Here is a 144179-nt window from a genome sequence, read left to right as displayed (position 1 = left end):
TCATTGGATTGATTATTAAACTTGCAAATATTGTTAGGAGGAGAAGATGGGGTTAAAATGTCTTGTGTTATTGAAACTGGTGTTTGGAGATGAAACTCAATTTCATGCTTTGCCAATTTCCTTCTGGTTTCTTGTCTTGCAAATTTGAAAAATAAAATCCACGGACAATAATGGAAAGGAAGAGTGAATGATATAGGATTTATTTAAGTAAGAAAAGATAGAACTCCCCCCCATGTGGGAGGAGGCCAGATGGCAGAAACACCCACCCTGGTGCCCTAGCTTAGGGGCTTGTATGGTTCTGGACAGAGCTCAGAGTGTTATGCTGGAATTCGGGACCCCCCAAAGACCACCAGAGACCAAGATCGATGTAAACAGCAAAGAGGTGTTTATTACGAGCTAGCTTGGTCCTCCGTGTGCACACAGCAACTGGTGACGCTGAGAGGCCCCGAGCCCAGGGTTTGCAGCAGTTTTATAACACTTTTTACATACATCATAGCATCTCTTAGCAGGTCATCACACACCATGGGAAAATTGTAAAACAACTCTAAAACATGGTTAGCACATTCACTGGTGGGAACAAGTTGGGTAGGGGTGATTGGTTAGTACAAGAGGGGGATTCATTTGAACTGATTGGTTTAAGCCAAGAGGGGTGTTCCTGCTGAACTATAGGGTTTCCCAACACCATAAACTACTGGGAGGGTCATCTGGCATCCCAGGTATTTCCCTGTCTCATGCTGATTGGTGGCTGCTAGGGGATTGCTATGGGTCCCCACCTAGCCTGACTGAGTCAGGGACACCTGGTGCAGCAGATCTCATTTGTAGATAAACAACCTTGCAGGATGGGAGTGTGCCTGGGAGTGCTCTGTGGGTCTTTCCAAGGACAAAGGTCATGTCCCTTCCTTGGACAGGCTTTGCTCTGAGGTAGAGGCTGGTTTTTCAAGAGTGGAAGCTGAGGGGCTGCCCTAAACCCATGACCTTACCTTACCGGCATCAAGCATGGAGACTGTCCCCTCCCCTGGCCTGTCTAGCACTGAAAGGGAAGTGACCACAACACTCAGAACAACCAAGAGATCTTTATTGCAGCAGTGTAACAGAGGAGAAAAGAGAGAAAGAGAAGAGAGAGAGAGAGAGAGAGAGAGAGAGAGAGAGAGAGCAAGAGAGAGCAAAAGAAGAGACAGAGAAAGCAAGAGAGATAGCAAGAGAGAGAAGGGCCCCACAGGCGGGAGTTTTAATAGCCAAATTCTAATGGGGCTCTGGGTCTGCAAGCTGCCTTGTTGGCACAAGGAGGGTTAAGTGTTCAGTCTTGGGGGGCGGTCTCAGTGTTCAGTCTTGAGCGGGGGCTTGGGCATTTGGGCTTGAAGCAAATAGTTGATAAAGAACCAGACAGAGGGTTTGAGTGGCCAGGTCACCCTGCAGCTAGCTTTGTTTGGCATGCCCTGCAGACAGCTTACTCAGCCTGTCCTGCACCTAACAGGCACGGGCTAACCAAATCTGTGTATGTATGCCTTTTGCTCCACCTTATCCCCTCTGCAGGCCAACTAACCCTACATATGCATATCTTCTGACTTTTTTTGTCTACAAATTGTAAGTAGTTCTGTGGGTCAGGCCAGAGAAGTAATCTAATTGATAAAACTATGTCAAGTTCATTTTCCTTTTTCCACTTCTGCCTATTTCTTATGCAGGTGGGTGGCTGAATCCAGCCAGCTGAGATCCAGGCAGAGCTCCTAGGCTCGGTTGCCAAAAACCCAGAAATCATAACTGACATTCATGTTCAGGGATGGCTCTGCTCCTGTGGGCATCCTCATGGGACTTCTGATGGGCAGTGATGTAGAATTTTCTAAGAAAATTCAGAGGAAAAAAAAATGTTAATTATATGACATCAATGTCATTTGAAAAATTCCAAACCCATTAAAACTTTAAATCAAATTATTTTATTTTAAGACATCAAAAGCAATCATAGTACCTACAGGCCCCTGATTTCTTTTTCTTTCTTTCTTTTCTTTTTTTTTATATTGGGGATTGAATTCAGGGGCATTTTATCACTGTGCTACATACTCAATCCTTTTTATTTTTTTATTTTGTGATCAGATTTCACTAAATTGCTGGCCTCATCCTCCTGTTTCAGCCTCCCCAGTATCCAAGATAACAGGTGTGCAACAGCCACCATTGTTTCTGGGGAAACAGACCAGTGGGGGGGGGTGGGGCAGGGAACCAGACCAATGGAGAGAAGGAGAACCCCGATCTTTATTTTACATCAGGAACTCATAGGAGAATCTGAGTCCGGATCCACTTTCTCACGACATTTTTTTCTTTAAAAAAAAAAAAGATTTCTGATCTACCGGACTAAAGGCCTGAGGTGGGGGCGACTCTAACATAAAGCATGCTTACAGAAACAGGTAAGAAGAAATGGCTCTTTTTACTGGCAGTGATTTAACAGCTGGTTTCAAAAGGGAGTAGCCAGCCTCCTAGAGACAGTTACTTACAATCCAAAAGGTAGGGACCCCAGGTTAGTGAGGTTTCCTGAAGAAAGTCTCTGGAAGGGCAGGAGAACTGACCCTCTCCCCAGGCATTTGTTTGAGCCGATGTTCTTAGAATTTCATTTTGCAGCTGAGCCTGACTTTGCTGTTTCACCACCACCCTCAGCCTGGCTCCTGGTTTCTTATTCTGGTTCATTTCGGCTAAGAAGGGCTCCGCACCTGAATGGAGCTAAGGTTGTTTCTGCAGTCACTATTTCCATAACAGAGATCCATGCACCTATTAGAAAAGTCATCAAATTCTTGGTTTAACTTCAGAAAAATGCCAGTCATTTGATGCCTGTCTACTGAACTTTTTTTTTTTTTTGTAGCAGGGATTGAACCCCGGGGCCCTTAACCACTAGCCACATCCCCAGCCCCTACTCAGAGCCTTTTGAACTTAAATACAACCGTGAGACATCTCCCATTTCAAGCTTGATATTGACAATAAGGGTTCACCACGGGGAACTGGGTGGCCACCACTTCTTTGTGCCCTTCTTTTCAGCTGCATCTATTCAGAACCTCTTTGTTTTCACTTCCTCTTTGAGTGAAGTGCTTCTGACACCTGGAGTTTGAGCTCTGTGGACGATCTCTGAAATATCAGAGTGTCTGTACCCTTGGGCAAGCAGAGGGGCGATGGGTTGGTCTGGATCGCACTGTTCTCATTAGCCAGCCTCCAGGGGGATAGCTTCACCTTGCCCCACTCTAGTTTCAGTTAGGAAATATATCTCAGCCCATTCCTGCAATGAAAACGCAGGGTGAGTTTCTGAAAACTCCCAGTGAGGCCCGATCCTTCCCAGTGCAGAAACATGCGCTCCCTTTTGAATTCCTTGGGTGGATCAGCCACATTCCTGTGCAGCATGAGCAGGACTGCATGCCCATCTAAAGCAACGACACGACCTCAAGGCTCTCTGTGATTCTTTAACTATCTTCTACCCTTGAACCCAGAAAACACCTCAGGAATTCAAGAGTGCTTCCTCTAGTGTGCTCCTGGGACCTGAAGGCGGGGTGAATTGGGGGAGACGGATAATAGGGATCCTTTCAGGGCTTGGCCCCGTAACAGGGTCCACTTTATGCTTTGACTATAGACAGCCCTTGCTGCTCTGCCACTGTGACTTAAATGGACCAGTTTCTTTCTCTTCCTCTCTGCCTGCTCCCCAATCTCAGGAGAAACCTTTCTTTCCCAGCCTAAGCGGTTATCCGACCTTAAGCACACACCCACCATCTCCACTAAGTAATTTAAACTTTGGGGAAGGCACCAGAAGAGCTCAGAAATGACCACCTCCCAACTTAACCAGTGAATGGCAGCCCCGACCGACCGAGAACCTGTGGAATGCAGCTTTTGAATCTGTTTAAAGGCCCCAATTCTTGCTGAGGGGCACAATCAAAGCCTCTTTCCTTTTTTTTTTTTTTTCAAAACTGTGTTCTTGTTCTTGGATTCAGACCCAAGGACCACGCTTTTGGTCCTAGTAATTTTTGACAATATCTTTATTGGAGTTTTGTACCACACAAAGATTCTTACAGATAAAAACATTACCATAGTCATCAGAGAGACAGGCTGAAATTGGGGCCCCTCTGAAACTGAAAGCAACTTCCTCTTGCCCCAAGTAAAGGACAGGGTGGGGGGGTGAGGAGGGTGGGGGATGTGCTGTCCCCACCCTGTCTGGAGGAAGCCTAGGAAGCCCAGAGGAGACTGTCCCTTGGCCAGGCCCATGCAGGCTAACTATATCTGCATATGTATATTTCCTGTCTTTTATGCTATTTTTGCTACCTTTTCTTTTTGAAAGTCTTCTCACTCAGAGCCTCTCACAGATAGAAATTTGAAACAAAAGTGTCTTCTGTTTTCCCTCAAAGCTGGCTTTGAGTAAACTCGATTTTCCTACCAATTTGAATCTGAATATCGGCAAGGTAGCTTGGACTCTCCCCTTGGGTGGTAACTGAAGGGAAAGTGAGGAAAGAGAGACAGGAAGACGCAGACCAGCTGACAAATAAAGGCCATCTCTCTGCAGGAGAGAGGGGCAGCGCAGGCTTGAGTTCTGGGACTTCTAATGGGGGAGGCTCAGGAACCAGAGCTGGGGGGGCCCTAATGTGGGTGGTTAAGAGTGGGGTTGGCAGGAGGGAGTGGGGAGCCTTTCTGAGAAAGGCCCTTGGGTGGGAAAGTGAAAGTTTTTCCTTAAAATGGCGGCTGTCACTGAAGATGGCTGTCCAGAGGCTAAGCAAGGACCTTATAGTAACAGTGCCACTCAGTCACACTAGTACCTACCAAAGATATCGAGATTTCGACTTTTGCTAAAAAAGACTATCTGCTTTGGCTGCCACTGCCTAGGAAAGTGACTCAGGCTACCATGGGCCCCCAAATTTCTGCTGTTGTAAGGCAACCATTGAAGCCATTCGTGTGCAGAGTGCCCAGAGGTAAAGCTTGCTCCACCTGCCCCTGCTTACAGAGGACTTGACAGCTTTCTAGAAATCCCTTACTGTTGCCTACTACTAGGCCTTAGTGATAGAAAACGGATGTGAGCAGTGTGAACACGAGGTTAAGGGGACAATTCTAGAGGCTGTCCTGACCTCCACGTGTTGTCTTTTACAAAGCAATTTAGCCCCAGCCCTGTCTGGCTTAGGTCAGCAGGATATGCTGCACTCTGCAGCGCACAGCCTGTTATCTGCAGGAGAATCGCAGGCCCCAAAGGCTCCTCTGTGCCCATAAGGGGAACACTAGTTACACTAAAGAGGGGGGCTTCTCTGGCATTGACACAGACTAGATTCCACAGCTCAGGGGAATAGGATAATTAGAAGCAAAGTTCCACAACCATGAGATCTGTAAGAACAAGTTCCAATTAGAACCAGAGCTTGGACCGAGTGACCCAGAGTTGCCTTAGATCTTTTCCATGCATGGAGGACCTGGAGTCGAAAGCAATCCTGCAGTCAGTCAGAAGTCGACAAGTGGACCCGGGTGGGATTCTCTGGAAACTTCCCTGGGACCCTCAACTGGAGGGCAGGAGGGGTACACTGTCCTGCTCTTTGAGAGACACCGGTGATGAGAATCGGGGCCAAGTCCCATTCGCCCAGCTGTGAAGACGGAGCACCCAAGAGACACTGAGGCAAGAGCCAAAAGTTTTGTTTAAAGGATAGAAGAGAGAGAGAGAGAGAGAGAGAGAGAGAGAGAGAGAGAGAGAGAGAGACTCCTCCACAGAGAGAGAAGAAGGAGTCCAAGTTGGAAGTTGGTGCCTGAGGAAGTGAGGGTGTCCTGCCCCTTTTATGGATTTTAGATTTCCTTTGTTCTCACGCCCCTCTTCTCCTCTGATCTTGCCTTCCTGACCAGTGACCAAAAGGTGAAGTGATCCAAGAGCAAAAATGAATTGGTGTGGGAGTCCGGGCAGGAAGGGAGAAGCTTAGGGGGCATTTATTAACAACTCCTACAACTCCCCAAGGGAGGATTAATCCCCTGGAGGCAGGTAACCTTAGCAACAGGCTGGAGGAGGGGGAAGGGCTCTGGAGGTATTAGCATTTCATTTCCTTTCCTTTCCCACCAGCCCATTTTCCTTACCCGACCCAATCAGACCCAATCATTGGTTACCTACACTGACTGGCCTTTTGCACCCCCCACCCCCACCCCAAGGGATCCACTTTCTCTGCTTTCCTATCCTTTTTTTTTTTTTTTTCCTTTTTGCTACCAGGGACTGAACTCAGGGGCACTCAACCACTGAGCCACATCCCCAGCCCTATTTTGTATTTTATTTAGAGATAGGTTCTCACTGAGTTGCTTAGCGCCTTGCTTTTGCTGAGGCTGGCTTTGAACTTGTGATCCACCTGTCTCAGCCTCCTGAGCTGCTGGGATAACAGATATGTGCCCCAGGATCCTTTTTAACAAACTTACACCTGCTACTCTGAGCCACACATCTAAAATCTTTCTTTCATGATTGCAAGAACCAGTAACAGAGAACCTGTATTCATTCAGTGGCTGCCTTGACTCTGCAGGGGGTCCTTGCTCTGTAACATTGCCAAGGAGATTTAACAAACCAGATCCAGTTGCTCAGCCAAAACAAAAACAAGCAGATTTGGTACTATGTACACATGGAGACTTGGTACTATGTACACATGGAAGAAAACCAGTGTCCCTCCAGCACACATCATTCACTAAGTCTATTCAAAAACATTAAAAGTCATTCTATTCGGTTACAGTTATCAGATTCAACAAGTAAAAATATGGGACTTACAGTTACATTTGGATTTCAGATAAATAATAATTAATATTGTATTATAGTAAAATTATTATTTTTGATTTGAAATTCAAATTTAACAGGGCACCCTGTGTTTTATTTGGCAATCCTATATAAAGTGTCAGGCAGTGTTCTGGGAACTGGTATTAGAATGTGACCACTACATGGTCCCTGTGTTAGGAGACAGATAGATTAGGAGGGTGTGAACACAAGGTTAAGAGAGTAATTCTATAAAATGAGACCAATGTGTTGACCCCCACATGCTTTCTTTTCCAAGAAGCAATTTACCTGTAGCCCTGCCTGGCCTAAATGCACAAGGTATATTACATTCCTCCCTCAGCAAACTACCTGTTATCTTCAGGAGAAATGCGGGCCCAAGATAATGTCAATGGGAGGAACCCAGGAGACTTTTGTGACCAGATCCTGAAACTCTAGAGAGATAAGAATAACAACAAAATCTGTAAGAATATGTGGTTAAGAATCAAATTTGAGGGCTAGGGATGCGGCTCAAGCGGTAGCGCGCTCGCCTGGCATGCGTGCGGCCCGGGTTCGATCCTCAACACCACATACCAACAAAGATGTTGTGTCCGCCGAGAACTAAAAAATAAATATTAAAAATTCTGTCTCTCTCTCTCTCCTCTCTCACTCTATCTTAAAAAAAAAAAAAGAATCAAATTAGAACAGGTCAGCATTAGCCAAGGTAACCTACAGTAGCCATGGCAGTGGGTACTTAAAAGTCTGATGTCATCTTGCTGTTCAGTCAAGAGTGAAGAGGTGGCTCTGGGCAGGACTCTCCGGAAACTTCTCTGAGATCCTCAGTCAAACTGGACACAGTAGAGGTACACTGTCCCTCTCCTCTCCGAGATGACCCACTCTCTCCCTTTTCCTATCCCTCAGTAAACTCATGTCTGTTACTCTGAGGCACAGGTCTGAAATCTTTCTGACTTTGTTATGAGAATTGGGGTTTGAAGGGAAGGTCTTCCTGATGCTTCAGTTTCTTGGAAGGCCCCAGCTCCGTAACACCTGCCTTACTGAAAGAAGGATAGACCTCGGGTGGAAATAAGATTCAAAAAGCTGCTTTCTGAGCACCTCTTTCCAACCACAAGAAATGACTATTAATAGAAATGATCAACATCCTCACCTTGGACCATGGGATTCATTTGCATTCGTTTATGGTGTAGAATTAGTCAGACAGACTACATCTCAAAGTTATCCACATTCAACTCTGCCTTCCTTCTGTTTTATTAGCTAAATGAATTAATCTGTTTTTATTTTTGCTTTTCCCTTTTTGTATCGGTGCATGATGGTTGTACGTAACGGTGGGATTTGTTGTTACAGATTCCTGTGTGCACACAAGATATAGAACAATATAATTCACGGAGCCTTTATTTGCTTGATGGCTGCGTAGGCTGTAGAGAAATCAAAAGCGAGCCCGAGCTCTTTCTTTCCCTCAGAGTGTGGGTAGAAGGAGTTCAGGGACACGGAGATGGTGGAGACAGGGTACAGAAGTCACTGGAGGATGAGACAAGGAGATGAGTCCTGAACATGTTTACAAGAAACTTCATCACTATGACAACCGACTTATCACCATGAGGACTCTCTCCACAGGTTCAGATGACCGAGGGGGTGGGAGGGGGATAAGGAGGGCAGTGTTCTAATTCGGTTTTCTAAAGTAACCAATGGGGGCCAGGAATTGGAAAATATTCTAATCAGGTATTATAAGACTACCAATGGGAGAAAATGGGGTAAGGTCTTCAATCGGGTCGGTATAGGGAAGAGAACACCCCACAGTTCAGGATACTAGATCCTAATTTCCAGACACTGGGGCCTTGAGTCCCTCTCTTTCCTCAGCCCACTCTCTCTACCTTACTGAGTGCTACTTCCACCTTCAAGTTCAATAAATCTGAACTTTATCTGTTACTTCTGTGTGTCTTGCTCAGTTCTTGGTTGGAGACACTAAAGACCTGGACTTCGACTGAATATCCCAATCGAAACTAAAGTACAAAAGTATTTGCACTACTCAAGGACACTACAGGCCCTCCACCATGATGAGCTCTGTAGTGAAGGAAATCATCAATGCTATTGATGAACAGGAGAGGAAAACCCAGTCCAAATTCAGGAGCTCAGAGGTGCATCCACACTGCAGAATTAGCAGTCTACAATGATCCTGTGCTACAAATGAACTGAGTACAATTTTAGGAAATAGTTTGATCATTTCAATAAATAAATGCAATCAATACGTATCCAGAATATTGGTGATATCTTCAATCAGGAAGGAGTAAGGAAATCACTTAAACACATTGATCTTTTTCAATGGCCATCCTGCTGTTTCTTGTTGGTCAGCTATTCAGTCATTCAGCCGTACTGATGGACAGATTGGGACAAATTTCTACGAGTGTTCTAATGAGGCACTGAGACCCAAACCAGACTCACTTCCAGCCCCAGTGATCCAGCAGGCTAACGACAGAAATAGACATTCCACATCACATAATGGTAAGTTCTATGGGGGTCACCCTGAGAGCTTGGTCCTTGTCCCCAGTGCTAATCTGATTAACAAGGACAAGGCTTTAAAAAAAAAAAAAAAAGGACAAAGAAGTCTAATTGCTTTGCTGGCAAAGGAGAAAGACAATAGACAAACTGAAGTCTCACAGCTGTCACCCTGACTGCTATAGGGGGAGCAGAGGGCTTTGAAAAGGGGACTGCAGAGCTGTTTCCAGGTATTAGCAGTAGTTGTAATTAATGTTTATCCTTAAGAGCTGTTTCTCATTTCCTATGTCCAGAGAATCTGTCCAGGTGGGCAGTACACAGAAGGACAGATGGCCCCTCTTAGGATAGAAAGAATGTTCATCTCGTTTTCCCCTCAGTCAGGGAGGGGAAGAGAGGGGGCAGGGAGGGGAAATGTCTGTTCTACAATGAGCTGCCGGTTGTGGAGCAGCAGGTTAATACCCAGCTTAAAGGGGGCCCTTGTTACATGAAAGGGACCCTGTTACAGGAGAGGGGGTGAGGACCCTTGTTACATGAAAGGGACCCTGTTACAGGAGAGGGGGTGGGGAAGTGCTACTTGGTTCAGAGAGAGAACCTCTTCGCAGCTCTTTACAATACATGCTCCCGGTGGGCCTCACCTGCTCTGAGATCATCTTCCACTTATAATGCAGAGGTCTCCTTGAGCGGTCCCGACTTTGTCCATGCAGTGACATTGCTGAGAAAGTCGTCTCCCTGTCTGCACCGTACATTCCAACAGGGGTGAGGTCATCCTCCAGGGGGCAGATATTGGTTCTTGGGAAGGTGAAGGAAACAAAAACCTTATTATTTTTTTTTTTTAATGTATGAAACTCACCTATACATATAGCACATAAAAAGATGCACACATATCTGTGGGTATTAACATTTCATGGAGGAGGAGGGCAGCTGGTAAAAAAAAAAAACACTGGGGCTGTGGCTCAGTGGTAAAGCTCTTGCCTAGCATGCATGAAGCACTGGGTTCGATCCCCAGCACCACAGGAAAATAATAAATAAATGTATGTCCATCTGCAACCAAAAAAAGGAAAAAAAAAAAAAAAGGCTGGTCTTGAGTTCCTGATGGCCCATTTCAGCAGTCCCTAAAAAATACCAAAAGATCCCAACTTTCCTAAGAACTGTGAACTAGGAGAGGCACAAGGGATGCTGTAGTGGATAAGACAAACATCGGGCCCTTAAATGTTAGCAGGGGCCGGGCACAGTGGCTCACCCCTGCAATCCCAGTGCCACCGAAGGCTGAGGCAGAAGGGTCACAGTTCAAAGCCAGCCTCCGCAATTTAGCAAGGCCCTAAGCAACTCAGCGAGACCCTGTCTCTAAATAAAATGCAAAGAAAAAGGGCTGAGGATGTGGTCCAGTGGTTAAGTGCCCCTGAGTTCTATCCCTGGCACCAAAAAAAAAAAAAAAAAGTTAGATGGGGGGAGACACACATGCAAAGCAAGAACATGGAGAAAATATTCGCCAGTTGTGACTTAAAAAAACATTACAAATAAAAAGCGGGACCTCTTTGAGTACAAAGGGAAGGATAGCCTTTCTCAGAAGGGCCTTGCCTTTACAAACAGGGGTTCCTGTTTGTACGCTTGCTCATTTACATCTTGATTTGCACAGTTCTGGGCCCTCCTTAGCTAACCTGTGTAATTCCACTATTTTCCCATTCAGAAGCTCCATGCCAACTTATGTGACAGTGAACAAGTCTTTTGCAACTGCTCTGATACCTTGACTTTGCATGACTCTTTTGGGATGCCCTTAACCTAAGAAGGGCCTTAGCCTGAGTAACTCCATTTTGAAATAAAACCCCAGTGCCACGGCTGGGGTAGTGGCTCAGCCGTAGAGTGTTCACCTAGCACGTTTGAGGCCCTGGGTTCGATCCTCAGCACCACATATAAAATAAAGGTATTGTGTCCAACTACAACTAAAAAATAAATATTAAAAAAAAAAAAAACTACAGTCCCCAGCAGGCATGCCTACAGAGCCCTCCCATATGGTCACCAGGCACAGCCTGATAAAATAAATCACTTTCCACAACCCTGATAAAGCTCAGAGTGAAGTCTCTGTCATTGGCCTTCGCCCTGATAAAAGCCAAAGGCGAGAGATCGGGGCGCAAACCACCAGACCAGCTGATAGGGATTGGAAGGGTGGTCAGAAGCCCCCAAATTTAGCATAAATGATGCGGCAAATGAATAGACATTCAGCCAGCCAGCACTGACGCCCACATGCCGGAGAGCCTGCCCGGAGAGCCTGATGAGGACCTGGACCGACATCCCAGCTCTTCTCATCGTCTGCCTGATCCTCTGCACCATCCTCACGGCTCTCAAACTCTACAGCCCCATCTTGACCCTGGTGAGCAAGGCAACGTCTCCTTAAGACCCTCTCCTCAGCCAGCCGCCGGCTCCACCCCAGGAGAAGCCTCCATCGGTTCCTGACCTGATCACTGGGGTCTGAGTGAGTGTGCACCGCTGGACTTAAGGCCTAAGAGCCTCTAGTTCTGGCCCTGGAGCTCAGCTGCCTCTAGAGGGAATGTCTGCCATGATTAAGAGTGTTTGCAGTGCTTAGAATTAACTTAACAATCGTTTGCTTTGAATTGATCATGTCTCTTGCAGTGCCCAGAATTAAGGATCGTCATTTTCTTGATTAAGAACCTAAAGAGTGAAATTGTGTTGAGCGATCTGAGTGAATAAAGCATTGAAAGGGGCAGAAGCGCGTGGACATTCTTTAGTTCTCCCCTCGACTGCCTACGTGACACTTTTGCCCATCGTGACCGGCTCTCACCACCAAACGCATCAGAACACTGAGCCGGCCAAGCACGTCGGTGCTTGATCTATGTTAGGCACCTCACGTGGACCTAGAGGATGTATGAATTTGAAGAAATGCTGGGGGGTGAGGGGAAGTTGTTTCCATTTGAGAAATGACAAGTTATTTGAATATAAACAAATGTATGGCTTGGCATTTTCAGAGAGCCCAGGCACAGCTTTGGAAATATATATAAAAATATTTTTTGTTTTTCTGAGAGGTCTGAACAGTTGGAAGGTGGCCCTCAACATATGAAAGCACACAGCTACCAGGGCTGAGAAACAGACATCTCTTAGGAGGGCTGTCATGTCCATGTTTGAAAACCCAGGGGTGAGACGGGACACCAAGTTCTTCTACTTCCCCTTTTCTAATTTCTACCTATCTTATCTGAATATGACCTCCCATTTTTCCCTTGTAGATGGGAAATAAGCCTGCCTTTTGGTGAGACAGACATGCCCTGCCTGCAGCCAGGCCTGGTTCCCATGTTTCTGTGGCTGTTGCTGCTGATCCTAGGTGAGTAGAGGGACTGGGATAGGACAGTGGCTTCAGTTCCTACGGTCAGACAAGGGAGCCTCTGTCTCTTCTTTTACATTGGGGTTCATAATCACATATCAAGAAAAGACAGAGAAGGCCCGTGTTCCCAAGACAGCCATAAAACTCCAAATACAGCCATCCCAGGAAGCCAAGGATTGGCCCTTGGTTTTGTATCATTGCTGGCTTTTTTCTTTTTTTTTTTAATCCTATAGGAGATTTGGGCTTAAATTTCTGCCAATCCACAGCTCTAAATTCCTTCCTTGAACAGCTCCCAACGAAATAATTTTTCAGACAAGCAGTAGCTTCCCAAATCTAGGGGAGTCAGGCAAGGTCTACTGAGAAACAAGACCTCCTTCTCCCCTGTTTTTAAGCCAAAATTTAGCCAGAGTTTTAAAAAGTAGAAGGAATAAGAGGAGGCCCAAGAAAGTGAGGGGAGGATAAGCCATTTCTCCAAGTGGTTCCTGCATGGGCACTGTGAGTTCCCCTGGGAGAAGAAAGGAAGGGAATGGAGCAAGAAGTTGTCACGCAGGCGGGTGCAGAGACGAGCCAGGCCTGTGGATGGGCACTGCGTTTGTAAAGTCAATCGTAGACTGAATGTTTTCCTGATTGTTTAGGAACTTTGGGTAGTAAACAATGGGTGCCAAGAATTGGGAGGAAAGAAGCCATTGTGCGGTTAGGTTGTCAGGAAAGTTCTCCTAAAGCATCTGATTGAAAAGATTTGAGAAACATCCTTCTATGCTAATAACCTTTGCTTCTGGATTCCCTCACAGCTCCCGGAGGAGAACAATCACGTAAGTTTCCACTACTTTCTGTTCCTCTCAAGTTCTGATCACTCATCCCCTCAGCCAGCATGTTGGGGCTATTCGCCCAACACTTGCAAATGAGGTCATTGGGGAGATGCCAACATCAGTTGCTGTGCTGGGGTCACACCTGTTACCATGTTGGGCAAATAGTCCCCAGCTTCTCAGTTTCTAGCTCATCCCACATTACCAGGACACCCCGGTGCAGAGAGGGAGCAAGCATGAGCAGAAGGAAGGGTAGATGCAGCAAGCAACTGTTCAGAGACTCTCGGGCCTCATCTCCTCCACCCCCGAAGTCATTTCCTCTGTGTGTCCAAGTTAGTGCTGCTACCAAAGGAAACAGGAATCGCTTCTATTCACAGAGGGTAATGACACAGTAAAACCCTTCTATATTTCCAAAAGAAGCTCATGCCTCAGCTTCCGGTCCATCAGTGAGCTGCAATCCTAAACACAAGCCTGATTTCCCAAGCAGCCCGACCTTCTTACTTCAAATTCTTTATATGCCTTTGTTATTGATTGTGTCCAACTTAGATGGAGAGTAGAGAAGAGTTGCCTTCCCTGTAGATTCTCCAACTAAGCAAAGTTTAAAAATAACAAAAGTAAAGAAAGAATCTTGTTTATTACATGTTTCAAGTCAAGCCCAAAGTGATTTTTTTTTTTTTTTGAGTCTAGAAACTGCTTTTGAACAGCCCAGGTTCACCTTCATCTTGAAAAGAATGAATAGAACAAAAATATCTCAGAGCCTACCTTCTGGACTTAGCAGTCTTTGTACAATGAGAAATCTTTTTTTTTTTTTTTTTGTATTGGGAATTGAATCCAGGGGTGCTTTACCACTGAGTTACATCCCCAGACCTTTTTATTTTGAGACAGGGTTTCCCTATGTTGCCCAGGATGGCTTTCAACTGGCAACCCTCCTGCCTCAGCTTCCCAAGTTGCTGGGATTACAAAAATGTGCCACCACACCTGGCACTAATCATGTCTTCTAGACTGTTCTGAGCCGCTGCCAAGACCCCCATCTCCTACGATATCCCCTTGCCCGTGTCCAGGGTAGGCAAAGGATGAGGAAGAACAGGTTCTCTCCCAGGCATTTTTCAAAGCTGTCTCTGTGCCATTTCTAACCCCAGTCCCAGGAAAATCCCCAGCTGCAAGGCTGGCCCCTCCCATGTCCTCCGCCCACCCCTCACTAACCTGCCTTTGTCCATTTCCCATTTAGAAGTACCACCCAAAGCTGTACTTCTGCTCCATCCTCCATGGTCCACAGTCTTCGAGGGACAAACGATGATTCTCACATGCGTGAATCACCAGTTGCAATCCCAGGAAGGCGCATCTTGGTATCGGAACAATAAAATGATTGACAAAACATCTGGAAGAATCCTAATTGAAACATCTGGTTCTTACCAATGCAAGACCCAAGGATCCTCCCAGAGTGACCCTGTACATGTGGAATTTTCATCTGGTGAGAAAAAGGAGGAGTTTCTAAAATCAAACCTCTGGGCAGAATATCTGCGAGCTGGGTTAACACGGGGAACCCAGATGGCACTGTGACAGGCATGGGCACGTGTGATGAGGAGAGCAAGAAGCACGGCAGCAGCAAAGTGTGGTGCTGTCCACTTCCTCATTCAGAGAAGTGTCTGCACCCCAGGGCCACCAGGCAAAAAGGAGGCCAGGTCTGATGGAATTCCTCTTTTAAAGATGGGATTTCTCAAGAAATTAGTCCCCTCTTCCAGAACAAGGAAGAATCTAGTATGGAGCATGTGGAAAAATTGGTGGAGGACATTTGCAGGTGTGTACAGGGCTGTAGCTCTTTTCTCATGGGGAGAACGGAGAGCAATGAAAGAAATGAGAGGGAAGAATTGAGTATGTCCTTCGCTCTTTGCAGACTGGCTGATCCTCCAGGTGCCATACCCGGTCTTTGAAGGAGATGATATAGATCTGAGATGCCTAGGGTGGGAAGAGGAGAAAATACATAAAAAGATTTACTACAAAGATGGAAAACAACTTCCTGATGGTGATAACTCAGACTTCATCAGATTACATTCAGTCCGCCAAGACGAGAGCAAATATCATTGTGCTGTTTCTAGTTGGAATTTGTTTTGGAAAAAAACTTCAAAATCCCTAAGAATCCAAGTTCAAGGTAATGGTTGAACGCCTGTGGGTTTAGGTTTTGGCAGTGAAGCTGTGAGGATCAAGGGAGGGTGTTTATCAGTGGGGATTTCAAAAAAAGTCTCCATGGGCCATGGGAGGAAGACGGTCCCCACTTCCGGGTGCTGACAGCACAGGTAAATCTGTGCCTCGTTCCCTAAGGATTGTGTTCCTTCTCTCTAGAGCTCTTTCCACGTCCTGTGCTGAAAGCCAGTCCCTCCCAGCCCATCGAGGGAGGCCCATGGACTCTGACCTGTGAGACGCAGCTTGCTTTTCAGAGGTCACAGGTCCAGCTCCAGTTCTGCTTCTTCAGAGATGACCGTACCCTGGGGTCAGGCTGCAGCAGCTCCCCAGAGCTCCAGATCCCCACCATGGGGAGCGAAGACTCGGGGCTCTACCGGTGTAAAGCAGAGGCAGCAACTCCCAGAATCACGAAAATGAGCCGGGTGTCCCGTGTGCTTGTGCAGAGTAAGTGTTACAGGGGCTGCTTGCTCTTCCAGAGCTGGGGAGAGGAGAACAGTTCAGGACACCCCCTGCACCTAGGGTGGTTGATGTCCAGAGAGGCTCCAGCGATTATGGTATCTTTCTCTCTTTGGACTCAGTATTGGACCAACTTCCCTAGGACCCTCTTTTCCATCTAAGCCAGGCAATAGTAATTATCGATCAGTTACTGGGTGCCCAAACCGGACAACTAGAAGCACCATTGACCAAATGCTGTCTGAGAAGGTCCCGATAGTGTTTTCATAGTAGACTTAACCTCACACCAAAATCATCAGAAAAGGGGAAGATGACTATGGACTGGAATAGTCAGAGAAGAATGTGGGGGCATGGAAGAGAGACTGGAGAACCCTTAAAGGATGGGGAAAGAGTTTGGATTCTGAGAAAAGTCACTTCAGTACTCTTATTCTGTTTATAAAATGTGATTGCAAACAACACCGGGTTTAAGATCATGGGCCTGGTGCCTGCATTTCCCAAGGATAGGACCTGTTGTGGGAGTGGGAAGGGGTACTGATCTCTTTATAAAATTAATTTCTTCTTTCCGACTTTGGACCCATTGCATCTATGACTACTGGCCTATTCCTGGCGGCTCCAGACTTTTCCTTGACTCTGAAGTGCTTGCCATCAAAACCCTCCCGTGTTACCTTGTGTCTCCCCAGGAATCCCTGTATCTGATGTGAATCTAGAGATCCAGCCCCCAGGGGGGCAGCTGATTGAAGGAGAAAATCTGGTCCTTATCTGTTCAGTAGCCGCGGGCACAGGGAATATCACATTCTCCTGGCACAAAGAGGGAACAAGTCTGGGCAGAAAAACCCAGCGTTCCCTGTTGGCAGAGCTGCGAGTGCCCGCCGTGCAGAAGCGTGACACTGGGAGGTACTACTGTGCGGCTGACAACAACCACGTCCCCATCCTCAGCAAGCGGATCACCGTCACCGTGAGAAGTGAGCTCCTGATTCCTCCCTACCACCCTTGTTTTGCAAGCCAGAGCTGAAGTTCTCCATCAGCCCTGAAGTTTTGGAAGCAGGCAAATAAACAGAGGCGAAGATCCAAAAAAACGACCCCTGCCGCTACAAACGTGGCAAAATGAGCAGAAGATGCTTTGCTCCATGGGGAGAGGACTTTGGGATGATGGGGACAGAATTCTCCAGGGCTACTTTTCTGGGTTTTAGGACAATGCTTCTGATCCTTAGATTAGGAAAGTGCAGGCAGTGGGGAACAGAAGTGATCAAGGGATATATCTATTTCTAAGCTCTTCTGACAGCCCTTCTGTCTCCCTCAGGTCTTGTGTCCCGCCCTGTGCTCACCCTCAGGGCTCCCAGGGCCCAGGCTGTGGTGGGGGATGTGGTGGAGCTTCATTTCGAGGCCCCGAGGGGCTCTCCCCCGATCCTGTACCAGTTTTACCTGGAGGATGTCACCCTGGGGAACAGCTCGGCGCCCTCTGGGGGAGGGGCATCCTTCAACCTCTCTCTGACTGCAGAACATTCTGGAAACTACTCATGCGAGGCCGACAATGGCCTGGGGGCCCAGCGCAGTCATGGAGTGAGTCTCCACGTCCTAGGTAAGCAGGTTGTACACACAGTAGTCCAGACACATTAGAACTCTGCTGGACTTCTTGCCGGCATGGATTCTTTCCTGTGATTACACATTCCTTTGTTTTCCTCTGTAAGAGGCTACAGTTCCCATATTCCCCACTCCAGAGGAAGTTCAAAGACTCCAAAATTCCAGATACACGAGCTGCAGCGATTACTGGCAAGGAAACATCATTCCCTGCCCTGATCATGATTTTTTTCCTGCCTGCATGCACCTTTTATTTTATTTTTTTAAAGGTGGTGGTGCTGGGATTTGAGCCCAGGGCCTTGTGGATGTGAGGCTAGCCACAGCAGAAGCCATCTTTCTTGCAGCCAGTGTTGGCTCATATTTCAGGTCTAATCATTGCCATTCAATGAATGGTCCCACATCCACACTCCCTCCCCTTGAGTCAGTCTGTAACACAAAGCAGAGCTTAAGATCCTTCCCAAGCGTCTCTTGCCAGTGAAACACACAGCTTCAATCTAAAGCACTGCACACAAAGAGAACTATCTCATTTAAGTTTCTTCACCACTTAGCAGAACCAGCAATCTTCTCGTTCCTATTCCACATGAATGGTTTTTCTATTCTCATTTGCTGTCCTATCTCTAGAGTTCTCAATGAATGTGGAATTATTGTTGCTAGTGCTGTATCTGGATATTTTGGGGCCAGTCTGGATCAATTAGTTCGGTAGCCAATGATTGGGCGACTATTGAATGTCATGCAAAGTTTCAGCAACTGGAAATACAACACAGGAAAGATAAATCCCTGTTCTTATGGAACTTAAATTCTATTGGGGTCATCTGATATATGACAATGATAGACGAATGGATGAAGGGATAGAGGGATGGATGGATGGATAGATGGACGGATGGATGATAGAGGGAGGGATGTTACACAGTGCTGAATAGTAACTTGGAAAATGAAGTCAGGTAATTGGGTGGAGAATAATGAGGTCCTAAATTAGATAGATATGGAACCATGTCTTGATCTTAGAGCTAAGATTCAGCAATAGGAATATCCTAGAAGTAGGATTTTAGTTATATCTGTTAATAATGATAGCTTGCATTCATGGATCACTTTATATACATGATTCTTATTATAATAGTTTGAGATATAATTTATTATTAGCTCCTTTTTAGAAATGAATAAACAGACTTAGAGAAGTTAAAGTTTTTAAAAATCAAGATTACAGCCAGGCATGCCTATAATAATACCTGACACTCCAGAGGCTGAGGCAGGAGGATTGCAAATTGGAGGCCAGCCTTTGTAACTTAGGAAGGCCCTGAGCAACTTCTCAAGATCCTGTCTCAAAATAAAAAATAAAAAGGGGCTGGGAATGTAGCTCAGTGGTAAAACGCCCCTGGACTAGATCCTCAGTACCTAAATAAATAAATAAGTAAAGTAAAAGTCAAGATTAAAGAGTTAACAAAGAGCAGAATCAGGATTCAAACCTATGTTTTTCTGAATCCAGGTTTGTGTTCCTACTATGAACTATGCAGAATACTCTTTTATTACAGTTTCTTGTACACATGCTTATACAAAACTGCCAATGAACTATTTTCCTCTCTCAGTTCCAGTGTCCCACCCTGTCCTCACATTCAGGACTCCCAGGGCCCAGGCTGTGGTGGGGGACGTGGTGGGGCTTCACTGCGAGGCCCTGGGGGGCTCTCCCCCGATCCTGTACCAGTTTTATCACGAGGACGTCATCCTGGGGAACATCTTGGCTCCCTCTGGAGGAGGAGCATCCTTCAACCTCTCCCTGACTGCAGAACATTCTGGAAACTACTCCTGTGCCGCTAACAATGGCCTGGGGGCCCAGCGCAGTGAGGTGGTGGCACTCAGCATCACAGGTGAGTTAGTGGCACCTGAACTAGAGGCCATAGCAGTAGGCAGTAAAACATTCCTCCAGTGGATGGTACAAATTCTATCAATGGCCAAGTTTCTGAACACGCCCACCAAGGTGTGGAGCAGCTTGAGATTGATGCTGATTTCATGTGGGAAGGGGAAAGGGAATAAATTTTAACCTTAGATGCTGGTGACCACCTTTAACATGTCATTGTTTTGAAAATCACAAATTATACTAAAGATAATTTGAATGGAGAAATCAGAAACTGGAAAATTACCTGCCCTGATAGATCTTAGCTCCACTTGCATGTTTTTTTGTCTAGATCCAAAACTTTTGCCCTTGAAACTCAAGTATATATCTTGGCTCTCAGGGAATTCCAGGAGAAGAATTGTTCTTATGACCACAGGAGTCACTGGGGGATTGCTCCTCATCCTTGTCTTTGCTGCTACTTGGCTGTATCGCATCAAGAGCCAAAAGAAACCAGGTAGGTGTCTCTGTCTTAGCCCTTAAGGCTGTGACTTTGGCCGTTGCTATATTGATTTGGAGTTGGGTAGTGCATCCTGTAAAGGCCAATTATTCCTCCTAAGTACTAGTCCCTCAGTTTTACAGGCAATAGTAACAAAAAAGGTAGCATAAAGTTTTCAATGGGATTTTTTTACCTCTTGTGTTTAATTTGAGATGAATTATGTATCAGAGCTTTGCTTTCAATTAAAATTTGGAAAATTAAGCACTTTACTGTTCTACCTGCATTCCAAAGCCTACTGAAAACAAAAGGGCCCCCAAACCCCTCCACCATTTGTAACAAAAAGCAGGTGATCGTCAAAAGTGCAAATCATAAGCCAAGATATATTTGAATAGCAGTCAACTATAATGAAATTTGGATAAAACTAAGAGAGAACAACTGAGAGGAGATTAAAAATCCAATTGCTGATTGTTGGTTGTACATAGATACACAATTGCCTTTTGCATGTTAATCGTATACTCTGCAACCTCACTAAACTCCTTACTTAGTTCTAATATCTGTTTTGTAGGTTTCATAAAATTGTCTATCTAGATGGCATGCTGTCTGCTAATAAAGACAGTATCACTTTTTTCCAGTCTTAACCTTTTATTTTTCTTTCTTGATTGCACTGTCTAAAACCTTTTATATAATGTTGAATAGAACTGGTCAGAGCAGACATCTCTGTCTTGTTCCTAACCTTAGGTAAAAAGTATTCAGTTTCTCACAATTAAGTATTTTACCAACTGCCGGATTTTTATAGACTCACTTTATCTGGCTAAGCAAGTCCCTACTAATTCCTAATTTGTTTAGAATTTTTACTGGCACAGATATCTGTCAAGTGCTTTTTCTGCATTGATTAAAATAATCAGGTGATTTTCTGTTTTCAGTCTATTAATAAGGTTAACTTTGAGTGTTCGAGCCATATTATATTTCTGGGGTCTTTATCATGATGGTTGGATTTGATTTGCTAAAATTTTATTAAGAATGCTTGTACCTGTGTGTAAGAGGGAGTTGGTTGATATCTTTCTCTTCTCTTGCCTTTATAGGATTTGCTGTCAAAATTGTAGCCACCTAGCTAACCCTTTCAATATCCTCCATTCTTCTTTGTGTGTTCACATTTCCATCTCGTATCATTTTTGATCTGCCAAAAGGGATTCTTCTAACATTTCTTACAGTAAGTGTGCTGTCATTACTAAATTCATTTATGTTCTTACTGATTTTCTGTATACTATCAATTGTTGAGATAGGGAATTGAAATCTTCAACTGCAAGTGTGAATTTATTCATTTCTTCCTGCAGTCGTATCTAGTTCTGCTTTGAGGATTTGATGCTCTTTATGAGCTGTGTGAATATTTAGAATCGTTATGTGTTTTTGATGAATTGAAAAAATTTATCCTTACAAAATGACCCTCTTTACCAAACCTCCCGGATAGTATCACTTACTTTGAAATAGTTCTTGTTTGATACTAATGTAATAATGAACTATGATTAATACAATTATAAATGTTAGCATGTTAACAAATATAATCACTGCTAACATGGTATTTATTTCCCTGTCCTTTTGATTTATCTGTGTCCTATACTTTAGTGTATCTTTTTTAAATAATTAAAATGTGATTAATTCCTTTTTTTTCCTTTCATCCAATATGAGAGTCTCCACCTTTTATGAAAGGTGTTTAGACCATCTGTAAGTGAGATTTTATTTTATTTTAATTGTCATATAATACTTATACTTATTTATGGATACAATATTATAAGTCAATACATGTACATGATATGTATTGATCAAATTAGGATAACTAGCATTTTCATCTCCTCAAATATAACAATTTATATGTCTGGGGAATTTTCAAGTACTTCTGTAGTTATTTCTAGAAGCATAATAAATTGTTGTAGGCCATAGTTACCCCACAGTGTTACACAATATTCTAATGAATCCCCCATCTAATCTCTGTCTAACCTCCCTCCCCACTACCTAGAAGAGGGCATTAGAATCTCACTGTTGAAGTGGATAATGTTCAAAAAGCAGACTATTCGGTCACCACGACACCAGGAAGGAGGAGTGTACTGACTATTTTATGTGATCCATATGAACAGAAGGCCAGGGGGTGTTCTGTCCACCAGGTCTAAAAGAATTGCTGTTGTTTTGTTTTGCTTGTGGTGCTGAGAATCGAACCCAGGACTTCATGCATGCCAAGCAAGTGCTCAGCCCTTCATTGGCTTCCTGAAGAAGTGTATTAAATAGCAGACTCACCGAGAAGTGGTGACAGTTCACCAGGAAGAGGGTCTCTGTCTTTCTTTTCCCAAAAATCTTGACTCCTGAATCCTCCACCCCATGGCAAAATTCCCTGTCCCGTTATTGACCATTTATCTCAGGAAGGAGCTCAAACTTTCCACATATTTCTAGAAGTGAAGAGTTCTACTTCTTGCCTGAATAATTCCTACAAATTATCAAAAGAGGTAAAAATGTGTCAATTCTATATTCAAACTACTTGGGTTAAAATTTTAGTAATGTCAATTGCTAACTTTTGTTTTTTTGTAGTTATAGATGGACAGCATGCGTTTATTTTATTTTATTTTTTTTATGTGGTGCTGAGGATCGAACCCAGTGCCTAATAACGTGCTAGGCAAGCACTTTGGCACTGAGCGACAACCCCAGCCCATAACTTGCTAGCTTCTTGATATTAGGAAAGTCACTTATACTCTCCAAACCCCAGTGTTTTTCGTCTATGTAGTGGTCATAATAACAGTAGCTACCTTTGACAGTGTAGGCAAACTGCTTAGTAGAGTTCCTGGCCCACATGTCCTCAGGGAAGACATGGTAGATAGCCACCTCTTTACATTTCAGTTTTCTTTTTACAGCGAGGAGATAGACTGACTTCTAGATCCATCCTTACAGACAAACTGCCCAGGGAAGACACTGGCTGTGGGTGGACGTGGGTTCTCATTTTCCTGAGGACAGAGACACAGGCCTAGGTCATGATCACACACTTTCAGCCTAACTCAGGAGGCCTGGCCCCCAGGGACTGGGCTGAAGGCATCATTCAGTTATTTATCAAAGGAATCGGGGCTCGGGGTATAGCTGAGTTGGTAGAGTGTTTGCCTCACATGCACGAGGCCCTGGGTCCAATCTCTAGCCACCGAAAAAAAAAAAAAAGGGAATCAAGACTGGTGTGCTTACTCTGTGCACTGACTGGTGTGCTCTAAAACCAGTGAGACAGATAGACTCAGATTTTTAAAAAGGCAAATGACAGAGATGTGAAACTGGGAACAAGTCCACACTGGGGCACGCCAGAAATTTTTCAGAATTTCAGTGATGAAAAACTTCCTTATTATAACTAAAAAGAAAAATATTTTTTTAAAACTGCCTTACTTTTAAGGCTGATAGAGTAGGCTTCAACATTAAACTCACATGCAATCAATCACCTATTAGAAAATTGTCAATTTGTCATTTTTTTTCAGTCCTCGAGGTATATACTTTAATTTGCTCCATGGTTTAACCAACCTTTATTGAATATTTTCAACTGTTAGGTATGGCTCTGTGAATGCAAAAAAAAAAAAAAAAAAAAAGACTCAAGTGGACAATGTTCAAAAAGCAGACCACAGGAAGGATTAAGGGAAAACCAAGACACAGATCATGATAGTACACGTAATAATTAGTTCTTACAATATTACCCACTTCTATGTGCCTGGATCTAGGTAGAGTTGATGCAAAGCTCTGATGCAAAGGAGGAAAGATAAGTTGAAATTATCCAGGTGAAAGAGACGGAAAGAAAAGGGATGGAGAAACTGCCGAGTGCCCAAGTGACGTGCGGTTCAGCGTTTCTGCAGAGGATCTGCAGGGGTCACAGTTAGAGAAAAGCAGGGTAGAGCGTACCATGAGAGTGCAGTTTGGTGTCAGGTCAAGCTGCAGTCACAGTGAACAAGTGGGTGTGGAGGAAGACCTGGGCCCCGAGTTAAATATCGCCTCGTCTCACTTCTGCTTCCTGGCCACAGCTATTTAGAATTTCTTTTCGCATGGCTGCTACGGATTGAAAAATGATTCATAACGAGTGTGATTCTGGGCAGATGTCCTCCAAGACCCCGCCTTCCCTATGTGTCACATACAAGGTTATTCCCCAAGCTTGGCCATGTCTGAGATCTCACAGAGAATCTGACTTGGAGGAAGGAGTGTTCTGTCGCAGCCCACTGTCCACACAGCTCTCTCACCCTCAGTGTTCCTTTGTTCCTTTTGTAGGGAGACTTCCGGCCACGGGGACACCTAGGTAAGGTCTCGGATTCTTGTGCTGCTTGGTTCATTTGCATAATCTGTTTATAACTAGGATGATGTACATTTTTAAAGTTTTGAATGGACTTCCTACCAACCTTGTAACCTTCTTACAAAATTTAAAAAAAAATGTGATCAGAAAACCAGTCCCACTCCTCTTTGGGGACAATATTGTGTCAGCTGACATGCCGAATGCATGCTGTTGTCTGGGTTTATTTATCGACCTCCGAGCTGCAGCACAGAACTGACCGCTGACGTCTTAATGACGTCACCCTGCATAGGGCCACCGTTCGTCCACTCCCTGTTTCTCTCATTCCTTCACTCATTTAGGAAGTGACACTAAACGCCAGCGTTAAATTAACAGCGCACAAGGAGGTGATGTTCAGAAAAGAGCCCACTTTTCTGAGGAAACTTCATAATATCTTACAGGGAAAGTGGAGTCTTACCACACGAGGTAGAGAATTAAAAAAAAAAAGACAAAGGTCAAGTTACACGGGAATGCAGAAGACCCTGCGTATCAACGTTTAAACATTGATATCTTTAAAAATAAGCTTAACAATTAGACAAATATAAGTTTTATCCTCTCAAAGGGACCCGAAGACTGAGTGGCTTCTGCCCTTGGACTTGGCCTCAGCTAGCTTCCCCTGGGGTCCATCTTGCACCACATTGTTTCTAATATTTTCTTGAAAGAGTCATGAAAAAGTGTCCGTAATAATTTTTTTAATGTAAATCCTGCCAGGCTCTAGGTCTTCCTGGATACCAATTTCTCTGAGACTCTGTGTAACTCACAAACACTCTTCCTCCATTGTCTCTTTTTGTCACAGTTACAGTCCCAGTGAACATCAGGAGACTTCTGGGTTTGGGCTCTCCAGCCTAGATGCCCAGGAGCTCCCCTACTCTGAGCAATTAGCCCAACTGGAGCTGCAGCCAGTGTATAGCAATGGTAAGGACTTCTTAAGGGACAGAGGGTTCTAGGGAAGTACCAGTACACAGGAAGGACTGATCAACAACTCAGGGCCCTTTCATAGCCAATTTAAATATGACATGCCTAACATTATAGGGATTAAAAGGCAGCTATAAATTTGGTGGCTGTAAAGGAGTATTGGTCTGATTTTCCTTACTATGATGAAATACCCGAGACTGGGTACTTCATAAGAAAAAAAGTTTTATCTAGCTCATATTTCTGGAGGTTCAAGAGCATGGCACTGGCATTGGCTCTGGCGAGGATGCATGGCAGATGGCATCACAATTTCAGGAGTGCACATAAGCAGGGAGATCGTGTGGCAAATAGGAATCCAGAGTGACGGGAGGTGCCCCTAAAGACCTTTCCCTAGACCCCACCTCTTAGAGGTTCCACTACCTCCTCACGTCACAACGCAGGGGACCACTCTTCTGATAGATGAACCTCTGGAGAACAAACCAAATCCCAAACTAAACCATAGCAGGAGACTCTCAGAGGGGGGCCATGTAACGTCTTCTGTTTTCTCACAGTGAATCCTGAAGAAGGAAACCTGATTTATTCTCAGATCAGGAGCATCCCGAGCACAAACGGAATTTCAGGTGAGATACCTTTCAGACAAGAAGAGGCGAGGTGGTAGGTGGCAGTGTTCTCAGATCCAGCCAAGGGTCTTTGATCAAAGAGTCGTCTCAAATGTGAGCTTAACATGGGAGACATGGCCTGCTTCTCCTGGGCCCAGTGCCTCTTCTCTGTCCTTGCCGACCTTTCAGGACGTGACTCTCATCATCTCTCCCCACGATCACTCTTTGTGGCAACAGCAGAGTTCAATAGGCATTTCTGGAAACCTGTTGCATTGGTTTCGATGTCCGTTTCTCCTTTTCGAACTCATGGGCTCCTTGGTCATATGGACTGAGCTTCTGTCATCTCTGCCTCCTTGTAATGTACCTAATGTTTAATAAGAAGCCACTTTTCAATGAATGCTTGTTGGCTGAATAAATAAACAAGAGAGACACAAACAACTCTTTGGAAGGACAGAGGAACACACAGTGAATTTTCTTAATGCTCCACTGCAAATCTTTGGCTTCCTGGGGAACTGCTGTGTGGTTCAGACGGCTGCTCTCTCCTCGAGCCTTCTCCAAATTCCCTGTGCAAAGAGAAGTGAGTGCTGTGGGCCCCTTCCTCCCAGATGGTCAATACGGCCACAGAGGTGCCTTGTTTTTTTTTTAGTGTGCATATATCTTGTGTGTGGAGGGGAAAGAGTGCTTTTTTTCTGTGAGGACCTAGAAAAAGTCAGCAGAGAAAACAGTCAAGAGATGAGCAGGAGAGGTGGAGTGGACTGGGAATGTACTGGGAATAGGCTGTAAATTTGAAATGTAGAACTTAAAACTTTTCTTTGCTATCCCCATCCAACAGCCAATTCACCGCGGACGCCTAGGAACAGTAAGGTGAGATGCATTTCCTGGCCCTCTCTCTTCTCTGCTCTTCCTCATCTGTATTTAGGTACTTAAAATTTGTGGGTTTTCCACCAGGAACCTGTGGTCGTTTATTCAGAATTGAAGAAGGCACACCCGGAGGACTCTGCAGGACCGGCCAGCCAAAGAGGCAGTGACCACGAGGACATTACAGAAAACTATGAGAATGTCTCCTGGGCTCCAGCAGCCTCGGAGCACTAGCCCCTCACCCAGAGTGGCCCTCAGAGAGCCCAGGGAACAGCCGCGTGCCGTGGACTAGAGGAGGAGGACCGCCTAGCCAGGGTCACAAAGGCTTTACCTATAGAATTGCAGTAAATACACAGAAATCATTCTAAGGCTTAAGCATATAACTTCTGTTTTGCAGAAGAGGTCCACAAAGGTTAAATAGGCCCAGAGAGGCTGACCAAGGTCATATGCAAACAAAAGCAGGATCCAAATGCAGATGTGATGGGCTCTGAAATCTGAGCTCTCAACTACTGCCCTACCTTGTTTTCTCATGAGGAGGATGATAAGAGAATTCAGAAGGATCATACATGATACAGAAGGTGAATTACATGCTATTCACCAAACAGGTGGCTTAAGCATGTATAAGTGATATTCAGAATGGACCGTAAGCCTGTAATCCATCCCACCACAGAGTATTCGGCTTCTGTTCTCTCATTGTCTTGGTTTTGCATTGTTCATGGGTCTTTTTTCTCTTCTCTCAGTGATCACTCTGTGTGCATTTTGCATCAAAATGTTATTTTTTCCTTCTGTCAGTATCTGAATGTTATTGGCAAAGTTTTCAGTCACCCTGGTTGACAGTGGTTAATGTACTGAATTCGTTGATCTCCTGTCACAGGATCCATCATGAGGCCGTCCTGTAGCAGCTCAGTTGTGCCACTTAACTGCAACACTTACAGTTTGAAGCTACTGAAGCAGCAGTGCCAACCCCAGAATCTCAGGAAATCCAATGATTCACAGAACTAGAGGGCAACCTTCAGGAATTCTTTTTTTTTTTTAATTGTTCTTTTTAGATATACAGGACAGTAGGGCGTATTTTGACATATTCCATTGTTTATAGATACCACATCTTCTTTATCCATTCATCTGTTGAAGGGCACCTTGGTTGGTTCCATAGCTTTGCTATTGTGAGTTGAGCTGCTTTAAACCATTGATGTGGCCCCTTCAGTGCAGTATGCTGACTTTAAGTACTTTGGGTATAAACCAAGATGTGAAATAATGGGTCAAATGGTGGTTCCATTCCAAGTTTCTGAGGAGTCTCCATTACTGCTTTCCATTCACTCAGGAGTCCTGGTTACCTGAGCTGACAGTGGAGCAGAAGTTGCCAAACATTAACTTGTAAGCTCAGAGCAGAACTTCTCATCTGTCCCCCAGTTGGCTGAGAAACATTGTCTTTCATGGACTCGGAATAAAACAACAACATGCTGTTGTGCTTAAGTTTCAGGAGAATGGACAAAATCACTTAAAATTTCTTCAGAGGCAGAAAAGGAGTAACTGAAATGGTTAGCCTTGATTACCTGGCATTACACTTCTTACAGCTGTCAAAACAATAGGCCTTAAGAAGAAGAATCTAGTGAATTCCCTAATGCATGTGAATGGATCAATTTACCAACATCATGGATTCTGCACCACCCACTGTGCGTCACTTTATGTAAAAAACACAAGAGCACTTTGAAAACCTTGAAATAGTTCAAGCATAAAAGTCCACAGTGTAGTTCAGATTTATGCCTGGGGTGTCAATAACGTAGACAATAGAAAGAAAAACATGCAATCTAATTTGAAGCTTTTAATTTTAGCCTAATGAATTCAACCAGCAACTGAAGAAAAAAATCCATTTTTTTTTCTTGTTGAAGAAATGTGTATTTTTTATTATGAGAGAAGGGCTTATATATTTTGTTTTCATATTATTAGGGGCAAAACACAATCCAGGACAGGGGCCGGGCCTGTAAGGGGGATCAAATAATCCAAGTGGAATCTGTGTGTGCTTGAGTTTTCTCCTAAGGCCTTTCTACTGGGGGCTCCAGGAAGGATACATTGTTTAGTTTGAGGGGGAAAAGACATGTCACTAGGCGCTTGTTGTAGGAAACCTATGATAAAAGGAGAAAAATTCTCCCATTGACTTTTGAGAGATAAAAGGTCTAGGGGAGGAAGTTAGGAGAGAGGCAGTGTGCTACTGACATTCTCCAGGGGAACGTGTTGGTGGTGCAGGTAGCACCAAGGACAGCAGCCTTTGGAAAGGAGAGAGTTGGGGACAGGAGGTGGGGGAGCTACTGTGCACAGAATAGTTCTGAGCATAATGGGGAACCTCCCTACCAGAAGACCTTATTCAGATCCCCCAAACCAAGGCAAATAGTGGCACCTGTACGTAGTCAGGGGGAGTCTAAGGAGTGTTAGTGGAGAGTCCCTAGAGGAAGCTGTTTCCAGCTAGTCAACAAGGTGACATTAGAGATTTTGGTATCAGGGGCATTATTAATTTCTTTCTTTGCATTCTATTTATTTTGTTTATAAGTTTATTGAATAACAATTTATGCAAAATAAATTACATGTATTTAAAGTGTACACTTAGATGAGTTTTGACAGATGAAATCACACGAACGTAATCAAGATCCCAAACACTTCTATCACCTTCACAGCCCCTCCCCCTTGAGCAAAGATTGTTCACTTTCACCTCCATCCCATTCAATTACTGCCATGCTTTCTTCCGTCATTATAGATTATATTTTCTAAAAATATATATAAATGGAATCATATGGGATAGCCTCTTTGGTACCTGGCTTCTCTCACGAAGCAAAAAGATTGTGAGGTTCATTCATGTTGTTTCATTATTTATTTTTAATTCCTGAGTAATATTCCATTGTATAGACATATTTGACGATGTATTTACCTGTTGATGGACGTTTGGGTGATTTCACTTGTCATTGTTAAAAATAAAGCTTGATATATATAAATTGTTTTGTGAACATGTTTTCACTGCCCTTTGGCAGATCCTGTGGAGTATAACTGCTGGGTCACATAGTAGATTCATGTTTAATTTTCAAGGCTGCATGTTGTTTTCCTAAATGGCTGCACAATTATACATTCCCATGAATGGTGCATAGGCTCAGTTGCTCCACATCTGTCAATACTTGAAATTTTCAGTCTTTAAATTCAGTCATTCTAAGGAGTATGGAATGCAGTATAAGGTGGCGTTATGCTTTATCTTCTCTTTTCCCGGATGTTGAGCATCTCCCAAGTCCTTACTGACTTTCTGTAGATCTTTTGTGATTTTTCTGTTAAAACCTTTCATCACTTCTTTTTTGGTAGTATTTTTTTTTATTATTTGAGTTGGGTGAAATCTTTATATATTCTGGTCTGATTTACATATTTATGTATAGCTTGATTTTTATTCACCTAATGGTGTCTTTTGATGAGCAGATGTGTTCAGTTTTGATGTCATCAAATTTATGAATCTTGTCTTTTATGAGTTATGCTTTGTGTCTCCAATGTGAGAAAATTTGTTAAGCTCCAAATCAAAAGACTCTTTCTAGAAATTTTTCATTGTCACTTTTACATTTAGGTCTAAGATCTCTATATAGTGAATATTTTTGTGTGTATGTGTTGTGTGCAATGCAAGGAAAATTATTCATATTTTTTCTTAGAAGTTTCCACCACTTGCCTTGGTAGGTGTTCATAGCTTTTTTTTTGTGTGTGTGAGGTTTGAGGGAATAGCAAATGCACATTTTTAAAATTTATAATGCATTATATAATTTTATCAGATCCATGCTTGTCAAATATTTTCTCTCAGTTTATAACTTTCAAAGTTCTAAATTTAATTAAATTTTCCATTTTTTCACTTATAGTTCATATTTTTTATATCCTGTTTAAGAAATACTTATCTGCCCAAATGCTATAAATATTTTCTTCGGGGCTGGGATTGTGGCTCAGTGGTAGAGCACTCGCCTAGCACGGGCGGGACCCGGGTTCGATCCTCATCATCACATAAAAATAAAGGTATTGTGTTGTGTCCATCTACACCTAAAAAATAAATATTAAAAAATATTTTCTTCTAGAAATTTAATATTTTTATCTCTTGTGTTTATATGTGACACATTTCAAGATATTTTTTGTATGCAGCTTGAGATCAAGGTTGATATTAATTTTTTTCCTATTCAGATATCCATGGTTACAGGAGTCTACTTGAAGAGCATACCTTTTCCCTTTGAATTATCTTGCCATCTTTGGCAAAAACCTATTGATAATATAGGTGTGAGCCTACTTCTAGACTATTTTGCTTTATTTATTTTATCTTGGAGTAGATCATAAGGCTCTCTCCTTAAGCCAAAACACACAATTTCTTGATTACAGTTCCTACATGTGAAGCTTGAAATCACTTGGTATAAATCACCGATTTTGTTCTTTTGTTTTTCCCAAAATGATTTTGGGTAATCTGGGTCTCTTGCCTTTCCATATACATTTTTACATTGACTTGTCAATTTATTTAAAAAATTTTTTGATTAGCATTACACTGAATTTCTACATCAATTTGGGGAGAATTTCCATCTTAACAAGACTGAAGCTTTCAATCCATGAATTTCACATGACCTTTCCATTTCATTAGGTCTTATTTAATTCTCTTTCACATATCTTTCATTAAATTTATTTCTAATGATTTTATGTTGTTTGGTATTATAAGTGCAGATTTTAGTTCATTTTTTAATTGCTTATTGTTAGTGTAATTTGATAACTTCTCTAAATTTTTTGAGAGAATTTGCATAGGATTGATATCTTTCTTGAATATTTGATAAAATAAATATTTGATAAAATAAACCAATGAAGCTGTTTGAACTTAATTTTTTTCTTTGTGAAAAAAAATTTGATATGATGGTGTGAGGGGGAAGAGAAAAAAGAGAGAGAAATGTGTTACAGTAGATTGGGTAGAGAGAGGTGAGAGGAGGGGAGGGGAGGGGAGGGGGGATAGGAAGGGCAGCAGAATACAACAGACACTAGGATTGCTGTATGTATAAACGTGGCTGTATAACCAATGTGATCCTGCAATCTGTACACGTGGAAAAATAAGAATTCATACCTCATTTGAATCAAATGTATGATATGTCAAGATCATTGTATTGTCTTGAGCAACTAATAAAAAAATTTTTGATAATGCAAGCTCTTAATAGATATACTACTACAAGTGGAGCATCCCTAATCTGAAATCTGAAACGCCCCCCCCCAAATCTAAAACTTTTTGAGCTCCCACAAGTGGAAAATTTCATATCTTGATCTCATGCCACAAGTAATAGTCACGAAGAAGGCACACCAAAAATATTGCACACAACACTTCAACAACTGAACCCAGGGATACCACAGGGGAGGAAATGTCAGAGGAAGAATTTAGAAAGTTCATAGTTAAAATGTTTAACAAGTTAAAAGAGGGTGTAAGGAATGAACTTAGAGAAAAAATGCAGGAAAGATCATTTCAATGAAGAGAAAGAGATTCTGAGAAGGAATCAAGTAGAAATTCTGGGAATGAAAGAGCCAATAAATCAAATACAAAATTTAATGGAAAGCATTATCAATGGATTAGACTACCTTGAAGACAGATTCCCAGGCCTAGAAGACAAGATATATAATGTTGAAAACAAAGTCAATAAGAAAGAAAAGATGTTAAGAGACCATGACCAGAATATTCAAGATATCTAAGATAATATTCAGAGACCGAATTTAAACACTATTAAATGGGTCAGAACAAAGCTTTGAAATACAAACTAAAGGAATGCCCAATCTTTTCAATGGTATAGTATCAGAAAAATTTTCCAAATTTTAGGAATGAGATGAAAATTCAAATATAAAAGCATATAAAACTCCAAATAGGCAAGTTCAAAAGAAATCCTCTCCAAGACACATTATAAAGAAAATACCTAACATACAGAATAAGAATAAAATTTTAATAGCTGCACGTTTAGAGGCAAATCAATTCAGATTTCAACTGATATCTTAACCCAGACCTTCAAAGCCAGGAGGGCTTAGAATAATATGTGCCATACCAACCAATATTAAATGGGTGCCAACCAATATTACTGTGCCCATCTAAATTATCCTTCAGAATTTAGAATGAAATAAAACATTCCATGATAAGCAGAAATTAAAAGAATTAAAAAAAAAAACTAAGCCTACACTGTGAAACATACTCAATGGAATATTTCAGGCAGAAAGACTCCATTTACAATTTCTTATAGTTTTTTGGCAATGAGTCTCTAAGGGTTTTGTTTTGTTTTTAGTTTTCTGCATTTGTATTTGGTGTTTTGTTTTGGGGTACTAAGGATTGAATTCAAGGGCACTCGACTACTGAGGCACATCCCCAGCCATGTTTTTGTATTTTATTTAGAGACAGGGTCTCACTGAGTTGCTTAGTGTCTCGCTTTGGCCAAGGCTGGCTTTGAACTTGCAATCCTCCTGCCTCAGCCTCCCGAGCTGCTGGGATTACAGGCTGCACCAGCACACCAGGCTGGATGATACTATTCTATGTTTGAAGATTTTGTTGCTGCCATTATTATTATTATCATTATTATTATTATTATTATTATTATTATTATTATTATTAGGTACTGGGGATTAAATTCAGGGTGTTTAACCACGGAGCCACATTCCCAGCCCTCTATTGTATTTTACAGGGTCTCCCTGAGTGGTTTAGGGCCTAGCTAAAGTGCTAAGGCTGGCTTTGAACTTGGGATCCTACTGTCTCAGCCCCCCCCCCAAACAGCTGAGATTACAGGTGTGCAGCCACTGAGCCCAGCTGAAGCTGTTGTTTTTGCTGTGTATAGAAAACTGGTTTGAAATTTTTTTCTTTCAATGCTTTAAAACGTTGTTCCACTATCTTATTGTGCCAATGTTTTCCAAGAGAAGTTTGTGTTATTCAAATCATTGCTCTAAAAATAATACAGCATTTTAATCTACTTTTAAGATTTTGTATTTAGCTTTCAGCAGTCTGATTATTATTGTCTTGGCTTGGTGGTGTTTGAATTTATCTTCTTTGGAGTTCATTAACCTTTTCAAATTGGCAAATGGATGTTTTCCACAAAATTTGAGAATAGTTCAATTGTAATGTCTTAAATTTATTGGTTTTTTAAAAAAATTATACATGACAGCAGAAGCCACTTTGATATAATTATATAAGGATATAATATATCCTTTTCCTATTCCCCTTCCCTATTTTATGTCTCTATTGCCTCCTGCTTCAATTCCAATATGTATATGTTATACTTTTTTATATTGTCCCACATATCCCTAAGTTTCTGTCAATTTTTTCGACTTTCTTTCAGATCAAATAATTTTTTTTTAGGGGTGGTGCTGGGCCTTGTGCCTGTGAGGCAAGTACTCTACCAACTGAGCTACATCCCCAGCCCTCAGATCAAATAATTTTTATCAATACATTTGCAATTTCACTGGTTCTTTCCTCTGACCTACCCATTCTGTTGTACACCCTATTTGATTATTTTTTAAAATAACAACTATATTTGTAAAATCTGTTTCTCTAAAATTTGTGTATCTCTACCAAGATTTTCTGCCTTTTCATTCATTCTCTGTGTGTTTTCTTTCACCCCATTGAGTGGCTGTTATTAAATTCTTGTCAAATCATTTTGACCTCAGAGGCATTTGACGTGGTTGTTACAAGTCATCTTTATCCTAGAAAATCGATCACATTTTCCGTGTTCCTTCTACCTTGTATAATTTTTTATTACATCTTGGATGTTACAAACGTTAGGTTGTGTGGCTTCTGGGTTCTGTTACCTTCATCAGAAGAATGTTGGTGTTGTTGTGTTGGCCAGCATTTAATCCAGTTAGACTCTGTCTTTCCTTCTGTTGGTAGTAGCTCAAAGCTTAATTCTGTTCTTTTCATTCTTTGCCATATTGCTCTGAGACTGTCCTGCACCTGCACTCGGAGTCAGCCTGGACTTCAGCACTGTTCATACAGAGAATTATGGGGCTTCCTCCGCTTCTCCCTTTTCCAGAGTCCTACCCTCACTTCCCAGTATCTGCAGTTGACAAGCCTCCTTTCCTTCGTTCCTTCAGCTAGAAAGACGGTGGGATTTCTAGCAAAGTGTTACTCACCTTCATTGTGCTTCTTCATGCTACAACCTGCACGCAGGTGAAACCCACTAGAAACCGTAAAACTCATCTGCGTGCCAGTCACTTCTCCAAAATTCAATTCCTCTCCACAGTCTGGCTGCTCTTTTTAGTTCTGCAGAATCCCCAGGTGTTTTCTGTTTATCCAATTAATAATTGTTACCAGCTGTTGGGCTTATCTGTAGTTATTTGACAAATATCATATCAGAAATGGGATTCCAGCTTGAATATAAATGAATATATTTCTATTCTCTGGATAATAAAGCGGTGATTCAGGATATATATTTACATACCCACTTGGACTTCATCTGTGTTAAATACTTGTTCATTTAATGTGTCTGGACATGTTTCATGCTTTTAAAATCATTTTCTAAAACATAAACAATAGTTTTATAATACTATATCATATAGATGTATCCCAATTTACCATTCTCCTTTTTTTTGTATATTTTATTTTCTATTTTTATAAAAAGTTTAAGATGAAATTTTTGCATCTCTTTACTTCCTCACAATAAAATTTTATTGAGAAACAAATTACAAGGAATTTTAAAGATTCTTTTTTTCTTCCTTTCCTTTTTAAAAAAATTTATTTATTCTAATTTGCTATACATGATAGCAGAATGCATTTCAATTCATAGTACACATAAAGAGCCCAATTTTTCATTTCTCTGGTTGTTTAAATACCTTTAATCCAGAAAACTTTTACACTATGTAGTCCCAAAAATATTTTTGAAAGTTCCAACACTGTGTGGTTTTTCTTAATTTTACAAAAATGTTGACAGAAATTAAATTTAATTGCTTAAATTATAATTTATTTGGTGGTTAGTAAAGTTTAAGATAATTATATGCATTTAAGGCAATGTACTTTATTAAATCAATAGTTCAGCATAAGAATTTTTCACATTTCAAATAAGTGAAATATTCTTTTCCTAAAGAGTTACATGGGTTCTTTATGAACTTAGGACATTAATCCTTTATCTGTTAGGCACTGTGTCTTATTTTCCATTTTGCTGATGGTATCTTAACATGCCAAAGTTATCCAGTAGATCACAAATTTGTGTTCATGTACTAAGACAGCTCTCCTAGCTCTCCTCTCTTAGTTAAGGGACACATGGACGTGAACCAAGACTTCTCTAAACATGAAACTAAGTCTCCATCTGTATCTGAGAGGAGGAGAGGATATCCCCATCGAGTATCATAGAAGACAAGTCACTTGTCAGTTGTGCTCTCAAAAGCAGAGTATTCTGATGGCCAGAACAGCCTGATATTAGGTGTTGGAGAGAATGGATTAAAGTAGGGATTGCTAATAGCAAAGGGCCATTTCAGAATCACAGACTAAGGTTTAAGAAAACCAGAAACCTTGGCTGCTTCAGGCTAGAGACAGCTTCATTTTTCCAAAAGTGAGTATAATGGACTATAGATTAAAACACCCAGGATTTTCTTAATGTACTGTACACTTAGAGGAGAAAACCTCTTGATCTACATGGTCAAAGCAGTGCCTTGCTGATTAAGAAAGAGACAGGCACATGGAGACATAACTGACAATGCTGGACCCCCTTTCAGGTCCCTGCGGGTCTCCACTTCCTGTCCCGACTGTCCTTTTTTTGTCGGTGAAATACTATTCGCACAGTATTTTTTTTTTCTCTTGACAAATGTAACTTCTTCACTCTCCCGTCCTTGGACTGAAGGAAGTTGAATGGCCTCCCTGCGCAAACTGCTCTTGACGTGAAAATGTCCCCTCTTCCCTGTCAGTGGGCAATGAACAGGATCCTTCTTCAGCAACTCTCATTCCCAGCCTACCAGGAGGACAGGGCTGCTTTACATGTGGTAAGAAGAGTCAAAAGGGACCCAGGGAAGTAGTCACCAAAAGACTCTTTAGTTTTTTGCTTTTCTCTCTCTCTCTCTCTCTCTCTCTCTCTCTCTCTTCTTTACAGTTCCAAGCAGAGGAAACAAGTCTGACTCCCTCTGCAACCTCCGCCAGGACCCGGCTCTCTCTGGTGGGCACAGGGGAGGCTTGTGAACGTGCTCTGCATCTCTCCTCCGACAGGTGCAAGAGTGTGGTCCCCATGGCCTCGGACCACGGAAGCTCTGTGGCTACACTCATCTCCCTCCTGGTCACCTGTTTGTCATTCTGTGTGATCAGAGCTTGTCCTAATAAGGTAGTTGATCTGATGAGGAATGCCCATGAGCGACAGACTTTCTAGGTGGCTGCTGATGGAACAATGTCTGAGCCATAAATCTCTTCAAGGTACAGCAGTTGACCAACTCCAGTGACATGGTCCCTGAAAACAAATCTACTCAAGAAATTCATGTTTCTTGTTTAGAAAAAAATTAATATCGTGCTCATCATCTGTGAAGCCCTGTTACTCAGCTTCAGATTCAAGTTGACCAGGTCCCTCAACTATTTCTTCGTGAACACTCCACTGCCCCTCAGTACCTGATGGAAAGAAAGCCCCCCCACGCCCCACCCCCAGTGCTAATTCTTTTCATGCAGGTTTAAATCTCCTGAAAGTGGGAATTGCTCTTTTATCCATTACGTAACTATCTATTTTCTGGTAGCAGGGGACATGGGCCAATATCTGTGACCTTAAGTAGAAATGAAAATTGATCATGAAGGAAAAGGGGGTGGCTTTTAGAATACCTGGGCAGAAAGGTGAGCAGCAGAAGGTGGAGTGTTGGTGGGAATCTTGGGACTACTCCGCCTTTGCATCCAGACTCCTCTGCCTGCCATCTGTGCCCTTGGACAACCTTCTCAACCTCCCTATGCCTCGGCTTCTTTATTTGTAAGATGACAATAATGATAACTACCTCATAAGACTGTTGTGAAGACTGAGTGCATTAACACAAATAAAGGGTGTGGAACTGCACATGGGATTTCCCTACCCCTCGAACCACTGTTGCTGCTGTCTCATTCTGTGTGACCAAGTGTCTTGATTTCTTTTTTCCTTTTTTGCCTTTGCTTAAGGGGAGATTTTGTTTGGTTTTGGGTACCAGGGCACCAGGCGAGGGAACTCAGGAGCACTCAGCCACTGAGCCACACCCCCAGCCCTATTTTTTATTTATTTAGAGACAGGGTCTCACTGAGTTGCTTAGTGCCTTGCTGTTGCTAAGGCTGGCTTTGAACTCGCAATCCTCCTGCCTCAGCCTCATGAGCTGCTGGGAGTACAGGCGTGGGCCACTGTACCCAGCTACATGACTCAATCTCTATTTTATTTTTAAGCACAGAACTTTCCACTTTCTGAGATTACCTTGTTGATTTACTTGTTTGTAGAATCCGTCTTCTCCACTGGCTTATGACCGACTCCCTTCAGTACCTTTGTTATGGTTTGGGTATGAGGTGACCCGCAAAGCTCCTGTTAATGCAGAGATATTCAGAGGTAAGAGCATTAGATCATGGGAGCTGTGACCTGATGAGTCCATCCTAGTGTGAATGGACTAATTGGGTGGTAACTGTCAGCAAGTAGAGGTGAGGAAGAGCTGGCTCACCAGGAGTTCCTGAAGGGTCCGTCTTCCCTCTGCTCCTCCTCACCGCTCTCCTCTCTGCTTCTCCACCATGCTCTTTTGCCATAATGTTCTGACCGCCCAGGCCCAGAGCAAGGGACTCAGATGGCCATGGACAGAACCTATGAGACCCTGAACCAAGGTAAACGTTCTCTCCTCTAAGTTGTTCTTAACAGGTGTCTCGGGCACAGTGATGCAAAGCTGACCAACACCACTTCCTTTCAAGAACCATCTAACCTGGGGTTGCGATGCTCTTGCAATCTGCTTCCATTTCTTGCCAGTATATCATACAAAACCATCAGGAAGCAAGCCCCAGGGCTGGGGTCGTGGCTCAGCAGCAGAGCACTCGCCCAGCATGCGCAAGGTCCTGGGTTCGACCCTTAGCACCACATAAAAATAAGTGAATTTTTTTAGTTGTGTCCAACTACAACTAAAAAATAAATATATATAAAAAAGAAGAAAGCCCTAGTTTTCCTTCTTTAGTTAACGAGTTATGTGAATATTGTTTAGCCATAAAGAAGAATGCAATAGTGTCATTTTCAGGGAAAAGGATGGAACAGGAGATCATCATGTTAAGCAAAATAAGCCAGATGAAAAACGAGTATTGCATGTTTTCTCTCATATGTGAATTTAGAAATTAAAAAAAAAAAGTGGGGGGACTGTTAGGTAAAGAGAAGGCCAGAGGGAAGGGAGGAGAAACAGGGAAATATGCAGGTATGAAATTGTCACAGTGCATCTCCTTATTTTGTACAATTAATGTACACTAATAATCATAATTTTTTAAAAAAGAAATTCTACGTGAGGCTATAGGTGCGGACTGAGAGAAGAAGGCTATGCAACCTATGTATACATACATACATACATATCTATTTCCTTTTGAAGAACTGCCACTCTTCATGCACAACCTTGTGGCTAGGTAACCCTCACTCAGGATAAGCCATACAAGTTGCACGGTCACTTGATATTCCACGGCCAAGGATTAAATTTCTAGTAAGATAGTGTCGAACTAGATAGTATTTCTCAAAAGAATGTTTATTTCCAGAAAATAGAAGAGTTTGTTCTGAAACTCTAGGAGTCTGCGCTCTAATCCTCCTCCATTCCTCCTTTCAACATGCCTTGACGTGACACTTCAGGTGACACCATATCTGCCACATCATAAATCTCAAGTGGTAAGCTGCTTCCGTGGCAATCTAGAACACTGCAGAGCTCTCCCTTGCCCCAGGCCTCAGTCAAAACTGAATCAAATGGGTAAGAGAGCAGTACACTTCAGTGAGGAACATGTTGCCTCCAAAAAGACCTTCCGAGTATTGTACCTCTTCTTTAGCAATAAAGGGGCACAAGGCACAGCAATTTTCTTTAATTTTGGAGATGTCTTGACATAGGAATATAATCTCACTTGTGGGAGTTTATGAGGAGGAAATGAGATACTAAGTTCAACCCATGACATTAAGTAAGTGCTTAATAGATATTAATTGTGATGATGTTTATTATTGTTACTATATCTGAAATTTAAGCATGACTACATTAAAAAAAAGGACTTTCAGACCTTCAAAATCTCCCTTCCTCCCGCTCGCTCCTGACTATAATTAGCAAAGTCAGAGAAGAGCAGACCTAACATCCAATTTACAGATAACTGCATCCATATCTCTTCATAAAAGGCAGTCTTCAAATTCAAGAAGCTAGCTCATATCTGTGCAAACAGCTCTTAGGTGTCTGCATCGTTTTAAATGTAGCAATCTGTTCCAGGGAAGCCCTAGACTGCTTTATGGTTTCTACAAGAATCCGACAGGAAACATCCTCAGTCCATACCTGCTGCATCCATGCGTGTGAATGTGGGGCCGGGCTGTGAGGGAAAGGAAGGGGGAGTAGTGATTTTCAGGAAGGAATACAGGCTTTGGGGTTCCTAGGACTGAACTCTTCCTGATCTGAGAAAGAACAGACAGGGCTCTTGGGTTTCTTTGAGTTAGTCCCTCTGTTATGGTGTGGATCTAGAAGGTTCTCCAAAAGGCTGATATGTTGAGGGCATAACCCCCAATGCAGCAAGGCTCAGAGGTAGGATTTGGGGATTAGAGCTCCAACCTTATTGATGGATTAATCCATTGGTTGAATGAACTACTAAGCACGTAGGGTGTCGCTGTGGAGAATGGATCATTGGGGGACATGGCATGGCCTTGGGGACTGTCTGTCCCTGGCCCCTTCTCTCTCTCTCTTGCTCTCTCTTGCTCTCTCACTTTCTCTGACTCCTGACTGCCATGAGCTGAGCAGCTCTCCTTAAGAGATAAACCCAAATTTGGAGAAGGGAATGAAGATCTCAAGTTCAGAGGGCAAAGGCAGTAGTGGAAGGATCTGGAATGAGAATAAGGAGAAGAAAGGGAGGCTTTAGGTCAAGGAGGGATGTGATCATCTGCTCCTGAATAGATAGAACTCTTCAGTATCCTCCTGACCCTGTTTCTAAAGACCAACCTGTGTCCCAGAAAGTTCTAGAATGAGTTGACTGTGGACTCCACTACTGGGAAGGGTGTTGTACATCCAGCAGTATGCCTAAGCAGAGGACCCACCCAGGGGCACTTATTCCCAAGGAAGCTCCCCTGATACTGACTGGGATCAGTGTCATTTACAGGCTTCGGGTATGGAACACTCATTTACTGTCGAACTGACACAGGACACACCCTGGGATACTCATGAGACCTATGGGATCACTGAGACCCACTAGGTAGACAAGGAGCTAAGTGCATATACTCTGAAAGTGGATTAGAATAATTTAGTGCATGCTGAGTTTGAGACCGGTGGGCATGTCTTTTCATCTTTTTATTACTTATGTGTACCAGTCACCACTTTAAACATTTCAGATATTAACTCAATTAATAATGATGAAAAGGTTAAGATTTCTGCTCAAGGGGAAAGCCAATGGGCTTTAGAACATATGAGTATGTGTGTTTGCAAGGTAGGGGCAAATTAGAAACTATAGAGAATGGACAATGGCAGATAAGAAATACTCTGCCAAAATGCATGGTGTTAAGGTTTTGGATGCTAATGAGACTGCAGAGGGTATGCTGTTCTCTAGAAGTCTTTCTTCAGTCAGCAGGGGAGTATCGAAAGAGAGCAGAAATCAAGTAAACTTTGGACAACACTCTACAACCAGTGAAGTGAAACTCAACTAAATAGACCAGCACGCGAGACAGGAAATACTCAATAGAAAACTAATAAACGTGTGAGTGAACGATGTCCTTCAGACACAAAAGCTGAGACTTGAACTGTTAAGAGAATAGTAAATCTTAAAGTCCCAGGTTAGCCATAATATTGCCCTGTATTTAAGCAGATCTGAAAATATTTCCTATCCTTCGGATCCATAATAGAGGAAGTGGCAATTAGCAAATACCAAAACCTTGACTTCTCTTTTAAAAAATGTCTGGCAATGTCCATCGGTCCCTCAGAGGACAGCTTCTGTCCTGAGACTTGAATCGTATGGTAATTACCAAAAGAACCTTGCTTGGAGTCTCCTGGAGCAGAACACCATGCCACTGTATTTTTGGGGGGTGGGGGTGCTGGTTCTAGGTGAGCAGGTGCCAGGAAGCAGGACCTGGATTGGGTGGACCCTCTGCCTTCCCCAGAGCACGAGTCTCACTCAGATGCTCCTGAAAGCTTCCCTCCTGAATCTTGCCCTCAGGGCATCTTTAGGCTTGGGGAGGGGGGGACTGGGCAAGCTTTCCTTAGATGATGAGCTCCTAACCTCTTAAATAAAAAAATTAGCAGCACATAAGAGTAAAAATAATAATGATAATAGAAATACTAACATTTATCGAAGGCTCACTAGCAATGACGAGCGAATCATGTTCATCTCTATGCTAACTACCACCAAGTAAGATTCATACTAGAATTGAAGAATATATGGAGATCTACTGTTATTTTATAAAATCGCACATCAAAATGCTGGATAAAAGAAATCATACGATGTCAACAGGTGCCAAAGATATTGGAATAGTTATTAAAAAATCAGTATCTAGGGGCTGGGGTTGTGGCTCAGTGCAGAGTATTTGCCTTGCATGTATGAGGCCCTGGGTTTGATCCTCAGCACCACATAAAAATAAATAAATAAAGCTATTGTGTCCATCTAGAACTAAAAAAAAAAAAATTTAAATAAAAAAATCAGTATCTATTCCTAAAGAAATCATCTCATAATTTGAAAGAATATTTACTTAACATGATAAAGAATATACATTCTAGGGCTGCGATTGTGGCTTAGCGGTAGAGCGCTTGCCTAGTGTGTGCGAGGTGCTGGGTTCGATCCTCAACACTACATAAAAATAAATACATAAAAATAAAGATATTGTGTCCAACTACTATATATATATATATATATATATATATATATATATATATATATACACACTCACACACACACATATATAAAAAATATGCTTTCTAAATTGATATCCAGTGTTACACATAAAAAGATAGAATTTAAAAATGCTGTCTAAAATGGAGGGAGCTAGGACCAAGATGTTTACAATTATCATATTCAATAGCTTTTAAATCCCAGCAGACACACTAGATTGGGAATAAAAATAAAAGGCATGCCTAGTGGAGATTAAGATTTTAAAAATCGTTATTCATTCTTTATTCATCTCACCACACTTCTTTAACACTTGCTTGTTTGCTCTTATCGCCATGAACCACCTGCTCTTGATCATGTCATCTATGTGGAATAGTTAAAAACACATGAATTAGGCCAGATGTGGTGGCACATCCCTGTAATCCTGTGACTCAGGAGGCTGAGGCAGGAGGATCACAAGTTCAAGACCAACCTCAGCAACTTAGTGAGACCCTGGCTCAAAAGTTAAAAATTAAAAGGGCTAGGGGTGTAGCCAGCAGTAAAGTGTCCCTGTATTTCATCCCCATTACCTCCAAAATCTGAAAATCAACCAAAGAAAGCACAAATACACATTAATTAGAAATATTCAAGATAAATTTAAAAAAAAAACAATGAAATCCTTGAATATTATTCATCACCAGTTTTAGATTATAATAAAGAAGTTCCATCCAAAATAGCAATAAAAGTGAAAAACAGTGGAAATGTTATAAAAATGTTGGTTCATTTGAAGTACATTTGTACCTTCTGTAGAATTTTGAACTACCTGCAGAGTTTTCCTTGGAACTCAATAAAATATTCAAAAGTCTACCTGGAAAAGAACATGGGTGAGAATGTCAAAGGATAGATTATTTTAAAAGAACAATGATGAAAATCTACTTCCATATAAATATACATCCATGGAAAATAGTCTAAACCCAGAAATAATAATATGAATAATATAAATCTAGAAATAAATCTAATTATATATTCCTTAATGCATGATAAAGAAACATCACCAAACATATATTTTCAGGCTGTACTATAAATTTAAAAATAAACTTTGGATGATTATAAGATAAGTAAATTCTCTTTTTAATTTTCTAAAACCTGATGGAAAATTAAGGCTATTTTAAAATAGATTATCTTCATAAACATTGATGTTGTAGAAAAATCAGAGATTCTATAATGTAAAAACTAAAAAGTTATGTATTAAAATAACAGAACTAAAGTAGAAACTAATTTTGTGTTGGAAAAAAAAATTACAGCAAATAAATCAAAGAGTTGAGATAGAATATAAATAATTCATATAAACTGGTAAGAACAACTTGAAAGTGTTGCTGAGTAAATGGATAAAGAGCATGATTATACAATACAAAACCACTCCCGCCAGCTGCTGCTGAGCTGACAATGAGCTTCACACGAACCATTTTTTATCCCCCAAACCTATCAAAGCATCTAGCACATACCTTACAGTCAATAAATATTTCTCATATGAATGAATGAATCCATTCAAGAAATAGGAATGGAGGTGCAATCTACAGTCATTAAATTTACAGCATCAGCAACCACTCCAAAAGGCTAAGTGCTATTTAACCAGTGTAGGGAGATTGGCTGAGACTGGCAGATTGCAACATTGCTGCTGGCAGTGCAAACGGTAAAGCTCATTTGGAAAGCCAGTGGGCAAGTATTTTGACACAGTAATCTCCGTACTGAGAATCTAAAATAAGTGTGGAGAAAAAGATATACATAAAGATGTTCATTATAGTTATTATGATAATACCAAGGAAATAAAAGCAGAATCCTGTATCTTAACACTCATTAAAACGAGATTAGGACAAATAAAAATTTTTAAGAAAACTAGATTATAGAGATAGAGATATGGTTGAGTGGCAGGGTACTCGCCTAGTGTGTGTGAGGACTTGGGTTCAATCCCCAGCACTGCAAAAAATAAACATAATCTAGGTTAAAAATCATACATATACAAATAGCAAAACAGTTCATGAAACAAGATGAGCTACAAAATTGAGACTGTTTTACTTTTTAAATGTAACTAATATCTAATGTACAAAAAAAAATGGTCTCAAACGTCATCATATTAGGTTTAACATTTGGACTCTATGCCTGTAATATCCAGGCTGCACAAATGGTCTTTTCTTAAACAGTCAAAGAGCAGTTGCATATTCTCTTCAGTGCTCCTGAAACCCCCTGTTTCCCACTGCCGTCGTTCCATCACACTGGATTATAACTGGTTTCTTACTTTGAATTTCCTTTGTTAGAATGTAAGATTCTTGAGGGTAGGGACAGTGGCTCAGTCTTCTTGGTAACTACGATATTCACACCCGGGATGGCACAGTAAGTATTCATTGATCCATCTGTTAAAGAATGAAAAAACATGAAAATTGTCTCCACTGAGTGCTCTTGCAAAGTTGCTGTACCCCAGGTAAGATTTTGGTGAGACCGGACATCTGTCAAACCCTCCTTTGGAAAGTAAAGCCAACCAGCAGTGAGGAAAGACCACCTGCCAAGAAAGGCGAAGGACTAGACTTCATTCTCCATTGTCTTCCTATCTCTGTGCTATTCCACTTCAGTGCTGGGGACCAAGAGAGGGAAATCTGAGGAACCTAGCAGTCCTGCTGATGGACTGGGGAAGTATCCGTCAGCTGTCCCCTGCTTCTGGGTGAAGGATAAACCTAGAAAGGAGAAAGATGCAATGGTCTCTGGGGAAGCCATGAGCCGGTGAGTTTTGTGGGGAAAAACGGTTTAAGATATCATCCACTGTGGAGAGGATATCAAGCATGATATCTATGCAAGGTTTCATCAAGCAGGGGAAAATCAGGGAGAGAATTAAGTGTCCTCCGTTACACACCTGCTGGTTCTCCAAGTCCCCCTTCCTAACTCTGAAGGAGACAGAGCGATTCTGAGATGCCAGGCAAGAGAGAAAGAGAAAATGAATGAACTATTATTTCAAGGAAGGGAGAAAGGATGTTCTTCATAAGAACTCAAGTTTCATCCTACCAATAGCATCCTCAAGCAACGTAGTGGCCTCCCAACCTTGACCTGTGTGTGTGCACTGCTTCTTGGGCAGGTTTCTGTATGGAGCAGAACTTCAGATCTACACAGATCCAAGTTCAAGGCAATGGCTACCCGCTAGGTGACTGCATTAGATGCAAACAAAGCCTGTAGAGGGTTGGACGACAGAGTTCCCATCAAGGTCTCTGACTGTCCAGTTGGGCCACATCCATGGCACATTGCTTTGTTTCTAAATGACCTTCTTGCTGATGCTGACTGCACCAGGCTTCCTTCAAGGAATTCTGAGTCTCAGTGTCTAGGGATTGTCTCTTCTTTCTTCTCTCTTGAGCTGTTTCCACCTCCAGTCCTGCTGCCAGCACTCAGGTCTACCACGGGGAGCCCAACGTGACCCTGAACATGAGATTTGGTTTTCTCTGTACATCAAGATATCCAGCTCCAATCCCACTTCTTTGGCAATGCCTGAGCCCTGGGATCAAGCTGAAATAACTCCTTGGTGCTCCTGGTCACCACCATACCGGGTGAAGACTCAGGGTCCCTTGGGTGTGAGGCTGAGCAACTTCCATGTCTGGAAACATATCAGAGAGCCTGAATTCCTGTGCAGAAGGAGTTTGATGTGAGAAGACATTGAGACTAGAAAGAGAAGAATAGAGCATGGCTATCATTTGGATGTTAGTTCTTTCTTTGCCTGGAAGGTGAGAACAGAGATTTATTCCAAAGATTACTAAGTTTAATTAGGAATAAACATCTTTGTTTATTTTTAGGAATACACATTGCAGTGGGAATACACACAATGTAGTTTACTATGAGCACATTCAAGAAAGTTGAAATGGGGGGATCTTTTAAAGGTAAAATGGGGACTGTTATATAAATTGTTTTGAGATAATAATCCTTGGCTATAAGGATCAATAACAAGGGTAATGTGCATGTAATGAAAAGGCCTTTGATAGTTCGATGTCCTTGCAGAAATAATTTCTGTGTGAGATTGAAGTGGCCTTTGTGCAGGGCTAGGGTTCTAGGGGAGTCTTCTGTGATCACTGTTACCTCATATGTGTATGAATAAGATCTTCTCCTTTATAACCTCCCAGCTTTAGTTGGTTAGTTAGCATTTGGCATAAGCAACTCCATTTTTATTTTGACAACTCTCACACCCTCATGAGTCTCATGTAAATAAATACACTAAACATAATAATGTGGTGTAAGTAGTTTCTAACTGGAATCGGAAAACTAGTTGTGAAGAGCAAACAGTTGAGACCACACTCCACATCCACAGTGGCCTTTTATATGCATCTGCTTATGCTATAATCATGGAATGACATGTGCTGTACTACATCAACATAGCTTGATGACATGAAGGATTACTCAAAGCCATTAGGTTTCTGGTTAAAGGGTTTCCCTTCCTGATTCTGCACCCTCTGCTTCCCATTCCTGGAAAGAAAAAATTCTTTTGTCGTCGTTGTTGTTTGCTTTTTTGGACTAGGGATCAAACCCAAGGGCACTTTATGTCTCCAGTCCTTTTTATTTCTCATTGTGAGACAGGGTCTTGCTAAGCTGCCTACTCTAGCTCTGAACTTGATTTCTTCCTCCTGCTTCAGCCTCCCGAGTCACTGGGATCACAGGTGTGGGCCACTGCACCAAGCAGGATAAGTTGATTCTTAATACAGCTTCTTGATTAACTTTCAACTTGACATCAACTTAAAAGAAAAAAAAATGAGCATTTGACTTTCTTAGGCAATGTGGGCCTGAATATTTTTCTTTCTTTGCCTCCACACTCCCTCCAGCAGAGTTTGTCTCTGTGCTTTGAACTTAGCGATCCTGACATACTGTCACTGGTCAGCTCCAAACCAATAAGACATGAAAACAAGATGAGGGGCTGAGAACAGCTAGTTATGGGTGCAGCGTTAGGAAAGACACCACAGAGTCTTGAAGATACCATGAGGTCTGTGGTGTGTACTTAGGGATAGATTTTTTCCCTCTCTGTTTTCACAAGAGTCAAGATGTGGCAGAACAAAAAGAAAACAGGATTTGGCCAAGCAAAAATTCCAACTGTTGCTTACTAGTTGTTTGATCTTAGAAGCTTGTTGTCTCTCTGAACGTCAGTTGTCTTATCTGTAAATTGGGAATAATTGCTCCTCTCTCATCAGGATTGAAAGATTGCATGAGACCCTTCAAAACATGTCTGTTGCAAAAGCAGTAAATGATAAATGGTACCTGTAATATCCAATCATTATAATTATTATTATGGAAAATATTGTTCCTTATAGAATTTCTAAATTCCATAAGAATTTAGAGATTGCTAATGACTTTAACCATGTTGCTGCCACCACATTTTTTTCCATACTGAATCTCCAAACACAGAAACACAGGTGGGGTCCTCATATGCACTCATAGTCCTAATCAGGGGCACAGACTCTGCAGATCTTCAGATATTCAGGATATTTTAGTTGGGTTTCTTGGGTCTAGCAACAGAAACCAATTCTGGCTGTCTTTTTAAAAGGGGGATAATTTACTGGAAGGACCTCAAGGACTCAGAAAATTGGAAGAATAATAGGCTTTAAAAATGAATAGAACCCAGAAGGAGTTGACAGCCCAGGCCGCAGGAACCCTGCAAATGTCATGCTGCAGAAAGTTGGTCTCCACATCATGCAGATCCATGCACCACAGAGGCTCCACACCTTGATGTCACCAGCTCAAGCTGCAAAGTCCTGGGATAAAAACCTAACTGGCTAGGCCAAGGTTCCATGCCCAGGCTTTGATGGCATTTGGGTGGGGAGTGGAGGAATCTCACATGCTACACTATTTTCCACGAGCAAGGTGATACTGCCTGAAAACAAATAGAAGTGCTAATTGGAGGGCTGTTTTGTTCCCAAGACATGGAGTAAGTAAATGACAAGAATCTGCTAAAGACAGTGACCTGGGCATCTAATTCTCTAAGTAAATCTGTAGTTTTAATTATATTCTTCTTCTGTCCCTGGGCATCTTAATGAAAGTGCTAAGCTATGGCTAGTTTCAGTTCCCAGTCTTTTTTTTTTTTTTAAATCCACAATAACCTACTCATTCCATGATGTGGAGATGATGATACAAAAGAGGTTACTACAAAAAGCAGCTTGGGAGTCTGAGGCAGGAGGATCCCAAATTCAAGGCCAGCCTTAGGAATTTAGTGAGGCCCTCAGCAACTTAGCAAGATTCTGTATCAAAATAAAATAATCAATAACACGAAGACAGAACCTACAGAATGGGAGAAAATCTTTACCACACACACCTCAGAGCACTAATCTCCAGGATATATAAAGAACTCAAAAAACTTAACACCAAAACAAACAAACAAACAGACAAACAAAAACCCAATCAATAATGGGGTAAGGAACTGAACAGACATTTCAAAGAAGAAGAAATACAATCGATCAACAAATATATGAAAAAATGTTCAACATCTCTAGCAATTAGAAAAATGCAAATCCAAAACTACTCTGAGATTTCATCTGACTTTAGTCAGAATGGCAATCATCAAGAAGACAAGAGCAGTAAGTGTCAACTAGGATATGGGGGGAAAGGTTCACTCATATATTGCTGGTGGGACTGCAAATTGGTGCAACCACACTGAAAAGTCTGGAGATTCTTTAGAAAACTTGGAATGGAAGCACCCTTTGACCCAGCTATCCCACACTTCGGTTTATACCCAAATGACTTAAAATCAGCATACTATATTGATATAGCCATGTCAATATTTATAGTAGCTCAAGTCACAATAGTTAAACTACGGAACCAACCTAGATGCCCTTCAACAGATGAATGGATAAGGAAAACGTGGTACATATACACAATGGAATATTATTCAGCCTTAATGAAGAATGAAATTATGGCATTTGCAAGTAAACGGATAGAGCTGGAGAATATCATGTTAAGCAAAATAAGTCAACCCCGCCCCCAAACAAAAGGCTGAATGTTTTCTCTGATAAGCAGATGCTGATCCATAATGGGGGTGGTTAGGGAAGAATGTAGGAACTTTGGATTGGGCGGAGGGAAGTAAGGGAAGGAGAGGGGGTGAGGGGGTGGGAAGGATGATGAGATGAGATGGACATTATTACCCTATATACATATATGATTATAAGATCCATGTGACTCTGCCTCACGTACAGCCAGAGGAATGAGAAGTTGTGCTTCATTTGTGTAAAATGTATCGAAATGCATTCTGCTGTCATGTATAATTAGCAGGAGATTGCTAATGACTTTAACCATGTTGCTGCCACCACTATTCTAAAAAATAGAATAAAATAAGTAAATAAGTAGAATACAGAAAGTGCTGGGGATATAGCTCAGTGGGGAAGTGCCCAAGTCTTCAGTACCAAAAAAGGGGAGGGGGGTCCAAAACGTTAGGGTCCGGTGGCAAAGAGCTTCTCTATTCAAGAGGGAGAATAGCTCCTCATGCGGGGCTGAGGGAGCTTTGGAGAGAGCGCTCTTTTGAAAATCTCCTTCAGAACACCTCTGCCTCTGGCCTTTCTGCCATCTGTCTTCTCCTTTTCTTCCCTGACGTATTCCACAAATCCTGAAGCTGGCCCAAAGGTGAGACATGGAAGGGTCTTGTCCTTCCCTACCTGTGCCCCTATTAAGGATCCTATTCTATCATTTATTCAAGCATTCATTCAACTTGTCTGCGTTTGGACCACTTTGCTTATTACTCTGTATCGACTCTGGGGAAAATATTAAGTTCCTACTACACACGTTTTCACAAATGACCACATTGCTGGCTCATATGATAATGCATACATTATTTACAAGTTAAAAGTGAAGAGGTTTAATATAAAAATACATACTTTGAAGTTCTCTTAAAAATTGGAAAAATCAGGTAATAGCTGATCTTCAGAACATGTGCTATTATCAGCTATTGATAGCAATACTTGGAAGCCGAATCACAGCTGCTACCTTTAAGTGGAGCACACGTTCTCCAATTGGCCATAGTCTCTGCCACTCCCTATTGCCTCCCAACACTGAAGACAAGTGACAATTACCGCTTATTCTCACAAATGTCCAAGTGTTTGACTTTCAATAGATTGAAGAAGACAAGAGCTTTTTTTATCTGTACCTGTGAGAGAATAAAACAAAACAGAAAAACTTGTGGTTTCATGAAAAGAAGGAAAAAGATTGTTTCTTTGTGAAAGCAGAAAAAAAATGTTCATATATATATATATATATATATATATATATATGAAGCAATTATTGTTAAAGAATTATGACTAGAGAAAATGACTGTTGAAGAGCTTCATGAACTAAAAAATGAAGAACTAAACTTTGAACTGGGTTTCTATAACGTGTTTATATATTAAATATAGCTATGATAAAGTGGATTTATGTATTAAGTAAAAAAAATTCCACAGAAGGTAAATCTATAATCTATGTCTGTTTTTAAATTTTTAGTGTTTATTTATGACACAAAGATTATGCTTTAATATATGTATGCATTTTGAAGTGGCTAAAGCAAGCTAGTTAACATGGGCATTATCTCATATATTTAACTTTTTTAAGGTGAGAACCCTCAGAACCTATTCTCCTAATGAAAAAAACACAGTAAATCCCTCCATTGTGTACATCCATAAGAATGGAGTCCTAAATAGAAAAAAGATATATTCCATACTTGTATAAATATATCAGAATGGACTCTGTTATTATATATGACTAAAAAGAATGGATAAATGAAAAACAAATTTTCAAGTATACAATGTATCATTACTAACAGTAGTCACCACGATGAACTGTAAATCTCCAGAATTCATTTATCCTTTTGTGAAATTGTGAAGCCTTTGAGCAACATCTTCCACCCTCTCCACCCCAGACTGGTACCATCTTCCCACTCTCTTCTCCGATGAGCTTGAATGTTTAGAGTCCATATATGGGTGAGACCGTGCAGGATCTGTCTTTCTGTGCCTGGCTTGTTTCACTTAACATAATGTCCTCCAGGTTTATCCAGGTTGTCACAAATGACAGGATTTCCTTATTTTTTCAATAAAAGGCCAAATACTTCTCCATCGTGTGTTTATACTACATTTCCTTTACCTGTCTCTCCATGGACAGACAGACAGATTGATTCCACAGCTTGGCTGTTGTAAATGATGCTGAAATGAACATGAGAGGGCAGATCTCCCTTCAACAGGCTTACTTCACGTCCCTTGGCCACACACCCAGGAGGGAGACTGCTGGGTCACAGGGTCATTCTATTTTAAATTTTTCTTAAAAATCTGCACATGTGTTTCTACCATGACTTTACTAAAGAATGTCTATTAGCAGAATTATGATTACAGGAGGGAATCAACCATTGGCTGATACTCGGGAGATTGAAAATATGACTATAGAACTAAAAGGCTAAGTGTGTGAAAATTTTAAAGTAATTCATTTCATTTTTCTATTGCAATTTATTAGAATATAAATATAAACAATAATGCTTAGGTTAACTATGTTTATCTCAATATCATTAACACTCAAGACGGGACAGAATACTTTACTCCTGGTGACCATAGCACATTAAGGTAAGTCTTTCCCGTTAATAACTGTGTGTAACCACACCAAAACTTAGTGGCTTTCAACAACAGCCATTTGTTTATCTCATGATTCAGCCATTTGGCAATGTGGGTGGGGCTCAGCTGGACAGTTAACTGGACTCTCTTGGACTCACTCATGCATTTATGTTGTCAGCTCACAGGTTCGGGCCATCTTGCTTGTGATGGCTTCCTTTGGATTGGCGGAGGTGACTGGGTCCTCTCTCCAAGATCTTTCACCCTTCAGCCTGCCAACCCAGCTTCATTCACACAGTAGTCAGTGTCTTCCGAATAGTGAAAGGGAGGCATGCGGGCCCTCCTGAGCACCACATTCAGAACTTTCACCACATTGCTTCTGCCACTTCTATTGGCGAAAGCAAGACTGGAGGAAAACTGTTCCGTTCCCGCTCTTCTTACCCCAATTGTGTGGGTTTCTACACCAAGCAAACTTCTAGTTCTCCACAGAAACAAACCGGGTGTCCTACAATTTAATCTACCTCTAGGTAGATTAAATTGTAGAGCCCCGAGATTAAGTGTTCTGTCCAGTGAGAATGCTCCGCACATCAGATGCTACTCACCTATATTAGTTGTCCAGAGTACCCACACTTCTGTCCAACATGGCTACAAATCAGCTTTTCATCGCTGTGACCAACAGATATTATAGGAGGAGGGAAAATGTTTGTTGGGTCACAGTTTCAGAAGTTCAGTTCCTGGTCAGCTGACTTTGTAGCTCTGGGCCTGAGGTGGGCAGACATTCTTGGCAGAGGGGTGTGGTGGAGGGAAGTAGTTCAGGACATGGTACCAAGGAAGCCAAGAAAGAGCTCTGCTCGCCAACCAATGGCATACCTCCCTGTGACCCACCTCCTCCGGCCACCCCCCACTTCGCTACAGTCACCATCCAGTTAATCCTTGTAAGTGCATCAATCCACTGATTAGGTTGCGACTCTCATAATCTAATCTCTTCATATCTAAACGGTCTTGCATTATCTCACACATGAGCCCTTGGGGAATCCTGCATATTCAAACCATGTCAGATTTCCACAAGCCCCTCAGAAGAATTGTTAATTTGCTAAAATGGCTCACAGAACTCAGTCAGGGAAGCACTTAATTTACCTTCACCAGCTTATTATAAAGCGTATGATAAAGAATACAGATGGAGAGCCAGATGAAGAGGCACCTAGGGTGAGGTCTGGAAGAAGTCAGAGCACAGGAGCTTCTGTCCCCGTGGAGTGGAGATGGGCCACCCTCCCATCACCAAGGTAGTGGCTCTCTGAACCCTGTACCAAGGGGGTTTATGGAGCCTCACCACATCACGTGGTCTACTATTAACTTCATTTCCACTCCCTCTTCCTTTCCTGGACTAGTAGGTTGGGTAAGCTTGGGAAGGTAGAATTGAAAATTTAGGCTTTGATTTATGACTCAAGGCTTCTAACTAGATCCTTTCCAGATACCATCCAAGAACCCATCAAGAGCCACCTTCCTAGAACAAAAGGTGGTCCTAGTGTCTAGGAAATTTCAAAAGATTTAAGAGTTTGGTGTTGTGAGCTGTAGCTAAAGAACAAATATTAGAATAAAAGATATTCCTAGCTCCCCTGTCATTCAGGAAATTATGAGTTTCATAAGCTGTGTACCAGATACCAAAGTATATTTATCATGTCACAAAAACACAAGGTCAAACCATGTTTAAGAACTATAAAAATGGATTCAACTTTTTGGGAGAAGCTGCAAAATTACACTGTAAGCATATGGATACGGGGAGGGAAATAACTTATGGCAGAATCTAGATGTACCCCTACCATGATCTGTATTATCATTGAACATGTTAGGAAGTTTAAATTCAAGATGGCAGTGTTTTGCCATGACAGAGGATTTAAATCCATCGTCACATCATCCAAAGCCATCACTCTGTGCTAACACTTTAGATATAGAATAAATATATCTCAAACTCAGTAATAAAAAGGGGGCATGAGCTAGATAAGTTCTCGATGTTAGAGCCACAGAGAGATCAACACTTTATGTGATGAGTAAGACGTAGAATATGGTGATCAGCCACACAGGGAGTTTAGGAGGTACTATGTCACTATGGCTATCATTTGAGGTTAGTTCGCTTTTTATGGCTGTGATACCTGCACAAAACAACTTAGAGGAGGAAAGATTTATTTTGGCTCCTGGTTAATGGGTGTCAGCCCATGATGCATTGCTTTGACTCTGAGGTGAGGCAGAGCATCATGGTGAAAGGGCACAGCGGAAATATGCTTTCAGCTCGCAGCAGCCAGAAAGCAAAGAGAGAGCGGGGAAGGGCCAGAAAGACGACCAACCCTTCTAGGGCCCGCCCCCAGTGAGTTTTTCTCTCAACTCGTTTCCACCTGCCAGGAGTCCATTCAACCATCAATCAATGAATCCACCGAGGAGCCCAAAGCCCTCATGATCCAGTTGCTACCCAAAAGCCCCCCCTCAGAGCACATGAGACATTCCAGATCCAAGCCACAAGAAGTGCCTTCCACAGGTCCAGGTTTGGAGGACTGGGGATAGAGCTCAGCACCCGCTCAGCATGGGAGAGGCTCTGGATTCGATCTGCAGTATCAATCAATCAACCAATCACAAAGGTATATATATGGGTTGGTCTCCAGGGTGGAGATATTGGCAAGTGCCGTACTGGGAGGCAGGTCTCTCCAAGTGGGAGGTCCTTAGGTCACTAAGGAAGTACCCTTGGAAGACAGTTTTCATGGGACACATTGGTAGTTCTCATGAGAGGACTGATATAAAAGCCCAAGTTTGGCTCTGCCCTTCCTCTCTCAGTTCCGGGCTTAAGGTGTAACCTTTCGTTCTGACACAGCTGTCCCTGTTGTTGTCCTCTGCCGCCCTGACCACAAGCAAGCCAGTGAGGTGCTGTGCCTTTGAACCTCTAAAAACTGTGAGATAAACAAATCTTTCCTTTACAAGTTGGTTGCCTCGTGTATTACTTTGTAGTACAGGTGGCTTACTTGCAGCACGGTGAATTAAAAGGAAATAAATGGTTTATGTCATCCACTGAGCAATCTTCTTACCAAAGACCAAATAGTGGGACCAAATAGTGGGACTTTTAGCGGACAGTGCCTCCCCTTTCGGCACGTTGACTACTTCTGAGATAAGCATTTGTAATTACCCCAAATTAGGATCCTCTTCATTGAAATCAGTTTCCAGAAATAAAAGGAAAGGATTGAACTACGTCTCCCAAATTGTGGAATCGAAAAGTGAGTTCAGAAAGGAAAGATCTGAAAATAAACCAGTAGGGTTGAATTTGCTTTTTTTTAAAATTTTTATCAATTAATATTGATAGTGAGCCTGAAGAGTCACAAATAGAAATAATTGAGGAGTAAGGCAACACTGAGGAACAATGTGGCAATGGAGGACTGCCAGGATTCTACAAAGAAGAAGTCCTCCCCAATATAAAAACGATTGTGCACAGTTCCTTCCCACGGTCAGAAGTGCCTACATTTGCAAATAATTGTTTGCCTTTAGAAAACAATAAAACTAAATATGGCAACCGTTTGAAGAACACAAAGCTGAATCCTACGTTGCAAATACAATATGAAATGTAAGTTCTCACTCACACTAATTTTTGGTGCAGAAGAGGCGATGTCAGGTTTCCAGTTCCTGACTAAAAAAAATAATGACTACTGAAGGAAAAAACTTTATGTCTGCATGACAATCTGTACTTTTCAAGTTTGGATTGAAAATATAGTCTCTAATACATTCTCATATTGTTACAAGTAAAAAATAATTGAATTTCATTGCATTCTGGAAGTTGATTATTCTAACATGTCATTCCCTTCTCTCTACATTGCTGATCCGGCTCCCACAGGCTTTGAATTTGCAAAGCCTATTTGAAATAGACTAAGTCGGATTAAAACAAATGCCAGGGGCACCAATCTATGAAAAGCAATCAAACCAGAATAAATCGGGAAAATGTGAACTCACTCCACTCCCATAAAGTAAAGAGGACCCTCCAGTGTAATTTTTTAAAATAGGCCTTTCTAAAACGGGCTTTTTGTTAAATATCTTTTTTTTTTTTGTGGTGTGCAGTTCAAGCTAAAAATGGGTTGTCACAGACAGCATTCAGACGTCATTTAATGCACAGTTTAATGTTGTGTCCTGGTGAATTGGTGATTTTACTTTAGTCTCTAAAATTGTAAGTTCTTTTATATTCGGTTTTCAACAAATTACCTGATTTGGTAAATCATAAAAGCTAATGAAGGTTATAGTTTTAAATGTTCTATTTTGGCGATCCTTTTTCAAAACTTATCTTTTAGCCAACGGAAGTGAAGTAGTAAGAAAGTCAGTTGCCCCATTAAATAAAAGTTCATGGAAAATCAGCACCACCTCTTTGCTTTCCTGTAAGTGTTATGTGCCTCCCTAACTTTTGAAAGGGGCCAGGGCGAGAGTAAAAATGGATGTGTACACGCATGTGTGTGACAGTATATATGGCTATAACTTCATAGTTCTATTAGAAAATACAGAGTGCTCCTCATTTGCTTCTAGATCCATCATCCTTCCTTACAAGAAGGCCAAGGGTCATTTATATGGAGACATGTGGGATGATGGTAATGGGGATGGTGACTGCCTTCCTCCTTCAGCCACGCTGACTCCCAGTTCAAGAATGACATGCCTTCAGGTTGAATGCCTCTTCCACTAGGAAGGCTCTCCTGATTCCCCATCCCAAGCCAATTTCCCTCTCATCAGAGCACTTTCACTCTGTGTCTCATTCCCTATTGACAGTCTGTCTCCCCCACTAGAATAAAAAGCTTGTTGAGTCCAGATTTCTACTCTGCTCCCGCACCTGGCACTCTAGCTGGAATACACTTTTATAAACAACGTTATCGGTCAAGATATTCCTGTGGCAAAACTCAGATTCTAGGACCTTAAGTGGAAATTCACAGTCTCGTTATCTAAGAAGAGCAAGATGGGGCTTAATTTCCTTTTCAGTTCATCTCTTACTCAGATCACAGGTCGTGGCTTCCCCTGGGAGAGATGAGTCAGGATATTTTCATGCATGTTGGAGGTTAGAGTTGTCTTGTGACTAAGAAATTCATCATGTGTCTAGACAGCCAGCTGAAGGGGTGGGGCCAGCAGAGGCAGTAGGGTCAGGGGAGGGCATTTCTGACCAAACGGAATGTTCTCCATCTCGGGGTGTTTCAGGTACATCCTTGGATGATGCGAACCTCGGGAGGACTTCGGTCTTGCCTGATTTCTGGTATCAGAGAGGATCCACCTGTGTTCTATCTCCTGGAAAGACAGAGCCAGAAAGTTTTGGAAATGTGACAGCTGCAGCTGGAGAAACTCCCCCTACCAGGATGCGAGTAACAGCAAACTCCTCACACCAAGACGTCAGAGCAAAGCTTCAATCCTCCTGTCAAATACTGACTTTCACTTTCTGGGTTCTCTTGCACTGGGCAACATGGTATTTTAAGAAAGATCGCTCCACTTCTGTTTTTCACTTCATTAAGCAACTAGCTCTACTCGGAGAACCACTCCTGAACTTGCTTCTGGGAGCGCACAGTGTGGATACACGCTGAACTCCTGAACTCGCTTCTGGGAGCGCACAGTGTGGATACACGCTGCTTTGACCCTCTGGGCTGACCGGGCGTGTCTCCTGAGATCTGCTCCTTGTCCAGCTGCTGGGGCAGGACTCCATGCTGCTGTGGGTATCCCTGCTGGTCCTCGGTGAGTAATGAACAGGTGCCCGACCTGAGCCTCATCCCAAGCAAAGGGTCCCCCCTCCTGGCTAGTGAAAACTGCAGAAAATGAACAAAAGGGAAGGTGTTGATTTAATGCTATGAGGGAAATAAACAGAAATTGATTTCCAGAGATGTGATCTTCATCCACTTTGGCTTTTAGTTGCCTGTGGGAAATCCCTCCCAATTTTTGTTTTCAAATGAAAACAAAACAAACAAACAAACAAAATAACTAGATTTGGTTACCCCCTTCCCATGCAGCTCATGAAAACCCAGAGAAAAATACAATCTGAGATTCTAAGGACCATATATATTCTAATTGTGAGCTGGGGCAATTGATGCTTTGCTGAGAATAGCTATTTCCTTCTCTGTATCCTGCAATCAAACCATGAGAAAAGAAAAAAAAAATAAAATGGTTTCCCTTGGACTGCCCCGACCCACGCCCCTGCTTCTGTGTTATTTGACAATATTTGTCCATGTGAGACACTGAATTCCTAGTAGTTCACACTTGGGAATTTAAAAAGTCAGTCTTGTGTATTTGTTAAGTGTGTTTGTCTTGCTCCAACTTGGATCCCCCGACTCTAACTTGGGGAAGATTTATTATTAGTGTGATATGCACCTCATGGGATCAGCAAATAAAGAATGGATGGATGGTGTCAGCACAGCCCAGAGCGGAGCACCTCAGAGAGTAGAGAGGCCTGGAGATCACAGCCTCCACCCTCAAGAGCTGACACTGATTAGAGCATCAAAGTTCCAATGCAAGAACCTTTGACCTGCCAATATCAGAGAAGTGTTACACACTGGGTCACGGCATGATGGGTGATGATGACAATTGCTTCTTGCTAACCCCTATGTCTTGGACACCCTTCTAGGAATACCCCCATATTATTAATCTATCCAATTTTTTAACGACCTGTAGCTTGGAACTATTATAACTCACATTTACAAATGAGGAAACGAAGGCACAGAAACTGTGGTCTCAATACTAAGATTCATGCAGCTAGAATTAGTGGTGGTGTCAGGATTCAAACCCATCATCTGACTTCGGAGACTATGCATTTAACCGTCACCCCATACTGTATGTTCAGTTCGGAGCTTCAATAAGCTACGATTGTCAGCGTCCTGAGTCAAAAGAAGAGAGAGCTTGCTTCAGCCTCTAGACACCTGATAAGGCTTCATGGAGCAGGGAAGGTTCATTTGGACCCTAACGCATGGATGTGACTTGACTTAACTTGGTACTAAAGGAGAAGAATACTCCAGGAGTCAAGATCATCAGTAGCCCCATACTTAAAAAAAAAAATTGACAGCAGCCATTAATTGAGGACTTACTAATTCAATTCATTACAATAACACCAGGAAGTCACTTCTATGGTCCTCATTTTTTAAAAGAGGAAACTGAGATGTGGAAGTTTATGTGGTTTGCCCAGGGTTTACATGGCTAAAATGGAAACCAGGTTGTCTGAGTCCATAACGTGAGATTTTGGCCACCATGTTACGTGGAACTGCATGTGTTTCTCTTCCTCTTGTTTTGTAATAGAATGTGGCGTGCGGGTTCTCAGGGAGACATGGTTGGAAACACCCTGCCTTTATTGATACCTGGCTTTTTACTCTCTTGCAGCTCCAGTCCATGGACAATTTGGTAAGTCCCCCGTTTCTTTTCTCTTTCACATCTGCAGATACTCTAATAACTAGCCTCTAACTCTCGTAAGAAAGACCACCTTGTCTCCTTACTTTCTTCTCTGAGCACTGCAGGGACATAAAAATACCAGTTGTTGTGGTGATTCTGATGCTAAGCATTAGACTATTCGGAAGTACCTTTCTCCATCCAAACCTGCCACGTGTTGGATGAATGTGGAGGGTTGGGGCACGTGTCACTGGAGTTCACAGGAGGTGGGGGCATCCCCTCACCTGATGTGGGATTCTGGCCAAGGCTGATGTTGGAATGCATAGGATTTTGAGAGGGAAAGATTTTTAAAAGCCATTATTACAAAATGGGAGGCTGGAGCTCCAACTCTGTCCCTACCCATGTGTAACTAACTTTCTGTGGACACATTTTTCTAGTAATAGCTCAAATTATGATAACTCTGACCTCCCATCCATCTGCTATTCAGCAGAAAGCCAAGTCTGTCTGTCTTTCTGTCCTTTCTCTCTCTTTCTTTTATGCTGGGGATTGAATCCAGAGGTTTATGAATGCTAGACAAATGCTGTACCACTGAACTACAATCTAGTCCTTTTCAATATATATATATATATATATATATATATATATATATATATATATATAGAGAGAGAGAGAGAGAGAGAGAGAGAGAGAGGGTCTAAGTTGCTGAGGCTGGCTTTGATCTGGAAATCCTCCTGCCTCAGCCTCCCAAGTCACTGGGGTTACAGGTGTGCACCACCGCACCCTGATAGAAAGTCCAGTTTTTATAGGCAACTATCTCACAAATGTTTGGCAGCCACCGTGGGATTCCTTCAAGTGTTCCAAGCACATCCTGGGAATTGCTGGTGGTTGTCCTGCTTGAGCCAGCAGGAGCCACAGCCCCCCGGGTATACACTGTCTCTGTGGCTCTCCCTCACGATGTCATGGACACCAACCATTTCCCAGTCAGAGGGAGACAGGATTTTAACTCAGCAAGACCTTGCTAATGGATCTAGGATGAGGAAATAAACCAGAAGGTCTTACGTCAGCCCCTGAGTGTGGTTGATCTCAGGACCCAGTGCCAGACCTCACAAAGGCCCGGACAAGGGATCTCCTCCTGGTCACAGGACACGGCACTCCAGACGGGCAGTTTACCTGAACCAAAGAAGAATCCAGTTGAACCCATCAAAAGAGAGAAGGTCTTCCTTCCTTCCAGGAAAGGACCTGCTGCCCAAGTCCCTGTTCCCTTGCCCCAAGCTTCCTAGGCACATGACAGGTGTCCCCTAGAAATAGAACATTTCTATTCCCTTCAGGAGAAACACAACACATTCCCATTGAGCACACAGGGCACTCTGCCCAAATATTTAAGAGAAAACATTTTATCTTTTTTTCTATCCGTGCATAATAGTGGAATTCATTGTGGTGCATTTTACATGCATTTTACATAATTTGATCAATTTTATTCCCTGGTACTTTCCCTTCAGAGAATTTTTTTTTTTTTGGTACCAGGACATGAACCTTGGGGTACTTAACCACTGAGCTACATTCCCAGCCCTTTTATCTTATTTTATTATTTTGAAATAGGGCCTCACTAAGTTGCTGAGGCTGGTTTTGAACTCTCTCTCTTCCTGCCTCAGCCTCGTGGGATTACAGGAGCATGCCCCTGTGCCTGGCTGAGAAACTTTTTTTTTTCAAAGTCTGCAAAAATTCTTGAATGTTTCACATTACCAAACAGAAACATTTAACCTCTTCATCTAAAACATGCATTCAAGTGACCTTACAGGTTATTTCCCCCCTAAACACAAGAAAGGCCTTTTTGTTACATTTGGATATCATTAAAAGACATATTTGGGATGTTCTTCTAGGGAAAAAAAAGTTAATAATGCTTAATATCTCCAGCTTTAAAATAGCAATTGCTTATAAGCCCTTAACTCTAGACACTTCCCCCTTATCTGAGCATGAAAAGGTAACAAGACGAAAATCCATGTAAAGTGATTCCACTGCAAATTGGATAGTAATTAGCGGCACCTCAAATTGAGATTTTTATTTTTGAAAAACAAAATAATCGCACTATAATTTGTTTTATTTTCTATTTCACAGAAGTTAGACTATCACAGGCCCTGTGTAGATTGAAGCCTGGACCTAGTATTGGGTTTTCAAATGTGGCATCGAGGCCGCACAGGATGGAGGCAGCACAGGAGGGACTGAGGCTGTCAGAGGATCCCCACCTGCCTCCCTTCCTTCAGCGTAAAGGCAGACTTTCCCCGGATCCCACAGTCCCTGCTGTCCCTTAGTTTTATTCCTCTGACAGCTTTTCCCCAGACCTGGATGGAGTAGCGAGGAAAGCCAACTGCTTCACTTTTCCAAGCCCACGGTGGGGGGGCCAGCAGTCTAGAGGGGGCACGGGACCCACCTCCAGGAACCATACCACTGCTTTCCTTGTGATGCATTTCTCCTTTTTCATTGTTAACAGATCTTGCTTTTCACCTCTGTGTTTGTCGCCAGCCATAGAACAGCGGTTCCACATGACTTTTCCAACTTCATGAAATACTGCATCTTAGGCACAATCTGCAATAGCCATCCATTTTCACTTTATACCCATTGAAAGATTAGCTTACCAAGCCACTCATCTTTAAGCAAGCCAGAGAAGAGCATTGCATCCGGAGGGATGTTTCTAATAATGGATAATTTTGTTGTTAGCTTCACCACCTCAAAACTACAGGACTCAGAAAATAAACATTCAGGTTCAAAAAAAACCAGGAAGCCTCAGTAATGATTTCTTGTCAGGGAATTAGCATTAAAAAATAAAATCTCCCAACCCAGAAATCTTCTCTATAAATGGTAATAGATAAAGGAAAACACTTTATTATGGAAGAAGTGTTAAGCCAGAATGGAATGCACCTCATAGGAAAACCACTAAAAGAGCAAAGACAGAAAGGAATTCCGTTCCTCTATTTAGTCAAGCAGATAATCCAAACATACGTGTTTTCAACATAAATAATAATTGGTTTTCCAATAAAATAACCTGACACGTAGTTTATCTTAACTATGGTAATTGGGAGGACCACCTGTGTTAGTGGATTGGCTTTTATCATAGGAGAAACAAACTTCTCACATTTTTATAACAACAGGTAGTTTTGCATGTTGGCGTCGGGGGAGCCCAGCAAAGTTAGACTCAGCCTCCTACAGAAACCGGGAGACAGAGGAGCGTCTTTCCATATGCCCATCTCCCCCAAACCAAAAAGATAGCATGTCAAGTTCATGACCCCGCTGTGCCAGGGCAGCGGGCAGGTTGTGAAAAGGCCAAAGAAGATGTCCAGAGATGGCTGTGAGACTTATGATCAGTGACAGTTCAGGAGGCTGAGGCAGCAGCATTGCAAGTTTGAGGCCGGCCTCCAGAAGTAGTGAGATCCCATCTCAAAGTAAAAAAATGAAAAGGGCTGTGGATTAATTCAGTGGTAAATCACCCTGGGTTTAATCACCAGTACCAGGGGTTGGGGCGGGGATAAGTGACTGCTCCAAGAAGAGTTCAGTGGTGACAGGCTGAACAGGCAGCCCCTCCGTCAAGCACGCGCCTCCTCCGTCCCTCCCTCTTGCTGTTTTGTCCAGTGGTGCCTGGCTCGGGAGTGATCTGTATTCTTTCCACGGGGCTCTCAGTTCCACAACTGTCCCTACGCAGAGGGAGGTTTTATACATCAGGTTGCAGCAGCAGTGACATAAGCGGCTTTGGTTTGCTTGCATGAGCAGCATATCAAGGAGCAACTTTCCCAGCATATACGGAAGAAAGGAGCTTCTGACAGATGGCACTAAACTTCCCTGGTTCCCAGCGTGCTAAAGAGAAAGCCAGGTCCTCTAAGATCCTAGGTATCTGCACTTTGCAGCCCAAGGGTGTTAGTGCTGCCTTGGCTTGGCTGAGCTTTTGGAAAAAGAAGGGGGCATCTGGGGATGATGTTTTACTATCCCCCACCTTTTTTTTTTTTTTAAGGATAACACATGGCACCCAGGACTTTCCTGGGTTTGGAGACTGGCCAGACTCTTGTTTAGCCATTATAACATTTATAAACACTTAAAAGGGACAGAAAAAGAAATTCTGAAAGAAAACAGAAATCTCTTCCCTTATTTTCCACAGGAAGCTAATGCTAATGCTTTTTTTTTTTTTTAAACTTGTTTTTGCCCTGGATTCTCCAGCTCTGTCCACTCATGTTTCAAAGATCTCAGGGTCCAGTTTCATGCAAGGTCAATATTTTCTCGCCCTGAGAGTGTCTTTGAGGTTTAGAGTGTTGGGAGCACCTGTTTCCCTGCAGTCTTACCCTTTGTAGCTGTCTAGACATACTTCACACCTCAGACAGCAGCCTGCTCCCCTCTCCCACTCCTGCTTCTCATTGATATTATTACTTGAGTCCTAGGCCAGAGGCCTGACTCGGGAGACCCCCAAAATTAGGTCCAACCACTCACCCTAAAAACAAATAGAAAAGGAAATGATAGAAAGCATGAAAGGAATTTTAATCAGTGTAGCTCTGCTGGGAAGAGAAGTGGTCCATCCCTTTAGCCCCATCTTCAATAGACTGACAATGACTTTAAGGTTTTTAAAGAGGAGAATGAGAGGCTGGGGCTGTAGCTCAGTGGGAGAGCATGTACCTAGTACCTGTGAGGCACTGAGTTCGATCCTCAGCATCACATAAAGTAAAGGCACCTAGTTCCCCTCTCTTTAAAAAAGAAGAAGAAGAAAAGAACAAAGGCACCGGTGGGCGTTTGCATAACTAGAAAGTTTGCAAAGATACCAAAGCAGGTGATCCTGATCAGGAGAGGTCTGTCTCCATATTATCTCATTATTTCAAGATTGGTCAGGTCTGACCATGTCAGGTTTTAAAAAAAAAAAAATTAATGTTGCCTGGCAGGTAGCTTCAACTCATCACAAGATGTTTACTGGATCAGATCCGATTCTGGGAATCAAAGGTGACTTGGAGCAATGGGAATAGATGTGAAATGGAGGTGGGAATGCCAAGTCTTTAATCTTGCTCTTAGCCACCCATCAAAAATTTGCAGGCAGAAGTGAAGAGTTAAGTCCTTGTTAGAATATGAGTAAAAATACGATTTGGACTTTTTAAATACCAGCATAATTAATCTCCAAATTTTTGTATTTCTTCCATCTTTAAGTCCAGTCCCAATATAGGCTCATGCCACATGTAAGGGAGGGAAAAACAATTATTTTTGCTTCGTCTCATCTTAGGCTCACTAGCTGGGGCTGATGAATCAAACTGGTAAAAGATTAAGAGGAGAAAAAGTAAGCTTTAATTACACATGTACACATGGAAGATCACAAAGTCAAATGTGGCTCAAGGAAGCAGGCAGATAATCGAGGTTTACATATCATCTTAGGCTAAACAACGTTGAGGGGTTTGAGGATTCTGGAGAGGGAGAAGCGAGTTATGGGCGGTGACAAGGAAAAGCGTGGTAACAAGGGTTGTTTAGTATGCTTTGTTGTGCAGATCTAAGCCAATATCTTCTCTACTGAGAAGGTCCGACAGAAGGAGATGCCTTTATCAAAGCAAATTTTCTTTAGGAAAAGAAAATATATGGCCTATTTTTAGATTTTTCCTTTTTTTCTGGTAGTTCCCAATGGTCTTTTGGTTCAAAATAATTCATATACGAAAGAAACATATTTGGGGATGACATGTGCTGGTACCCTTCACACACACACACACACACACACACTCATCTTAGAGAGGAACTGTAACATGCAGTTCCCTGGAGGAAGGAATACATGCTGGAGAAATGCAATGCTCAGTTATGTCCCTGAGGATCGGCTTCACCTGAGAAGGCTAGAGGATTTGTAAACCTCCCATCATTGATCAGTCATGAATGGATCCCGCTGGGGTTGCCCTCTGAAAGGTCAGTCTGCTCCTGGAAACCCCGGAGCAGCCACGGCACCTGGCAGTAAGGCGAGCCCAACTGGAGAACCTGCAATTTGGGGAAGCAGTAGCTCTCCCCAGGACCCAGGGGATTCTTCAAATCCAGGTCCTCCTGTCATCCCCACAGGAACCTCGGTGGCAGCGATTGCAGGGACCACCACCTCAGACTCATTTCTCTTCTTCTCAGCAGCTGCACCCAGACCTGTGATTTCCCTTCAACCTCCATGGACCACAGTCTTTCAAGGAGAGACAGTGAATCTGACTTGCAGTAGGTTTCATTTCCATGCACCAGAGAAAACAGAATGGTACGGGAAATATGGACACACAACACGAAGAGAAACCCCAGGAGATACCCTGCAAGTCCGTGAATCGGGAACTTACAGATGCAAGGTCCAGGGCTCACTTCTAAGTGACCCTGTATCCTTGACCTTTTCTACAGGTGAGAGAGAAGGTGAACTGGTTAAGATCGTAGCTCTCTGCAGTTTTTAAGCACTGGGGTCCTTCCTTCCTCTCTCTCCCTTAGCCTTAGCTGCTTACAGTTTTACACTCTTCCTCGTTGTCTGCAAATGTTTTTCACTTGAAATTCGAGTTGAAATGCTTCATATTAATCAGCATACATTCTCACACATTTACATTGTCCAGGAAATTTGTTTGTTTAGTCAATACGAAGAGGAAGCTGTCTGAGATGCTACCCTGTGGAACTTCACAGCCTCACAGGGGAGAAATCACACACACGGACATGCTGAGCATGAAGGAGAAAGTCAGAGATTTCAAACCTCTGGCCTTTCATCCCTGCCTGTCCTGGTATCTGTCCCTTCTTCCTTTCTATTTTTTCATCTCCAATTTGCAAAATGCCCATATCCCTTCCCGTGCAATTCTACCTCATTTACACATAATGTTCTGGATCCCCTTCACAGACGTGGCTCTCTAGGAGGAGGTATTCAGGATCTAAGATGGAATTGATACAGCTAACCTCAAGTCACAGCCTGCACAGCAGGAAAATTTCCACAGAGGACCACATTCACAATCAATCGAACCTAACCTTGTGTCTCTGAAAATAGTTCTTCTCTCTAGCATCCCCCAATGCACTGCCATGATTCCTTGCATATTTCTCCAAAGGCTTCCTCTTTGATAGCACCTGCTAGGAGATTTAGTGAGCAGACTGGTGTTGATTTTTGCTCTATTGTATGATGACAGAGATTTTGATCACACCTTCTTTGGTTTTTCTTCTCCATATTAAAGTCCTTACATTTTGAATCTGTCCTTAAATGATTGAATACATGTGTTTAGAATTTGTTTAGGAGTTGTATCTGAAGAATGCCTCACTGAGTTGGGAGGAAATGAATAGACTTTGGTCAGGAGATTAACTTCTGATGGGGGCAGAAAGAAAACAATAAAGCCTTTGTAATTGAAGGGGCAGGGGAAAAGGAGGTAGTGTCCTGAATGATGGTATCTTATCTCTGTGTTGTTTCCAGGCTCCTTAATCCTACAGGCTCCTTATTCTGTGTTTGAAGGAGACATATTGGTTCTGAGATGCCAGCAAAGGGGAAAAGAGAAGCTGACCTCCGTGAAATACACTTGGAATGGAAAAGTCCTTCTGGTTTCTAACAAAAGCTTGGATCTTTTTATCCCAAGAGCAAGTTTAAATAACAGTGGCTTTTATCAATGCATTAGATTTAGGAACAAAAAATCGGCAGATACGTCAGCTACCAAATATATTGGAATTAAAGGTAAATCCTTCATTTCCTATAGATTCATTTAGTAATGTCAGGGTGGAGAAACTGGGCAGGAGGGATTTATAGGGGAATATTGGAACCCTGAATACTGGAGACTTATGAGTCCCTCCCAGAGGCAGAGAAAGTGGAGTGATTGGACTTGAATTGTCCTAGGAAAGAAAAACATAATCGAGAGCTTGATACATTTAATCTTGTATGTCTGAAGTTTCCGGGGACAGAGAATCCAAGCCTGTTCCTCCCAGAGTGCTAAATACCCTCCTGCTCAGAACTTGATTTTCCTTTTCTCTCTAGAACTATTTCCACGTCCGAACCTGAAGGTCACAGCCCTTCAGCCTACAGAAGGGAACTCTGTAAACCTGAGCTGTGAAACGCATCTTCCTCCAGAGAGACTGGACACCCCTCTTCATTTCATCTTCTTCAGAGATGACAGGATCGTCCTGTCAAGTTGGAGCAACTTCTCAGGGCTCCAGATCCCCACCATCTGGAGAGAAGACTCGGGAAGGTATAGATGTGGGGCTGCAACTGTGACCAGCAGCATCCAGAAGCTCAGCTCCCCCCGGGAGATCCTGGTACAGAGTAAGTAGGCAGGGCCAGGGGGCTGGGTGGGACTGAGGCATCTTTCCCACATCTCTGGGCTCCTTCTGGCCCGTGGGTATAGGGACTATCCAAAAGAGATTCGTTTTGTCATTCTGATAGGGGCTCAGGCTTAAAGTAAGAATCAAGGAACTATATAATAAAAGAAATAGGGGATTTCATTTCTACCTTCATTTCCCTAACAACTTAGTCTTCCTTTCAAACTCTTTCATGTTGGAGTGATAGAGCTGATGCATGGAGTTCAATTCAAGATCTGGGGTTAAAAAACAAGAAAACGAGGTTCCCTGTTATTGAGTTGGCAGATCCAGCATGCCAGAACCCAGGGCAAACTATTTAGAAGACAAATACCCACCTCTTCCTAATCAATAGCAAAAAAACAATATACTGTCTGTGAGGTGTGCTGCAGAGGTGAGGGAGACATGCATACAAAGGGAAATACACTAAATACCATCTTGTCTATGTTTACAGGTGATTGGAATTGGACTTGTATTTCTTTAGAAGAGTTAGTAAAGACAGAATGCAAAAAAGGGCCAGGATTTGTTGTTGTTGTTGTTGTTGTTGTTGTTGTTGTTCTTTTGTTTGTTTCTAAGGCAGGGTCTTGCTAAGTTTCCCAGGCTGGCTAGAACTTGCAATCCTCCTGCCTCAGCCTCCTGAGTTTCTGGGATTACAGGCATGTGCCACTGTACCCAGAAATGAGAGGGCCAGTTTCATTAAACATTGCCTTCTCAAAGAAATTTTCTTCTTAAGGGACCAAAAACTTGTATGTCCCTTACATGGTGGCCTATTTTTTCCCCTGATATTAAATAAAAATAGTCAATCAGCCCAAAAAGAAAAATATCATCTTGTCTTAGGTATCAACCCAGGACTTCAGGAATCAGGTGTGGTCCAGCTGAGTCCCATAACAACCACTATTTCTATTACCTATCTCTCGAAACAATTCAGACCACCAGCTAGGTCAGACAGAGCTCAAATGCTTCTCCAGGAGTGGTCGATTTTTCTCTCCTGGGGCTTTGTGTGTTAGGCCGGAAGGGTTAGCACATTTAGTGATGTTCTAGATTCAAAATCCATAGTCCATTGATCACAGCACTAGTATCCGCTAACGGAGGACACCTTAAGTCGCGTGAAAAGTGACTCTATCTGAAACCAGTCCTGCCTTCCCCACACCTGGCCCTCAGCTGCTGCTCCTGTTCCCGCAGGGGTCCCTGTGTCTCAGGTCTCCTTGGAGACTCAGCCCCCAGGAGGCCAGGCAATTGAGGGGGAGATGCTGGTCCTTGTCTGCTCTGTGGCTGAAGGCACAGGGGTCACCACATTCTCCTGGCACAGAGAGGACACATCGGAGACTCTAGGGAGGAAGACGCAGCATTCCCAGAGAGCAGAGCTGGAGATCCCAGTCGTCCCAGGGAGCCACAGCGGGGGATTCTACTGCACAGCCGACAACAGCTACGGCCCTGTGCAGAGCCAGGTGGTGAACGTCACCGTGAGGGGTGAGTCTTAACCACCACTGATCCTGTGTATTCTGAGGGTATTTTTTCAAATCAGGAGTGGGCCTCACCAATGTTAACTTTCTGACTCATCTTTTTCCGACTTCTTTTTCCATCCTCCCCATGACCGACAATCTCTTTCCATCAGAATGTTAACAAACCAATCGGGTCAGTGGAAAGTAATACGGTGAGGTAAAGCTGGCCGGAAGCCATCTTTGCCTCTTGGAGCTGATTTTGTGTGTCTCTTCTCTGATCCTCTGTGCGCTGATCTCAACGAGTAGCCTTACCTCACTGGCAGCGTTGTAGCTCTGTCACCTAAGTGTCACCTATACTTCTCCTTTCAGTAAATGATTCATTGCACATTTGATCCGTGTCCTCGAGGGGACAGAACCAAAGGCATAAGGCAGCCCTCTGCTTGGTACCGCAGGCCTGAGGGATTCCCAGCTTCACAATTACATGCAGAAAACGCCTAAGTCTGGTGAGCAGATCCAGAGCCAGCCTTGTCCCCTAGGCAGACGAGCCTTGCTTTGGGATCCTCCAGGCCTAGTTCATGTCGTCTTGTGTGCCCAAGAAGCCACAATGGGCCAAGCCGTGTTCTCAGTCAACACTGGGCACTGAGGATGTGGTTTCTCCTGGGCTTCAGCTCCTCTCCCACCCGGGCTCAGTGCCTCCCTAGGCTTTCAATAAACCGTCCATCCATCGAGAAGCTACTGGAAAACTAGATTTCCTTGCTTTCTTTTCCAGTAAAACTCCTCAAAAGGAGTTCTCTCTACTGGCTCTCCTCACTTCTTCCATTTCTCTCAAACCCTCCGCTCTCAGGCTTGGCTCACTCCACTGAGTTACTCTTGTAAAGGTGACCAATGACCTCTAATGACCTCCATAATGCCGAGGCCGGGCGACGCTCGGTTTCCATTTTACTTGATCTTCCTCCAGCTCTTGTCTCAAATGATCCCACCTTCTTGAAATACTGTCCTTAACTTCTGGGGCACAGCTCTTAGCTTTTTATCGGACACTCCTTGTAGGTTGCTTTTCAGAGTCTCATCATATTTCCGACTTGTCCATTCTGGAGACTCCTCCTGGGGCTCTGTTCTCAGACACTCTGTGCCCAGACTCTCCATCATCTCACCCAGTCTCATGACTTTAAATGCACTTGTGACTTCCAGGTACTGAGGACTCCCAGACTCAGCCTATAGCTAGACCTTCAGTCTGACCTCAAGATCCATCTACCCAAGGACTTAAACCATGCACTTCACAGTTCCAATTGGCATCTCAAACTTAACTTGAAAGCCAAAAACTTACCCCTGAAACCAAACTCTTGATTTTCACCTGAAACAGGTTTCTGCTTAGAGCATCCTCCTGCGACACATGAAGCTTCCTCTCCTAGTTTCTCAGGTCAAAAATCCAGACCTCATGCTTGACTCTTCTTTTTATTTCACCCTCCATGTAATCCACCTGCACGTTTTAACAGCTTTACCTTCAAAATAGAGCAAACGCTTACTACTTCTGTGGTCACCACCAGGGCCAGGCCACTAGCCTGGATTCTTGCAATAACATTCTAATTGCTCTTCCACTTCAGTCACTGCTCTCCAGTCTAATTCTTTCTACAGCATCAGGAGGAGAACTTAAATCAGATCACATTACTCTTCTGTTCAAAATCCTCCTCTGGCTTCCCATCTCTTTCAGGATGACAGCCAACATATCCCAAAGACTCACCAGGCCCTCCATGATCTATCCTTCCTGTCATTTTGAGCTCATCTCCCATTACTCTCCTGTCTCCTTCACTCTGGCCACCCTGACCCTCTGTTACTTCCTCAGATTTTCCAGGAACATTCCCCGCTCAGGCCTTGCACAAAGCTCTTCCTTGACATCCTCGGCTGGCTCCCTCATTTGTTCCAGGGCCCTGGTCTTCTCAAGGAGTCCTTCCCCCACCATCCTTTACAACAGGGAGCCCTTCACCGCAGCACTCCCTCCTCCAGTCCCTCTTGAGTCTCCCCCGACACGCTCATCACCAACTATCATGCGCTTCTTTGCTGTCCTCTCCCCTCCTCTGGCCTTAGCCTCAGGACAGCAGATCCATGTTCTGACCACTACAGTATCCCAGATGCCGGAAACAGAGCTGGGTAACTCAGCCATTCCATCAATGCTTGCTGAATGAGTGAATTTCTCACCCATCCTCTCTGTGGATTGTACTAAGAGTCCGAGAAAATAAAGACATGACCATCTGCATTCTACCGACCGGGAAGGCGGAGCTCAGAGAGGTCTTGTCGTGTGCACAGTCACAGGGTTTAGACATGGCAGCCCAGATTTGAACCTCTGCTGTCAGAGAGACGACAGCAACGTCAACGTTCTCCCGAGGCCACGCTGTGGAGTTCCTACACTGTCAGCCATGCTCCATAAGCAGTCAGCTCTGACAGGCAGAGCCGTGAACCTGAACAGTTTAGACAGAGGCTGCGGGAAAGGGTGGCTGTGCTAATGGCCCAGCTGCTGCTCAGTTTTCTCTGTAGCTCCCTTGAGGCAAGTCCTGAGATGAAGCAGGGGTCCTCCCAGGTAGGGGACGGACGTCTTCCCAGAACAGAAGGAGCTGCATCTCCGTCTTAGAACAGCTTCAGGACCTGAAACACCGGGTGTGATTCCTGGCAGACAAGGACCAAGACGGAGTAGGTGGCATTTCAAGAATCAGCTTGGGAGAAGGGAAGAGAGGTCAGGAAAACTGAAAGCCACCAGATCACACTCGAAAGACTCCCAGGTACCCTGGAATCCAGAGTGGCTCTGAAGGCAGGAGGTGCCACTTGTCCAGGAAGCCACCTGTCCTGAAAAGTTTGCCCGGGGAGCTGAGGTTGTGATCCCTGTGGAGGGTAGACGTCAATCCATTGGCGACTGACACTCAAGTGTAAAATTACTCTTCTTGCTTGGGGGGTTAAGGTAATGGGATGGATTAGGCTTCTCTGCTCCAGGGAGTGAGCTGGTGGCTTCACACAGGTAATTTCATTTTCCTCTCTCACTTCCCTGCATGTGTGGGCTTGGCTACTTTTTCATATACGAGGGAAACATCATCTCCGAGAGTTAGACAGACGGCAAGGATGCAGTTGATGTTCGATGGAGTGAGATTTCCTTCTAAATTTGTGGACTTAATGCCAAAATCTCTGTGCTCAGAAATGGGCAAATTTATAACAAAACATTAATTCTGCAGTAGGCTTAAGGTAGGCTGGGGCAGCTCAGGTCACCATAATAAAATTCCTTCGACTGAGGCTGGAGTTGTAGCTCAGTGAAGCTTTTCTACTAACTGTCTGTGTGGTATGTAGCCTAACATGCATGAGGCCCTGGGTTCAGATCTTACTACTCAACATCTCGTCATACGTGACTTAAACCACAGAAAGTTATTTTCTCACTGGTTTAGAGGCTGGAAGTTTGAAATGAGGGCATCAACAGGGTTGGGTTTTTGTGAGGGTTCTATTGCTGATTTGCAGATGGCTGTCTTCTTGCTGCGTCCTCACGGTGGCAAAGAAAGAGGGAGGGAGGGAGGGAGAGAAGAGCAAGTTTTCTAATGTCTCTTCTTAGAAAGGTATTAATTCATCATGAGGCTCCCCACCCACATGACTTCATTGAAGTTAACTACCTTCCAAAGGCCCATGTTCAAATATGGCCACCTTGGGGTTAGAGCTTCAACCTATGAACTTTGAGGGGACATACTGCAAGGATTGAGGTTGGCTTCTGTGGTGCTACAGGGGAGCAGGCTTATCCTGTGGGGTTAAGAGCTCATACTGAGGAAGACATAGCTCTTGCATGGTAGGCACTGTTTGTTCAAAGCACTCAACAATATTAACTCGCTTAACCCGCCAACAACAGTAAATAGATGTTAGGGTCCCCATTTTTTCAAAGGAGAAAACAGAAGTCCAGGAAGATTAAATTATATTCCCTGGCCACACAGTTATTAAATGGAAAAGCTGGAATCCTAACCCAATAATCTGGTTTTAGAATCCTGGGCCTTTCTAAGATAAATTTCAACTACATGCTCAAGAGTAGCCATTTCTTCTAGGAAACTGGGTTACCAGAAAGGAGGGATAATTTGCTTTCTATCCATTAAATCTTAAATCCTAGGCCTGAGTATGGTTGAAATTCTGATTTTGCTCAAGTAGATGCCCCGGCAGGCAAATGAGGAAAGATTCTTTCTTCCACTCTCCAGCCATCTTTAGCGGTCGAGATGAGGAGGCTGGGCTGGCTGCCCCCTGAACCCTGCTTGTAGGCAGAACCACTCATGTGTCCAATGGCAGGTTTGTTAGATTGGTCAGGATGGAAAAATAGAGACAGAAATTTCCCTCGCTGGCCGCCAGCCACTGATTTTGTTCTGAGAATCATAAATGAAATAATTGGAAATTACCATTCGCATTGCCATTGTTGTGACATCAGGGTGTCCTCTGTTTGAACCTGAGACACTTGTCCGTGTCTGAAGTTGACTTCCCTGGGGACCTAGAATCTGTGTGAAAAGCCCCACCCACTCCTGTCCTTCCACCCTGCATTAGTTCTGTGGCCTTTATAAATTTGTTTACTGTCTGTCTCCCTCACTAGACCACAGCTCCAAGAAGGCGGGACCTTTTCTATCATTTTTTCACTGCTGTATCTTCGAGGTTTAGATCAGTGCCTGGCGTGTGCTCGGCACGTTCTTGGGTGAGTGGAAAAGCTGAGTGGAAATCTCTCTCGCTGTGGATGACAGGGTAGGAGAGTGGGCCCTAAGGAAAAATCAGAAACGTCCAACAACTCACTTTGTTGCATATGAAAATATGAAAAAATTCCATATTTTCTGTGTTACTCCACCCTGGACCACACAGGGTGAATCTTTCTGGCCTTACCCTGGCCCATAATTTCTCTCCCCCACCCCACTTTTAGACCCATAATTTCTCATCCCTCTTCCCCTCCCAGACAAGTTAAGGAAAGTTTCCAGGATGGGAATGCGTGGTGATTCCAAACCCTAAGCCTCTCCTGCCCCGGCCCACACAGCCTCTCTCCCCTTAGTGATTCCCAGCAACAGGAATGTCCTCATCGCTGGAGGAGCCGCTGGGGGACTGCTCAGCTTTCTTTTCCTGCTTGGGGCCCTGCTGTTTTTCCACTGGCACAGGACAAAATCAGGTTTGTGTCCTCCTCTTGCCTTTGCCAGGGTCCCTGCCCTGTTCTTGCGTCAGACACCCCAGCTTTGGTCAGCCTCAGTAACCACTAAGCCACTCTGCAGGTCTCCTCCTTACAGCGCAGTTCCCCAGTCAGACCAGTGTGTGAGGGCTGCTTAGACCTAGTCTAGTTCACTAAGTCTCAAGTGGAAGGAAGGAAAAAGAGAGAATCTTTAATGAATAAAGTTTCAAAAACTACCTTAACGGCTCTGGGGGGCAGTTTCTTTGGTTCATACAGGTCAACCAACTAGATCATTCAGCCCCACCCAAATCTATAAATGGATCTTCGAACTAAACTGAAAGGCTCTGGAGAAATGATTGTGAAGGTTTCCCGGGCCTTATTGGCTTGAACCTGCCCTGGCCTTGCTCTCCATGGGTCAGCCTCCCCTACTTTGGGAGAAGGTCTCTCCCAGGCACTGTCGACCATGTGCTCCCAAAGCCTTCTTGCTCAAGACCAGGTCAAACTAGTTTCAGATGACAGAAAACATGGTGTAAACGACAGGTGCAGAGCCGGGCACAGTGGGGTACACCTGTAGTCCAAGTGACTCAGGAGGCTGAGGCAGGAGGATTACATATTCAAGGCCAGCCTTAGCAATTTAGCGAGGTCCTAGCACTTAGTGAAACCCTGTCCTAAAATAAAAAATAAATAAAGAGCTGGGGATGTGGCTCAGTGGTAAAGCCTCCTGGGTTCAATCCCCAGTACCAAAAAAATAAAAAATAAAAAAAATAACAGTGAGGCTTTCAGTTCTAGAAAATTACCCACACCCTACAACTCTTTCTCTTAATTCATTCAATTCAATTGAGCCCTCCAGATCCTTGGGAGCCCTTCCACATACCATGTATTGAGCTGGAGGGGGGGCACTTTGGACCTCTGATGAGTCTCCTTAATATGCTTGAGGCAGAGCCTGAGGTTCCTCTGGACACAGCCACAGATGTTCCTTGAAGTCTACCCTCAGCACTTCTCTGCGAGGGTGATGATTTGGTTACATTTAATATTTCTTGAGTTACAGTAACACAGCCTTGAACCCTAATAAAGTCTCATATAATGTGACCCAGGGATGTGTAGCACTGGCCCCAGCAAGTTCCGTCCTTTTATGCTCTGTTCCCATCCCTTTTCAAAGTATATTAATGAGAACCAGGACTTGGCTGGTGTTTAAATGGTGCCTCCTACACACCTCCCCCCTCCCCCCACCCCCCACATCTCCCTCTCCCCCACCTCCTCCCCTCACACCTCCCCCCCACTTCCCCACCCCCACCTCCCCTCCCACTCCCCCCCCACTCCCCCCCACACTTCCCCCACTCCCCCCCCACTTCCCCCCCTCCCCCCTCCCCACCTCAGTAGCTCCTGAATGTGAAGTCTTTGAGAAAGAGCTCCCTCTGCTGACATGAATGTGCCTTTGCTTTCTTTTGCAGGAGGTGGTTTCTGGACAGCTGAAACCAGGTGAGACCTCAGCTTCTGCAAGTGCCTTTTTTGCTTCCCAGGTACACAATATGCAAAACTGTGTGGTTGCAAAATTAGGTCAAGATATTTTTCTTAGATCTTGTGGCTAAATGCTTCCATTTGCATGTTCCTTGAGTCAGTCAAAAATGAGCTTCCTAAAGCCATTCTGTCAGCTAAAAGTTATTATTATAGATTTTATGTATATTTGGATTGGTTTCTTATTTGAAATTGGCACATTCATTTAAACGGATGATACCAAAGGTTATAGATTTTCTTGGGTGGGTACAAAATACTTCTGTACCAATAGCTCCAGAGTTAGAGCATACGTTATTAAATATATGTCCAAGGGTTAGATTCTAGATTTTTTATAAATGTTCTAGATTTTCTGGAGGTATATGCTTTTATTGATCTTATTTTTCTCCCAGACATACAAAGGTATTAATTAGACCGTGTTCTTCATTTCAGTTTGGGAAATATGGTCCTCTTCTGTCAGTATCTCAGTCTTAGGTTGCACCCAGGAACTGGAGTGAGGATCGTGTCTAATTCCTTCTTAAATTTCCCAACATAACAATGTGAAGGCATTTGGCCACTGCTTCCTGAGGAGAAGACGGGTTCTTATCCATCCTGTCTATGAGACAGTGATTGTCACTGTGATGTCAAAGACTTTGGTCTTGTCCCAAGGTAGCCTTCCATACTAAAGTTCCCCAGTTTCTTTCAAAACAACAATTTAACTTAATATGGACCCACTGAAGCTTCAGTTAAACTCTTCAGGGTTCCCAGTTCCCTACAGACTGCTGAATTCCCTCCAACCCACTTTATCCACCACCTCTGCCTAAACATCTCACCCTCAGGCATGTTGGAATGCTCCAAGGATTATCATGGATTTCTGTCCCATAGGAGTCCTCACACCCCCGGCCTGGGACAGTCCTTTCATTACATCTGCTCTGCCCAGGTGGAACCACACGTCTCCTGTGACAATGGTGAGGTTTCCCCTATAAGAAGCTGCTCCTAAGACTCCACCAGGGAAAGATAAATAGCTTTGAGTCCCCTGGGAAATGCCACTCATCTCCCTACAGTACTCTGGAGTCAGATATTCCTAAAGAATAATCACTTCATTGTGTGCCTAAAGCGAGTGGAGGGAATGCTTGGGAAGAGGCCTCTGCAGAACATAACAGGCAGAGACAGACTGGTAATATTGTCTTTTCTTTCCAATGCACCCCAAAGAAGGAGGTTTGGTATATGCTGAGATCCAGACTACTGACCCAGGAGAAGAAGGAGAAGGTATGTTTTTAAACGATTACAGCTACCAACTATACTCATTCATTCAGCAAATATTTATGGAGTATCTCCCGTGTGCTAGGTGCTATTATAAGTGTGGAGAGTTGCTCAGCAAACAATTCCCCACAGTATGGAGCTTAGATTCTAAAGACGGAAGACAGACATGAAAAAATATATACTATAGCTGAGGTTGTGGCTCAGTGGCAGAGCACTTGCCTAGCATCTGTGAGGTACTGAGTTCAATTCTCAGCACCACATAAAAATGAATAAATAAAACAAAGATCCATGGACAACTGAAAAAAATATTTTAAAAAATACATACTATATCTTTGCTGATGATCAGAACAAAACTTCAGCATCCTTCTGATAAATATTGTGATCTTGATGGTTTGTGTACTAAGGTGGCCTATAGGTCTGAATGAATGAATATTTGCAACATACGTACTACTACAATAGGCATTGCATTGAGAACATTTAAATATAAAGTATTGGATACAAATTTACAATGGAGTTATGTCCCAATAAGCCTGTCATAAATGGAGAATATTTTAAGTTGAAAGTCTATTTAATATTACTCTACCAAACCTCAAGTTTAACAATCATTCTATGGTGCACCATAAAGTACCCATTGTTTACCCTCCTGATTTTGTCGCTGGATGGGAGCTGTGGCTTCCTGTTACTGACCAGCCTCACAAGATAGTATCATGGGTGAAACTGTCTTGGCTCAGTGGAAGAGTGTTTGCCCAGCATGGATAAGGCTATGGGTTCAATTCCCAGTGCTGACAAGAGAGTATCATACCACCCAGCACTAGCCCAGGAAAAGGTAAAAATTTTAAATCTGAAGAATGGTTTCTCCTACGGTTTGTGCACAATTGTAAGGTCAAATGATTGTAAGTAGGACTCTCTCTCTCTCTCTCTCTCTCTCTCTCTCTCTCTCTCTCTCTCTCTCCCTCTCTCCCCCTCCCTCCCTCCCCATAGATGATGACAGATAGAAGGCAATTTTTTATAGGATGCTGAAAATGTGAATTTTACCATTTAATATTCCTTAATTTACTATTGAACTTGGAATTTTGTTCTGGACAAAGTTAAGTTACTTGGTACCAACTGGATCCTTTCAAGGCTTGTTTTCTTTTTAAATTTGTTTTAATTAGTTACACATGACAGTAGAATGATCTTGACATATCATACATTTGACTCAGACAGGGTATAATTTCTCATTTTTCTGAGTGCGCAGGTTGCAGAATCACATTGGTCATGCGGTCTCAAGGCTTGCTTTTAAGCTTCATTATGGCAGGTCCTGAACAATCTTTAGAGGAAGGCTAATCTATCCCTAATACCAAGCAACATTTCTGAGGATTCTATACCAGTTGCCCCATCTATCACGAGATCTGCACGAGCATCTGGGGTTATTTTGTCCGTTCCTTTCTGATGGTTCTTACCTGGCCCAAGATAGTTTCCTCTCTCATATGTGGTATTAATATTCAGCCAAAGACTTGAGGCTACATACCTGTCTGGAGATCTCTGGAGCTTTTGATCTGCCTTGCTGCTTGCTGTCTCTCTAGTACTCTGTCCTAGAAATTCTAGCGACTAAGTTTATCAGGACTGTTGGTCTCTGTCACTTGAAGTCAGAGAGAGCAGACCAGTCTCTATTAGGGCTCTCCAACCTGTGCTGCAGGGTAGAAACTGCCCCCAAGTGGCAAGACTGTGAAACTGCAAGGCTCCGCTGTCTACTGGCTTTCTTTTCTGGCTCTGGGTCCTGGACTGCCTGTTGTCAAATGCCTGATAAACATTGCATTATCTGTTTGTTTGTGTTCTGGTGGTTGAAAATGGAAAGGTGAATCCAGTCCTATTAGTCCCTTTTGGCCAGAATGAGCAGTCCTTCTTCATTTCCTTGAATCTCATTCAGATCCCATTTCAAGACCCTCAAATGAGTGGAGACCTGCTGTTGGACATTACTGTGGTCAGCTGTAACCTGTAGTCCACTTTGGGTTTGTTTTTTGGTATTCACTATTTATTTTCCAAATCAGGGAAATCACTTTTCAGTTTCTAAGAGGAATCTCTGAAGGCTCCTTCACCACGCTGGGGGCTTATAAAGTGTCATTTCCCCATTCCCTAAACACACACACACACACACACACACACACACACACACACACACACACACACACACGCTTCTGGGTAGAAACTCATTGCACAGAAACTAATCTCTCCTTCTAAAGAAATCTGTTCAACAATTTTTTAAAAAAAATCTCTCTCCATATTTCGTTAATTTGGTTGATTAACCCAGACTCTTAGAGTCAAAGAAACAAACTATTATTTTTTAATAAACCTAAATATGGTATCTCATCTAGTATCTTTGTGCCTTGTGGGAATTTCTCTCTCTCTTTTTTTTTTAAGAGAGAGTAGAGAGAGAGAGAGAATTTTTTTTTAATATTCATTTTTTAGTTCTCGGCAGACACAACATCTTTGTTTGTATGTGGTGCTGAGGATTGAACCCCGGCCGCACGCATGCCAGGCAAGTGCGCTACCGCTTGAGCCACATCCCCAGCCCTGCCTTGTGGGAATTTCATTCATAATCTAACACTGAACCTGTTTTGCAAATGAAGTGGTGGTTAATTCCTTTCCCAAGGTCACAAAGCCTGTGAAACACAAAGATAAGACAAAGTCTTCTGTCTTGATTAAATATTTGCTGCTTGTATAACCGATTCCTGCTTGACCAATAATGTATCACCTGATCATCTGCTTTGTCTCTTTGCTCCCTGAGCCAGCCATTGGCCAGGACCCTCTGAATAGTAGAATCAGAACCACTATCAGTTTGTTTGGGTTGGTTGAGTGCATCTGTCTTATACAGTTTCCTCAATCATCTTTCCACTCTATCCTTAACATATTGGCCCAAACACCATTTTTATTAATGGATTGGTTATATTTCAGGCACTTGATGTATTAATCAGCTGTAGAAAACCCTTTTTACTTGTTCCTTCAGATTTTCATAAAGGCCCTGAGATCATAAGCAAAGCTCTTTCCATTTGCAGGAGGAAAGTGTGCATCACTTTTATCACTTCACTAACAATGTCTGTAATTCCATAAGTGTATGGGTAAGAACACGGTGAAACAGAAACTTCAGGTGCCCCAAGATATATCTCCTTTTCAGGTTCTAGTTTTCCATAAAATTATTATGGTGCTTTAACAATTTACCTTTTTACCCGAGACTCTTAAATACCAATATTCGTGATCCAAGAAATCACATCTGCTAAACTTTCTTTCTCTGTGACTCCACCTCTAAAAAAACATATAGCAATAAAATCAAGAACTAGAACATGCTAATGTGAGAGTTTTCCTCACCGGGCAACACATATGGAGAGTTTTATGAGAACTTGCCAAACCATCCAGGACAGTGTGGTGGATGTACTCTAAATTAAAAGTACAACGAATTAAACAAGGAGAAAAATATTCTCTCAACATCTGGTAGAAGAAGAAGTGAAGTTTCTTCATGTGATGAGAGAGAGTTTTACAGATCAATGAAGCTTGAGAAAAACTTGCAGAGGGCTTAGCTGAGAAATGGTAAATTAAAAAAAGAAATGGTAAAATACCTAATGCTATGCATAGCTAATAGGATGTGAGCCAATAAGAAAAGAAAGAAAGAAAAAGAAAGGTAAAATAGAAAATCAAAAGATATGTTGGGGTGGGGAAGACACGACATTGATGGGGAGGGCCCAGTGACCCCCGGATTTAGGAAATACGTTGGCAGACTGGGTTCTAAGGGAATTCTTATGGTTCCCTTGTCCTCCACAGGTAACACCCCCTGGATGCCTCCAGAGGACAAGGTGAGCCTCATTTCCCTCTGTCACCACCACCTCCAGCCCTTTCCTTCTCACCCTTTCAAGTTCCTCCGCTGTCTTCTTTCCGTCCCAGCATGCCTTGATAGTCTACTCTGAGGTGAAGACACAGCTGCCAGTTAACTCAGTTGGAAAAGTCGGTTCCAATGATGAAGATGCAGAAGGATATTATGAAAATGTCGTACTCATGTGACTTGACCCTATCCAAAGCCCCAGGCCCAGTGCAATCCTCCAGGCCCTCGGAGCAAGCAACAGATGCAGCTTTCCGACACTTACACCACATGCACTCACCCCCAAGAGGCCTCATTGTCCACCCTGATGTAATGATGGGATGCCCTCTGGCAGCCTTTGCTAAAATGACTGGTTCTTGTCCAGATCTAGAAGAAGACTCTGTACACTTGCTCTGGGTCTGACCTAATGTGTTTCCAGAATCTGATTTAGGGAAGGAGAATAAGGAGAGAGAGAGAGAGAGAGAGAGAGAGAGAGAGAGAGAGAGAGAGAGAGAGAGAGAGAATGCTCTTGAAAAATAGAAACATACATTTTAGTGAATTAGGACTTGTACAAAGATAGAAAAGACTGAGCAATGTGGTTCTCCTTTTAATGCCTTTGTGATTCCTTCAGCAGAGAACCCTTGACATCCTTTGGTGTAGCTGTGAGCAGTTGCACTACAGGGACCTGAACAGCAGTTTGCCCTGTCAGGTTCAGTTGAAGATGAAAAGATCCACTTCAAATGGTTTATGGAGAAAGGATTTTTTTCCCCAAGATTTTAAACACTTACAAAATCTTCAGGAGAGCTAGAGAAGCAGGCTCTAGGCTAAACTTCCCAAAGCAAAAGGGATTTATGTTACTATCATTTGCAACACAACCTTATAACATTAGAGAGAAAAAGATATAATAGAAAATTAAAAAGCAACTTTGCAAACCTAAATTTGAATTTGAAATATCAATATGAATTCATGATAAACTCCGCATTTTTTTTAAAAAAATGTGCACTTCTAGGTTCATCCACTGAAAAGACACAATCATCAGTTGAACAGCGATAAGCACCCCTTGCCAAGGTTATAGTCTCTAAACACCCTTTCCTCCTCAAGTGAAAATAGGGCTGCCTTTCTTGTAGGAGTTTTGTCTTTGAGTTATCAAATAGTTACTGAGAGAATAATTCTTCCAAAAATTAAGAAAACAATGAAAGAAAAAGGAAATCACTATTTCTCGTGGATGTTTCATGCTGCCCCTACTGGTTAACATGAAAGAGAAAAACCACAGCCAAACAACAAGTGGCTTCTGGTGGAAAAATACAGTATAGTACCACCTACGAAGTACCGATGTCCCAAATATCAAAACTGAATCCCAGGGTTGGGGATGTAGCTCAGTTGGTAGAGGGCTGGCCTCTCATGTCTCATGCACAAGGACCTGGGTTCAATCCCCAGCACCAAAACAAACAAACAAACAAAAAAACAAAACAAAACTGAATCCCATCAAGTCTTTAGACTTAATTACTAGTTTATAGGAAATACATGAAACAAAGGAACAGGTTAGAATAGCATCAGGGGATTGCAACCAACAAAATGCAAACTGTGGGAAAATTCTACAGGATCAATGACTTGGTTTCCTCACTAATAATGGGAAGGAAGGGAGGGAGGGTGGGAAGGAAGAAGAAAAGAGAGAACGTGAAAAAAAGAAGAGCAAGATAAAGAGAAAAGGGAGAAAGTCATAAATTAAATGGGACTCGAGACCTATCAACCAGAAAGAATGAGCAGGCCCCGTTTGGAACCTGATTCAAACAAATCCAGGGAAGAAAGGGGAAAAAAAACACCTTATGAAATACTAAGAGAAAATTGGATGCTAATGCTAAGAAATTCATGTGTTTTGGATAGAAGTGATAGTATGGTTATATTCTTATAAAAAAAAAAGGCACTCGTTTTTAGAGCTTGTGTTGAAGTACTGAGTGCAAGGTGTTAGCATAAGTTCAATGCACATTAAAGAAGTGGACTAAAAGACAGATTTGACTTGAAGGAATCGATGGGGGAGGGTGGGGAGAAGAGGGCAGGGGTAGAGGATCGGTCATGCGTGCCCCATCTCTGAAGCTGAGTGATGGGTGTCTTGTGTGGGGGAGGAAGTGGGGTTTATACTATTATTATTCCTGCTTAGACTATTTGATTCTTTTTGTGTTTTTAATTTTCCACAATAAAATGTTAAAATCTCTATGCCCAGAAAGCCACCTCCTTTGTCACTCCGTGATTCAACCCCTGACTGAGGCAACCCTCACTTCTACTGCAAGAGTGAAGGTCTCCTCTCTTTGTTCCTTTCCTCCCCCAGGGTTTATTGACTCATCCCTCATCCCCACAGTCCTCCGGAGACTCCTTGCATGAGGCCACAGGGCTGCATGGTGACTCCAGCTGATCCTGGCATATCTAAACCAGGATAGATATTTTTCCCTCTGCCAACTGATCACGGGAAATTTACCACCAAGCCATGGTTGTGGGGTTAGAGAGCAGCACAATATGAGCCAGTCACTGTTTATTCAATTTACTGTTGCTTTTGGGTCATGTCAGAACCCTGCCCATTATGTCCACATAAGGAAGGAATGATCTTGAACATGTGTGACTTTTTGGTTTTTGGATAAGAAACTTCCAGTTTGAAATGAGCAGGTCAGCTCTCTAGTGAATCATGGTGAAGCATTCAGTGATCATGACAACCCAATTCTAGCCAATAGCTTTCTCTTTTTTTTTTGAACAAAATAAAGACAGTTATTTTAAGAGGGCACAGTTTTGCTTCAAAACTATAGGGTCTCCTCTCAAAGCTTGCTGCAGACTTTGCACAACATCCTGAATAGCCACTGCACTCCTGGGTCTTTTCCATATGCTAGATTATAAAAGCCCAGAACAGAGGTGGCAGCACAGTAGCCTAGATAAGCTAAAGACCTCTTGTTTGCTCAAGGGCCCAATCAGAGACAGTAGTTTTATTCAATTGTTGAGACTGAACAGGGCAAGGCAACCAAATGTTACCCAGAGACCTTTCAAATTAGGGTTTCTTTCTTGATAAAATGGCAACAACAACTTAATTTTCTTTGAAAGCACTTTTCCAACCAGTTGTAGAGAGCCAACTACATAGTAAAACCAAAGAGAAAAGGGGTTAAATAGACTTAGAAATAAAAAATAATTTGCTAACTTATAGCAGCAAAAATCTGGATATTTTGCTAAGAATAAAATACCAAGGATGGAAGAATAGAACCCTGTTTGAGGTTAAATAAATCAATAGACTTGGAAAAGATTCTGAATGCTAGTACTGGTTCAAGCATCTAGGAGAAACCTTAATTAGTTGCTTTCTTGGTGGATCAAAACCTGTACTCAATGGTGGCCTGAGATGAATTCAGCTGAGATACTAATTCCCTGGCTTAATGTAGAGGAAAGATTCAAAGATGTATAGAGATGAGATTATTGAAGTGAACCCATCACCTAGGACCCATTCACGTACACCCTATGTTCGCTAAGAGTACATTACTTTCCACACAACCCTGAAACATACTTTGGTGATGAAAAAAAAAAATCAAATACTAGCCTCTTTGAAAAGCAAAACAGAAACAGGTCAGAAATAAAATTAAAGATGCTGCTACTAAAGTGGACTAGGGGGCCCACGGCATAGCTACCATAATAGGAAACAAGGCCCAGATAGCAATCAGAACACTGGACTGACTAGGACGTCGTATGACGGGATCAACAGGGGCCAGCAGGTCTTATCTGTATAAATGGAAACCAACTCAAAGCCCGGCTCCAATCTTCAAAGTCATGACCACCCCACTTTTGTGCCAATTAGTATGAGTCACGGCCCAGAGCAGACAATGGAATCCAGTCTAGCTGACTGAGGAGGAAAAAGACTTAATGCAGGACATTGAGGAAAGGGCTGGAGGGTGGGGTCCTAGGCTGAATGAGCCTCAAGGAAAACTCCCAGGAGCAAACTGCCAAACTGGGCTGGCAAGAGAGCAGACACCGTCACCAGCTGACTCAAGATCCACAGAGCCTCTGCTGCCACTAGGAACGTCCCCAGATCAAGAAGCTGCTGCCGCTGCTGCAGCTCAGCACCTCAAGATTAGAGACGGACCAAGGAATGAGCTCAGAGGAATCAAAACACCCACATCTATCACCCAGCTTCCAGAAGACCCACTGGGTCCAAACACCATATTCAAAGCGGCTCTCAGTCTTGTAGATGGTCTCTTTAGTGGAAGAGAGGAGACATGCAGGAACCTGGATGTACCCTTCCAGTCCCCGTTGAATAAGAAGCCACTCTAGAAAGAGGCTGGGTTGGTCTTTAGAAAGCCATTCTTCAGTTGTAATTCACAATGATTCTTTTAGAATGGAGTGACTAACAAAAAATGCAGACCGAGGGAAACTATCAAGATAGAACATTGAAGGTCCTGGGGAATAAGATTGATTGAATTATGCATCCATGTGGCATAACGAATCCCACTGTTATGTATAACTATAAGACATCGATAAAAATTTTTAGAAGTACAAGATGGTCTTTTATTTTTTCTATTATTTTTAGTTAACACACGATAATTGTACATTAAATACATGGATAAAATGTGTAATATGATTCAATCAACGTGATTGTCATATCTATCACCCCTCCCCCCCAAAATTCATCATTTCTGTTGGACATTCATCATTAATGTTGGACACATTAAAAATCCTCCCTGCTAATTGTTGTCAGCCACAGCTACCCTGCTGGGCTGTTGGACATTGCAAGTTATTCCACCTGACCCACGGTTCCCTATACTCACAGTTTCAGTTAGCTTTTTGTAGCTCTGACCAAGATATCTGACAAGAACAATTTAGAGGAGGGAAAGATTTTTGGAGTTCGTGGTTTCAGAGGTCTCTGTCCACAGATGGCCACTCCATATCTCTAGACCTGAGGTGAGGCTGAACATCATGGCGGAAGGATATGGCCCAGAAAAGCAGCCCAAGACATGGCAACCAAGGAGCAGAGAGTGCAGTGCCTTCCACTTACCAGGGACAAAATATAAACCCCAGAGGCACACACCCCTACCTGTCTACAAATACCACCCAGTTAATCCACATCCGTGGATTAATCCACTGATTAGTTTAAGGCCCTTGCAACCCACTCATTTCACCTCTGAAAAATTCCTGCATTGTCTCACGCATGAGCTCTGGGAGGATCCCTCATATCTAAACCATAGCATTCTGCTCCTGGCCCCCCCAAACTTATGCCCACCTCACAATGCAAAGTACATTAGTCCATTTCCAAGAGTCTTCGGAGTCTTAACAGTTCCAGCATTGCCCCAAAGTCCAAGATCTCATCAGAGACTCAAGGAAAACTCTTAGCTACAAAAGTAAAGATTAAAAGCAATTTGCATATATCTAATATTTAATGGCACAGAGTAAACGTTTCCATTTCAAAAAGGAGAAAGAGGGGTATAGAAGGAAGAGATGGGATCAGAATAAGACTGAAGTCCAGTTGGGCAAACAAGTCCTGTGGATTCATGGCCAGCATCTAGGGCACATGGCATTATGATGCTCCTTCCAAAGACCTTGTGTACCCACTAACAATCCTCTCCCTAACCCTCACCCTTCCCAGCCTCTGATAAACACTATTCTGCTCTCTGCTTCTAGGACATCACGATTTTAGCTTCCACATAGGAAAATATACAGCATTTTTCTTTCTGTGCCTTGACATATTTCATTTAAAATCATGTCCTCCAAGCTCACCCATGTTGCTACAAACCACAGGATTCTCTCCTTTATATGGGTAAATAGTATCCCAGTATATATACAGGCCATATTTTCTTTATCCATTCACCTGTTTTGTATAAGTTATTGTTTTACAATCTTTATTGGTACATGATTGTGAGATTCATTGATATGCACACCTCCACATAACATAATTTGATTAATTTCACTCCCCAGTATCTCCCCTAGCTATCCCCTCCTGTCTCCTGCAATGACTTTCCTCTGCCTTCTGATCTCCCTTAGATTTTTATGAGATCCCCTTGTTCCCTTCTTCTGACTCCCACAGATGAGAGAAAACATATAACTCTTCACTTCTCAGAGTCTTGCTTATTTCATTTAACATGAACCTCTCAACGAGCAGGAGTTTTTTGAGTCAAGGTATTCCAAGTCCGTAACGTGTTGCATGTTCGCTTTAAGCTCTTAGACAAGTTACAGGTTAATTTTCTGGGTTCCATTTCCTGCTCTGCAAAATGAAGGTCATGTCTGCCTCATGGAGTTCTTGGGGGAACATGCCCCATTCAGTCTTTCGCACTTACTGTTCCTTTTCTATGAGGTCTTCTATGACCTCCTGCTTAGTTAGCAACCTGCCCAACTCCCATCAATACCTCTCATCCATATTCATATTTCTCCAAGGACATTTCAACTTCTGATATTCCATTTTTTTCTTCTTTATCTGATTTCTCCACCAACAATTGGTGCTCTAAAAGGAAAGGGACTTTGATCTGTTTTGTTCCCTGATGTATTCCCAGTGCATCTTCTCAGAAACCAACACGCAGCGAGCACTTAGGTAACATTTGTGAATTATGAGGATTATATAAAGCAAGAAATGCAAGTGCCTGATAGGGAACTTCTCTCATATAAGCACTCAATACGTGTGAATTGATAGTATTACTATTATCGCACTCACATTTTGTAACTCAACAAATATTTATTGAGCACTTAGTAGGCATCAAACACAAAGATTGGTCAGAAAAAGTGTCTCTTCTTAAGAAGTTTCCAAAGTAATGTACTGAAAGAGATAGATATATTTTAAAAAAACTTTCACATAACATAGAAGTAATATTAGTGTGTACTTAGCCTGTGATTTAGGGAAAATAACATTAATAGTTATAACTGATGACCTCAGACATCTCAGGAGCTCTCTAAAACAAAATACCAACCTTTGCATCCAGGCTGAAGGGGATGGTTCTGCTCCATACCATCATCCTGGAACCCAGGGTCCTTGCATCTCACAGAGCCACTCTGTTCAGGGTTCCAAATTCTCTGCAAAAGGAAAGAGTGTGTGGACTTTACAGGTCAGCCCTGAAAATGGTATGCATTCCTTCCTCCCACATTCCCTCTGCCAGGACTTAGCCACAATTCCCTGCCTAATGAAGATACAGGTATGATCAGCACCCTAGTTAGTCGTTGCCACATTCAGCCAAGGGAAATACTCAAGGACATTTTCCTGGGGGAGGCAGCAGACACAGAAATCACTGACGTGTGGAGACAGGAAAATATGAGTTCAAAGCTAGGTCACAGTTAGTAGCTCTACAATCTTGGTTAGTGGCTATGTGACCTTGCTGAAGTTACTCAAATTCTGACCTACTTTCTAGCTCAGAAAAAAATGGAAAGAACGATAGAAATTTAATTGATGTGAACTCAGAGAAACACATGAAATTTTAAGAACAGTGCCTGGAACATAGTATTTAATAAATGTGTGAAATAGATAATGCATCAAGGCATAAAAGAGCAAAATGTGTTCAGGACAGTGCAGTTGAGTAGCAGAGTTGCATAATATACTGCTGCACTCAGGACCTTGGCTTGTAACTACCCAGGGCCACTGGAGTTTTAAAGTCAATCAACATTCAGATTAGCCCTTCAGACAGGCCCTCCTGGTGCCTGTGTAAAAGATAATTGTAAGCGGGGAAGACCTGCTGGTGACAGGGAGAGATCACTATCATCAGGTTAGCTGAAGGGGACCAGAGCCAGAGGTGTGTCAGAAAGGTCGGGTGCAAAACTTGTTTTGTGGGAAACTCAGGAAAAGCAGTTGGTTGATTGGAGGTGAAAGAGGGGGTTTAGAATGACTCCCTGGACTAGGTCTTGCGTGACCAGGGAAATGAGAAAACACAAAGAGACAAGCAGAATCCAAACCCACGGGCCACCCTGCCCTTGCGCTTGGTTCAGATTGTCCCAATCAGCTCCCACAACAATCTTGAGATGCCCTTCAGCTTTCTTTCACCCGGCACGTTACTTTGTGGCCTCATTTTTGTTTTTTTGGTTTTTTTTGGTGCTTTGTACATAATATTATACATAATAGTGGGGTTTATTATGCTGTATTTGTACATGCACCTACTGTCGTTTGATCTATTTCATTCCCCCTTTCTATTTCCCTCTCCTCCTTTCTTCCTTGATTCACTTTCTTTACTGATCCCTTTCTATTAGTTTTTTTTTTTTTTTGTACCAACCCAGGGGTACTAAACCACTGAGCCACATCCCCAGCTCTTTTTATTTTTATTATTATTTTTTTAAATTTAGAAGCAAGGTCTCACTAAATTGCTTAGGGCCTCCTTAAGTTGCTGAGGCTGGCTTTAAACTTGCAATCCTTCCGCCTCAGCCTCCCGAGTCGCTGGGATTAGTAGAATGCACTCACTCTGCACCCAAACTATTATTATAATTTTAATGGGTGCCTTATAATCACATACAAAAGCAAGATTCGTTTCGATGTACTCGTACCCAGATGTAACGTATCTTGGTAGATTTTTGTTCCTCAGTACTTCCCCGTTTCCACCCTCAACCTTCCTCTAGATCCCTTTGCTCGGTTATCTCACTTCTGTTTTTGTGAGATCCCCTTTTATTGAATTCCTTTTCTCTCTCTAGCTTTCACATGAGAAATTTTTAAAGACTTTCGGATGCTTCTGACAATTCCTTGCCTTTTACTCTTGAGCCAAGTTAGAAAGTTTCCCTGTATAATTTCTATGATCCTTTTAGTTCCTAGGTTTCAGGGTCCCCTTTTATCACGACCTTCCTCTGTACCCAGACACTCCATCCCAACTCTTGCTGGTCCTGTGTAATAAAATCTCTAAACTCAAGTATGAACTTGAGGTAAGATATAAAAACAGCCCCCACCCAAACGTCGGTTCAAGAGCCACAGAAAGAGGAACCCCAAGATAAATATATCTTTCATGTTTATGCAAACGTGTGTTGGGTCATCGGACTTCCCAGAGGCATGGAAAAATAATACCGCAAACATTTACATAAGCTGGAGGGTTTAGTGGAAAGCCTCGAACCCACGGGCTTCTATTACTTTCTGGTTTAAAAATCAGGATTTTCATTAGAAAAGGAGATTGGCTCACCTGCACAGGGTCCTCCTTTCAAGAAGCCACAATTCCTCCCAGGAAGCTGCCCAGGGACTACAGAAAAGATAACAAAATTAGATGCAAAACTGGTTATGTAATTTTTGGGGCCTGGTGTGAAATTAAAATGCAAACTCCCTCGTTTAAAAGGCAAGAAAATAAATGTACCATTGAAGGCACTAAAATATAACAGGGCCTGGTGGTACATGCCTGTAATAACAGCTACTTGAACCCAAGTTTGAGGTCAACTTAGTGAAACCCTATCTCAAAATAAAAAAAATAGAAAGGGTGAAGAATGCAGCTTTGGGGTAAGAGGCTCTAGCTCCAGTACTATACACTCACAAAAGTAATAAAATATGAAGCTTTTTCCTTTTCTTTCTTAGACCCTCCCTTGACTTGTCATAATCCTTTTATTTCCTATCTAATGTCATCCTATGAAAAGAAAAAATAAAATTATAAGTCATCAGCATGAATGTTCCTTCAGTGCCAATTTTACCTGCCAATATAAGAGCTTTTAATTAATATGTAGATGGGTTAGTCAGCTTTGTGTTAGTGGTGTTAGATGTGTTAGTTGCTTTACCAAAACCTGACAAGAACAATTTAGAGGAAGAAAAGTTTATTTTGGCTCATGGTTTCAGAGACCCATGGTGGAAGGGCATGGTGGAGGGGCATTGCCCCATTCATGCCTGGCCAGGAAGCAGGGGGGCGGGGAGCTACAGTGAAGATGTACCTTTCCAGGACATGCCCCAGTGACATACCTCCTCCAGCCCTGCCCCCAGTGAGCTGCCTACAGGTAACCACCCAGTTAGTCCACTCCAACTAGAAGGGACTGATTAGTTTACAGCTCTCATAATCCAGTCCTGTCACCTCTGAATATTCCTGCATCAACACCGGAGCTTTGGGAGGGCACCTCGTACACAGACCAAAGCAGTGGAATCACCAAAATTAGTTCTTATTTTATACTTTGTACAGACAAAATGCATTTTGTTCTTATCAGAAAGGTAGAAATGCTGCAGATTTTAAAAAATACTCAACTGTTTATATTCCATTTCTTTAAGATGTTAAGAAACATTTTTCTTTTTAAATTATATTTCCTATTCCCCCTACCAGACTTTTTAAAAATACTTTTTTTGTTGTAGTTGTAGACAAATAGAATGTCTTTATTTTATTTGTTAATTTTTAGGTGGTGCTGAGGATCAAACCCACTGCCTCACGCATGCTAGGCAAGCGCTCTGCCACTGAGCTACAGCTATGAGCACTTTCTGCCTTGAGTTTTCTGATGAGTAAGAACTGAAAGGCAAAGCCACTCCAGCTTGCCCTGTTTTCCTTCTGTGTTATTTTCATCATAAGCAATTAACCAATGCAGAGAGGCAACATAAAAAGGGACAGGAAATTGACCTTTCGTTGTTTTCTAGAATACCATGTCCTTCTTGCTCTGTGGTGAGCTAGTTCTAGTTCCAATGGAAAGTGCGACTTCCCCGGGCTGTCAATCATCCACATTCCACGAAGAATAGTTCTGAGGCTCCTTGAACTCCCATGCAAGCTGGGTCCACCTGGGATTCTGTGGCCACAGAGTATCGCTCATGTCATTTGCAAACTGGCAGCAGGGGAGGCAGACAGGCATACTGCAGGCACCTCCTCAGCACACGCCCAGCCTGGTCCCCGCAGATTTCATTTACAAAACACAAGTTTTCGAAGTTAAAACTATTAGTAATTTCAAGATGGCAGCAGCAGAGTATTAAACCAAGCTTGGGGTCCTCCTGAGCATGGGGTCCTATGGGACATGCCATATCCCATGAAACTAGCTATAGTTAGACATTTTCATCAAGTCATGAAAGGCTGGTCAGAAGCCTCTCCAACAGAGAACTGCTCTGGAATCCAACAGGCTCTACACAGCATTATCTACCCTCAAGCAAACAAGTTTCTCTACAAATTCTATAACTAACTGAACCTACATTGGAATATTTAAGTATGCTAGTTCTGGGTTTGGAAGGCTAACTGGACCCCCCAAAACCCAGACTAGAAACAGTTTTGACTAAACAGTTATGTGAATGAGAACAGCTAAAAGCAGTGTTGGCAGGCTGACAAACTTCATAACTGCCTCTCAGGCAGCTCTTTGGGGTATATTTTATGCACATATTATTTAATCCTCTAGGCAAGTATAATGCCAATTTTATAAATGAGGAAACTGGGGCTCAAAATCTTGCAAAATTTGCTTGGAGTCATTCGAATGATAAGCAACAGAGCTAAGACTATTTCATATCTGAATAATTCAAGTATCCAAGTTATTCCTATACAACAAGCTTCCTCACTGGTTTGTTCAAAGAATCAGAGTCTGATTTTAAAAGGCTGAGTTGCAAAAGTACTACAAAAAGAAGGGCTTAGAGATTTTAGGTGAGATCCACCTTGGCAGATCCAGCATGTATTCTAAGAGGAGGGGAAATCTGCCTGAGAAACCTAATGATAGGTGCCTGTGTCAATTTTTTTTTTCTAAGTACAACCAGGTAGCCAAATTATCTTTTTGTTTGTTGGTTTCAGTGCTAGGGATCGAACCCAGGGCCTTGAACATGCTAGGCAAGTGCTCTACAACTGAGCTACATGCCCAGTCCAGGTAGCTAAATTAATAAGGAATACAAACAGAGTGATGGGTGATATCCAGGAATTGGCTTAGGTGGGAGAATGGGTACAGATCAGAGAAGTAGCAAAGAATTTGAAGGCTGGAGACTTATGGGCCCTGGAGACCCATGCAATTAAGCAAGAATAGAGTACACAAAAAGCAGGTCCAGTATTCAGAGATAAAAGTTAAGGGTCAGATTACTCTGACGTAATATCCATCTGGATGCTGTTAGGGAAACAGTAGCCAGAATGCAAAGTGACCCAAAAGCATAGTTAGCTTGCCTGGAAAGAGCAGCTGCTGATGGTGGATATCAGACATTTTCTTTCTTCCTTTTCTCTGTTATCCTTATTTATGAACCTTCGATTGCGGTGGGCAGTACCCTAAAGACAATTCCACTAGTCTTTAATAAATCTTGTTGTACTGCTCAAGAAGATTCAAGCTACGACATACACATCAACAAAGCACCGAGGCTTGCTCCGACATGAACAGACTAAGGAACATTTCACCAAGTGAAAGAAGACAGACCCAAGAGAATCATATACTGTACCAATCCGTTTCTATGCTCATAATAGGCAAATCTACAGAGAAAGAAAGTAAATTATTAGTAACTAATTTCCTGGATCTGTGGGTGGGGGTTGAAAGTGATTGCAAATGGGTACTAGGTTCTTTTTGGGGTAGAGAAAAATGTTCTAAAATTAAATTATTGTAGGCTGGGGGATAACTCTGTGGTATAGCATTTTCATAGCATTGCATATGGCCTTGGGTTCAATCCCCAGCACCATAAAAACATAAAAATGAAAAATAAAATAAAAGTGAATTGAAATTGGTTTGCGTTGATAAAAACAAGGAGCTGTATTTTAATTAATTAATTAATTAATTTTTGCAGTGCTGGACATCAAACCCAGAGCATCATGCACACATGCTAGGCTAGTGCTTCACTGATGAGCTGCATTCCTATCCTCAAACAAGTGATTTTTCTCATTAAAAATTATACCTCAATAGAGCTGTTAAATATATATTCATTCACTCAGTTATCTTTTAACAAAAGCATCCATCACCACCAGGTAAAGGCAACTTGGTATAAAGGTTAGAGAGGAAAACGTAAATAGATCTTTGAAAGGGCAACAGATTTTGTGTCACCTACATTCAGGTTCCAAACAGGCAAGGAAAACATTACCAGTTTTGATTTGCAAGGAGGGTAGGTATGTGGCACCCATTTTAAAATGAAGAAAATCACTGCAGTAATTTGTCCAAGGTCACCCAACTGGTTGGTGGCAGAACCTGGTGACGGAGCCTGTGTTCCTTTGCCCCTCTGTCATGATAGTACATTGTCTGTAAGATTTTTCCTCCAGAAAATGATGCAAAATCGTTTAAGAAATAATGCCTTTTCTTTGTTCTGATTTGGTTTTGCTGCCAGGATTTTCTCTTCTGTATCGACTCTCTCTCCCTCACTGTATTATATGACACTTGTCTCCTAGCCACTATGCCAGAGCATCTTCTTTGTCAACATTTAAAATTCTCCTCATCACTCAAAGAGCTCCTAAGAGGTTCTGGCCCTTGTCCAAATTGATGAACAGAATTCTAAGAGATATCCCAGCCCCACCCAATGATTATGAGATTTCTATGGCTAATTTCCTACCTCTTTCTTTAAATATGCCCTCCAGACATCTTTGAGTATTATCTGTATGTTTTGTAAATAGTTCAGTGTTCATTTTTAAACTTCAGAACACTGAGTTTCCATTTCCTGTCACCAAAATAGCCCTTAACAATTGCTCTTGAGAGGTAACTCTTCAGCCATGAAAACTGTCCCCGCTACAGCCGGCTTTAAGACTTGCATTGCATCTGAGTTCCTGTTCAAATGCCTGTGACTGTTGTATCTTTTTATTGAATTTGTTAAGGCTCGGGCAGATCTGGATTCTGGTCTTGGCTTTGCCATTATAGTCCACAAGTCTTTGTCTTACAAAGCCAGAAACTGAGAGCTGAGGTAAATAAAAATCATACAGATATAGATTTGAATAACATGATTAACAAACTTGAGCTGAAGAAAAAGACTTTAAGAAAAAAATCATTATTAAGAATAAGAATATATTATACATTTATAAGCTATGGATAGCAATATCCGCCTGAAAGAACACTGCCTGGGTTATTTTGCTATTTAACTTTTTTAGTGTGGAGGCAAAGATTTCAAAAGGTAATCTTTACAAAATATCCAATGTGGTTACAGTAATCATCCAATCAACGTACCTATTATTGGACTAAGAATCTTTCAGTTCAGAATAAATGCATATCTACCACATTTTATTTTTCTGAAACCAACCACAAACGACAAAAAAAGAAAAATGAAACTTTATCTTCAATGAAACTTTTTAAAAGCCACATCCCCAACCTACTTACTCTGAAGAACCAGAGGGAAATTCAAACGAAACCAAGAGAAGAATGAAGTTGACAGTGTGTTATTTATTTAGCTTCAGGATAGAAGAATTTAACACACATTCAGTGTGGTCACTTATTAACTAGGTTGACTTTATAACTCTAGTATTCTTCTGGCTCTAAAATTCTAAGATAATTGCAAAGATACTTAAGCAGTCCTGGAGCACATAAAAAAATAAAACTAGAAGGATTCTTCCTTAATAAAAGTCAGATTCATTTTGAATGAAGAATATTAAAATGATTTCCAGGAAGGCTGGGAAATGTATGATAGTTTAGAATTGTTCTGATAGTATGTTTGAGGAAAGGACAGTTTGTGTAATGTTAATAATAATCAACCCCCAAAATTGAGTGAATCAACACATAAAAGCTGACTTTAATCTCAGTTTCATGTCCAATGTGCCTCAGCAGCAGACCCAGGCAGCGAGAGGCTTCACCCTTTTATGAGTCCACTCTCTGAAACACACACGCTGTGGTCCAGTAGCCAGGGAAGGGCTGATGAACATTTCCTACCTGTTCTTGTATATTTCAGCCTGGAATCAGGATGTACCACTTTCACCCACAGTTTATTGGACACACAAATCATGTGGTTCTCTATTATTAGGGAGCTGGGAAATGGTGAGACTACGGCTATTCCACGAGCAGTAAATGCCTCTGCCATATAGTACCAGGCGATGAATAATCATCAGGAGAAATAAAACGTCATAAAAATTGTTAATGCACTCAAATTAAAACATGCATGCATAAAAACCAGGAACCATAAAAGGCATACAAAAAATTGAGAGCTGAGGTAAACTAAATCCATAAGGATATAGATTTGAAAAACATGATTAACAAACTTGAAGAAAAAGACTTTAAGAGAAAAATCATTATAGAGAATAAGTTCATTGGAGGGTAGGGGTACTAGGGATTGAACCCAGGGGAATTTAACCACTGAGCCTCATCCCCAGCCTTTTTCGTATTTTATTTAGAGACGGGGTCTTGCTGAGTTGCTTACAGCCTCACTAAATTGCTGAGGCTGGCTTTGAACTCAATCCTTCTACCTTGGCCTTCCAAGCCATTTGGATTACAGGCATGTACCACTGCTTCTGGCTGGGTTATTTCTTAATGATAAAAAGGACCTTCTTAAGAAAGATAGAACAAACCCATCCCCGTTAGCTCTTGCTGCCTAAAAAAACCACACAAAAGCCAGGTGACTCAAAGCAATGGTTCTATAATTGGTCATGCTCAGCCAGGCACCTGGCTTATCTGGGGGTCATGAATGTGGCTATGTTCATCAGGGAATATAACGGGGTGTAGGAGAATCCAAAATAGCTTAAGTCACATGGTCAGTGCCTTATCTGAGTTGGCTGCACCAGCTGGGGCTGGCTGGGACTCTCCGACATGGCAATTAGATTTCTTACATGATAATCTGGGGTTCCAAGAAAACACAAAGGCTCTGCCAAGCTTCTAAAGAATTTGGTTTGAAATTTGCCCAGCTTCATTTCTGCCACATCCCATTGGTCAAGCGAATCATAAGCCCAGCTAGATCTAAGGGCGATGGATACAGCCTTCCTTCTTGATGGGGGAAACAATATGACAGGAGTTGTTACTAGTCATCTTAGGAGACAGTGCATTCTCTGGCCACAAACGTTTACATTCTCTTCTGTAAAAACAATGGACTTATCACCTCTAGAGATACCCAGACTCATTCAATCCAACATCGGTTTCAGATTTAAAGGAGAGCATCCAACCATCTAAATAAAGCCCAAATGTAGATGAGATTCCTCCAAGGTGACTCCTGGGCAAAAACACAGAGACTTTTAATAATGATGAGTCACACTGTCACACTCACACCGAGGTAACAATTCTAAATGAGAATGCATCTCATAAAATAACTTCAAAAATACAAAAAAAAAAAATTTGACAGAAAAAAATGAACAAACAGAAAAATCCAGAATTATGATGGAAAGCGATAACATAATTCCTTTGGTAATTGATAGAAAATCATAAAGAAATATTAAGAGTATAGAATATTTGAACAATTCAGAATAGAATATAGAACACTCTAAATGACAAAGGACATACTGCAGCAACACTTGCATAATGCAAATTCTTTTTTAAAGAAAATGTAGAATATTTGTAAAACTTTTCAGACACTAATTTATAAAGCAAATTTCAACAAATTTCAAAGACAGATTGAACTACAGAGAGATTGAACTAGAGATCAATGATAAAAGAAAAAGAAATCACTAAGTGTTAGGAAGTGAAACAATACATTTCAAAATAATCTATGGGTCAAAAAAGAAATCCTAATAAAATATTTAATCATTTTGAACAAAATCATCATAGAAATATGACATATCAAATCCTGCATATTGTAGCTAAACCCACATTTAGGTTAAAAAATATATAGCATAATATATATATATATATATATTAAGAAAGAAAAAACTATAAAAATCAAATAGCTAAATATCCCTGTAATAAGTTTTTTAAAGACAAATTAAATCCAAAATGGTAGAATGGAGAAGATAGAAAAGAGCAGAAATTATTGAAAAAGAAAAATAAACCTACAGCATAAAAAAAGTCTGTAAGACCAACAATTCTTTGAAAAGGCTAGTCCCCCTGATAAATCCTTCAAAGACTGATCAAGAATAATAATTTTTAAAAAAGAGGAAAGAAAAAGCACAGTTATCAATATTAGGAATGAAAAAGGGAATGTCACTACAGATCTCAGAACTATTAAAAAATAACATGAAGACATTATAAATAATGTCATTATGTTTGGAAATGTAATTGCACACATTCCTGGAAATATATAACCTATGTAAACTAGCACAAACAGAAAGTATCTGAATAAACCTGTTTGGATTTCAAAGTCAAATCTGTCATTAAACATACATTCACACACACAAACATTCCCCAGAGAAAATTCAGGCCCAATCAGCTTTACCACTAAAACCTTCAAATGGGTAAGGAAAAAAATAACAATAATCTTAACACAAATTCTTTAGGACAATAGAGAATGGAGGAACTTGTTTTATGAAACCAACATAATTTTGATATTAAAATTTGTCAAGAAAGAAAAAGTATAGGTCCACCTTTCTCATGATGAACACAAATACTAAAATCCAAAACCAAATTAAAAGTCAAATCCAGTAATTCGTAAAAAAAGAACAACTCCTCATGGCCCAGTTGAATGCAGAGATGATTTTACATACATCATGGTCAATGTGATTGACCATAAAAAAAAAGAAAAACACGATCATTTCAATAAATGCAAAATAGGTATTTACTGTGACTCAATGTCCATCATGTAGGAAAAAAGAAAAATTCTTAACAAACTAAAAATGGAAGTAAACTTACTTAATCTAATAAAGACTTTCTACCAAAATCACCTAAAAAAATATACAATTTAATGGTGAAATATTGAGAACTTTCCCTGTGTGACTGGAAGGACACCTGTTATCACCACTTCATTCAGGATTATGTTGAATATTCTAGCCAGTGTAGTAATTCAGAGGAAAAATTATTAAATACTAAAAAGTTATATATATATATATATATATATATATATTTCTAGATGATAATCTACAAAAATATCTTCAGGGTCTTAGAGTAGACAAAATCAGAAGGGATTATACAAATATCTAACCATAAAGGAAAAGATTGATGAATTAGACTCCATCAAAGTTTAGAATGATCATTAATCAGAAGGATCTATCAACGAGCAAGAATAAAAGCCCAGACCGAAGAAAGACATTTGCAATATCCAACAAAGGATCCATATCTAGAGTTTAAAAGAACTATAAAACATAAAGACCAAAAATAGGTAGATATTTGAGCAAACATTTCACATAGAGAACAGATATCTAAATCACCAGGGACATGAAAATTAAAATCTTATTAAGACGAATCCAACAAAATTGCTAAAATTCACACGATGGCAATACTTGCATTAGCGAGGACTAGAGCATTGAGAACGCTCGTGTTGCTTGGTGGAGTGTGAATTGGCACAATCGCTTTGGAAAATAGCATGGCCACATTTTCTAACCTGGATAGTGTCTAGGCATGCCTGATGAGCCGGTAATTCCACTTCCAGGTATTTACCCCATAGAAATCCACGCACATGTACTGAGATCTATAGAAGAATATTCACAGCTGTTCTATTTGTTTTAGCTCCAAATGCAGGCAGAGACTCTGTTCCCCTTGAGGGTCCCCTACTGAACTGAGATGGATTCGTCTCTGTTTACCCCATATGTTTTCCTCAGGGCACGGTAGTTCTAAATGTGACATCATATGCCAAAGGCAATGTGCATTATTAGATACAAAGTTAAATGTCCCTTTAGGAGGACCAAGGTGTGAGTCCAGAGAGAAAAGGTGGGGAAAAAATATTTCAAAGAGAGAAACTGACATTCCTTATGGCAGCTAATGTCTTAGGGGCCTTGGTTGACCTGTGCACCAGCACAGAAACCTGACTTTTAAAAAATTATAGAAGCAATTCATACACATGATGCATATAAAACAGGATAGATACACACAATGAAATGGCTCTTTCCCACCAATAATACATCAAATATAACCATTTATTAGTGTTTTCCATGAAAAGGTATATTTATACTTACAAAAATACATTTATACACGTGTTCAATTTTTTCCATCTATAACAAAGAAATAATACTGCAAATGCCAATCAGCACCTCATGTTTTGTCCTCTCCCATTAATCAGAGTGGTCTAATCTTAGCACGTGGAGGTTTGCCTCATTTGGGGGAGAGGTGTTAACCAGGGACTGAACTCAGGACACTTAACCACTGAGCCACATCCCTGCCCTATTTTGTATTTTTTTTTAAATTTTAAGTTACATGTTTATTTCCAAATTTTCACAGATTAATAGATTGCATTTTCTTAGAAGACAATTTACAGGAGTTTGCAGCTCTGATTTCTTATTAAAAAAAAAGAGAGAGTAATGATTAGGATTTGATGATTAGGATTTGTAGATATGAATGATCATGAAAAGACGTCTTCCTGGAAACCAAACATACACAGATATTCCCACCCATCCAGCAACAGTGTCTTGATGATGAGCCAAATAAAGACATAACATCTTAGGTCACACCCAGATGCAGGATAAGGCTCAAAGCTGCAGGCAGCAAAATATTCTCAGAAAGGCAAGATGCAGGCATGGATTGCTGTCCCTCACAGATGCCCAGTGTGCGTTGCTGGCTCCTCATAGGAGTGCACAGCAACATGAAGCCAGCAGCTCACTCTGGGAGGAAGGGCCTCTCCTTTCTCAGTGACTCAAACAATGCATTACATAAAAGACAAGGTTCGAAAGAAACATTTGCTCCAAGGCACTGAGGGTGTGAAGTTTTTTTAGAAAATACATAAAAAAGAACAGACTAAAAAAAGAAGTTAATTATCAATGGAAGAATCTATCATTACTGTGACTAGTGAAATAATTGCCTCAGATAGATTATAATTGAAATGCACATTGAACAGACTGCACAGAGAGGGATTGCCTGACCAAAGCGCATCCCCATGGCTCTCGGGGCTGGTTAGAGCACACTCACGAAACTTCTTCCTGAAGCCAGAGAAGCTGTGCATCGTTTGTATTTGTAATATCCTTCTCCAGTCTTCTTGCCCAGCTTCTTCTCTGCTACCAGCTTATTTAGTGATGTGCTGGGCTGAAACAGTGGGTTCTTGGCATCCATTTCATGCCACCCATCCAGAATGAACTTTGTAGTATCCAGTCCAACATAATCAAGAAGCTCAAATGGACCCATAGGGTATCCAGCTCCCGACTTCACTGCAGTGTCAATGTCTTCCTTGGATGCATCTCCTCGTTTATGCATCCTGATCGCTTCTATAAGGTGTGGCACCAGGAGACGGTTCACAATAAACCCAGGAGTGTCCTTGCAAGAAACAGCATGTTTTCCCAAGGCTTTGCTAAAGTCCACCAGAGATTCAAATGTCTTCTGGCTTGTCATTGGTGTTTTAATGACCTCTACGAGTTTCATCAGGGGCACTGGGTTGAAGAAATGAAGGCCGGCAAATGGGTCTTGTCTGGTGGTGGCATTGGCTATGCTTGTGATCTGCAAAGAGGAAGTGTTGCTGGCAAAAATTGTATGCTCAGCAGAAAACTTGTCCAGCCTTTGGAAGAGCTCGTTCTTCACCTTCAGGTTCTCCACGATGGCCTCCACCTCCAGGTCTGTGCTGTGGACGACAGATGCTGCATCTGTGCAGGTTGATATGCTGCTCAGGGTCTTTTCCACAAACTCATCACCAGCCTTAGGATTTTCTGCAAACTTCTTCTTTGACATTTTCCTAAGGTTTTCCTCAATACTTTTTTTGGATTTTGCCAGGTGTCCTCTGTTTGGTCCACCAACACTACTGTGTGGCCACTTGCTGCAGCAACCTGGGCTACGCCAGGCGCCCATCAGCCCGCTGCCGATGACCGTCACATGCTTGACGATAATTTTCTTCGCCTCCGAGGCCAAAGGACAAAGAAGACAAGGAGCGCACAAACTGCCTGGTTACGAAAGCCATGAGGCAGGGACGGCTCTATTTTGTATTTTACTTAGAGACAGGATCTCACTGAGTTGCTTAGCTTCTCACTTTTGCTGAGGCTGGCTTTGAACTTGAGATCCTCCTGCCTCAGCCTCCCAAGCTGCTGGGATTATAGAGTTGAGCCACCACACCAGCTAGGTTTGCCTCATTCTTAATAGTTTGTCATTGTATAGATGGATTGGAATATTCTTAAACAGCCTCATGCTTCCAGTGTGCAGGTAATAATGAATAATGTTACAATAAATATTTTTTATAGAACTATCTTCACATACTTTCCTTAAGGTAATTTCCCAACAAGAGAAATATGAGGTCAATGGCATGTATTTTTTTTTAAGAACCCTAATCTTTATTTTCCCCATTTGATCAGAGGACAGGAAATCCTGATTGGTAGTTAACCATGGGTACTCCCACTTCCTTGTTTCTAATTTACTAATGCATTTTGCTCTTTTCAAAAAAGCATGTTCTCAGATGTGCTACTTGAGGCCGATGTGAACAGTGTGCTGACTGTAAGATCAAGACCAAACCTGCTTTTATGAGAAGACTTGTCTTTGGGTCTCAGGTCTTGGTGGTTCCGGTCTTCATGCTGCTGTGGGTGACTCTACTGGTCCTGGGTGAGTAGATGACTCAACATGAGCCTGGGTTGGGGTCTGGGGAGCTCCTCTCTCCACCTGGCCCTGGCCCCTTCTTGGAGCCCAGCACCTGCTCAGTCTTTCCCACATAAAGATACTGTATTTTAATGTTTTACTGTACAGCTCAGGGTTTCCTCTAGTGAATTCAAAGAAAGTGGTCACGGGTGGAAAACAATTCCTTCAATCTTACAGAGAAGAAGCCCATAGCGCTCTATGAAGGTTTCACTTACATTTCTCTTTAACAGACACTTCATGAAGCCTTAGAAAGATATGTTGTGTCTGCTTGTTCTTAGTGTTTGATTCTGGGAACAGTCTACCCTCTTTCTGCAAAGGAGATGCATTTGTTCCTTGTATGACAAGGTCAGATCCTGGTGCTGGGCATGAGAGGGCAAGTCACAGCAGTGATTGACAGATTAAGAACACAATAGGGACAGGGGTAGACAAAACTTCAGACACATGACATTCTCATTGTGCGTGTGCATAAGTCTCTGTGAAGTCATAGCTACGAAGTGGCTAGTTTTTGGTTTTTTTTTTTGCCAAGGTTTAAAGGTCAGAATTAAATGTTTATAGATTTGTTTGGAAAAACAAAATTTCAGTTATTGTCTATGGATAGCACTATCCCAGGTACTGGGGAATGATGAGAGGACATGGGAGGTACCATTTCTTAGCTCAGGAAGCTCAGCTTTAGACGGGCTCCCAGCGTAACCAGTGTGCAAGAAATAGCTCTGGAACAGGATCCCAGTGAAATCATTGTGGAGGCAGAGTTTCCAACTGATGGTGCAGGCGATAATAAACTACCCAACAAATGCTGATAAAGACTTCATGAGACTCAGAGGGACAGCAGGACGAGGAGGCGGAGGCAGGAGGGACAGAGTGGATATGATGGAGGAAAAGAGGACCCTACAGCTAGAAGGTACGTGGGATGCTGGAATGTTCCAGAGACAGAAGCACTTCCTGGTGTGGCACCACGTGGAGGGAAAGGACAGGAGAATGGCGAGGGGCATGCACTTTGGGTTCAAAACGCCATACTGTCACCTATTAGCTGCTAAGCTTTCTGGCCTGTAAAATCTTGAATAATCAAGAGAAAGGTCCCTTACTGGATAAGCAATCTGGCAACATTGAACATCAGCACTCTCGCCCTGCCTTCTAAGGTGCTGCACATCTTGTCCCATCAAAGGGTACTCTCTGTCAGAGTGCTCCATCTAAGTGTCCAATTCTAACCTTGTCACAATCCTCCTTGAAAACTTTCCATGGCTCCCCGTGGCTTCTATCATAAAAATGGACCTGCCTTCTCAGGCCCTGCATCCCTTTTTCATCTCATTTTCCCCGTGGTGCCTTCCAGACACCACCACCCCGTCCCTCCCCAACTACCCCACAACTCCTGTACCAGTGTCGCTCTTCACTCCTGCGCCCTTCCTGTTTTGATTACTCTTCCCACCATCTGTTGCCACACACAAACACTAACCCTCCCCTGGCTGATTCTCATTCATAGTTTTCTCCTCCTCCAGGCGCTTCCATGATCCACTCACCCTCTTCAACACACACACACACACACACACACACACACACACACACACACACTCCGCACCGGGCTGGGTAGCCTTCCATCCTCCAATACCTCCTGTGTAATTCTGTTGTTGTACTTAGACCCTGGGTTATATCACCCGGCATCACGATGCTGTTTCTCCCACTGCTCAACGTTTTGCTAGAAGATACCATTTTTATTTGCTCTTATTAGTTATGCATGAGAGTAGAATGTTATTTTGACATATTATGCATATATGGAGTATAACTTCTCATTCTTCTGGTTGTGCGTGACTTAGAATTACATCGGTTGTGAAATCATATACGCACATAGGAAAGTGACACCCGGTTGATTCATTGTCCTGTCTTTCCTATTCCGACCCCCTCCCTTCCCTTCATTCCCCCTTGTCTAGTCCAAAGTATTTCTATTCTTCCCTACCCTCCTCCCTTCATGTGCACCCTCATATCACAGGGAACACCTGGCCTATGGTTTGGGGGATTGGCTTACGTCACTAGCGTGATAGTCTCAGATACCGTTTTTAAATTTATGTTAGACGTCTAAGCACTATGTTGTATGTGAAGACGTTTGAAAGATAACAATATTTTAGACATAATTTTCTTTTAATGGAAGAAATAATAAATGGATTGGGGAAAGGTATTATCCTTGAAAAACTGAAGAATCCATGCTCTGTGCTCATCTCTGGCTCTTTATTTTTATTGTTTATTTATTTATTTACTTACTTATGTGTTTATTCATTTATTGCAGCTCCTGTCAGTGAACAACTTGGTGAGTTCTCTCTTTTGCTCCTCAGTGTGTCTGGATAAGCGTGTCTCTCTAACATAAAACATTTGCCTAAAAACCCCTCCTATTTTCCATTTCTTTGCCAAGGCCGGCAAAGATGTGAAAATGACACCCGGTCTCTTGGCATTGCGCAAGGGTTAGCATATCTTCATGGTCACCCTCTGCCCCTCCCTGGGTGAAGTGTTAGATCCAGTCACTGACCTCGGCTGGGCCCTGAATTTATTCCTACTAGAGCTGGACCCCACTTATCCACGAGGCACTCCTTCCACTCCGTGGTCACCGTGCAGGGCTGGGGATAGGCTCTTCTCTAGTCAGCCAGCCAGGAGAGATCCTCTGAAAACATCCCACTGTGAGATGCCAGCAGGAACACCCTAACCTCCACAGCTCTGGAAGTCCGTCCTCCAGGAAATGTGTGGGGACCAGGCCAGGGCTGAAGGCAGACCGCCTGTATCAACGTTTACTCTAGTTGTGACTCATCCCTCTTGGGGCCAGGGGGTGTCTTGGCTATCTGAGAATCCATGAATAGCAAGAACTCCCCACGTTTCCTCTCCTCCTCCCAAATCAGCTGCTTCAACTGCACCCTAGGTCACCTCTGGATCCCAATAGATAATTTATCCATTTCTTGTCCTTCCATAATTAGCTATGCTGGGGGTTTTCTGGACATTTGAGTTATCATTTATAAAACGAAGCTGTTAGGCAACTTGATCTCTTAAGCTTTTCTCGGTAGCAAAAAACCCTCGATAGAATTATCTATTCTTTTAGGAAAAGTGCAAAATTGTGATTTTAACAATGCCTGTGTAAGCTCTGCCTGTAATCAGATAGGGAACGGGAATTAGCTGAGTTTTGAATTTAAGATTAAGACAAATGAAATTATCTACATAAAACTCATTCAGCCCATCGGGCAGTGACTCCAAGTAGCATATCCAGAGGATGTAATTGTCACATAACAGCTAAAGGCTACAGACACAAACACTACAATTTCTTCAAAGTGAATTAATGTCTCTAAACCTGTGGGGTGGTGTGTGTGTGTGTGTGTGTGTGTATGTGTGTGTGTGTGTGTGTGTTTGCACACGCACACACACATTCAGGAATGTGATGACAGGGGTGAGGGTCATTTTCCCATGACCCACTTCCACCACAGGTAACTACCCACAGACATTGCAGTGAATCCTCTTGAATTCATACTGTTCTTTGCTACTCTCTCTTCCTCCTCAGTAACTCCATCCAAATCCATAATTTCCCTTCAATTTCCATGGACCGTTTTCTTCCAAGGAGAGAGCATGGATCTGACCTGCAAAGGATCTAGTTCCCACTCCCCATGGACAACAAAATGGTACTTTAAGGAAAAAGAATTAAGAAGAACCCCGAAAAGCACCCTAAGGGTTCGTGACTCTGGAGACTACAGATGCCAGGCTGATGACTTGCCTGTGAGCGACCCTGTGCACTTGGAATTCTCTACAGGTGAGACAGAAGTGAAAGAAATAAAAACCTTAGAAGTTATTTCAGACCATTTTCTCTCAGGCTGCTGACACCATTCACTTGGGTCGGCTCTTGAATGGACATTTTTGATCCACATTATAGTAAAACAAGGAGCGTGTTCACAGGCTCTGTGTGTAACCACACAGGGAACAGAATTAGCTTCTTAAGTTTGAACCTAAAAATTAAGAAAATTGATACTATCCAGATAAAATTCATGTAGCCCAATGGGCCGAGACTCCGAGTAGTGTATCCAGAAGGATATCATTGCCACATAACAGCTAAAGGTTATGGATGACCCTGACACTACCATTTCTTCAGAGTGAATTAAGGTCTTCACACCCAGGCAGGGTGTGGAAAGGGGGTGTTGTAGTTTCATGGTTTTGTGGGGGGGTTGTTTGTTTGGGGTATGAGGGAATGGAATCCAGGGCCCTCTACTATTGAGCCACGTCCCCATCCCTTTTTTTTTTTTTTAATTTGGAGACAGTGTCTTGCTGAATTGCTCTGGCTGGCTTGAACTTGCATTCCCCCTGCCTTGGTCTCTTGATTCACCGAGATTACAGACATACACCACCATGCCCAGCTAACCCTGTGGTTTTCAAAATTTGACCTCAGTCAGAAAGCCTGGGAAGGTTTTGGGCTTGGGGTTTTTTTTGGTGTTGTTTTGCTTTGTTTTCGTAGGGAGTGGGTACTGAGAATTGAATTCAGGGGCATTAGACCACTGAGCCACATCCTCAGCTCTATTTTGTATTTTATTTAGAGACAGGGCCTCACTGAGTGGCTTAGCACCTCACCATTGCCAGGACTGGCTTTGAACCCTCAGTCCTCCTGCCTCAGCCTCCAGAGCCACTGGGATTACAGGCATGCACCACCATGCTGGGGTCTGGGAAGGTCTTTAATCATACTCAGGCCCTACCTTATATTTACTGAATCAATATGTGTAGACTTGCAGGGCACAGGGGCCCATGCCTGCAATCACAGCTACTTGGAAGAATGAGGCAGGAAGGTCATAAATTCAAGGCCAGTCTGGGAAACTTAGCAAGATCCTGTCCCAAAATAAAATTTAAAAGTGCTGAGGATGTTGCTCAGTGGTAGAGTGCTTATCTAGAATGTACAGGGATCTGGGTTTATTCCTCAGTATTTCAAAAGAAACAACTTATGGGAGTGCAGTCCAAGAATTAGTATGTTTTATAAGCTGCTCAGGTGAAAGGAAATTTGGGTTGAAATTCACTTGAACAGTTCCTATACATTAAGGTGTGTAGTTTTAAGCCATATTACTTACTTGAAATAACAAGTGGCATAATGATTTGTCACATTTATAGCTATAGATGAAGAATTTCCTGTTTGTCCTAAGACCACCTGTTATAAAGTTGAAGTCATATCATCCCAGTTACAATGTCCTTTAATTTAGTGAAAAAGGAAACAGTGTAGTAACATAACAATTTCCCTCTTAAACATTTACCTATTAAAGGGATCATAAATAAACATCCCCCAAAATGAAAGACCCTAAGTGACCAAGAGACGAAGATTCATTAAATGAATTACAATGCTGCCCCTAAAAGAAAACTGTCACCCATTGAAAATCAAGCTCAGTAATGAGGGAAAATATTCTGACATAGTAAATAAAAGGCAATTTATCAAATATATAAATATTATTTCAATTCGATAAAGGAGAAAAAAAATACACAGAGACGCTCACATATTTGAATACGGAAGAAAAACAATTGGAAGCATCTCTGGGCAGCGAGATGGTAGATACTTTTTACTTACATTTCTACTTTCCAGCTTTTCTCAATTGCATATGTTCGTTTTAAAATCCAGGGGGGAAGTGATAAGTATTTTAAGAATCCTTGGAATAATAATGAAAAGAAAGAGGAAACAGTGGGATGAACCAAATAACTGCTCTTATTTTTCCTCCAGCTCCACTGATCCTACAGGGTCCACCTTATGTGTTCGAAGGAGACTCCGTGCTTCTAAGGTGTCGGACACAAGCAAAAATGGAACTGAATACTGTAGCATTTTTTAAGAACGGTGAACGCCTGATATTACCTAATAATAGTTCTGATCTGCACATTGATGATGCCGATCTGGCGCACAATGGTCACTATCACTGTGGTGGCTATATGCACACGTGCTGTACAGCTTCTTCCAATAGAGTCAGCATCCAAGTCCGAAGTAAGGCTTTCATTGTTTTGTGAGTGGGCTGGTGAGAAGGAGGGCACCTGAGGTTGCAGAGGTAGACTAGGAAGAAGAGGGTGGGCTGGGGTGCCCGTGAGAGAAAGTGCGACTGTGCTGTTTGTGCTGATGGACGGCAGAACTCAGAAATGCTGGTGCCACAGAGGCACTTTTCCCTCCGGTGCCTTTCCAAGCCTCACTCTTCTGGGGACTGCTGTGATCTTTCTTTCTAGTGCTGTTTCCACGTCCCGAGCTGAGCAGCAGCTCCTCTGAGCCCACGGAGGGAAGTCCAGTGACCCTGACCTGTCAGACTCAGCTCCCTCCAGAGAGGTCACATGTCCAGCTCCAGTTCTGCTTCTTCAGAGACGGTCAGGTTCTGGGGTCAGGCTGGAGCAGCTCCCCAGAGCTCCGGATTCCCGCCCTGGGGACAGAGGACTCAGGGTCCTACTGGTGCCAGGCAAAGAGAGTGAATTCCCACGTTCTGAAAGAGAGTTGGAAGATCTCCATCCCTGTGAGGGGTGAGTCTCAGTGGGTCCTGGGATGGACAGGGGACGGGACTGGGAGAGTTGTGTGCAATCGCACATCAGTTTGGTTCGTGTGGAACGTGCTTCTTCCACGTGTGAGAATGGGAGCTGTGTGACAGAAGAGACCTCAACTCTTGTGGACATCTTAGAAGAGTTTAGAGAAAAAAAAAAGTCCAGGAAGAGAGACAGGGCTCATTTTTCTTTCGCTGCCTTTAGATACGACTCTTTTCTTCTCTGAAAACTCTCTTCCCTGATGCCCTGTGTTTCCTGCTCGGTCTATAGTCATGAGCCATGGCTGGGCTGCCTGGACTCTGCTCAGCCAAATGGACAGACTTGGAACACTAGGTGCCTGGAGCAGAGTGCGGAAAGACAGGGAAATCCAAGGACAAAAGGTTGGGGAATAAACGGTTCCAATTTCATGTCCCTGGGAATGGTGGTGTGCCATTTTCATTTTTCCCCAAGTTTCTAAAATTGTAGACATTTTCAAGCATGACTCTCATCCAATGGCCCAATGGTTCCCTTTATGAAATTTGGTCTGTCTCATGGAAAATATATTTAAGCATTAGGAAGGGACACGTGGCCTGTGGTGCCCAAATTCCTGAGTGAGCCGGGAAGGAAAGTGATAGCATTTCCCGTAAATTCATCCCTGTTCCTAAGAAAAACAAAAGTTCAATGATACTTTCTTCTAAACTGACTAAATCCTATTAATCTTGCAGTTCCAGGAAGCAGAATTTTTTAGGGTCACTAGCTTAAGGACAAACAGTCCAGCAAAGGTGGAGAGGGGATTTATGGTCCAATAGTTAAAACGCAATAATTCCTGACAAAGTTTTCCCCCAGCCTCGGGTTCTTCTCCCCTTCAGTTTAATGATCTTCCTTTGTTCTTAAAGCCCTGAGGATAACTCAAAAAGCACTGCCCTAAGCCAACATCACGACCAAAAGCCCATCACAGATGAGCCTACTAGACGGGACTGTCCGGGGTCCCAATCCTTTGACCTTCTGTGTCACATGCTACACAGGTTAAGAAGGGTGTGCTCCAGGGCAAGCCTACTAAACACGTCAACAGTGTTCCTTTCCAATTAGCTGTTGCTGTCACTGAATCCCCAGGACAGTCTCCTTTGATGCCAAGTCTCCCTGCCCCCTGCACACCCTGGTCATTTTACTCAGCTGTTTGGGCAGCAGATATCACCTCTGGGATGACTGACCATGTTCTATCAAGGTGTGGGTGGGCATGAGAGCAGGATAGAAGACGGGGCTAACTCTATTCCTAGGCTGGACTCTCCACAAGAACATTAGGAAGTAGAGGACCTCCCTAGCCAAGCAGGGACCACAGCCTCTCCAACCGTCTCCCTGTTCCCAAGGACAAGGTAACTCCACTCCAGGCTAACCTCATATAGGGAATCAGCGGATTCTGCCATTTCCAGCCTGTGACTCTCCTCTGTCCACGAGCACCCCACTGCCACGAGGCTCACGTCTATACATTTTTTTTAATTTATTAGGAATTACTGTCAAGGTCAAAATTCGCACTGACCCAGCCTTAGGACCAGTGTTTGAAGGGCAGAAGTTGACGCTCATCTGCTCAGTAGACAGGCTCCCGGGGTCCATCACGTTCTCCTGGTATAAAGTCAAGCTGGGGAAGGAAACGAAGATTCACACATCCTCAGAAGCGGAATTCAAGATCTCCATGGTGACAGACAGAGACGCTGGGGACTATTACTGTAACGTCAACAGTAGTCACAAAAGTTTTACCAGCAGGCTGGTGACCATCAAGCCACGGAAAGGCGAGTGCTACTGAGTGTCATCCAAGGAATGGATTACCAAACTGCACACAGGGGTCCTCTGTGCAGACCACAGGCAGTCGGGTGGGAGTGGACATTGGCATCCAATGCTCTGAGAAGCCTTCCGGGAGTTAGTCAGAGTCTAGCAGGAAAGAGCTCAGGACAGAAGGGGCTGTGGGCCGTGGGAGGTTTTGGAAACTCTCAGACATAGAGATTAAAGAAAACGTTCAGTGGTGAGGAATATGTCTGCGCCCTTCATATTCACCAATCCCTTTGCAGTTTAAGCAACGATCAGTGCCTCTTAAGAATGAAAAAGCAGAACAATTAGGATGTTAGAGTCAGGACTGATCTAGGGCCACATCTCTTGACCAGGCCCTTGACTTACGGATCTTCAGGGACCCTCCCTACACACATGTAAACAGAGACGGTCAGAGAATGGGCACGGGCAAAGCCCTGAGCCCTACCCTAATGAAGTGCCCCCAAGGACATCATCTCCTCTGCAAAAGGGGGGCAGGTCACCTGATAAGGGGGGCAGGAGGGAAGAGGCAGGGGTCTGACGGAGAAGGAATAGATGGGAGCAGACCAGATGGAGGATGGGGAGGGATGGGGAGAGAAGCCTGGGAGGTTGCTGGACCACCCTGAGGGCCAGGAGAGACTAGAGTCTGGCCGTTTGCTCTGGCCACAGATGGCAATTACAGGGAAGAGGCAGAAGTGACGGTTGACTCATTTTCTCTCCCTCAGCCGCTGTGTCTCGGCCTGTCCTCACCCTCAGTCCTCCTAACAACCGAGTTCGTGAGGGAACCCGGGTGACACTTCACTGTGAAGTCCAGAGAGGTTCTCCCCCGATCCTGTTCAAGTTCTATCATGAGTCTGTCTCTCTGGGGAGAAGCTCAACCCCCTCTACAGGAAGAGCATCCTTGGGCATCTCTCTGACCACAAAGCATTCTGGGAACTACTACTGCACTGCTGATAACGGATATGGTCCCCAGCGCAGTGAGGCTGTGAGCCTGTCGGTCGCCAGTAAGCCGTGGTTTCCTCCATTCACCCACCCCTCTCTCTGACCCCTCCACAAATGTGCTCCCACTTCCCAGTGTCCTGTGCTTTTTCCTTGGGAAAAGCCGATGTACTCTCCACTCCCCTCTCCAAACCAGCCATCCCCCCTGCTGCCTGTGCAGCCTGGGTGACATCACACCTCTGGATGTCACACAGCTTTCTCTCTCCTGGCCCCTCACCAGGAAGAACCCCCAATTCTCCCTTTCTCTCTACTTGTCCCGTGGATCTTCCGGGAGGAAAATCAGACAGTTGCTCTAAAATCAGTTTCCAGAGCCCAGAGGTATCTCTTGTTAGTTTACTATCAGACATTTGTTCAATCAGTGTATCAAGCAGCATAAGATATAGACGGGATCCCTGTTATCCAAAATGTCCCTCTTGTTGGAGCATTTTTAAGAGTTGATTAGGCAGTGGTATAAGGAGGCAGAGTCAAGGGAGGGGCTGGACACAGGTCAGGAGACAGCGTGACCTTGGTTTTTTGGTCTAATGACCTGAAGGCTCTTGAAGGTAGTTCTCATATAATTCAAATGGACTCTATTGAGACTTGAATGTCAGTTTTGGGCCATCCACATGACAAAATTCCAGGCCCCATTTTTAGGGAGACAGTGTGATTTGGGGACTGTACTGATAGCAGAGAGTCCACTTTTGGTGAAGTCTGGAATCAGCCTCGATTTGACCTCCTCTAATACAACAGACCCATTCTGGAAGAGAAGGCAGAACCCAGTCCCTCTCACAATAGATGTGCAAGTTATGAAAGAAAGGACCAGGGAACCCTGCAGAGAGATCTCACATGGCAGAGATAAAGAGTCTGTGTCCCTGACATTCAGAGACCAGGAAACTGGAGACAGGGATACCATTATCAAAGGTGTTTAGAGACGTTTGAAGTGCTCTGTGGTGGCCCATGTGTTCACCTCATATTGCCTGTGGGTGCGTTGCACTGACATCTAAGGATACATCAGGCTGTGCCAAGTGCACCCATCTTGAGGTCTAATAGCAGATGCAGATGAGTCCTAGGACAAACGTCAACCTGAGGGACAGAAATACCTGGAGGTGGCAGAAGCAAACCTGCAAGGCCCACCAATCTGACTTGGGAGACGAGAGGCATTTTCTTAGGAGAACTAAGGCAACTTGAAAACCCCTTCTGTGTGAGTTGAGACCCTAAGATGAAAGAGAACATTTCAGGAAAAGAAAGGGAGGGCGGGAGGAGAAGTGAGAGGCTGGGTTCCAGGCAAAGGCATGTGCTAAAGAACCAATACTCGGGGGGCCAGTAGGAGGTCAGACCCACTGGCCGCAGGATGGAGTGAAGACCGGGAGCGAGGATGAGGAAGGGAGGGCGGCTGGCCCGCCTGGCCCTCCACACTAGGAAAGCCTGTGGGCTTTATGCAAAAGGGTAACCTGGGATGCAGGAGGAGTTTTAGTGCTGGGGAAAATCACCGCAGCTGTAGGATGAAGAATGGATGGTAGAACAGCCAGATTGGGGACCAACGGGGAGCAGATGTAAGAACCCAAGAAGAGAAGGTACTGTTGAGCAGTATCCCCAGGCCGGTCTCAGCTGAGGAGAAAGGACACCAAAAGGGTCCCAGCTGAGGGACGAGATGCTAGGAGAGGGTTCACACAGACACTAAACCAAGATCCTGCTTTAAGCAAAAGATAGTGGGCCAATTCAGAGGAGGCCAAGCTGGAAGTGATGGAAGACAAGAATCCAGCCTCAGGCTCTGCATTTAGCCACAGAGTCCTATTTGGTAGAACAGAGGCTATAACCGGAGTACCAGGGTTTGACTGTTGCCTCACCACTTATTACCTGTATGACAACCTTGTTGAGCCTCAGTTTCCTCATCTGTAAAATAGGAACAGCTACAGTGCTTACCTCAGGGAATGGTTTTGATGGTTAACACATGTAAATATCTACATATTACACATGACAGAGACACATATATGCCAGACCTATAGTTAAAAGAACTCTACTGTCATAATAGCAAGTATCTTTTGTTATTATGAATAGCATCATTATTGTTATATTCATAAATAGGAAACCTCAACTTTAGTAGATTTGGCATAAACACCAGTGGTAATAAGCAAGAAATGAGTTTGAGGTACAGCAGAGAGCCAGTAAATGTAGGTCATCTCTTCTAGAAGCCTGTCCACAGGAAAGAGGAGACAGAAAACACTAAGCGCAAGCAATGTTGCTATTATATTGTTTTGTTGCTTTTCTAACATGAAGAGGGTCCAACAAGATCAAACAACTCCAAATGAGGTTTGGAGAAAGCTGATGCAGGCAGAGAATTTATATCCAGGATAGAGACAGGTGTGCACAGGGTCAAGAAACAGGAGAACCCACCTTGGGCAATCAGAATCAAAATGGAGTCACTTTCGTCAAGCCCTAGGCAAAACAAACAAAGCCAGGAAGTTATGAGGAGGGGGAACTCATGCATGCACGCCTGATAACAACAACTATTCATAAAATGACTCCAGAAACACAGCCTTGCATAAAGATCACTGTACCCTTGCACACAAAAAAAATATTTTTGTATGAGCATTTGCCCAACAACTATTTTATCTTGGACAGACACCACCCTTATTATTCATTTGTATAGTCAAGGGTTACTGTTTCAGAACCATCTTATGTAATTCTCCTCCTTTCACCCCTAAAAACTCCCCTTTGCCTCAGCCTCCTTGGATAGGTTCCTAGTTTTCATGCCTGTGTATCCCCTTGCTGTGCTCTGCTGGTCTCCCATACACTTCATCTCTAGAGAATCTCTCTCTGTTATTTGGATTGACCCAAGGAATAACTCTTCCAAGGTCACAGAGCAGAGGGGAGGAGCCAAGAGCTGATGGGGGTAAGGATGGGGGTCTGGTGGCAGCAAGATAAGGCGACTTCTTCCCCAAGGGCTTCATCTCTGCAAAAGGGGGGCAGGTCACCTGTCAAGGGGGGCAGGAAGGAAGAGGCAGGGGTCTGACGGAGAAGGAATAGACGGGAGCAGACCAGATGGAGGATGGGGAGGGATGGGAGGAAAGCCTGGGAGGTTGCTGGACCACCCTGAGGGCCAGGAGAGACTAGAGTCTGGCCGTTTGCTCTGGCCCCAGATGGCAATTACAGGGAAGAGGCAGAAGTGATGGTTGACTCATTTTCTCTCCCTCAGCCGCTGTGTCTCGGCCTGTCCTCACCCTCAGCCCTGCTGAGAACTGGCTCCTGGAAGGAACCCGGGTGACACTTCACTGTGAAGTCCAGAGAGGTTCTCCCCCGATCCTGTTCAAGTTCTATCATGAGTCTGTCTCCCTGGGCAGCAGCTCAACCCCCTCTACAGGAAGAGCATCCTTGGGCATCTCTCTGACCACAAAGCATTCTGGGAACTACTACTGCACTGCTGATAACGGATATGGTCCCCAGCGCAGTGCGGCTGTGAGGCTCTCCGTCTTGGGTAAGCCCTGAGTTCCTGCTAAGCCCATCCCCGGTCAGAGCCCTCTCTCTCAGGCCCCTTCACAAGTCTGCGGGAACCTTCCTGCTTCCTATCACAGTCAGCCTAACACCCTTCTCGACTCTCAGCAAACCCAGGCCTCAGGGCTTATCCATCCCTGGCTCAACCTGACCCTATGACAGCTCAGAGACCCCCCCAGCTTCTACCCAACACATTTCTTTTCACAAATCATCACTTTGTGCCCTCCGTCTTCTGAGCCAATTTTTCTTCACTTGATGCACAGATGCTTCACCTGTTTCTCCCTAACACTCGTAGTTCAGCTGCAAGCACCGCCATGTGGGCAAATATTGGGCCACACCATAATTTCTCCAAAGAAGTCTCAAGCAGTTACAGCTCTCACAGTAGGTCTGCAGAGGACTGGATGTGAAAGGAAAGAATATGACGATTCCAAAACCAGAGCCCCCAGCCTTAATGCATCCACTAACCCATTATAATGTTTTATTATGTCCTCACACTTAGCAATATCTAAATCCTCTCTACTTCCTGTTCCTTGTCTGTCTCCCTCAATGTCAGTGGGATATAAGCTCTAAGAGTACAGGACCTCATGGCATAGGTCTTCCCTACCTCCCTGAGCCTAACAGTGTGTGACACTGGGCATTTGGAACTTTTCTATTCTTGTGCAAGAATAGAATAGTGTTTATCAGAGGCTGGGAAGTGGTCGGGGAAGAAGATGGTTAATAAGGGTGCACTTGGAAAGGGGGGATATTTCTAATGTTCTATAGCACATTGGGAGGGTACCTATGATTGACAACAACTAACTGTCTACTTCAAAATAATTAGCAGAGAAGATTTTGACGTTCCCAACACAAAGAAATAATGAATGTTTGAGGTAATGGATTAACTAATGATCCTGACCGTATACATGTATCAAAATAGCACACTATGCCCCAAATATAGATATGATTACTATGTCAATTAAAATTTTTAAAATTATAAGGAGAAAAGAAGATGACATAGTACTTTTATGAAGAAGAATTGCTACAGAAAACAGGAAAAAAACTCTCAAATTCTTCTAGATAGTCTCAATACAATTAGAGAAAATATGGACTCAAAAAAAGTTCAAAAATAAATTAAAGAGGTCAAAGAAGAGATGATAAGACGATAAAATAATAAGAAGAGATAAGAAAACCATTCAGCAGAACTTGGGAGAAACAAAGAAAATTACAAAGATGTTCTAGAAATAAAATCCAATGTAAGGCAATAAGAATAGAAGAGATACCCCTAAAAAATGTTAATTGAATGAAGAATCATTATAAGAAAACAATACAGAATGCAAAACAGAAAAAAGAGGCAAAAATATAATATGGAAAGCAGACAATAGATACCCCATGTTTGGATAATTAAATGCTTCTAGTGGAAAAACATTTTTAAAAATAAATAACAGATTTCAAAAACAGATTAGAAAACCACACTGAAGAGAAAAACAAAACTCAAAGATGTAATTTGAAAATTTCCTAAAATGAAGAAAACATTAGCATGTACATAAGACTATCTTCAATTAAGTTTTTGAACTTCAGAATTAAAGTGTGTGTGTGTGCACACGCGCGCGTGTGTGTGAAAGAAAGAGAGAGAAGAGAAGCAGAGGGGAAAGGAAGCGGGGTGGAGTGAGAGAGAGGGTTTTTGGAAAAAATGAGCAGTCATCTCAGAAAGAAAAATATCCAGTTGGTCCTTGACTTTGCACAGTAGTGGATGCCAAAGAGAGAAGTGTGGTGTCCAGACTTGGACCTCGAGGAGAGGCATGAGAACGGAGAATTTTATATCAAACTGAAAAGTCACTGTCAAAAAATGCAGAAACTCAGGGAATTTAGTGCCCTTTAACCATTCTTGAAAAAAAAAATTACTTCTTGAGAAAATCCAGCCCCTCAAGATGTGAATCAACATAAAGGAGGGAAACGTGATATGAAAATACAGACTGAACCTAGTAGATCAGGGTTTCCCAACCCTGGCTGCACATGAGAATCACCTGGGAACTTGGCAAAAATCCTCTCATTAAGCTCCTCTCCAAAAATATTAAATTCAGAATTTCTCAAGTAAGACTTGAGAAACAATATTTTTTAACACATATTCAGGTGAGAATATTGTACCACAAGGTTGAAAAACCACATATTTCGATGCAGAAACAGTGGCCAACCAATTGTGAAAACTATGGTTATGAATAGAAAACCAGGGTTGGGGCTGTAACTCGGTGGTAGAGCGCTCGCCTAGCACGTGTGAGGCACTGGGCAAAACTCAGCACCACATCAAAATAAATAAATAAGATAAAGGTATTGTGTTTATCTACAACTAAAAAATCCGTTAAAAGAAAGAAAACCATTACAAACACTGAAAATTTAAAAAATATATGTGTAATGAAGAAAAATCATCTGGTCAGAAGCAGGAGAGGAAGTAAAATAACAATTATTTTCTTGTGATCACTGTTATTTCATAATGAGCAACAAAAAAGAATTTGACTTGACAATTTTTTTAAATTAATGTTGCTTCCAAACAAATAATCATCTAAGGCGACAAACACACCAATTGCCCTGATCTGATCATTCCACATTGTATACAATATCAAAATGTCACACTGTACCCATAAATATGCACAATTACTGTATGTCAGTAATTAAAATGGAAAACGTTTTATAAAATTAATAACAAATTTCAAAGTTTCCACTTTATAAATCATTTCTGAGTATTTTTAGAAATTCATTAATGGGTTAGTAAAGTTACATGGAAAACCAACTAGCAGCCTGTAGAGTCACACAGGAGAGAATGAGTGAATTATTCAAGTGAAGTGACTAGAAAAAGAGAATAAATAATAAATATAAACCTAACTGAAAAAGGTATGAGGAAACAGATACTTATTTTCCCCTAGTGCAGGTGTTAATTGGTCCAACGTTTTAAAGAGTAATTTATCATTATTTAAACTGTTCATATACCTCCTCCAAGAAATTCTACTTCTAAGAATTTATCCTAATGCATGCACAAATATATAATGATATATCTACAGGATCATTTAATGCAGTACTACACAAATATTTTAAAATTATGACCTAACCATTCATTCAGAAAGAATTGCTTAAGTATATTATAGTAAATAAACACAATGGAATATTCCAAGGTTTGTAAAGTAGGTAATATCTGTACAAAATTTTACATACATAAGAGTTGCACTTTATTGTATATAAAGAAATATACTTTGAGGCTGGGGTTACAGCTCAGCGGTAGAGTACTTGCCTTGCACTTGTGAGGTACTAGGTTTGATTCTCAGCACCACATAAAAATAAATAAAATAAGTAAAGATATTGTGTCCACCTTTAAAAAAATTCTTAAAAAAATATATACATATATATAAACTTTGTTCTTTTAAGTGAATGGTGCAGATCATTCATAAATACCACAGAAAGAGGCTCAGGGTAGGTTGCTAAGGCAGAAAGCAGGTTGCGGAAGAGTGTGTATTGTGATCCGCTGCCTGTGGTTTTCACTGTATTTATGTGTTGATGTAAGTATATTTGTACATAGAAACGGCTTAGAAAGTTATTAACACATATGCAACTGAGGAAATCTCTGAAAAATAAGAATAAGATAAATGATAGAATGTTTCTTATTTATTTTATATAATTCTGTAAATTTAACATTATTTTAATGGGGAACTGTTTGAAATTTTTTTAAGAAGACACTAACGTCAGCTAACATGTTTTCTCTCCTCAGTTCCATTGTCCCGTCCTGTCCTCACCCTCAAGAATCCCAGCGTCCAGCCTGTGGTGGGGGACGTGATGGAGCTTCATTGCGAGGCCCTGGGAGGCTCCCTCCCCATCACATACACGTTTTATCATGAGGATGTCACCCTGGGGAGCAGAAAGGCCCATTATAGAGGAGGAGCATCCCTCAGTCTCTCTGTGACTCCAGAACATTCTGGAAACTACTTCTGTGAAGCCAGAAATAGTGCTCAGACACAACGCAGTGACACAATGACACTCACTGTCAAAAGTAAGTTGGTTTTTCCCACTAACAGCAGCAGAAGGGACAGACCATTGCCCCACCAGCCCCAGTAGGCGAGACTGGAGCTCAGTTTCCACAGAAGCACCCCCTGGGGGCTGTCATGGCAGGCCTGCTGCCTCACAGCCACATGGAGAGCAGGTGTGCCTGGATTCCACAGGTGGAGGAGCGTGCACCTTCCTTTCCGAGCTGTACCTTTTTTTCCCAGCTGTATTTTCCCTTCTCCACCTGTACTTCCCTTTCTCTAGCTGTACTTTCCTTACTCGAGCTGTTCTTTCCTTTTTCTAGTTGAAGAATTATTTCTGAAGCTCTACTGTACTTGCTATAGGTGTTCTTCCCTTTCTCGAGCTGTACTTTCCTTTCTCTCACTGTACTTTCCTTTCTCTAGCTGTACTTTCCTTTCTCTATTGGTACTTTACTTTCTCCAGCTATACTTTTCTTAATCTAGCTGTACTTTCTCTTATAGCAGTGCTCTGCAGCCATTGTTATGAAAACCCACAAATTTCTCCCTAGCTTCTCCTGCACCTCTGCCAGAGCAACCTGGGTCCCATCCGAGACCCCTACTCTTGCTTTTTTACATGCCCCTTTCCATTGAGCAATATCACCAAGTCCCACTCTCATGAGCTGAGCATCTGGTCACATCTCACTGATCCACCTCCACCCATTGCTTCACCATCGCTAAATCTGAGAAAAGACTCAGCTACCGGGCTGTATCACAAAGATCACTAAAGACATCCATGTACTTAGATCCCTTAAACATTTCCATCCCACCATCATTTTATGACTCTAAGAATCACATGTCTATGTCTATGATCAACACCATGGCCTATCCTTTTCCCACATCCATCATCCACCCTACATAAACACAGGCGTCCAACCCTAAAAGACCATTTAAGCACTTACTACTCACCATGACCTCCTGCCCTTCCAGCAACTCCTTCTGTCACTACTGTCCTCAGACCTCAACAGAACTCCCAGTTCAATCACTCTCCTTCTCCCTCCCTCATCCATCTGCCAAGAACACCTCTGACTCCTACCATCAAATTGAAAGTTTGTCTATCTCTCCACCCAATCAGTAACTACGCCCCCTTTCCCCCAGGTATGGAGCAGGGGATTCTTCTCCCGGTGTCAGTGAACATTTCCATTTGATCTCTACATTCCATCCTCTCATGCATCCTCAGAACCTTCAGGAAACCAACTATCCCTTTCTCACTCATGACTCTCAGCATCCCTCCTCATAGGCTCCTTCCGTGGGCATTTGACTTGCTCCATTTCTCTCACAGCTAGAAACACCACTGCTTGATCCTGCTCCATCCACTGCTCATCACACTTGCTCCACCCAAATCCACAAGGCAGAAACTGAGGGGTGTTCCTTGAATCCTCTCTATCTCTATTGCCACCACCCTAGTCAGAGCCTTCGTCATTCAGTGACTTTTAACTACCCCTCAGTTTCACTTCTGCCCCCACTACAGTCCTTTGTGCCAAACAAGGTCAGAATTCTGATACCATTGCTTAGTGAAGAAGGATCTAATTCCTCAGCATGGCGTGGGAAGCCCTGCCTGGCTCTCCAGCCTTCCCTCAGTGCTACCCCACCTATGCCCACCTTCTTGCCAGCCCAGGACCTTTGCACATACTGTCTACCTGCTTCATCTTTCCTCTTTCCTCTTTCCTCCCTCTTCCCATGGTTAATTTCTAATGCCATGAGAAGCTTCCCTGACTCATCTGTGCTAGATCCAGTCCCAGTATTCAACCTTTCTTAGCACCTGATCTTTGGTCTCAATTATCAATGCTTTGACTCTAAATTTCTGTTTTGTTCAGTTTCTGCCTACCATTTCCCCTGCATTGGAAGCTCTGAGAGCAGGGTCTGTGTCTTTCTTACCATTGAATATCCATTAGATACAGCCATTGTGGAACTTATGGATATCCTGTATTCAGTAATTTGTGAATAATTAAATATAAAAATGAGCAAATATACTGCAATGCCCATCCTTTTGTGAGTCCTGTTTCTAATGTAGCTCATACTCAAATCCATCCCTGGTTATATATGCAACAGCTCTCTCCTCTCCTTCACTTTCTGTTGAGCTGGTTTCTCCTCCCCCCTTCATCCTTTGACTTATCAGATGCACAGGTTTCAATTTCATCCCTTCAGACTCCTCAAATATGCGTGGGTTTGTACATCTCAGTGCTCCAAACCACAGGTAAGAACTGCACACATGTCAGTGTTTCCTGAGGTCTGAATAAGGTTCTGAGAATGTGTAAAGGATGAGCTCTCATTCGCGTCTCAAGGTCATTAAAAAACAAGAAAATCACTGTCCTGTTTGAAATGTCTTTAGTGTGGAAGAATATATTCAATCAGAAAGGCTAATGGCTGTTTTTCCTTCCCCAGTTCCAGTGTCCCGTCCTGTCCTCACACGCAGGGCTCCCATGTTACAGCCTGTGGTGGGGGACGTGATGGAGCTTCACTGCGAGGCCCTGGGAGGCTCCCTCCCCATCACATACACGTTTTATCATGAGGATGTCACCCTGGGGAGCAGAGAGGCCCATTATAGAGGAGGAGCATCCCTCAGTCTCTCTGTGACTCCAGAACATTCTGGAAACTACTTCTGTGAAGCCACCAACAGTGCTCAGACACAACGCAGTGACACAATGACACTCACTGTCAAAAGTAAGTTGGTTTTTCCCACTAACAGCAGCAGAAGGGACAGACCATTGCCCCACCAGCCCCAGTAGGCGAGACTGGAGCTCAGTTTCCACAGAAGCACCCCCTGGGGGCTGTCATGGCAGGCCTGCTGCCTCACAGCCACATGGAGAGCAGGTGTGCCTGGATTCCACAGGTGGAGGAGTGCGCCTTCCTTTCTCACTGTACCTTCCTTTGTCTAGTTGTTCTTTCCTTTCTCCTACTGTCCTTTCCTTTCTCTAGCTCTACTATCCTTTCTCCAGCTGTACTTTACTTTCTCTACCTGATTGTTCCTTTCTCTAATTGTGCTTTCCTTTCTCCAGCTGTATTTTCCTTACTCCAGCTGTTCTTTTCTTTCTCTAGCTGTACTCTCCTTTCTCTATCTGTACTTTCCTTTCTCCAGCTGTACTTTTTTCAACTGCTGTACTTTCCTTTTATCAGCTGTACTTTTTTTTCCTCTAGCAGTTTTTTCCTTTCTCTCACTTTCCTTTCCTTTCTCTCACTTTACTTCCCTTTCTCTCACTGTACTTTCCTGTCTCTAGCTGTACTTCCCTGTCTCTAGCTGCACTTTCCTTTCTCCAGCTGTACTTTCCTTTCTGTATCTGTACTTTCCTGTCTCTAGCTGTACTTTCCTTTATCTCACTGTACTTTCCTTTCTCCAGCTGTACCTTCCTTTCTCTAGCTGTACTTTTCTTACTAGCAATGCTCTGCAGCCATTGTTATGAAACCTCACATATTTCTCCCTAGCTTCTCCTGTTTTCTGCCAGAAAAACTTCGGCTCTCATCGAAGAACCCTGCTAGGAAATTTCCCAACTTTCTCACTCTTGCTTTTTTACATGCCCTTTTCCATTCAGCAATATCACCAAGTCCCACTGTCATGAGCTGAGATCTGGTCAAATCTCACTGATCCACCTCCACCCATTGCTTCACCATCGCTAAATTTGAGAAAAGACTCAACTACCAGGTTGTCTCACAGAGATCACCAAAGACCTCCATGTATTTTGATCCCTTGGCCCTCATTCCATGACTCTAATGACCACATGTCTATGTCTATGTTCGTGACCAACACCATGGCCTGTCCTTTTCCCACGTCCATCATCCACCCCACATAAACACAGGCATCCAACCCTAAAAGACCATTTTAAGCACTTACTACTCACCATGACCTCCTGCCCTTCCAGCAACTCCTTCTGTCACTACTGTCCTCAGACCTCAACAGAACTCCCAGTTCAATCACTCTCCTTCTCCCTCCCTCATCCATCTGCCTAGAAAACCTCTGACTCCTACCATCAAATTGAGTGTTTGTCTATCTCTCCACCCAGTCAGTAACTACGCCCCCTTTCCCCCAGGTGTGGAGCAGGGGACTCTTCTCCTGGTGTCAGTGAACATTTCCATTTGATCTCTACATTCCATCCTCTCATGCATCCTCAGAACCTTCAGGAAACCAACTATCCCTTTCTCACTCACAACTCTAAGCATCCCTCCTCATAGGCTCCTTCCGTGGGCATTTGACTTGCTCCATTTCTCTCACAGCTAGAAACACCATTGCTTGATCCTGCTCCATCCACTGCTCACCACACTTGCTCCACCCAAATCCACAAGGCAGAAACTGAGGGGTGTTCTTTGAATCCTCTCTATCTCTATTGCCACCACCCTAGTCAGAGCCTTCGTCATTCAGTGACTTTTAACTACCCCTCAGTTTCACTTCTGCCCCCACTACAGTCCTTTGTGCCAAACAAGGTCAGAATTCTGATACCATTGCTTAGTGAAGAAGGATCAAAATCCTCAGCATGGCGTGGGAAGCCCTGCCTGGCTCTCCAGCCTTCCCTCAGTGCTACCCCACCTATGCTCACCTTCTTGCCAGCCCAGGACCTTTGCACATACTGTCTACCTGCTTCATCTTTCCTCTTTCCTCTTTCCTCCCTCTTCCCATGGTTAATTTCTAATGCCATGAGAAGCTTCCCCTGACTCATCTGTGCTAGATCCAGTCCCAGTATTCAACCTTTCTTAGCACCTGATCTTTGGTGTCAATTATCAATGCTTTGACTCTAAATTTCTGTTTTGTTCAGTTTCTGCCTACCATTTCCCCTGCATTGGAAGCTCTGAGAGCAGGGTCTATGTCTTTCTCACCACTGAATATCCATTAGATACAACCATTGTGGAACTTATGGATACCTTGTATTCAGTAATTTGTGATTGATTAATTAAATATAAAAATAAGCAAATACACTGCAATGCCCATCCTCTTGTGAGTCCTGTTTCTAGTGTAGCCCAGACTCAATTCCATGCCTGGTTATAAATGCAACAGCTCTCTCCTCTCCTTCACTTTCTGTTGAGCTGGTTTCTCCTTCCCCCCTTCATCCTTATCAGATGCACAGGTTTCAATTTCATCTGTTTTCAGATTCCTCACATATGCTTGGGTTTTTACATCTCAGTTCTCCAAACCACAGGTGTGTAATAACTACACACATGTCAGTGTTTCCTGAGGTGTGAATAAGGTTCTGAGAATGTGTAAAGGATGAGCTCTCATTTGTGTCTCAAGGTCATTAAAAAACAAGAAAATCACTGTCCTGTTTGAAATGTCTGTAGTGTGGAAGAATATATTCAATCAGAAAGAGCTGATGGCTGTTTTTCCTCCCCCAGTTCCAGTGTCCCGCCCTGTCCTCACCCTCAGGGCTCCCAGGGCCCAGGCTGTGGTGGGGGACGTGGTGGAGCTTCACTGCGAGGCCCTGAGCGGCTCTCCTCCGATCCTGTACAAGTTTTACCATGAGGACGTCACCCTGGGCAGCACAGTGGCCCCCTCTGGCGGAGGAGCCTCCTTCAACCTCTCCCTGATGGAGAAACATTCTGGAAACTACTCGTGTGAGGCTGAGAATGACCTGAGGATGCAGCACAGTGAACTGGTGACTGTCATTGTCACAGGTGAGCCGGCTGTGCCCACCAGCAGCACAAGCCAGACCTGCGGGTGCCTTCCCTTCCAACCGCACCAGACAAAGGTGCAGCGCTCCCCGGGCTCCTGTCTGGTTGCCTTCGCAGCCTCTCCCCGCCTGCAGAGCCCTGTTGACATCTGAGCTCCCTCCTGAGGTGGTTTAAGGAAGCCCAAGGATTCTGAGGATGGGTTTCTCTGCTCCCCCCAAATATCAGACCCTTCCTTGCCTGGGTTCTTCTCTCCTTGACTTCCAAGAAGCTTCTACTCCTGAGTTCACTTCATTCCCAGGAATAGAAGTTTTATCCATATTCCATATTAAAATCCTCTGCTAACATCCGCACAGCCTCCCAGCCTTTGGGTCCTTAAAGGATGGGCACAGGTGACAGGGGCAGAGGAGGGGACAGCAGGGTGACATGGGATAAAAATCGCCCCCATCAATTAAATTTGTCTTTTCTAAGCTGTCCTTTCACTGCTTGCCATTAAGTGTAATAACCAAAGGAAAAGTGCTTCTTTTGAGCTTTTAATCTGTTTGGCGATGACCTTTAAACCTTGTTTAGGGAGACCCAGGGTAAAGAAAAAGTCTCTTAGGGCTGTTACGATGAATGTTGCAGACTTGGCTTTAAAGATCAACTTCCTATATGACCTTCACCAAGCACCTTTCTTATACTGACCTCAGTGTCCTCATCCGTAAAGTGGGAAATCCGGCTAGATGGAAATCGTGTCATAATTTCCCTGTCCTAGATGGAAATTGTGCCATAATTTCCCATAATTTCCTGGACAGGGAATATAGAACATAGAGACACAAAGTTTCCTAGAAGGATTCGTGCAAAAGGAGAAGAGGGTTGTCCCTACCTCCGGGATTCGTCCCAGGAACGGGAGACTATGCTATGGTGTACGATTACCCCCAGAGTCAGGTAAAGCCAAACCTAGGTCTACACTCTTGGTCTTTCTTGGCTGAATCCCTAAGTATCTTGAGGAATAGAGACAAAGTTAAAGAAACAGGATAATTTGATCCTGCTAGCTCAGGATCCAGTCTCTACTCGAGGTAGCCAGTGCAGTGATCTCCAAGTCCCCGGGAGGTGAACTGATTTGAGGTGTGGTTTCTCCCATTCAGCCAGATCATTTGCTCCTGCTCTATGACCTCCTGTCCCAGTAGCACCTGCCTCAGACAGTTTTCCTCTGAACTGGGACTGTTGATCATCCTTCTCCCCTTGTTCCTATGATTCCCCGGCACAAACACCTGTTATTCTGCTGCTATTATCAACCTAGCTAAAGAGTTTCCTGAACATCCTGGATATACTGTGTGTGAGTTCCAGAGCTAGGACCCAAGTCACGGAGAACAGCAACCACCCAGAAGAGCAGATTGGGAGGCAGTTTCTCCTCTCTATGACGTGTGTCCTAGTTTCAAGATCCATATCATGAAATGTTATCTGAATGTTAAAAATCCAGTATTACCAAAGGACCAACGTTGTAAAGGTCTACTTCTTTCTTTCTTTATTTCTTTAATTTATTTGTTCTTTCTAGATATACATGGCAGTAGAGTGTATTTTGGCATATTAGACATACATAGAATTAGCATAACTTAGTCACATAGGTCTGGTTCATCCTACTGTCTTTTCCATTCCCATCTCGCCTCCCTTCCCTTCATTCCCCTTTGTCTGTCCAAGGAACTTCTCATCTTCCCCTTCCTTGTTGTGACTTAGCATCCATATATCAGAGAAAACATTCTTTTTTGGGGGGGAGGGGGGACCAGCTTATTTCACTTAGCATAATATTCTTCAGTTCCATCTATTTACCATATGCCATAATTTCATTCTTCTATATGACTGAGTAATATTTCATTGTGTATATATACCACTTGTTTTTTAATCCATTCTTCTGTTATAGGGAACCTAGGTTGGTCCCATAGCCTGGCTATTGTGAATTGAGCTGCTGTAAACATTGATGTGGCAGCATCACTAGAGTATGCTGACTTTCAGTCCTTTGGATATAAACCCAAGAGTGGGATAACTGGGTCAAATAGTGGTTCCATCCCAAGTTTCCTAAGGAATCTTCATACTTTTTCCAGAGTGGTGGTACCAATTTGCAGTTCCAACAGTAATGTATAAGTGAACACAAAGGTCTCTTTCCAACTTCTCTTCCTATACATAACTACCTGTTAACTGTTTCATGAGTATTTTCCATAAATATTCTATGAACATTGAGGCACAGAATTTGTTACCCAAGTAGGATCATATTACACATATAGTTACCCAACTTCCATTTTTCACTTAAAAATACACCTATGCATCTTAGCTATCTTTCGTTATTGCATTACTTGGTCTACTGGGTCATTTCTGATATTTCACTATTGTAGAAATCCTTATACAAACAATTTTGACCTACAATATGTCAGTATCCCTAAGGAGATGGTCCTAGGCATAGTTTTGCTGGGCCAAGCTTTCAAAGTGTTTTAAATTTGGTAGATATTTTCAAATTGTCAAAGAAGTGTCTTAAATTTGCTTTCTCACCTAGTCAATAACAAGGTGCCTGTTTACCTTGTAGGCATTATCCATCCATTTGGGCTGTGCTAATCGGGTGAGAAGGAAAAGGAATTGTATTGTATTCAGGTTGTTTTTACTTGCATACATGTAATGTATTCATAATGAAGATAAAAGTCTTTTTATATTTACTGACTATTTGAAGTTTTCATCACTTTCTACATTTTTCTATTGAATATTACTGTAAATGAAAAGGTATTTATGCATCAAAGTCATTAACTATGGTTTGTTTCAATTCATTTTCAGAGTCTGAGCTCTGACTTTTTCCATTTGTTTATAACACTTTTCTTTTTCTTACAAATATGTTAGAAGTGGAAACTGCCATGGACATTTTGTTTTGTCCCAGTTCCAGTGTCCGGCCCTGTGCTCACCCTCAGGGCTCCCAGGGCCCAGGCTGAGGTGGGGGACGTGGTGGAGCTTCACTGCGAGGCCCTGAGGGGCTCTCCCCCGATCCTGTACCAGTTTTACCTGGAGGACGTCACCCTGGGAAACAGCTCGGTGCCCTCTGGGGGAGGGGCATCCTTCAACCTCTCCCTGACTGCAGAACATTCTGGAAACTACTCGTGCGAGGCCGACAATGGCCAGGGTGCCCAGTGCAGTGAGGCGGCGGCAATTTTCATCCCAGGTAAGTTTCTTACCCCCAGGGCACAGGTGTGAGCCAAAAATTTCCTCCAGGGACCCTCTGGTCATTCTCACGGGCTTTATCAAGAGAGTGCTTCCCACTTGTGGTGGGGGCAGGGACAAAGAGCATCATCGAATTCAGGGTTTACCTGCTGGCTCTTCTCTCACTGGCCACTGTCCATCCTGACCCTCAGCCCTGTCTCAATCATGGCAACGCCCTGCCTCACAAAGCCAGGAGCCATGTCCTGTGCCACACCAACACCCGCTTGGCCTCAGGGATTCTGGGCCTCTAGGCTCGTCCTGTCTCCCAGGCCAGGCACCAGCTTCAGGGCTCAGAGCAGCTGAAGGCCACAAGCCTCTGTCTTGGGCTCACGCATGGGGTCTCCCCGTCAGGGCTAACGGAGAGCCAAAGTGGTCCTGTGGCCCCAGGAGTCCCTGGGGGGCTGCTGGGGACAGTGGTCCTTGCTGCTGGCGCTCTGCTCTTCTACCATTGGCTTTCGAGGAAAGCAGGTAAGAAGCTCCTGGCTCACCTCCGCCTGAGCCCCTCCCTCCTCTGCCTTCCTTCAACCTCATGCCGACTGTGTGACCGTACCCCGGGCTTTCAAAACCTCCTCTCCTTCCACCCCACAATCCTTCTTCACCTTTCCCACTGGGTCCCCCAAAGCCCTCTTTACCAAATCTGAAACTGCTGAAAGAGCCGTGTTAGTGGAGCAAGCCTGGGTGACATGCAGCTTATCCAACCCCCCAAATTGCAACATGCCTCCCTCGGTATCTACAAAGACCCCTAAGCGATGGGAAGAGGAGGACATCAACTCTGAGAAACAGAAGTGAAAAACAGAAGCCAAATAGGAGTTGGTAACTTGTTGATTTTTTTTAAATGCACACTATGTTTGTAGATGATAAAGTCTCTTTTCCTGCCTTGCAGCTATTAAACTGCCTGCCATTTTTAAAGATCACTCTTTAAAAACTCCAAGATAAAGGTCTACAGTTTGTGGACTCCTATTTCACATTATAACCATACTCCTTTGGAGGCCGGGGTTTAGTAGTTTGGGCCCCATATATCACCTCCCTTGGGAAGGATTCAGACTGTATTGACAGCAATGCCTGGTGATTTCTATGTAAGTCTCCTGCGGCTGGGCCCCCTAAGAAGGTCCTCTTTTCCTAAATCAAATACCTCTGTGCTTTCTTTCACAGGGGGACGGACCGCCTCTGACCCCTCCAGGTAAGACCTGGGCTGTGTTTCCATGTAGTTAATGAAATTCCCATGGGGTATACAATGGAATTGAACCCGATTATCACCAAGAGCCCAGTTTCTGCTGTATGATGCTGAGATGGGTGGTACCCGCTTCACGTCGCCACTTCTGTTGGGATACCTCAAGGCAATTCCCAGGACCTTCCCATCCACCACTTCAACTGTAGAGGCCTTCTTCTCACATCAAGTATCCATTACTTTTTATTTCTCAGCTCACATCCTTATACAACCACCCCTAGCTCTTGGCTTGTTTGTCTGAGTGCCCACTGTGCCCCCTGAGTCCATCCATGTCTTGAGATGACTTAGCTTAATTAACCTGGAAAGCTCTGGACTTGGCCAACATAACCAAGACCTGTTGTGATGACAGCCAAGAAGACAGAGCCACATACCTTGGTCACCCAGTGAAGTCACTCTGCCAGCTGAAGAAGGGCCACTGTCTTGGATCCTTAAGGCTGACTTCAGTAGCCACACTGTGGCTTAACACTATCCCCGGGCAACCCCTGGTAGCAGTGGGAGTAGTATCTAAACCATCCAGAGTTCCTAAGACCTTTTCTGATTCTGATCTCTGTGAAAGTAGAGGTTCTGGAGCCTGGTTTGAATTTTGGTTTTTCCCTTTTCTAGTCACATGGTCATGGTCAGTCACTTCCCCTTGTAAAACCTCCATTATTTTTTTTACCTGTAGAATGGAGATAAAATAGAACTAACTTTCTATTGCTCCAAGTGCAGTGCCTATTACATACCTGATGGCCATAAAGTATAACATATGGTATTAATTCCTCATGATTCATAGTCATGAATATGATTCCAGGCTTGTCTGCCCATCTGGGGTAAAAACTCACTGAGAGGGATCACCATAGCCACTGTGTCAGGCCCCTGGGAAACACCAGTGTTCCTGTGTCTCACAGGCGCTCTTCAGACTCCAACCCCCAGGACCCCACCTACCACAATGTGCCAGGATGGATAGAGCTGCAGCCGGTGTACATGAACGGTGAGGACCAGGGACACGCCGTTGGGCTGGGCCACAGGGTCGGTGTGGGAAAGAGCTGGGACCGGAGGTGAGGGGCGACAGCCCACAGACCCAGAAGGTTTCGTCCTTTTGGACAATAAACAGGCTGGGGAGGAGGACAGGGCTCAGCTAAGAGGCAAGCTCCTTCCTGTCCTCTGACACGTCAACTTCTCTCTAAGTAAATTCTAGAGGAGAAGACGTGGTTTACTCCCAAGTGTCCTGCCTCCAGAAGGAAAGCAGAAATTCAGGTAAGAGCAGAGGGAGCACCGGTTCTGGCCAGCCTTCAACGTCGACAGCCTACTGCTCCATCTCCTCCTCCCCAGAAGGACTGGGCCAGCCAGACACAGAGCCAGCTGCCCCCAGCCTAGTTCACTGGGGCTTCTCAACTTGTGCCTACACTGTTTGGGGTTAGCCCAAGCCCATCACATGGTACTGCTCTCTCTGTCCTCAACTGATGGCCTCAGTACAGTCTAACTCAGCATAGAACCATCACCTTGGGATGTCACTGAACCCTCTGTAAAGCCATTTGTTTATAAAATGGAGCAGGACTATTATTCTCTGCTGTCGTATTTTGGGCTCCTATACAGAATACTATAGACTGGTTGGCTTACAAAATAAGCATTTATTGCTCACAGTTCCCAACATGGTCAGGGTCCCCTCTTCCTCTCCCTGGTTTGCAAACAAGAGCTTTCTTGCTACATCCTCTCATGATAGAGGGATCATCTTTCTTGTGCCTCATTTTCTAAGGACGCCAATCCCATCATTGTAGATCTAAGATACATCTAAGATATATATATGTGTGTGTGTGTATATACAAATGATCTAACATATATTTAAGATATAGATTGATGATTGATAGATTGGTCGGTAGACAGATCAAACCCTTAGAACAGGGCTATATAGGGGTGTAAATAAAAATTTTGTATATATAGAAAGAGATCTTAGAGAGAGATACATATATATGATCTAAGATATATATTTATATCTAAGATCTCAGCTATATATTTCCTTAGAACTAGGATACAAATAAATATCTATAAATATATATTTATCATATGTATAAATATCTTAGATATCCCTTAGAACTGTACCTGTAGCATATATAGATATAGAAGGATATAACTGTAGTATACTTGCATATGATAGTTTGTTTTCTTTTTTTTTTCAATATTTATTTATTTTTTTAAGTTGCAGGTGGATACAGCATCTTTAATTCCTTTTTATGTGGTGCTGAGGATCGACCCCAGTGCCTCACGCGTGCTAGGAGAGCACTCTACCACTGAGCCACAACCCCAGCCCCGAGTTTATTTTCTTTAGAGCACTCAGAACTGTACCTGGCACACAGAAACTGCTCAGCACATGACAGATGATAGGAATTATCCATCTAAAACCGGGTGCACAGTATGTGCCTGTATCATATAGATGCATACATCTCTGCAATAAGCCCAGAGGCAGATGACATGCGGATTCCCATCATAGAGACGTGACAAGTGAGGCAGGAGAGGTTGAGTGACTAGCCCCAGACCACCGGGGTGGCAAGGCAGACCCAGGGCTCCGTCCCAGGGAGATAGGACTCAGAATCTTCTCTCTAAAGCCTGCTTCAGACAATGCTCCATAATATGTGACGTGACTCTAGGGTCAAGGGACTACCAAGGTCAAAGGTGAAGCCCTTCTTTTGAGAGCTTCTGGAAGCTCAGAGTGGGGAGCAAAGCGTGAGGTGGTGCTGAGGAGGGGGCTGGTCAGCGCTCCAAGGCTGAGGACAGAATGGGCACTTGCTGGGCAGGAGAGGTCCTAGGGCGGAAAGGACTGGCCTTATAGCACGGGGCACAGGGACAGCTCTGAGTGGGCCTCCACAGCTGAGCGCTCCCCTTCTTTCCACAGCGGCCTCTGCACACAGCCTCAGCCATCAGACGGTGAGTCTCCTGACCTGTGTTGCCTCGCCCGGGGGCCCAACAGCTCTGGCCCCCGCCTAAGTGTTCCTTCCTCCTAGGACTCCTCTGTCATCTACGCCAAGGTGAAGAAGGCACGCACCCCAGCCTCCGGGCCCCACCAGCTGGCCTCCCCGGCTCCTCACAGATGAGTCCACGCATCTCCCCAACTGCTGTCTCAGCCTCTGAATCCCAGTGCTCTCCATGGGGAAGAAGGAGCATTGAAATGGGAAGATTGAAGCCACCCCAGGCCACATCCAGCAGCTTTTGTGTCAAATGCTCTGTCTGCACCGAGCCCAGAGCCCTGCTGGACTCCCACTTATTTCCTAGGTTACAGCGTTGCCCTCGTGGCTCCTTTTTTAATCTAGTGATAAGTTGCTCCCAACTCGGGGCCCATTGCATCTCCAGGCTTCCTTAGTGAGTGTCAGCTGGGGAGGAGGGGGGTCCTGACAGTCCTCAATTCCAGCAGGGAGGTCCTGCCCGCGTGGGTACACTTCTCAATTGCTATCAGCCTCCTGGGACGACTGCAGGAGCCTGCCAGATGGGAAGCACACGCCCCTAGGATGATGGACGCCATATGGATGTCCTTCTAGTGGACTGCACTTTATGCTTTTCAACCTGTCTGAATCTCCAAGGTCACCTGCCTTGAGACTAACTCCTCTCCTGCGCCTGTGCCAATATCTATTCATCCAAGTGAGTGGACTTTGCACTCCGGTTCCCAGGTCTTCCCCAACCTTCCAGGATGCCCAAGGACACTGCTAGAATGCATATTGGAATATATGCAAATTACCATTTGACTGAATGAGTGAAGAAGAAACTATGGGTAATCAAACTGGCATCTGATCCAGCTTCAGCATGCTCCCGAGAAAATTCAGGAGGTACTTCTGTTTCCTCTGAGCAAGAAATAAAAGAGAAGCAGCTGGGGTGAGGAATTTGGCTTATCAAGAAAGAGAATTTCTCAGACTTTAATGTGCCTCCGGAATACCTGAGGATCTTATGAAATTGCAGATCCTGGCTCCGTGAGGCTGGGTGGAGCCTGGGATTCTCTGTAACAAACTTCCAGGTGACACTGATGCCACAGGACCAGGAACCCTACTGAGAGCTGAGGTGCAGGAGGCCTGGCTGCCCTCCATGTAACTTGTACACAGTTCACACTGTTCCTGAAGCAGTCCTTCAGCCAGAGCACCGCCAGCTGCTGTGGCATACAGAACTTCTCTGCAGCATATTGTGTTTTATCAGCCACCCTGAGTGGGGGAAGGTGGCTGCCGCCATCTGTGTTTCCCCACACTTTCCCGTGAAGGGTGAATGAACACCCTATGTATCAACATGCCCTCCAGACCCTGCCCCTAGTTGAGAGGTGCTCTTCTCCATTTCCTAGCTCAGCCCTTCTGCAATTCCTTCTCCTGAAAGGCCTTTCCCATCATCTCCATCTACTGTAATTCTGCCCTTTCCCTAAGCCCCACCAGTATCCACCCACCATCTCTCCTTTGGGCACCTATGGCACTTTGACAGATTTGTAATTACCATTGTCAATGTGGGGAGAGAACTGAAAGTTGGTTAGGACAACCCTAATTTTGCAGCAAGAAATTGAGATCTGGGAGGAAACCAGATGATGATGACCACATAGCCAGGTAGTAGCAAAGCCCAAACTAAAGTAACCCAGGGCTCCCAACCTGCAAGACCACATTCTTTCCTCCACATCTCTCTTCTGTTGCAGAAACATGGGGCTGGGGGCATTTCTGGTTCTCCAACAACTTCGAGAGGCCATAAAAGCAAAGCCCAACTCCAGTTGATGTACACACAGAGCCCAGCATGGTGCCTGGCATACAGCTGGCTTTCAATAAATCATTGTCAAATTGAATGTTGGGTAAGTCTCCCAATGAATCTGCATCATCTCCACCAATTTATCCATATCTTTACTGATTAACTCTTATTCCAGGGGAATGCAATTCATGTCCTCAGACCTCAGAATGTTTGGGGATACCAATAAAATAATTTCTATGAGACCAACCTGTCAGTCTGGAGTGGACTTTTTAACTGTTTTTAACAAAACCAGCATTGCCTGCAGGTTGCCTGAAACTCAAGAAAAAAAAATAAATCAGATGAACCACAAATTTTTTTACTCTCTCCTTACTCCTTCCCTCCCCCTCCCTTCCTTTTTCTCCTTTCATCTCCTTCTTTTTAGCTGAAGACACACCTCTGTCCCAGTCACCCCAGCCAGGAGACACACAGCTGTCTCTGGCTCTCTACACTGAATTGGTCACCCAGTCCAATCCATTCTGCTGTCTGTCTTAGGTATCTCATAAATCGTGTTCCCTCGGCCCCTGCCCTGGTACTGGCTCTTGTCAACCATGAGGACTATTGCAGTCACCTGAGACTGGTGTCCCTACCTCCAGACTCTTCCACCCCCATTCATTCCCAGTAGGATCAGCAGGATGAACTGTCCAGCCTGTTGATCCCTCTGCTGGGATTCCCTTGTTTTCCAGAGAGCTCACTCTTTCCTGTGGGCACAAGGCTCTTTGCAGTTTAATTCCAACCCAAACTTCCAGCTTCATCTCCAATCCTTCCCCACCACCACAGGAACAGGCACCCCACGCTCCTGACACACACACACACACACACACACACACACACACACACACACACCCCTGATTTCATGTGGCCATACCTTTCCACATCTGTTCCAGTAACTGTTCCCTCTTTGACTTATCTGTGGAAGTCACTTGTCCTGCAAAACCTAATTCCCCTCTCAGGGAAGCTTCACTTTTTCCCTCTGGGTCTCTATAACTTTTGCATCTATGTTTCTTATCATCCTTACAAGAGAGAGAGACAGACAGATGGATGGGCACAGAGACAGAGACAGAGAGACACAGAGAGAGACCCTCCCCAATTCTCACATCGCCGCAGCCCACAGTACAGGACTTGGTCAGTCAGAGGCTCAGCTCTTAGTGGATAAATGTATAGAATGGGACTTTGCCTGTTTTCTCAGAATAACTCCCGTGGCCCCAAGGCTGAGGTCCGCAGTTGACAGTTACCCACCATGTTCTGAAGAGGAGCTTCTAGACACACCCACGGGACCAACAGAAGGCACACCCACCCTCGGCACTTCCAGATCCTCAGGCCTCCTCATCAGTGATGTGTGGGGTTCATTAAGGAGATGGTGACCCAGTGAGGGTGCTGGGCACCTGCCCTCCTGACCCAGCCAGGGAAGACAAGACTCCTGGATAACTGCTCAGAGAAATGAAGAGGGTCCTTCAGCACTCAGCTCAGGAGTCCACAGGCCCCTCCTGTGCCCCCGAGCCCTGCCCACTGAGCTTTCAGGAGATCTGGACACGAGTGCCCTGGAGTTTGGGTGTCTGAGGGAGAAGCATTTCTCACACTCCTGATGTCCCCACCCTGCCGTGGGGAGGGAGCCCATTACACCACACCCCTGGTCCCTCTCTGCCTTACTCCCCCGATAAGGAACAGCTACTTAGCTCCCTGAAGAGGATGGAAAGAGAGTGTGGGCATGTGTGGACCAGCCAGTCTGTCTCCCCCTGTGTCATGGCCAAGGGCATCTCACGGGAGTTTGTGTTGTCCTCTGTCCTAAGTTCCAAAGGACCCACTTCTGGCTGCAGATGTAGCTCAGTGGTAGAGTGCTTGCCTAGCATAAGTGAGGCCCTGGGTCAGATCCCTGGACACTGCCCCCCCAAAAAAAATGTTGAAAGGACCCACCTCCACAGATAGGTGCCTGCAAGGCTTCAAACCTTAAGAAACAGGGGAGACTTCAGAAGAGCAAATGCACAGGAAAGATAGAAGTTTCTGCTACGGCCATGGTGGATGCTTTATGCATCAGTGGTATTTACCTGGCATAGGCCACATGGGGTTTTTACCATGATTATTTGCAATAATTTATTTGGAACTGTAATCTGGAGCTGAATTTGATTTTGGCCACTGAAGGCCTCTAAGGCTCTGGCTGCACTGTTTTTTGGCAGGTCACTAAGACTTTGTCCTAAGGCTTTGGTGCTTTTAGAATGCACACACTGACCATTAAGCAATGCTGGGCAGGGGTGCTGGACTGCTCAGGCTGGAGTCTGTAGCCACAGGTCTCACTAGTTCTGCTACTGTGTATTCAGGCTGCTGCATCTGCCAGGCAAGGATCCCAGTTTCTCTTGGCATGTGCAGCATGACCCAATGGCACTTTCCTCATGTATACCATGTGCCCCCACCTCCACTCTGGGCCACCTGCTGGAGGTTGATCTTGACAATGGGATAGTAGAGCCATTGGATGGATTTCTCTCCTTTACCATTCACCAAGTGCACTGCTCAAAGATGCAAAAACTTGATATAGAAACATTCTGAGACCAGGCAATCAACTTGTGGCATAGCTGTGACCAAGTTGGGAAGACACACCTTTAGATGTGTTCTCCTTACTTCCTAGTCTCTCCCATTCTCTCATTCCTGCTCCCTAAGATTAGGCTCATCCATCATGCGGTTAACACATGAACTTCTGCTTCATGCTATTTTCCAGGGATCACGAGCTAAAACAGCAGCTTCAAGCCACAGAGTTACAGCAAGGTGGCAGTCACATGGAGCCCAGCAGTCACAACCAGATATGCAGCCACAGAAAGTGGGAGCAGATGGAAAACCCCTTGGCAGAGCCAAGAGTCTTGAAAAGATGCCCACTTCTTAAACAGATGTTGCTTCCCTAAACAGTCGAGGCTGTTGCGAAGGTTCAACTATTTAAAAAAATTTTGTCATTAAAGTCTTTGACCTGTTGGAATTCAGAGCAGTAGTTCCTGCTTTCAATGTAATACAGATGAGTTCCATGTGTGCCACATGGTGTTCAAGCTTTCTAGTGCAAGGGCCTGTCCTGGATCAGCAGGGCCAGCTCTGCCAACCCAACCCAAGCTGAGCCTTTCCAAAGGAGGCCACATCATGTCACAGGCCTGCACCTTGTAGAGCACAAAGCAGAGACGATTGTCTTGATTGCAGAAATGTAGTTTGCCATAAAGGTGGAGCAGGAGAAATTTTTTCCAAAAGGGCAGGGTTCTTAGGTCTAAATGAAAACCCAGAGAGGACAGCGTAAGGGCAGTTCAAGACTAAAAACTTATTTGCTCACCATCTCTTGTAGAGATCTTGTCACCAAATAGCTCACACCCAATACAGTGCTGAGAAGACTTTTGCACCAGGCTCCAGAGAGGAAATTTAAAAATCCCTCATTAGGAAAGAAAGGTACCTCCTCTGTGGATTTTGACTCCCTGTCTCCAAAATGATAAGTGCACAGGGCAAAACAAACTTGCTGGAAGATTTCTACCACTCGGGTTAAAGTTATGGGGCACAGACTCCAGATCAATGTCCTTCTAATTAGACTAACGTTTAAAAGATCTTTTCCATTCACCCTTCCAGGGAATTAAAGACGAGATGGGTGACTTCCTAGAGCACTCTCCCGGGTGTTTTGTTGACAAAAGAACCTGTTGTTTGCTCCTGAGAGCATTTCCATAAATGCCAGTTCCTTGTGTGGGGCCCCTGGCGTGTCCTGCAGCTCTGGTTACCTGGCACCAGGCGGTTCAAGAGATGAAGGGCAGGGATGGAAAGAGATCAAGGGAGAGAGCTCAGGCTCCTGGCTTCTCAGGGCTGTCTCCTCCACACCCAGCCCCCTCCGGAGTCTCCCTGGCTGCTCTCATTCACACCTTCTCCACAGCCTGAATACCACATCCAGGGCTCTGAACCACAGTGCAAACCCCATAGAAAGTTCTGTGCAAGGTTGGTTCTGTGGCTATTGAAGAGTGAGGGGGAGAGTTGGGAGAAATGAGAGAACAAGGCTGAGAGCAGGTGCCTCTCCCTCTTTCCATGTGCCCAGGGTGCCCTCTTCCAGTGAAGAAACTGTCACCTGCCTGACCAAAAACAGGACACAGGACTGGGTGGGGGGAGGTGCTGAGAGAAGCCCAGCTGCATCCCACCTGCAGGGTCAGGGGTCCCAGGACTGAGACTCGGGCTTTGAGAGGCGGAATGGGCAGGCAGAGGCCAGCTACTTAATTCTCATGGCTCATGATCAGAGGAGACCTGGAGACAGCACTCAGCCTGTGCTGGAATCCTCAGCCCCGGAGCACCCCAACAGCCTGGAATCACAGGAAGTGAGAGTTGAAGGACACCCCTGGTGCAGCTTTAGTGCATGCTGGAGGGGGACGTCTTTACACTTCCTGTTGCCCTCTTTGCACCCTGAAGTCTGTCTGCATTAAGAAGATCCTGCTCCCTGGACTTATCATCAAAAGGCCTCTTCCAACAACTGGACCAGGGGAGCAATCGAGTATGGGGGAGAACGTCCTCTGTCCTCAGGGTCACTGCTGGCCTGTTCTCTGGTTGTGTGCTCAGTGTATACAGCTGAGCCCTTCACACCTTTGCCTTGGCTGACTTCCCCGTGAGCACTTCCCTGACTAACTTATTTATAATTGCAGATGGCCAGCGGCCTCGGAGGGAGGATGCCCAGGGAAGAGGGCACAAGCCATAAGACAGGATCACACCTGACGCGTTTGAGGACAGACAGCAGAGAGCACAGAGTGGAAGCAGACAGACCAGCCAGGAAACCACCATGAGATCCAAGCAAGAGATGATGATGGCTGAGATGAGATGAAAGCGGTGATGGTGGTCAGCAATGGCGGGATACCGGCCATATTTTAACCAGAATTTCCTGGTGGATGAGATGACAAGTACATGAGAAAGAAAAGAATCAACATGACTCCAAAATATTTAACCTGGGCCCCTAGAAGGATGGAAATTCTATCCTAACGTGCTAAACAGCCTGAGTGGAATAAATCCGGGAGAGAGGATCAGAGTTCATTTTCAACAAGTTCCACTGGAGAGGCACAGGGGACATGCAGGTGGAGCTGTCAAGCAGACAGTCCATCACCTAAGTCCAGGTCCAGGAGAAAGGCCTGGGGATGCATCTGTCAGTCACTGGCATAAAGACAGCATGAGATCATCAAGGGAGGCATGGTGGGTACAGTGGCCGAGATAGCCTTTGTGACCACTTCAGAAACATGTGTTGGCTGCCAATTCAACATGGTCAAAGGAGCACTCCAATTGACTCCTCTCAAAAGCCACCACAATATTATTTGATCATTTACTGGTCTCTGTCCTACAATACTGTATGCATTCTCTCAATAGATTCCTGAAATTATCCCTGAGGGAGTGATATTATGCCCATGTTTCAGATGGCATGGTGCTAAGTTCAAACTTTTGTCAAAGATCAAGGGTGAAGTTAGGTTTCAAACTCAAGAGGTCAGCCTCTTTTTTTAAAATATTTTTTATAGCTTTATTTATTTATTTATCTTTATGTGGTGCTGAGGATCAAGCCTAGTGCCTCACCTGTGCTAGGCAAGCGCTCTACCACTGAGCTACAGCCCCAGCTCCAGGAGGCCGGCTCTTAGCCACACTGTTATACAGAGAGAGCATGCATTGTAGCGAATCTAAACTTTAGCAAAATAAAATAACATTCCTAAGAGGAAAATACACAAGACCCCTAAAAATGTGGGTGAAAAACCTTCGAAGGTGACAGCCACACAGCAGCCCTAGACAGCAAGTTGTCCCCAGAAAGTCAGGGGACTCTAAAGGTTGTGTTCAGGTGAACCACTGCTACTACAGGAACTATGCAAACAGGCACTCAAAGTAAAGTTCCTAAGCCATTGCTGATCAATTCTAAGTGATCAGATGAAGATATATGAATTTTAATAGAGACTTTAATGAGAAGAAAAATATTAATTAGAGACCCTGGGAAAAACAAGACAGTGTAAGAAAGAGGTGGTTCAGATTGGATGCAAACTAAAGTATGGGGTAATTGTGGATAATTGATGGAGTGGAGAAAAGAGACCTTCATTCATAGAACATTCTCCTTCGAGTGCCCAAGGTTTAATTACACAGCATCTTATTTCCTTTTCTGTAGCCTAATCACAGTACTTGGTTCTTCAGTGAATCATGTTTACTTAATCATAATGTCTTAAATACCATTTAAGGGTTCAAATCAACCCCAAGCACAAAACACTTAATTACCATAAACATGCTCATATGAAAGTGATAATATGACTGACAGAAATCTTGAGGCAGAAAGTGGAAAGAAGTCTATATATAATAATTTCCTTGTTTTGTGTAGTGGAGAATCAATAGATCTTGTCTAACAATGGTAATCAAGAAGGAGATTTAAGTACATTACTTTTAAATTTTTTATTAGTAATAGTGCATTATAGTTATATGTAATTGTAGCAGGCATTTTGAGCTATTTATAAAAGCATAGAACATAATTTGCTCCATTGTAATTCCCAGAAGTACATTACTTTTAAACATAAGTCTAACCACTAGGAAAATCTAGTAATATTACAGATTAAAACCAGGAAGGTAGAAAAGTTCTAAGTCATTTATCTTTCCCACATGTAGATAATAATACCATCAAAAGTGAATAAATTGAAAGTTTACCTACATTATCATGTTATAACTGTGCTAACACCTGGATGATAAAAAGTGGAATTTTAGGGAGAGATATGGAGGAGAAACTTTACTTCTAGTGTATGTATTTATCTGCTGTTTGAATTTTTAAACATGAGCGTGTATCCTTTATACACACACATGTGCCTACAGGATTTAGTATGTAGGTGAATCCACACAACTACAGCACTTGGAAAAACTCAAGCCCAGCAGGTGCCGGAGGCAGGAGGATCTCAGGTTCAAAGCCAGCCTCAGCCATTTAGCAAGACCCTAAACAATTCAGTGAGATCCTGACTCAAAATAAAGAGCTCCGGGGATGTGGCTTAGTGGTTAAGCGCCCTGGGGTTCAATTTTGAATACAAAAACTAAAACCAAAAAACCTTCAAGTTAAAGCTGAAGTTCTAAGTAATGGCCACGAGGTGTCACTGTCTCATCGTCCTGAGGCCAAAACCAAAAAACCCTTCAAGTTAAAGCTGAAGTTCTAAGTAATGGCCACGAGATGTCACTGTCTCATGGTCCTGGGGCCAAGCGTGAGAGCAGAGCTGTCTCACGGGAGCCTTGACAACCCGGGAACAGGGGCTCCTGGGTGGCTTGCTGGCAGCAGGAGCTGGCTTTCTGCACACACCCAGACCTGTGTCATCTCGGGGTAAACAGCGGAAAGTGCAGGAGGCAGGAGCACATTCAGCTGGCCTCCGTGGCAAAACTGCCTGGGAAACACCAGATGGCATCACCATTCGAGAAACTGCCTGATGGAGTCGGTAAGGGCAGGGAACAACCAGAAACCGAGGTCCTAGAAAAGCCATTGCACGAAGCGAGACTCAGGAAGCTCAAGTTCTTTAGATCTGTGCCTGCTTGCCCTGGTGGTGGCGCCAGTCTGTCATCCCGGGACCCCGGAGGCTGAAGCAGCCTTACTCAGTGGTAAGGCAGCCCTAAGTTCAAATTCCCATTACTACAGAAATAAAATAAAATGTAATAAAAAAAAATCTACATATAGAAGCCTTGTGACCTTGGGCAAGCTGCTTAGCCCAAGAGAGCTCAGTACCCTACCTGGAAGGTGAAATGATAAGAGCAGCTTTCCTAGGTTGGCAGTTTCCTATAAAGTTAAGCACACACTTTCTATACCAGCCAGCAACACCACCCAAGTTATTTACCCAAGTGAAACGAAAACCCGGATGTATATAAAAACCTAAATCTGTATGGTTTTAGCAGTTTTTTGTTTTTAGTCACTCCAAACTGGGAACAACCCAAATATCCCTTCACTGGGAAATGAATGATCAAAATGGACAAATTCTATAAATGGAATCCTATTTAACAGTCCTATCCGGAAACACACAACATGAGTGAACTTCAAGTGCATTATGCTACGTGAAAGAGTTCATTCTCAAAATACTACAAACTGCATGATTCTGGGATTTTATTGGTCCATTATGATTATACATAATAGTAAGTTTCATTATGACATATTTTACATGTACATAACATAATTTATCAATCTCATTCTCTAGTACCTTCCCTTTGTGTGGTTCCATTTTTATGATTTTTTTACAAGACAAAACTGCAGGAACAGCCATATATCAGAGGCCACCAGAGACTATGGTGGTAAAAGAGATTCACAACCAAGGAACACAGAAGAATGCTTGGGGGTGATGGGATGTCCTACCTTGAATACACAGCTCGTTATATGAATGTGTGTATTTGTCAGAGTTCACTGACCATGTCCTAAAAAGAATGCAGATTTATAAATAGGGAGAGAGCTGCCTCTCAGCCAAGTTTATTACTGGCTGGGGGCCTATGCCCTTGCTGTGACCTCGGCTGCAACATTCCTTCCCTGGAGCTTTGCAAACTGATTTCTGAGCTATACTCAATTTTCTGCTCAGAAGCCATTTCCAAGAGAGGTGGCTCAGAGAGATAGAGAGAAAGAGAGAGAAGGGAGGGAGGGGGCCATGTTCCCTCACAGCCCCACAGCCACACACTGGCCAGCACTCCACTAGCTGTCCCTTTATTATGCCTTTAGTTTCCTCATGGAACTGACACTGCATGCCTCACCCCATGAAGATTTGCTTCTTGTTTATCTGCTATCGACCCACTCCAGGTGGGGCTGAGTCTGTCTCCTTCTCTGCACCGCCCCCTCTTGGAGTAACACAGTCAATTCTCATAAAGTATTTTCTAGATGGTGAATGAATAAAATGCTTAGACCAATACCAACACAAGAAAGGAACTCATTTAACCACAGTCACTGCTACTTGCTGTCACTCTATGTCAGCAGTACATGCATGTATCACTATGGTAGGAGTTATAGTTACAGTACATGCTTTGTTAAAATGACAAGGGGCACTGGGGTCTGAAGGGATCCAGGTTGATCTGAGTCCACCATCATGCCCACCAGGGGACACAGGCACACATTTAAACCCTCTAAGACGCATAAAGTCACAACAGTCAAGCAGGCAACCATTTCCTCAGTAGGACTCAAAGCTTTCCCAAAGCTCGGGAAATAATACCAAAACTTCTCCAGCACAGCAAAGGAAACTAGAGTGGGACAACTTCTCCAGCACAGCAAAGGAAACTAGAGTGCAAAGAGAGATTCTACAGAATGGAAGGAAATCTTTGCCAGCTACTCTTCCAACAGGTGACTAATAGCCAGAATATACACAGAATTTGAGCAACTTAATAACAAAAAATAATAAGAATAATAACCCATTCAAATGAAGTAAGAAGACACTTCTCATAAGGAGACATACAAATGGCCAATAAATACATGAAAAAATGGTCCACATCCTTAGCAATCAGGGAAATGGGAAATGCAAATCAAACCTACACTGAGATTTCATCTCACCCCAGTTAGAATACCAGTTGTTGAGAATGCAAACACTAATAACGGTCGAGAAGCTGCGGAAGAAAAGGAACTCTTATATGCTGTTGTAGAAATGTGAATTAGCACATCCACTGTGGAGATCAGTGTGGGGTTCCTCAAAAGACTAGGAATAGAATCACCATATATGGGTCCATCTATGCTACTCCTTCATATTTATACAAAAGAATTAAAGTCATCATACTGCAGAGCAACATGCATATCCATGTTCATAGCAGCACAATCACCATAGCCAAGTTAGAGAACCAGCCTGGGTATCCATCCACAGATAAATGTAATTAAAATGTACATAAACACAACAGAGTTTTACTCCACCACAGGAAAGAACAAAATTATGTCATTTGCAGGAAAATGAATGGGACTGGAGAGCATCGTGTTAAGTAAAACAAGATTCAGAAAGTCAGGGGTCCTGTGCTTTCTCTCTCGTAAGTGGAAGGTAGGGAGAAAAAAAAGAGGGTAAAGAAGGATCTTCTGAAAACAGATGGTAAATTAATAGGGTAGAGGAAAGGTAATAGGGGGAGGAGGAAGGGAGGGAAATGAAGGATATGGGGACCAAAACTGATCAAACTATTATGTACATGTACAAATAAATATGCCACAATGAAACCCGCTATTCTGTATAATTATTATACACCAGTTTTTTTTAAAAATTATAAGATAGTCAGTTGAGCCTTTTGTACTGGGCACTGATACCTGTTTCTCCACTGATGTTCTGACTGTTAATAGTCTTTGGGAAAGTCCAGATGCATTCTGGTTGGCCAAGGTCCACCTCTGTCTAGTTCAGCATGAAAACACCCTATTTCTACCTTGAGGTGCAAGAATCCTCCTCTTGTTGCCACCTAAGACATGCTCTGTCAGTAAGCCCCTAATTGCTCCTTTTTGCAA

The 144179-nt window shown here is 43.2% G+C and overlaps 3 protein-coding genes, 1 long non-coding RNA gene and 1 pseudogene across 10 annotated transcripts; 3 read left to right on the top strand and 2 right to left on the bottom strand.

The window, feature by feature from the left end:
• Positions 1-12517: 12517 nt before the first annotated feature.
• LOC144368733 (Fc receptor-like protein 3) lies at positions 12518-26951 on the top strand. The gene is made up of 14 exons (XM_078027850.1): positions 12518-12548; positions 13340-13360; positions 14583-14825; positions 15249-15503; positions 15695-15979; positions 16669-16950; positions 17289-17567; positions 19150-19428; positions 19795-19908; positions 24163-24190; positions 25017-25135; positions 25684-25752; positions 26564-26595; positions 26680-26951. Exons 1-14 carry the CDS (start codon positions 12518-12520, stop codon positions 26821-26823), a joined length of 2181 nt encoding a protein of 726 aa, XP_077883976.1. The 3' UTR covers positions 26824-26951.
• Positions 26952-43600: 16649 nt separating this feature from the next.
• Positions 43601-95087, bottom strand: LOC144368404 (uncharacterized). Of its 2 annotated transcripts, XR_013428167.1 has the most exons (5): positions 95021-95087; positions 90010-90066; positions 87835-87937; positions 44838-44952; positions 43601-44518 (listed from the first exon to the last, which is right to left on the bottom strand). It is a non-coding gene; the product is annotated as an uncharacterized LOC144368404 (long non-coding RNA). The 2 variants fall into 2 exon arrangements; XR_013428166.1 differs by lacking the exons at positions 90010-90066; positions 95021-95087 and having other exon boundaries at positions 87835-88075.
• On the top strand, positions 54577-83131 carry LOC144368393 (Fc receptor-like protein 4). 6 transcript variants are annotated; one of them, XM_078027234.1, is made up of 12 exons: positions 56953-57840; positions 59470-59490; positions 65590-65841; positions 66878-67132; positions 67430-67714; positions 68929-69216; positions 74224-74337; positions 75786-75813; positions 76711-76793; positions 77038-77094; positions 80884-80915; positions 81004-83131. In XM_078027234.1, exons 1-12 carry the CDS (start codon positions 57810-57812, stop codon positions 81118-81120), a joined length of 1563 nt encoding a protein of 520 aa, XP_077883360.1. In that variant the 5' UTR covers positions 56953-57809; the 3' UTR covers positions 81121-83131. The 6 variants fall into 6 exon arrangements, 4 of the variants coding, with proteins under 4 accessions (XP_077883359.1, XP_077883362.1, XP_077883360.1 ...); XM_078027235.1 differs by having other exon boundaries at positions 56954-57840; positions 65593-65841; XM_078027233.1 differs by lacking the exons at positions 56953-57840; positions 59470-59490 and adding an exon at positions 54577-54743.
• Positions 95088-100547: 5460 nt separating the features above from the next.
• LOC144368401 (hydroxyacyl-coenzyme A dehydrogenase, mitochondrial pseudogene) lies at positions 100548-101582 on the bottom strand (annotated as a pseudogene).
• Positions 101583-102074: 492 nt separating this feature from the next.
• LOC144368732 (Fc receptor-like protein 5) lies at positions 102075-133978 on the top strand. Its single transcript, XM_078027849.1, has 17 exons — positions 102075-102214; positions 104523-104543; positions 105774-106019; positions 107955-108209; positions 108443-108727; positions 110230-110517; positions 111250-111528; positions 114699-114977; positions 118728-119006; positions 121402-121680; positions 124336-124614; positions 127508-127815; positions 128094-128292; positions 128977-129004; positions 129940-130022; positions 130220-131953; positions 132031-133978. Exons 1-16 carry the CDS (start codon positions 102136-102138, stop codon positions 130450-130452), a joined length of 3420 nt encoding a protein of 1139 aa, XP_077883975.1. The 5' UTR covers positions 102075-102135; the 3' UTR covers positions 130453-131953; positions 132031-133978.
• The last annotated feature ends 10201 nt before the right edge of the window (positions 133979-144179 follow it).

Source organism: Ictidomys tridecemlineatus, chromosome 11 (assembly GCF_052094955.1).
Source record: "Ictidomys tridecemlineatus isolate mIctTri1 chromosome 11, mIctTri1.hap1, whole genome shotgun sequence".
In the NCBI taxonomy this organism is placed as follows: domain Eukaryota; kingdom Metazoa; phylum Chordata; class Mammalia; order Rodentia; family Sciuridae; genus Ictidomys; species Ictidomys tridecemlineatus.
This window is presented reverse-complemented; position numbering and strand designations above follow the sequence as displayed.

Coding starts and splice junctions, on each gene's coding strand:
- LOC144368733 (XM_078027850.1), top strand. CDS start 12,518: ATGTTTCTGTGGCTGTTGCTGCTGATCCTAG. Junction 16,951..17,288: donor GATCACCGTCACCGTGAGAA/GTGAGCTCCTGA, acceptor TGTCTCCCTCAG/GTCTTGTGTCCCGCCCTGTG. Junction 26,596..26,679: donor GGACGCCTAGGAACAGTAAG/GTGAGATGCATT, acceptor GTTTTCCACCAG/GAACCTGTGGTCGTTTATTC.
- LOC144368393 (XM_078027233.1), top strand. CDS start 54,689: ATGGGAGAGGCTCTGGATTCGATCTGCAGTATCAATCAATCAACCAAT. Junction 67,715..68,928: donor CCGGGAGATCCTGGTACAGA/GTAAGTAGGCAG, acceptor CTGTTCCCGCAG/GGGTCCCTGTGTCTCAGGTC. Junction 77,095..80,883: donor CCCAGGAGAAGAAGGAGAAG/GTATGTTTTTAA, acceptor TGTCCTCCACAG/GTAACACCCCCTGGATGCCT.
- LOC144368732 (XM_078027849.1), top strand. CDS start 102,136: ATGAGAAGACTTGTCTTTGGGTCTCAGGTCTTGGTGGTTCCGGTCTTC. Junction 108,728..110,229: donor GATCTCCATCCCTGTGAGGG/GTGAGTCTCAGT, acceptor TTAATTTATTAG/GAATTACTGTCAAGGTCAAA. Junction 119,007..121,401: donor AATGACACTCACTGTCAAAA/GTAAGTTGGTTT, acceptor TTCCTTCCCCAG/TTCCAGTGTCCCGTCCTGTC.